We start from the raw sequence: 144,179 nt of genomic DNA, 5'->3' as shown, positions 1-144,179 counted from the left end.
CCTAACAGACAAAGCCTCCACCTGCCCCCGAAGAGTGGCCAATTCTCCTTGCGTCCGCTCACAACAACCACAGTCCCTACACATGACTATGTTTACCCTACTCTATACGATGACAAATTCCCAAGATAATCTTCTGATGAGCTACTCTGATAATCAAGAAACACTCACTGAAATACGAGACGCGAAAACTACGCTAGGTTTTCCCAGAAAAACTATTTAAAAGCTAAGCGCAGCAAATAAGTACAAAAACGCTTTATACAAACAGTACTCGCTGCTGCTGGTACTCTCGCTCTGGCTGTCACAAGACAACTGCTGATTCAAGTGACTAGTGGCTAACGGCCGCGAAACAAACAAAAGACGGTTTTAGGGCGCTTTCTGTTCTAAACGATCAAGAAAACACTAAGAAATCTAACATGAAAACTACGTAAAGTTTTATCAAAAACTGTTAGTTACTATGCAGAGCAGATAAACACAAATAGAATCCCTTCCTTAGTGGAAGGTCGTAAACAAAATGCAAAATAAACGCTTTATACAAACAGTACTCGCTGCTGCTGGTGCTCTCGCTCTGGCTGTCACAAGACAAGACATGTCAGTAAACAGACTTGCAGAATAGGGCAATGGCAAATCAGCACACACATCAACCTGTAACTCTTCATTCTGGAAAAGTGACTTTGTGGTGCGGGCTGGCGCCGTCATATATCGTAGGGCCGTATATTTTCGGGGAGACGAGTCATGTGGGTTCTGTTACCTGTACGATCACTGGTAAACGCTATGGGAGTCTCCTGTGCTCCAACGTCGTTCCAGTCCTTCACAAGTGTGGATGTGCCTGCAGGATCATTTTTATGCAAGGTGGCGTCATCTCCACATTGCACAGCCAGTGAAGCAACTGCTGCAGAAGCATTTCGGGTGTGCTAGAATCATCAGCCATCATTTCCCTACTGCCTGGCCATCTAGGTCAACTGACCTTAATCCATGTGACTTTCGGCTGTAGGGTTGTATGAAAGATGTTTTGTTCAGCGCTCCAATTGTGAACTTGGCTGAAATGAAGACAGATGTTGCGCAACAAATTCTGAACCTGACCCCCGAGCCACTCCGATCTGTCGCGAAACGAGATGTTTCTCGATTGATTGGAAAGCTATGCTATGTTGCTCTTTCTGCGGTTTTTGGCCGCAGAACAATTAAAGACAGATTTGCTTCCGTGCGATCTTGCGTTGGTGGATGGAATTAGCTAACTAACAATGTCACATCTGCTGACTGCCGAACTTGTGGATTCGTGCATATTTTACAGTCGGATGGTATGAAGTGCAATTCAAACCATAGCCGTCGTACTGCGGTTCGTCTGTCATTTACATTATGATGCTTACAGAGCCAAGTATAGGTAAAATTTTCGTAATTTTGTTTTGTTCCATGACGTTTCTCCCTGCGTCAGTAATGTGCTGTTCAAATTTGACGTCATTTTGAACAGTGGTTCTCTTACTACAACGTTTTGAAACTGTTGTCTTAGTTAAGAACACCCTGCAATGTGTCTGATGACGAGGCGAGTATGGTCAAAGATTTAAGGTTTTGCGATGTGTCCGGACTCTGGCCTCAGCCTTTAGGCTGGAGGCTTTGCTGTGTTGCAGAATGGTGGGCTCATCCTGTTTCTTCTTGAGGTCAGTCAGTCACGACCATATGCTAAGTTCTTTTAACTCATTTTACGACATTCTCCTGATTTAGTCTCAGTTTTGCTCTTGACATGATACCTTTTTTCCGTGCTTCGGTATGGGTGCACACATGGTTCAAGAACTGTATCAGAACATTTCGAATGATAAGACAGCAGTTCCAGCAGTCCAACTTCGATCGCGTTCAGCTGCTCGCTGACCATGGTGCAAAAGCACCAAGAGATGAATGGTGGCCACTTTCAACATTTCCTATAGTCAGGTTGCTACTGTATTTCCTTTCCTCTGCTGTGTTTTTTTGTACACTGGAACTCTCCTGCGGTCCACTTTTCTTTGATCCAGCCGGCATTAGTCATTCTGGAAAACTGTATCGTGTAAGCAACGAGCCACCACGTTCAGTTCCAAACCCTTCACGGAACAGAGGACCTCGTCGGAAGCTATGTGAACAGTGACGGCAAACCGGCCAAAACAGAGCTTCCAGAAGTGATTGATTATTAAAAAGAATACATGAACTATGCTGTAATCCATCAATCGTTGTATCATACGCATTTGTGATGATATAATACTTTTAGTTGCGCAACATCAGGGTAAGTGATTGCATTAGTAAATAAATGAATTTCGAGTAACGGAAAGACAGCCAAGAATTACAAGGCGCATTAACTGAAAAATAATTTTCGGGTTAAATGCAAGCTTTATTTGTTCCAGCATTGCATCGTTTTCAGTTTATAAGTAGAGGGTATGAGTGACTGTGTGATGAATTCATTTCAGTTTTTTATATGCAGTGCAGCTTTTCTTTTCATTCAACGAATACTGAAAGTGGCAGGGAGTGGTAATTACACTCCTGGAAATTGAAATAAGAACACCGTGAATTCATTGTCCCAGGAAGGGGAAACTTTATTGACACATTACTGGGGTCAGATACATCACATGATCACACTGACAGAACCACAGGCACATAGACACAGGCAACAGAGCATGCACAATGTCGGCACTAGTACAGTGTATATCCACCTTTCGCAGCAATGCAGGCTGCTATTCTCCCATGGAGACGATCGTAGAGATGCTGGATGTAGTCCTGTGGAACGGTTTGCCATGCCATTTCCACCTGGCGCCTCAGTTGGACCAGCGTTCGTGCTGGACGTGCAGACCGCGTGAGACGACGCTTCATCCAGTCCCAAACATGCTCAATGGGGGACAGATCCGGAGATCTTGCTGGCCAGGGTAGTTGACTTACACCTTCTAGAGCACGTTGGGTGGCACGGGATACATGCGGACGTGCATTGTCCTGTTGGAACAGCAAGTTCCCTTGCCGGTCTAGGAATGGTAGAACGATGGGTTCGATGACGGTTTGGATGTACCGTGCACTATTCAGTGTCCCCTCGACGATCACCAGTGGTGTACGGCCAGTGTAGGAGATCGCTCCCCACACCATGATGCCGGATGTTGGCCCTGTGTGCCTCGGTCGTATGCAGTCCTGATTGTGGCGCTCACCTGCACGGCGCCAAACACGCATACGACCATCATTGGCACCAAGGCAGAAGCGACTCTCATCGCTGAAGACGACACGTCTCCATTCGTCCCTCCATTCACGCCTGTCGCGACACCACTGGAGGCGGGCTGCACGATGTTGGGGCGTGAGCGGAAGACGGCCTAACGGTGTGCGGGACCGTAGCCCAGCTTCATGGAGACGGTTGCGAATGGACCTCGCCGATACCCCAGGAGCAACAGTGCCCCTAATTTGCTGGGAAGTGGCGGTGCGGTCCCCTACGGCACTGCGTAGGATCCTACGGTCTTGGCCTGCATCCGTGCGTCGCTGCGGTCCGGTCCCAGGTCGACGGGCACGTGCACCTTCCGCCGACCACTGGCGACAACATCGATGTACTGTGGAGACCTCACGCCCCACGTGTTGAGCAATTCGGCGGTACGTCCACCCGGCCTCCCGCATGCCCACTATACGCCCTCGCTCAAAGTCCGTCAACTGCACATACGGTTCACGTCCACGCTGTCGCGGCATGCTACCAGTGTTAAAGACTGCGATGGAGCTCCGTATGCCACGGCAAACTGGCTGACACTGACGGCGGCGGTGCACAAATACTGCGCAGCTAGCGCCATTCGACGGCCAACACCGCGGTTCCTGGTGTGTCCGCTGTGCCGTGCGTGTGATCATTGCTTGTACAGCCCTCTCGCAGTGTCCGGAGCAAGTATGGTGGGTCTGACACACCGGTGTCGATGTGTTCTTTTTTCCATTTCCAGGAGTGTATGTCGAGATTGAGGGCTAGACACTTTTCGGCATAATTGCATGCCCGAAGCGGCAAAACTTCACCATTATAATAATTATGAGCATGAATATTTATCGGAGATTTTTGTGTTACGTTCCTTTTTGATGGATAGTTATTCCGAAACAGAACAGTAACACTTGAGTTTGTGGGCTTTAGCAGATGGGAACCGGAGGTTGGAACAGTTATTAGTCAAACCCAGTGATTTAAAGTCCTTACATAAGAGGACCACCACTGATGACGTTTTAAATAAAGGTAAACGTGAAACTTCCTGGCAGATTAAAGGTGCGTGCTGGACCGAGACTCGAACTCGGGACTTGTGCCTTTCGCGGGCAGGTGCTCTACCAACTGAGCTACCCAAGCACGACTCACACCACGTCCCCACAGTTTTAATTCCACCAATACCTCGTCTCCTACCTTCTAAACTTCACAGAAGTAGAGCACTTGCCCGCGAAAGTAAAAGGTCCTGAGTTCGAGTCTCGGTCTGGCACATAGTTTTAATCTGCCAGGAAGATTCAAATCACCGCACACTCCGCTGTAGAGTGAAAATTTCATTCTAAAGGTAAACGTATCTGGTCCAAATGAGAGTCTTTCCAGTTGCTAAAGCCTGAATAAGTCTCATATTAAGACGGCTATTTTTTTATTTCAAGATCAATCTGTTGCGGTATGAAAACCACAACGAAAATCCAAATGTCTTGTTTACAGCGTTTAGCTACACCTTCCAGCTACCTCTTTATACAGTCGCCGCTCCGCAGCGTGGTATCAGTCTTCCATTATCCTCGCCATAACTATGCAGCCACCTGTTTTTTTCCACCAATTTCCTATGTTGGTCTGCAGCTCGTTATCTGTGCCAAAATGCTGTCCTCACAGCCAGCGGTTCATGTGGGCAAAGAGATGGAAATCAGAGGGAGCCAATTCCGGGCTGTGTGGCGGGCGACCGACCACTTCCCATTTTACGCTACCGAGCGAGGTGGCGCAGTGGTTAGCACACTGGACTCGCATTCGGGAGGACGACGGTTCATTTCCGCGTCCGTCCATCCTGATTTAGGTTTTCCTTGATTTCCCTAAATCGCTCCAGGCAAATGCCGGGATGGTTCCTTTAAAAGGGCACGGCCATATTCCTTCGCCGTCGCTCCCTAATCCGATGAGACCGATGACCTCGCTGGTTGCTCTCTTGCCCCCAAACAACCCAACACATTTTACGCTGCAGGAGCGTGTTTGTTGAAACTGCAATGGGAGGCCATACATTGTCGTGAAGAAGCAAAATGAATGATGACAAAATTCGTATTCGCTTGTTCTAATTTTCCCTTCATAGACGATTATCTCTAATTGCCTGATCCACACGCTAAACAAGATCGTCAGTTGACACTCGCTTCCTTCCTTGAGTGCCTGCATCATGAGCATCTGTAGGTCCTGCTTCAAAGTCCCTCCACCACTGTCATACTTTGCTGTCAAGCACTAAAGTTACATTACGTAGGCTGCATGAAATCTCATGGAACCCGTCAGCATAAAGAAATCGAATGACCGGTTGCATGTGACAATTGGCGGGAGACTCAATTCTTCTAGGTATCTTTACATGCTCTCTATTTGCTCAGAACTGAAAAATGCGGCGTGAGGCGGTCGACAGGTATGCTAGAGACATTGTACAACACATTTGCACGCCATCGGATTTCCACTGCGTTTCTCATTTCGCGTCCGATCTGATTTTTGATAATGTATACACACCACAAGCCATTAAAATTGCTACACCACGAAGATGACGTGCTGCAGACGCGAAACTTAACCAACAGGAAGAAGATGCTGTGATATGCAAATGATTAGCTTTTCAGAGCATTCAAACAGCATGCTGAGATGAGGAAAGTTTCCAACCGATTTCGCATACAAAAACAGCAGTTGACCGGCGTTGCCTGGTGAAACGTTTCTGTGATGCCTCGTGTAAAGAGGAGAAATACGTACCATCACGTTTCCGACTTTGATAAAGGTCTGATTGTAGCCTATCACAATTGCGGTTTATCGTATCGCGACATTGCTGCTCGCGTTGGTCGAGATCCAATGACTGTTAGCAGAATATGGAATCGGTGGGTTCAGGAGGGTAATACGGAACGCCGTGCTGGATCCCAACGGCCTCATATCACTAGCAGTCGAGATGACAGGCATTTTATCCGTATGGCTGTAACGGATCGTGCAGCCACTGCGAAAACGCTAAAGGCCGGTTCCCACTAGGACTGCCGCGCGTCAAAACCGCGCGTCAGCGACGTAGTTGCCATGGAAACGGCATCAGCGGCACGGCGCGGCGGGCTCTGCGTCGCGGTTTGACCATGTCGAACCGCTTCCGCTGCCGCGTGCCGCGCTCCAGGTGCGCGCCGCCAATCACAGAACGCGCTGAGCGTGACGTCAGGTACGGCACCCAGGGCCACACGAACTTCCGCCGAAGCGCTAGCGCGGACGCGGCGGCAGCTATGAAAAACATATCATCCGATTCCAAGGAAACTAATCGGTAGAAAAATTTGATTCTTGGGCATGCTACAGCCTGATATCTTCTCTCGATAAAGGACCGAATTTCTTTTCGTTATTCGTCGTGGTTACTTGCTGTATCGCTTTTATGTAAACCTCTACACGAAATTTTAATGAGTGTGCAGAGGTAAAAACGCATTGCGTGGAATTTGCGTACAGTTCATTTTAGGTAATACATTATTGCGTATGAAATTTAGTCAACATATCGAAATTGTTTTTAAAGCTGAGAGCAGAATGATAGCTATCACCATTCTCGAAATATTGAATGATACGTCGGCGGACGGGCTATGCGGTGATCGCACGGGTCGCTCGCGACATGACCGATACTTCGTCCTGCTCGTCGTAAACCATGTGGTTGTATCAACCGCAAATTTCGTAAACAGTTCAAGAAATCGAAACGTGTTTTTTTGCAAATGATAACTTGTAAAAAGTCATGTATTTCGTCGCATGATAAATATCCAAAATCTGTTTATCTACCAAGAATGAAAGTATCCACAGTTCTTCAGAAGGGCTAGATGAATTTTTTTAAACGGCATTTAATAGAATGTGGAATGAGAAGTTAAACCGAAACTAATTTGCTGGTATGTCATAAGATGTAATTTGCTAAGTATATACTGCTATTGATTATTTCCTTTGGTAAGTAACAAACGTTTTTTTCTTTATCCAGTGTACTCTATTGGTTCAAGACGCTTTTCGCCTTTTACTTTAAGGCATCTTCGGTGGAATCTAGAATGATTCAGTTTTATTTTGATATGTGATACATGAAGATTATAAAACAGTTCACTTCTTTTTTTTACGTGAATAACTGATTACTTACAGTGAATCGAGTTTTTGGCAGACATCTGCGTTTCCCCTCACCTGGTCATATGCTGGAGGTTGAACTGAAACTTAAATTATGGAACGTAAGCACATTTTCGTGCCGGCCGGAGTGGCCATGCGGTTCTAGGCGCTACAGTCTGGAACCGAGCGACCACTATGGTCGCAGGTTCGAATCCTGCCTCGGGCATGGATGTGTGTGACGTCCTTAGGTTTAATTAGTTCTAACTTCTAGGCAACTGATGACCTCAGAAGTTAAGTCGCATAGTGCTCAGAGCCATTTGAACCACATTTCTGTGTTCGCTCTTTTTTCTTCTGTCAATAGCTGTAGACATTTTACCGAAAACACTGATTTGAAGTCGTAACTACAGTGTGTTCACCTCATGTCCCATCCTGTTTGGTTTGTTTATGTACATGTTGCCAACCTAACGAATTATATGCTGAAAACTAATGTTTGTTTATTTCTGTTCTCCTTATATCTGTATGTGTGTGTGGCTAGTCAGTGATAGTTATAGAAAGTTGAAAGTGAATGCAGTAGTTGTCAGACAGTGGTTGAAAGATTTGGTGTTCAGCTGATTTCAGTTTTGGTTTAAATGTTTTGTGGAGGAGTGCATGGAAGAGTAAATTCACTGCTTACATTAATAGATAAAATAGTAGAATAGCATTTCAACAGATGATTATTATCAGATTACTATCACGCAACCCCTTTGTCCTCACTCTTTGACGCCTCATAATATGTCCTGTCAACTTACCCCTCTTGTAGTCAAAGCTGTGCCATAATTTCCTCTTCCTCCTCTATTTAATTCCGTACCTCTTCTTTAGTTACACGATCCTCGTATCTAATCTTCAGCATTCTTATTGATCACCACGTTTTGAAAGCGTCCATTGTCTTTTTGAGAGAAGTGTTCATCGCCCACGTTTCACTTACATACAAAGCTGCACTCCACACAAATATTGCACTCGACACAAATACCTTTGTAAAATAGTACCCAGTCATTAGAATTTATATTCGATATGAACAAATTTTCTTTTTCAGAACGCTTTTCTTGCTATTCACAGTCTTCATTTTATATCCTCTCTACTTCTGCCTTCTCAATTACTGCTTCCCTTTCAACTCATTGAAGTCTTAGAAATGCAGTTTGGTTTCTGTACAAGTTGTAGATAATCTTGTGGCCCTGTGTTTTATCGATGACATTTCCAGAGCTTCAAAGAATGTTTTAATTAAGATTGTCAAAACCTTTCTCTCAACATGCAAATGCTGTAAACACAGTTTTGCAGTTTTTCAGTCTGTATACTTAGGTAAGTGGTAGGACCAGTATTGCCTTGCGTGTTCAGACATATCACAGGAATCTAACATTGTGCTTACGTTAGTTTGTACAACCCCTACACCTCTCCTCTCTACATATTCCTTCCACTTTCTAGCCTTCTCTTATTTGCTTAGTTCTGACTTGCCAAATGAGTTCTTGACAGTTGCTTGTCCTCTGAGCAAAGTTTTCTTTGCTCTCATTTTCATTCCCCTATGTTTTCCAAGTACAAAATCGCGTTGCAATTGTGGACTTTCTGTCAATGTCATGTTTAGACATTTCTATTTCCCATGGCCTACTTTATTTGCTGCATTTTTATGTTTTTGCCCCTTGTCAAATTTAATATATCACGTTTTATCTAACGATTTCTACTGTACCTTCTTCCCGTTCACATACTCTGCTGCATTCACCACTTCTTCTCTCAAAGATATCCATTCGTATTCTAGCGGATTCCTTCCTTTGTTTCAGTCAGTTGTTGCATTACGGTAACTTTAAGATTATCGAAAAACTGTGGGTCTTGACTTATTCAAGTTCCATTTCCTTAATTTTCTACCGTTTACTGTCTCTTTAGTTGTAAACTGCAGCTCGTAACCAATAAATTATTGTAGGTTAGCGTCTGCACCGGGAAATGTCTTATAATTTGAAATCTGGTTTCGAAAACTTTGTTCCAAATATGTATTATTCTTTCATGATTCTTAAACAAGGTGCTGGCGATGATTACATTATGCTCTGTGCGAAATTCTATCAGGTGGCTTCCACTTTCAACCCTTCCCCCAAGCCTTTGTGTTCTTACTGTTTTCGTGTACCTGCTACCGTATCACATTTTAAATTTTTGTCTCACTTAACTAACTGAATAATCTCTTTTGTCGTACATTGTTTCAATGTGTTAGGAGATAGTGAACAATCATGAACGGTAGTCATGAAATCTGTTCATGGTGAAATGAGAAAACATGAATAATGAAATATGTGAAAGAGTGCATTGTACAGAAAATGAAAAATTGGTATGTCTTCACCCAACTTCGTCTTTCCTTCATGTGGGTGTAAGATACAGTTAATCAAACGCACCGGGCGTTTCAGTGGTTCCCACCCCGTACCTCAGTGAATGTCCGTCATTGGCTACCGCTAGCGTCTGCCGCTTCCAGATGGGAACGCCAATTCCGCGAGCCGCTGCGTCAAAGCGGAAAACGCTTGCCGCTGCCGTTGCCGCACGACGCGCTGCCGCGCTCTAGTGGGAACCGGCCTTAAGGCCACGCACAGCTTATAAGCGAGCGCGCTCTCGCGCTACGCTCATTCTGTGTCTTGCTGCTGCACAGGCAACTGCATTGAACACCGCCAACATGCCCTACAGGAGAAATCGACGTCGTTGTCGCTCAACAGTTTACAAAAATATAGAACACATCGAACTTACAACAACATCAGGCGACAAGAAGAATCGCACTCCAGTAAGCTGTAACGGATCGTGAAGCCACGTCTCGATCCCTGAGTCAACAGATGGGGACGTTTGCAAGACAACAACCATCTGCACGAACAGTTCGACGACGTTTGTAGCAGCATGGACTACCATCTCAGAGACCATGGCTGCCGTTGCCCTTGACGCTGCATCACAGGAGCGCCTGCGATGGTGCACTTAACGACGAACCCGTGTGCACGATGGCAAAACGTCATTTTTTCGGATGAATCCAGGTTCTGTTTACAGCATCATAATGGCTGCATCCGTGTTTGGCGACAACGCGGTGAACGCACATTGGAAGCGTGTATTCGTCATCGCCATACTGGCGCATCACCTGGCGTGATGGTATGGGGTGCCATTGGTTACACATCTGTCACCTCTTGTCCAAAATGGCTCTGAGCACTATGCGACATAACTTCTGAGGTCATCAGTCGCCTAGAACTTAGAACTAATTAAACCTAACTAACCTAAGGGCATCACACACATCCATGCCAGAGGCAGGATTCGAATCTGCGACCGTAGCGGTCGCTCGGTTCCAGACTGTAGCGCCTACAACCGCACGGCCACACCGGCCGGCAACTCTTGTTCGCATTGACGGCGACGTTACGTTTCACATGTGTTACGACCCGTGGCTCCACCTTTCATTCGATCCCTTCGAAACCCTACATTTCAGCAGGATAATGCTCGACCGCATGTTGCTGGTCCTGCACGGGTCTTTCTGGATACAGGAAACGTTCGACTGCTGCCCTGGCCATCACATTCTCCAGATCTCTTACCAATTGGAAACGTCTGGTCAGTGGTGACAGAGCAGCTGACTCGTCACAATACGCCAGTCACTATTGCTGAACTGTAGTATCGTGTTGAAGCTGCATGTGCAGCTGTACCTGTTCACGCCATCCAAGCTCTGTTTGACTCAACGCACAGGCGTATCAAGGCCGTTATTACGGCCGGAGGTGGTTGTTCTGGGTACTGATTTCTCAGATTCTATGCACCCAAATTGCGTGAAAATGTAATCACATGTCAGTTTTAGTATAATATTGCAATATTGTTACTTTAATTTGGTATGCTGAGGTGTAATGTTGTAACTTTAATTTTATATGCTGATATCGGTGCTAATAGACAATGAAAGTGGGTTAAAAGCCGTGATCTGTCTGGGGACGTTAACCGTGGATTACTGGGCAACTGTTTCATTAGATATTTAGTCTAGGTTTACCAAGCAGACTAACACTAATGATAATCTTTTAATAGTCATACAAAACCGGTAATATATATATATATATATATATATAAAAGGAGAATTTAAATAAAAAGAAAGAAATCAGTTTATATTTGGAAATTTATTTTAAGATTGTTCATTGAAATTTCAGCATATTATACGTGAGTTATAACTGAGCTGGTGCCTTATTTACGATTGAAAAAATGTGAGATTGTAATCTCACGGAACACATAAAATATGGAGCCAAGATTGGGAGACTGGATACAACACTGCATTCATAAAATAACACACGAAGAACATTGAAACATAAGCAAGAAGAAATTAACCACAACCAACAGATTCAGTTTTTACCCAAAGAAATTACGTTCATACCACAATCCTGTCCGTCATGTAATTACCACACACTGGTATACTAAATTCATATTAACTCTTTGTGAAATCTTCGCAAAAAGAATAGCTGAGGGCTACTTTGATGATTACACCACATGCTTCACGTGGTCAACTTGGTTTACACGAAGCGTACAACTCCACAATAATTTTGATAATTAAAATAAATTAGATCGAAAAGCAATTGACAAAAGAAAAACCTTGAACTGGTTACTAACGTCTTACTATTAACCTGATGGGTCAAACAGTTATATAAGCACGTGGTAGTGGTCTCGCAAAGTACACCCCACGTGGGCTGAACATAAAGAAAAGTTGCTATATTGAAAGTATAGTCAAGACGAGACGTTATAATCACACAAGCATTCGCATTTAAGATTGATCTTAGTTAGAGTTACTGATCAACACGTAGTTCCACTTTACTCACAAAGTAGTAACAAAGCAACTACCGGAAAATAATCTGAACTTCACACGAGAATTATACTGCGCTGCAATTTAAGATAACATCGGATATTTTAGACCTAAACCCGAAATAAAGGTGATTAAATTTTCAGTTAGGCTGAACTTAAGAAATCCATTGTCCTACGGACTTAACAGACATGCGCTTAGCCGGAGATCTTACCACTTCAGACGCTCGCCACGGCCACCCTGCAACTGCCCTACTGCTGAGCGTGCTTCCTGAGGGTGGCTCACAAAGACCAACGGAAGTGGCCAGAGGGGCAGCTTCCTATACCAACATGACAACGGACAGACAGGACCATACTAAGGATAGAAACCTCTTTGCTTTTAGGAAGCGTAGCTACCTGTTCCAACGTTGGTCCTACTGTTCTCTAGCAGACAGCCTTGTCTGCTACCCTCAAGCATGCAACTAGAAATACATATGCTCATTCATCCTCTCACACAAAAGGGAAGGGGGATGACAGTATCTTATCATATACAGTATATAAAAGAAAGCGGATGTAGGTTCCGTATGAGACTGTGTGACATGAATTACATATAAGAATTACATATAAACTGTGCTTTAAATTGTAGTAGTGTGACAGATCGTTCTTGTTTATGTGTAAAAGTAACACGTTCCACTGCTCAGTCTCCTCCCAGATAGTCAGAAACGCCACAGTACATTTAGAAGAGGAATTTATTCCATAAATGGCAACAGATTTAAGAAATTAAACATGAAAGGAATCCAACAGAGACCTTTCATAACCCCAACGCTCCGGGAAAAGACTGTGCAGGGAATTTTCTGGCCATGCTAGGACATTCCCAAGCAGGCTTCTCACACCCTACTTAAACCAAAAGTGTAAAAGTAAAGGCAAAAGGACACCAGCTACTTGCTAAAACACAATAATTTCAACACATCTTTAGAATCTACCAATTTCAAACAGAAAAAAAATACAATCTGTGACACCTATTTAAAAGGTAGTGTAGACCTAATTCGGTCAGCAAGTAAAAACAATGGTTCCTGTGTCATTAATATGAAAACAATTTCTGGTTGTTACCCTTATGGAGTTCACCAGTATTTGCTCATTGCAAGAGCCAACTGATCACAGGAAAATTTATGACTGTTTATTTACAAGCAAAATTTATGAAAATAGCAAAGGTGCCACAGCAATTAAAAAAAGAACATCAAATAACATCGGTATTAACAAGCAGAACATAACAATGCACAATCTGCAAAAGAAACAAAATGATAAGAGAAAAAACATGTTTTACAGAGTGGTTATCGCAAAAAAATTCTATATCATATAAAACTAATAATTTGTAGAATTAAAATAACTATGTGGCACTCATTTAATCACTCTACTATATTTCAATTAGCTAGCAAACAATGAGCACTGTGTCATTATACTGAAACTACAATAATTATGTGATTGTTACCCTTAAGGGGTTCCTCACAGTAAATATGCCTCATGCAAAGGCTAATCGATCACAGTTCAATGAGAATAAAAAGCTATCTGACTGATAAACGAAGCAATGCCACAGCAATGAATTTACGAAACAAAATATCACAAATCTAATACATCACACAAAAACAAACATTGATAAATAAAACAGTACAATAGTCAACATCTAAAACAAAACAAAAACACCTATAAATAAAACACCTGCAAAACACAAGATTCAAAGTCTAAAAAAGATAAATAGAACACCTGCAAAATACAAGAGTCAGTCTAATAAACACCAATAAATCGAAATCCTGCAAAACACACGAGTCAGAGTTTCTCTGACAGAAACACACGTATATGCACTGGACTATGAACCGTATAATCACTGTTCACTGACACACTCAGTACTTCCACTGTTCCGAGGCACAATATAGGGGAAAGAGGGGGGGGTTCGTCGCCGCAGCTGTCATTAGGGATTTTTTTGTCCATCTGTTGCGTGCGATCCCGCCGTCTCTGCCCTTTAATGAAGTTTCTCCCGTGTCACGTCATCTCGATTTGGTTCCATGTTTGTGTTGTCAAATTCGTGCGGTATCCTCGTTTGACACGCCAGGTTGATATTCCTGGGCAAGGATGACACTTAATGGCTCTTCTTTTGTGCCACCCTTAGCGACCAGAGAACATCGAACCATGATTTACTGTCACTTGACAGTGGGCATCCGTCAGGAGATGTTGATAGGCGTCATTGAAGTCTGCCAGTTACTCTGGACAGTATGTGTCAAAAGGCTCCACGCCCTTTGTGTTGTTACATTCTTGGGTTATCCTCAATTGGCTCGCCGGTTTGATATTCCTGGGCAAGGATGACACTTAATGGCTCTTCTTTTGTGCCACCCTTAGCGACCAGAGAACATCGAACCATGATTTACTGTCGCTTGACAGTAGGCATCCATCAGGAAATGTCGATAGGCGTCGTTGACGTCTGCAAGTTTCTCTGGGCAGTACCTGTCAAAAGGCTCCACGCCCCTTGTGTTGTTTCACCGCGGCCGTCTCATCATGGTCGCGTGCGTGTGGTGTGTTGCCAGCAGATGGATTTCCGCGCGGTGGACCGCTCGCCCATCTCAGGTCATTGCCTCGAGGAAGGGTCGCCCGTGGCGGCCGCCCATTAGCTCCAGGTACAAGGGAAAGTGTTTGCCGCGTACCTTCTTTTGTTGTCGGCCGCGCTCCCAAAGTGGCCTGGCTGACAGCGTGTCCTGCTGGGAAACCCACCAGTTTACAACTAGTCCGGCTGCTCCCGCTGTCTCTTAAGAGTTTTGCCGGTTCGCTTTCACGTTCTCAACTGCATTCACAGAAATTTTTCATCATCCTTATGTGATTACACAATGTCATACATAATACCACTTAGTAATGTCTTTCACAATTTTTAAGAACAAAGTGAGACTTAATATTTTTTTTTAAATTAGATGAATCGACAATATAAAATAAAATTTAAATGACTTGACAATGTAAAAAAAAATAAAAGTGAAATGACTTGACAGTATAAAAATAAAAATTTAAATGAACTGACAATATAATATTTAAATCCACATCACTAATGTGGTTCACTTACGTTTTAATAAATCAAATGCTATTTATTAATTCACTAAAATGAATAGGATTATGCCTTGTGCAAGTATAGGTCAGGACAGCATAGGGTTCACATGTTATTTACACACACATACATGCACACCTGTTGTCTATTCTACAAACTAACTACTCATAAACATGCATTACTCAATATTCTACTTCTATCCACTACTAGTTAAGCCAATAAGCTACTTCAATGCTATTTCAACACCGTGTATATATCACTACAACATTGTTCTAATTCGTCCTCTTCTTGACGCTCGCGGCATACGTCTTGTCACATGATAAATATGGAGAACTTTCCTTAAACATACACATTAAAAAGAACAATGGTTATTTGCACGCCAAAACATTTATACCAGTTCGCACACCTGAAAAGAGACTCGCAATTATACATTTATCATACTCATATATTCACACATAAAACAGTAAGAAAATTTCACCTAAAATTACGTTATCACAACAATTAATCACGCAGATGACTCTGAGAAGGTTAAAAATATTTGAATTATACAGGTTATATTACATTTTCTTACCCATTTTGCTGCGATTTCGTTCCTTCTTTACGTTACCTTTCGCTTCCAAATCAGTTATTTCGCCTGTGGTGGTTATTCTGGATTCATTTCTCATGAATGGCAAAATTGTGGTCACCTCTATTCTGTAAAACAGTATCATCTTAACATATTGAACTTACAACAGACACAAAAGATCCGAATCCTCCTGTAGTTTAAATGACAAATGTTTTGCTTTATCCTTATTACCTTAAACCAAGCTTTCCTTCGTTCCCATAATCAAAATTATTTAATCATCCTCTACCTTCAAGAGGGAAATTTCCTCAGTACAAATCATATAGGCTGCAGTGCATCCCGCACCAGCGAAAACAGTAAGCTGTAATGCTCACAGCATCAACAAAACACATAAACGTCGCTTTTCTAGGACAAGTATTAACGCAGAATAATTTTTTAGGCTTTGGCTCAACATCAATCAAGACTACAAAAAGGATCCATATTTCCGGTCCATTCTCCATTTGCTGAAAAGCTGCTCGTATTTGACTACCACAATAATATTTCAGAGCCACGTAAATTACACAAACCACAATTCTTCTTTCACCTTGAAGGGAATCAATATACTTACGAAATCCACAGACAGCACTTTACGTATTCAGCTATAAAGAACAAAAAAGACATATATCATCAATATTAACATATCATCGCATATTGGAAGCCAATGGTTCAACAATCGTATTATCGCATCCTGTTTTCAAGATTCCAAACTTACTCATTCCTTTCTCAGAGTTCTCCTATCTTAAAATATTCATACAGCACGCATACTATAGTAAGAGATCCTCATTTATACTGACAGATATAGAATAGTAATAGATAGATAGTAGCACTGAAAGCAGAAAATCGGAAACAAGGCTACTAACAGCTGGGGACCTGGGTTTGCCAGACCCATAATACCCACAGATCGGATATTCCCCTGAGTTTATGCACTAATTCAGCAACGATCTTGCTTTCCTCAGGAGCGACTCTTTTCAATTTACACACAAAAAAAAAAACATAAACAGCATTTTACTCGTTCACAAAGAAACCTTTTATCTTCACGTTTGAATCAAACTAAATCCTAATTGCACAAGGAAAGAATAATAACTAAAAACGTCACTTCAATCAATCACATAGAAACAGCTTTATCATTATTTTTACTAACATATTATTCAAAATGCATACGTCACAAATTTAAACTAATCAATTATTTCTCCTCACCGTCCTCTCTACTTCTCACTGTCCTTTCTGCTCATTTGCCATGTCGCTCATTTGTTCCGATTGGGCGCCTTCTGCGCTGATCGTTTGTCATTGCTGGTTTCGTTCATTTCCATTTGCTGGATTATGTCTAGGGTTAGCCGGCCGAATTTCAACATCATGAGGTGCTCCGCCTACAGTCCTATTCCCACCGTATTCATCATAGTGTCGATTCTGGTTGCCGTACCTGTAGCGTTCACGATCCTGTCTACGTCCTCGATCATTTCTGTTGTTCCACCTGTGTTCGCGACTGTCACCCCAGTTTCTATACGGCCTGTCCCAATTATTGTTCCGTTCGCGTCGCGACGACCAGTCACGCCGTTGATTAGTAATACGGCCACGACTGCGGTCGCGCTGCTGTGCCCCGTGATAACTTTGTGCCTGATTACGCGGGCATTCTCCTGTATTGTATTCCAACTCTTGGAGAAGCGTCTTGAACGTTTCCATGTCCTCTTTGCATCGTCCCGCAAGAATGACGTGCCGCAAGTGCATCGGCAATTTGGTGATGCATATCCTAATTAGTTCCGCAGGCCCGTATGGGTCGTATAGGAATTGATTTGCCTGCAGCATGTGGTCGAATAGGCGTGCAGGGCTGCCTAAACCAGACTGGTTCAAATTTGGCAGCATAATTATGCCATGATTGACCCTATCTTGTGCCGCTTCCGACCAATAGGCGGACAGAAAGGCTTGTCGAAACTCCCGAGTGGAGTTGCAGTGACGCGCTGCCGACCTCATGCGAATCGCGACTGTCACCCCAGTTTCTATACGGCCTGTCCCGATTATTGTTCCGTTCGCGTCGCGACGACCAGTCACGCCGTTGATTAGTAATACGGCCACGACTGCGGTCGCGCTGCTGTGCCCCGTGATAACTTTGTGCCTGATTAGGCGGGCATTCTCCTGTATGGTATTCCAACTCTTGGAGAAGCGTCTTGAACGTTTCCACGTCCTCTTTGCATCGTCCCGCAAGAATGACGTGCCGCAAGTGCATCGGCAATTTGGTGATGCATATCCTAATTAGTTCCGCAGGCCCGTATGGGTCGTATAGGAATTGATTTGCCTGCAGCATGTGGTCGAATAGGCGTGCAGGGCTGCCGAAACCAGACTGGTTCAAATTTGGCAGCATAATTATGCCATGTTTGACCCTATCTTGTGCCGCTTCCGACCAATAGGCGGACAGAAAGGCTTGTCGAAACTCCCGAGTGGAGTTGCAGTGACGCGCTGCCGACCTCATGCGAATCGCCGGTTCGCCTTCCAAATAGCCACACATATATTCTATCTTATGTGAACTTGCCCAGTCGGGAGGAAGACAGAACTCAAATTGCTCGAGCCATGCTCGTGGATGTATTCCTTTTTGCGAATTTCGGAATATCTCAAACTTTATCACCGTAAGGAAATGTTTGAAATCAAATCCCTGCATTTCCTCCTGGCGAGGCCCTTGAATGTTTCTATTATTCTCATGTCTGCCCCTCAAATTACATTCTTCCCTGTCGTCAAAATCTCCCTCGTGGCTGCAGTCCCTCTCTGCACTGTTCGTACGGCTATTTTTAATGCTATTGACGACAGCTCTGTTTTGCCTGTTCACTTCGAACTGTCCCTTCTGAAATCTCAGAAGCGAATGCACTTCTTCGGTCTCTGCGGCCGCTACCGGTGTAGTATTGTTCTCGCTTTCCGTCAGCTTCATCGTGCCTACAATGTCCGCTAATGCCGCAATCTTATCATCAACTTGTCTCTTGTCCTCCGCCCCAGTCTGCTTCAGTTGTTCTACTTGCTGTTCCAACGCGTGGATCGCTAAACTGTTGTCCGCTATTGTGTTGCTAACGGACGTGGGACAATGCGTTTCCGCCTCTTGGGCCCTCGAGAGTACCTGTTGGTGCTCCCTTTGGCATTCTTCCCTCAGCTCTTGGAAATTCCTAAGTAGCTGTTCTTCGCTTTCTTTAGATTCGGCATCGCCCCTCCGCTTGCTCTGTTCTAAGGCTTGCAGACGATCATCGATTTGTTCAAATGTACGGCCTAATTCTTTCATAATATCACTTTCTATCTCACTTGCCAGATTGTTTATTCTTTGTGAGATATCATCGGACACTCTCTGCATCGACTTGTCGACTTTATTTGTCTGCTGGAATAGTTTTTCGTCTATTTGTTCCCCTAGCTCTCGGATCGATTTTTCAGATTTCTGCATCATTTGTTCGCCTAGCTCGCGGATCAATTTCTCAGATTTTTGTGTCATTTGTTCGCCTAGCTCGTGGATCGATTTTTCGGATGATTCTTTTTGTTCTCGGAACGATTTTTCTGATTTCTGCATCATTTGTTCGCCTAGCTCGCGGATCGATTTCTCGGATTTCTCTGCGTTTTCTTTATTTTGTTGCAATAAGGCTTTCATGAGTTCTGCTACATCAATTTGGTTAGTTAGAGGCAAATTAATTTCTGGCTCTGATGTGAGCCCGTTCGTGCTGTTTTGCATTTCGTCTGAAGTATTCCCCATTGCATTTTCGGAACCGCCCGACGCGTTAATATTGGAAATCAAATTATCCCCTTGGTCCATGTTGCTTAAGTTGTTGGACCGCTTACTTTTAGCTTGGTTACGTGTTTGCATCAGTGCAATTTATACTCAGTACGCAACACACTAATCACAATAAATGTGTCCCCCAAAAATTACGACAGTCACACGAAAGATACCCAACCTAGTACACCCTTTTTCACACGCAAAACAAATTTTTTTATCTTTGATCGAAACAGTGGAATTTACAAGCGAGAATAAAAAACACAGACAGACATATAAAACACACAAATATAAAAAACAAAACAAGACAAACAACGCAACGCCGATCAACAACGCCGTGAATCTTTTGAAAGTCTGCTCGGAAACAACGCAGAAGTTGTTTGAGCGCTGTAGGGAAAAAAAATTAAGATTATACCACGCTCACAATCTAACATTTCAGAGATTCCAGAGTCTAGCGGAATCACAGAACAGGGTCGCCATGTGTAATGTTGTAACTTTAATTTGGTATGCTGAGGTGTAATGTTGTAACTTTAATTTTGTATGCTGATATCGGAGCTAATAGACAATGAAAGTGGGTTAAAAGCCGTGATCTGTCTGGGGACGTTAACCGTGGATTACTGGGCAACTGTTTCATTAGATATTTAGTCTAGGTTTACCAAGCAGACTAACATTAATGATAATCTTTTAATAGTCATACAAAACCGGTAATATATATATATATATATATATAAAAAAGGAGAATTTAAATAAAAAGAAAGAAATCAGTTTATATTTGGAAATTTATTTTAAGATTGTTCATTGAAATTTCAGCATATTATACGTGAGTTATAACTGAGCTGGTGCCTTATTTACGATTGAAAAAATGTGAGATTGTAATCTCACGGAACACATAAAATATGGAGCCAAGATTGGGAGACTGGATACAACACTGCATTCATAAAATAACGCACGAAGAACATTGAAACATAAGCAAGAAGAAATTAACCACAACCAACAGATTCAGTTTTTACCCAAAGAAATTACGTTCATACCACAATCCTGTCCGTCATGTAATTACCACACACTGGTATACTAAATTCATATTAACTCTTTGTGAAATCTTCGCAAAAAGAATAGCTGAGGGCTACTTTGATGATTACACCACATGCTTCACGTGGTCAACTTGGTTTACACGAAGCGTACAACTCCACAATAATTTTGATAATTAAAATAAATTAGATCGAAAAGCAATTGACAAAAGAAAAACCTTGAAATGGTTACTAACGTCTTACTATTAACCTGATGGGTCAAACAGTTATATAAGCACGTGGTAGTGGTCTCGCAAAGTACACCCCACGTGGGCTGAACATAAAGAAAAGTTGCTATATTGAAAGTATAGTCAAGACGAGACGTTATAATCACACAAGCATTCGCATTTAAGATTGATCTTAGTTAGAGTTACTGATCAACACGTAGTTCCACTTTACTCACAAAGTAGTAACAAAGCAACTACCGGAAAATAATCTGAATTTCACACGAGAATTATACTGTGCTGCAATTTAAGATAACATCGGATATTTTAGACCTAAACCCGAAATAAAGGTGATTAAATTTTCAGTTAGGCTGAACTTAAGAAATCCATTGTCCTACGGACTTAACAGACACGCGCTTAGCCGGAGATCTTACCACTTCAGACGCTCGCCACGGCCACCCTGCAACTGCCCTACTGCCGAGCGTGCTTCCTGAGGGTGGCTCACAAAGACCAACGGAAGTGGCCAGAGGGGCAGCTTCCTATACCAACATGACAACGGACGGACAGGACCATACTAAGGATAGAAACCTCTTTGCTTTTAGGAAGTGTAGCTACCTGTTCCGACGTTGGTCCTACTGTTCTCTAGCAGACAGCCTTGTCTGCTACCCTCAAGCATGCAACTAGAAATACATATGCTCATTCATCCTCTCACACAAAAGGGAAGGGGGATGTCAGTATCTTATCATATACAGTATATAAAAGAAAGCGGATGTAGGTTCCGTATGAGACTGTGTGACATGAATTACATATAAGAATTACATATAAACTGTGCTTTAAAGTGTAGTAGTGTGACAGATCGTTCTTGTTTATGTGTAAAAGTAACACGTTCCACTGCACAGTCTCCTCCCAGATAGTCAGAAACGCCACAGTACATTTAGAAGAGGAATTTATTCCATAAATAGCAACAGATTTAAGAAATTAAACATGAAAGGACTCCAACAGAGACCTTTCAATATATTTGTTCAATGAATACCCGTTTATCATCTGCATTTCTTCTTGGTGTAGCAATTCTAATGGCCAGTAGTATATACATATAGCCTCGTACTCATAAAACTACAACTGCTGCAGAGAGGCCTCAAAAGCGAAAAGGCGACACGTATTGCCAGACTCTTCTTGGAACGCCACTCTTGTAGCATCTGTTACTGTAGTTCGTAATGCTGTCGTCTCGTGCGATCAATCCCGTTCGAAATGCACCTATGAACAGTACTCAAGAACTGGTCGAACTAGTTCTTCGTTAGTTACAGTTATCGAGGATAGTTTACATTTCCTTAAGATTTTCCTAATGAATCTCCGTAGTCATTCCTCGTTACGCCGCTCTGTACGATTCCTCATATTTATTTTACGGTAGTTGGTGTTTCCAAAGATTCTCACCAAAAGTGTAATCGAACTTTTGCTAAGACATTATTTACGCATTACAGTTAGGTGAGGAAAGTCAGGAGCCACCTCGTAATGTCGTGTCCGACCTTCTTTTGCGCGGAATAGTGCAGCAGCCCAACGTGGCAAGGATTCAACAAGTCGTTGGAAGACACCTGCAGAAATATGGAGTCTTGCTGCATCTATAGCTGTCCATAACTGTGAAACTGTTGCCGGTAAAGGAGTTTGTGCACCATCTGACCTCTCGATTGTGTTCCGTAAACGTCCGAAGGGATTCATGTCGGGCGATCTGGATTGCCCACAATGTTCTTTAAACCAATCGCGAACAATTGTGGCCCGATGATATGGCATCCTTAAAAAGTCCACCGTTATTTGCGAACATTAAGTCCGTGACTGGCTGGAAATGATCTCCAAGAAGCCGTTTCCAGTCAATGATCGACTCAATAGGACCAGAGAACCCAGCCCATACCAATATGGAGCCATGACTAGCTTGCACAGTGCCTTGTTGATAACTGGGGTCCTTGGATTCGTGAGGTCCACGCTACATTCAAATCCTCCGATCAGCTCTTACCAACTGAAATCGGGACTCATCTAACAAAGCAACGATTTTCCAGTGGACCTAACATCTCAGGTCATCAGTCCCCTAGAACTTAGAACTAACCTAACGACATCACACACATCCATGCCCGAGGCAGGATTCGACCGTAGCGGTCGCGCGGTTCCAGACTGAAGGGCCTAGAACCGCTCGGCCACCAACGGCCGGCAGTACTAGTAGTAGCTCGCAGTCGGGCGGTTGGGTCAGGTCGCTATTAGAGAGCAGTTGTCGAGTTGTATAGCTCACAGAGAGCACTTGTGTCTTATATGGAACTGCGAAGGCCGGTCGTGGAGAGCGATGGCGGTGCCTGAGCGATGCAGTGTAAGGTAAAACCAAAAATTACTATTTATAGCCACACACATATGTAATTTGTAACAACTGATTTTGTAATATTGTTATATTAAGCCCCATGTTAATGTTTTTAAAATATCTTTTAATAATAATCTTTCTTATAAAAACAACTTTTGACAATCATTCATCTTAATTTAAAGATTTTACTAATTTCTCCTATACATGGCCATCCCGATTATCGTAAAGAATAATCAGTTGTTTCTTTTTATACATGACAAATCTAGCGCCAGCAATGCACAGGGCTGTGCCAGAAAAATTTCTTATAGGAGCAGATATATACACGTTATCCGGCGATTTCATTGAGGTTGTTGTTGTTGTGGTCTTCAGTCCCGAGACTGGTTTGATGCAGCTCTCCATGCTACTCTATCCTGTGCAAGCTTCTTCATCTCCCAGTAACTACTGCAACCTACATCCTTCTGAATCTGCTTAGTATATTCATCTCTTGGTCTCCCCCAAAATTTATTCAGCATGATTTTTCAGGGCCGTGACGCTGCATTGCTGACGTCCAGATTTACCAGTTTAGGTTCACAGTCAGTTAATTATTGAAAGCCTATATATGAGTCACATTTTCATTGGGAGGTTAGTCACATTTTATTCCGAGGTTATGGAAAGAATTTATCTGTTGGGAGGTTACAAGTTGTCCACTGTCATAGTCTATTAACGTCAAATTTTTCGGCAGTGTCCTAAGGATATGTTCGTCATATAACCCACATTTATTTCTGCGGTTATTTCATGCAGTGTTGCATGTCTGTTAGCACTGACAACTCTACACCGCCGCTGCTCTAGATTACTAACAAGGGAACCTCCCCATGGCACCCCCCTCAGATTTAGTTATAAGTTTGCACAGTGGATAGGCCTTGAAAAACTGAACACATATGTTTCGACAGAGCACAGGGAAAACTGTGCGACTGTGAAACTGTTGCATTCATTTGTTGCAGTTTATGTAACAAACTCTTATGTTTTCATCACTTTTTTGGGAGTGATTATCACATCCAAAAGAAAACCTAAATCGGGCAAGGTAGAAGAATCTTTTTACCCATTCGCCAAGTGTAAAAGTTAGGTGGGTCGACAACATATTCCTGTCATGTGACGCACATGCCGTCACCAGTGTCGTATAGAATATATCAGACGTGTTTTCCCGTGGAGGAATCGGTTGACCTATGACCTCGCGATCAAATGTTTTCGGTTCCCATTGGAGAGGCACGTCCTTTCGTCTACTAATCGCACGGTTTTGCGGTGCGGTCGCAAAACACAGACACTAAACTTATTACAGTGAACAGAGACGTCAGTGAACGAACGGACAGATCATAACTTCGCGAAAATAAAGAAAGTAAACTTTTCACTCGAGGGAAAAGTCGAACCAAGGACCTCACGTTCCGCAGCTGCTCACGCTAATCACGGGACCACGGCGCTCCCGGGCTTACATTCTCCTTAATGTTACCTATCTTGCGCATGGACTACTCAGTTTGTATATTTTGCTTATTTTTTTCATAGTTCCACACAACTTCTTCCTGTTTTCTTGATTGATCTGTGTTCAGTTTTTCAAGGCCTACCCACTGTGCCAACTTACAACTAAATCTGAGGGGGCTGCGATGGGGAGGTTCCCTTGTATGTGAAGGCCGTCGGCCCCTGAGTATTCCGTGGTGAGACATAATGTCTGAAAATACGGTGTTCTCAGCGCACTCCTGACGGTGGATCTTGGAATACTGAATTCCCTAACAATTTCCGAAATATAATGTCTCGGGCACATGGCTCCGAACACCATTCCAAGTTCAAAGTCTGTTAACTCCCGTCGTGCAACCGTAATCACATCGAAATGCTTTTCACATGAATCACTTGAGTTCAAATGATAGCTCGGCCAATGGACTGCCCTTTTGTATCTTGTGTACGCGATAAGCCACCGTTTGCATACGCGCATGTCGCTATCCCATGGGTTTTGTCATCTCAATGTATTTTCGGAGTCCAGTGACTAGCCCGTTGCCCTTGTTAATGCGCAATCCCTCTTGCGTTAAACTTGTGTTCTTCCGACCTCTTGACGGAAGGCGCACACTGGCTGTCCACCCCTTCCTCCCCCTACTCCCAGCCGAATACCGCTACTGCAGTGTGCCACCGATGGCAGACAGCAACGACGCCTGCCGCCGTTTGCTTGCTGCCCAGTGTTAGGTGGTCTGCTCGGCCGCTCCCGCACCCTTTCTTATGGTAAACGACTCCCGCCGAGCAGCGCTCTCGAGAGGTTTCCCGCTCTGGCCAGGCCACCGCCCGTGGCTGCGGCATTATTCCCGCAGAATGGCTGCGCGCCGCGGGCCCCGGGGCCGCGCGCGCCGCCTGAAAGCCGCCAGATAACCGTATCGCCGCGGCATCCGCCCCGCCTTTTCAAACCAAACTAGCCGCGCACGACGCGCCCTTCTGGGATCAGATGCAAAGCGGCTGGCTGCGCCTCACAACCACCACCCCTCTGCGTCCTTCCTCTTCGCGGTGGGGCGCCTCTCCAGCTTCGGTATTTTCGTGGTCTACGCATGCGTGTGAGCAAGCGTGCGCTTCCGCAGCTGTTGTCATCTTCAAAAAAAAAAAAAAAAAAAAAAAAAAAAATGTTTCTGCTCTTGTGATGTAGTAATAATGGTAGTAGTAGTAGCGGAAGTTTTATTCATCCGTATATCACTATTACAAAGATACTGGGCATATCGTGAGACTACAATGTAAGAACTACAAATCTTAAATAATTTCATGCATATGCTGTTAGTATGCTAGAACACCGTCAGAGGAAAGTAACCTTCGTGCACTTATGACTCTGTAGACAGGAACGTGGCCGGCCGTTGCGGCCGAGCGGTTCTAGGCGCTACAGTGTGGAACCGCGCGACCGCAACGGTCGCAGGTTCGACTCCTGCCTCGGGTATGGATGAGTTTCATGTCCTTAGGTTAGTTACGTTAAGTAGTTCTAAGTTCTGGGGCACTGATGACCTCAGAAGTTAAGTCCCACAGTGCTCAGAGCCATTTTGAACAGGAACGTTCTCTGTGATTCAACAACGTGTTGTAGAATGTCGCTCGGACAAGAGGACTGTAGACAGTAACACACCGATTAGTAAGAGACACCTCGGAAGAAACAACTGTTAGAGTCAGCAACCGAATAACAGTGTCGCAATGAAGCAAAGACGTGAGTCCGTCGAAAAGAAGTGTTGTCACCGATTCTTTTCAATTGTTGCTGGGTGAAGTGGTCCAAAAATGGAGACAGGTTATAACAGGCGACACAGTTCTGTAATGTGAATCTTAGACAGCGACGACGATGTGTCTTATGCGGTTGAGCAGTAAATATAGATCGCAAGAGCGAACAGAGCGTATGATGCGGCAAATTTCTGACGAGGGGGGGAGGGGGGAGAGGGGAACTGGGGAACCGCTAGAATGGCGGGATCTGGGCTGGTTTTGAAGCTAAAAAAACTCTCCAAAGAAAGCAAAATATTAAAATCACAAGATCAAGGCAATTTTCAGAAAATCATCATGTTTGAACCATTTCATAGAGTAATACACCAACAACTGTTTATAAAAAAGTCTAACGACTGTAATAATACATATCGATACGTTGCCTGTTTGTGCGTGAGACCGCTCAACAAATGAATGTTTAACATAAAGATAAATCAAACTACCAGTTGATTATAAACAAAACTTTTGAGTCAAGACGGTGTGACCAAAAACAAATTTCTCCACAGACTCACGGAACAGCCTCTAGATGACACTAATATTTATTTCACCGTGTTTGTTTAATCATAAATTTTCATATAAACATTTATAAGAAAAACACTTAGGTTGCCACCGTACATTTTTCGATTCTTCGCTGAAAATTAGATTTTGAAACGCTTTAAGTAAGCTTTCGGGGGGTTGGGTGGCGTCTATTTCCAAGCGCCTGTCACTACCAGTTTTTCAGACTGCTCTACGCTGTATATGTTCAGTACCTCCCTTAGTCCCAATTGCTAGGTTCCAACACACTTGAATGATGTTGTAGCATAGGTCACTGATGAAGGCCACTCGCAACATTGGCCGAAACGTTGATCAGTATAAAATGACGAGTTACTCACATACCAAGAAAAGTTTTCCTGAATACACGTCTGAGTACATAAGATGTTTCCTTGTTCAAAATCTGATATTTTCGTACAAGTTGCCGAAAAAACATGCAACCTGTCACATACAGCAACAATATTTCTTACTGCTTCACTGCGTATCGAACTAGGGCCCTTAAATCCATCATTACACTACTTTTCTGCTTTTTTTCATTACTGCCTGCAATATAAGCGGCAATCTCCTCTTCGTCACTCACATAACGGAACACGTATTCACTGCTGTTCCGTCGGCCTCGCTGGTTCAAGGGATTGCCGGCGCGGTAGCTCAGCGTTTTCAGTCAGAGAGGTGACTGGTCTCTGTAATTAAAAAAAAGAAAAAAAAACTGAGTGAAAGGATCAACAACGAACTCCAATGGATGTCATGTGACGTCCGCTACGTATGACTAAATGAGACAAACAATAATGAAAAAAAAGAGGGGTGGGTCAGGTTGATAGGTTGCTAATCGAACAAGCCCGGGTTCGATTCTCAGTCGTCTCGGAGATTTTGGTCCTTTTGCTCGTGGACTGGGTGTTTCCCTTATTTGGATATCGTCGTTACTAACACGAAAATCGTCAATAAGGCGCCACATGATAAGTTTAAACCTATGTAACTTCGACAAAGGTATAGCTTGACTTTAATGATTATTCGGAATTGTTGAAGTCTCGTTTTTCCACTGTTAAGGTGGCTATATGGACAAGTAGTGAAACCAGTTAAAAAGTAATAAAAATAAATAAATAAATCAGTAGATTATACAAGGTAAATCTGAAAGATTCTCTAAAAGTACCTATCTCTTGCTTGCAGCGTGTGGTAGACTTGCATGCTCATACGGATAAAGGCCAATGTCGAAAAATCGGGCACTCATAAACCTCAAGTATAAGGGTTGTATCGTATTGATGAGATATGTCTCCTGCTTGCGAGCCACAGCTTTTAATCGTTGTCAGACGCTTATTTTTCTTTAATTTTATCTACAGAGTGTATCTGAAAGCTGATCTCTTATTGGTAATTTAATTTTATTTTGCGTGAAGGCGCAATAGTTCAGAAACTGGACTCGCATTAAATAATCGAGAGACTTACCGAAAAACCATTTTTGTTCTCCTTCTTCTGAGTCTTCCTGAAGTAACAAAGCTCTGGAAAGTGTTTATAGCTCTGATTTCATCCTTGTTTATTGTGGGAGACTGGATTTACTATTAGTCCCCGCAACACTCTCACCCAAACCAAAATGTAGTAACTTTCATATAACCACATACGCCTGGTTATGAAGAACTTCACTTGCAACTAGTTTTTATGGTAAGTGTAGAGCGCTGCGCTGTACAATAACAATGCTCGAACGCTTGGTACACAACAGGCAACTGAGGATCTTCTGAACTCGTCCAGTAATCATCGTGGCTACCCGTTTCTGCTCATGGGTGGCGTTATTTTGCGCGAGCCCTAACATCTTGTCTCTGACAGAGTTGTTCTTTGTGATGTTCTCATTGAGCGCTTCATGGTCGTATTGAATGAGTGTTAATATATCTTGATGAGACATTGGTTACACTCTTTTTGATGGTAACTTGATGTCTTGCGTGTGAAACGGGTATGTATTCGCCAGAGTTGTTGCCACTGAAGATGGTGCATTCGGGAGGGACCATTTGCTTCTCCTTCTTAGATCCCTTCTTAGGCTTCCTACGCAGTGTCTTCGTTTTTTTTTTTTTTTTGTTTCTTTTTTGTAAGCTGTCAAGTGGCGGTTCTTCCTTCTTACTTTAGTGGACATAATGATACGTCATTCATTTGAGTATGCTGTTCTCGCATCATGATGAGGGCTTAGTTGTCACCAATGACGTGGTACCTATATGACCCAAGGTGACAATTATTTCATCAGTTGCGAGTCGAATATAACTGTTATCCTTCATAATGACCGATGCCTATGACTTGAGAACGCAGTACACATGAGATTCTGTACATGCAATTTACCACAAAACCGTTCCTGAAGATGGTGGAATCAACAGTGAGAAAAGTTAAGACTTTACTTCGTTACGGATTTCCAGCTGCTCACAGAGATGACGATATCGTAAAATAACTGAATCAGCAGAACTGTTTACACGAAATACTATCTTCCGCACGTCTGTTCGCTTCCTTGTCTCACAGATAACTTTGAAAACGATTTTATTCTGCATTAAGACGCTCAATAGTGGAAGCTAGCACATTCTCTCTCTCTGTCTTTCAAACACACACACACACACACAAACACACACACACACACACACACACACACACACACACACACACACACACGCACACTACTGTGTCTAAACTGAAAACATAATACATACCCATTACACTAGATCTTAGGAGATTTCCCTTGCTTTTCAGACAAATTCCAGAACTGGCAAAGACTACCAAATATAATTGGTCAAAAATACCCTTTTTTACTATCACGAGTCTGTGGTTTTGCTGCGATAAATGAAGATTTGTAAAATGGCTTGGCTTGCAATTTGTGTAGCATTTGGGAAGACGAAGTTCAAGCAATTAAGTACTGTAATTGTTATTACTATTATGTTACTGAAGACATGGTCAGTCTATGTAACTAATGAAGGGTTAATTTACGCAAAATGCGTTTCAGTTTCCTTTATTTTCAAAGCAGCCTCACTGGTGATTAGTTTTGGATCTTGTTATCACATAGTTGTCGCCCTCGAATTGTACCGGAAATTTGGAAATTTGTGGTAAGGTCTTATGGGACCAAACTGCTGATATCTTCGGTCCCTAAGCTCACGCACTACTTAATCCAACTTAAACTAACTTACACTAAGGACAACACACACACACACACTCAAACACAAACACACACACACACACACCCACACACACACACGTCCGAGGGAGGACTCGAACATCCGACGGTTGGAGCCGTCCGGACCGTGAGAAGACGCCTCAGACCGCGCTGCTATTCCGCGCGGCTTGAATTTTACCTTGTTATCCTGTGTGCACCACTATGTCCGATTTTTGGTGGCTGCGAGCACATTGCACCTAAACGTGTCACTCCCACTGTGAGTGTGTGCGTTTTTTTCTTTTTGTCGCTTGTGTATTTACTTTTTAGTGTTGCCAGCTGTTGAAGAGAGTTTTCACACACAGCGACAGTTGCCAATCCTATATAATGAATTAATAAACGAGAAAGAACATAAATGACGAGGTCGACCCTGGTGGCCGAGTGGTTCTAGGCGCTTCAGTCCGGAACCACGCGGCTGGTACGGTCGCAGGTTCGAATCCTGCCTCGGGCATGGATGTGTGTGATGTCCTTAGGTTAGTTAGGTTTAAGTAGTTCTAAGTCTAGGGGACTGATGGCCTCAGATATTAAGTCCCATAATACTTAGATCCATTGGGACCATAAATGACGAAATTGTAATTAGATGGCATTACTGAGGCAAAAAGGCTTACTGAATTCTGTGTGCATTAAATGAAAATCTACGAGACCCTACGTCACAGTGAATTTATAAGGCTATTTCCCGTTTTCCTTGGTGTATAAAGTATACAACGATCTTCACATCATTACCGCTCTTAGCGAAGTCTTTTCCAGTGTATTCGTGATAGTACTTGTGTTAACTTCGTGAATCGAAAGACAAGGCAGAGTGTTACAGTTAGAAATCTGTTACTAAATACTAGCTCAAACGTCACAAATTACCAGTCGTTGTCGCGGTTTGTAAAGCTAATTCATGGCACGTGAAGAACATGAAAAATTTCCCATGGTGTTGTCTGCAATCGCGAATTCAATGGATAGGGCAATGTGTATACATTCACTTACTTTGCTAGATTACAAACGCACTTCCAAGAAATTGTCTGACATACTCAGCCGTGATGAGAAAGACTCAGCGTGGACATAACAGGAAAGCAGCCATCATAACGGTGGACGAGTACAGGAGGTGCGGTGCGTTTGAGGACCACTGTGCGCGTGTTCCTACTTCAGGATCACACCCGCCCATCCAGCAGTTCCAGCTCCGCGCACCAACACGTAACTCCGCACGCGGGGTAATTATTATTCTGCAAGGTAAACATAACTTCTGTCAAGTTGTTAATCTAATATCTGGAGCGTGAGCTGAATTTGCAGCCTTAATTGTTTTTACAGCAGAGCCCACGGGATTCAACGAAACTCGTTCCTCCAGTTGGCTGCTTAATTCCACCTCATTCTGGTGGCCGCGGCAGAGCAGCGCGGGACTCTCAGAGAGGAACCTACTGACACTTATTTTGAAATCTCGTTTCAGAACTTCGGATTAAAATCTGTGGTCCGTTTATTTAAAACGAAGGGTATACACATTTTGCGTATTGCACTATCGAATAAACAATGACTGATGAAGGTAAAGATATGTGCTAACAGGGAGGAAGTGAAGATTAGGCAAATGACTTGTCAAGCGTGTCGTCAGAATACATATTCTTATCTTTGAAGTAGAAAGATAAGAAAAAAGAGTCAAAGCACCATTTGAAATTTATTCGTCCATTAGTGATTCGTTCTTCGTATAATGTACGTCCTTCGGTTGTTAGCTTTCTCCTTCAGTTATGAGTAGCAATTACCTTTTTGAACAGCACAAAGTAGTTAAGCATTTAAACATGCCTCAGTTATGGTCCTAAGCGCACGTAACCGTAAATAACTGCTTCGTAGAGATCTAGCGGGCTAAAAAGTGAAGACCGTCGTTTAATCGCCATCTGGTCTTCCTAATTTAAGGTCGCCGTGGTTTTCCTATGTCATTGAAGTGCGTCACTCTAGCGCAGTTGAGCTTGTGGCCTCTGTCTGACGACGTAGTTTCTCGACTGAATGATAAATTTCATCTTCGTATTTCATTCAACATTTTAAAGCGTCTTGTAGTTAATATCCTAAATAATATCAACAGCAGAATATCTGTAGACGCCATCAAGAATTCATCAGCCAAATTTTTCATTGCCTTTCCCCTCCAGTGCTTAGATGCCCATTCGCTTTTTTCGATAGAGATCCATTTTGATGCACAACTCTTTTAGATATAATTATTTTCCATTTATTCACGTTACCTGATACATGAGTATTTTTCTTAGTTTCCACCTCATCATAGGTGTTGGTTGTGTTTCTTTTACTAAGAAAACTTTGCGTCATGTATAGTTATCGCTGCATAAATTATGACATTACATAATTTCAAGTAATCAAGGTTTCGACTGTCTTATAAGGACAATCAGATTTCGTTTTTTTTTCTTTCTTTCTTTTTTTTTTTTTTTTTTTGGTAAGAGAAGCATGGCGTGCAGCCAACTGCAAGTGGTGGCTCATGATGGTGCGTCGCTTTATATCGAAAGAAATTCTCTCTGGTTTCGGGATCCTAGATGAAATACTAAAGACTGCCAGTCTTGCTTGTGAGATGAAGGCTAAGCTCACTATTTGTGGCATCGTAGACAGAATCGTTCTTTGGCACTGGGTGGAATGGAGGATATGAATCACAGGCTCAGGCGACTGCGACGCTGTAGGTTTCAGATTTCTAGGCTTGCACCATAGGTTGGTGGGTTTCCGCGTTCCGCTAAATAGGTCTAGAGACCACTGAATGGGGGAAGCGGCTACACGGGTAGAGGGGGCTGTGGGTAGCGGACACAGCGCTTTTTTATGTTGAGGGTCTTGGGAACGCCACACCGGCCGGCCTCGTATTGACAGTTAAACATGAAATTCATTTCCCGTATTCCCTTCTTCGATGCGCAGAACACCTGGTGATTGTCTGAAGACTGAAACTGGTTGTAATAAAGAAGTATTTTTAGCAGTTCTGGGCGGTGAACTGTGATTTTTGTAAATACACACGAGAAGTGAGGTATCACCTTTAAAAATATTCTGAGAGGGATTCTTCCTATCAGGAAGTTAGTTCCTTCCTCTTCCACAATAACCAAACAGGTTATTATGATGGAGATGTGTATGTGTGCATTTTCTGTCCTATGCTGAAAATTATGTTTGGTCTTACAGGCAGAACAACAGCTTAAGCAGCAGCATAGCAAGTGCAAATGTAGAGCAATATCAAAACACACATCCACAGATGATACCTCAACAACTTGGCGAAACGCGTTTGGCATAGCCAATATTGTCCTTATTCAGCTGCATGCAGGTCTGGCCTAGCCTAATACGCATTAATATGTTATTAGTGACGACTGAAGACTTTCCTTTAAGAAATGTGAGTGATGTGTGTTAAGTGCGCCTTTCCAGCTTAGGCGACTGTGATGACTACACATACACTCCTGGAAATGGAAAAAAGAACACATTGACACCGGTGTGTCAGACCCACCATACTTGCTCCGGACACTGCGAGAGGGCCGTACAAGCAATGATCACATGCACGGCACAGCGGACACACCAGGAACCGCGGTGTTGGCCGTCGAATGGCGCTAGCTGCGCAGCATTTGTGCACCGCCGCCGTCAGTGTCAGCCAGTTTACCGTGGCATACGGAGCTCCATCGCAGTCTTTAACACTGGTAGCATGCCGCGACAGCGTGGACGTGAACCGTATGTGCAGTTGACGGACTTTGAGCGAGGGCGTATAGTGGGCATGCGGGAGGCCGGGTGGACGTACCGCCGAATTGCTCAACACGTGGGGCGTGAGGTCTCCACAGTACATCGATGTTGTCGCCAGTGGTCGGCGAAAGGTGCACGTGCCCGTCGACCTGGGACCGGACCGCAGCGACGCACGGATGCACGCCAAGACCGTAGGATCCTACGCAGTGCCGTAGGGGACCGCACCGCCACTTCCCAGCAAATTAGGGACACTGTTGCTCCTGGGGTATCGGCGAGGACCATTCGCAACCGTCTCCATGAAGCTGGGCTACGGTCCCGCACACCGTTAGGCCGTCTTCCGCTCACGCCCCAACATCGTGCAGCCCGCCTCCAGTGGTGTCGCGACAGGCGTGAATGGAGGGACGAATGGAGACGTGTCGTCTTCAGCGATGAGAGTCGCTTCTGCCTTGGTGCCAATGATGGTCGTATGCCTGTTTGGCGCCGTGCAGGTGAGCGCCACAAACAGGACTGCATACGACCGAGGCACACAGGGCCAACACCCGGCATCATGGTGTGGGGAGCGATCTCCTACACTGTCCGTACACCACTGGTGATCGTCGAGGGGACACTGAATAGTGCACGGTACATCCAAACCGTCATCGAACCCATCGTTCTACCATTCCTAGACCGGCAAGGGAACTTGCTGTTCCAACAGGACAATGCACGTCCGCATGTATCCCGTGCCACCTAACGTGCTCTAGAAGGTGTAAGTCAACTAACCTGGCCAGCAAGATCTCCGGATCTGTCCCCCATTGAGCATGTTTGGGACTGGATGAAGCGTCGTCTCACGCGGTCTGCACGTCCAGCACGAACGCTGGTCCAACTGAGGCGCCAGGTGGAAATGGCATGGCAAGCCGTTCCACAGGACTACATCCAGCATCTCTACGATCGTCTCCATGGGAGAATAGCAGCCTGCATTGCTGCGAAAGGTGGATATACACTGTACTAGTGCCGACATTGTGCATGCTCTGTTGCCTGTGTCTATGTGCCTGTGGTTCTGTCAGTGTGATCATGTGATGTATCTGACCCAGGAATGTGTCAATAAAGTTTCCCCTTCCTGGGACAATGAATTCACGGTGTTCTTATTTCAATTTCCAGGAGTGTAGAATGTAGTGTCATTCTTTCAGGGACTTCGTGCTGAGCAGCGGTAACGTACCGGCTGCCGCAGGCCTGTACACTGTACATCGCCTCCTCCCCCCTACCCAGCCGCAAAACTTACATCAGCACTATGGCTGTGGCGCTGATGGCAGCATGACTTTGCCTGCTGCCGCCACTGTCTGCCGGAGGAAGCCGCGCTCTATCCGCATGATGGACCGCTGGTGACACCAGCACGCTTCTGCCGCGCGAGGCTAGCCTGCATCACGAAGGGCACTGACCACCAACCGGTATCTTCGTCTCCATGTACTTTGTTACGAAATAAAGAAATTATTTGACAATACTGTTTTCATGATGGATCATCAGACAGTCACCTGACATCCACCGTCACACCATTGTGATCGTGCATAGGATGGTGATCTCAGACATCCTGACCTATCAGAGACAGCGTCACTTCCAACTACCTTACTATAGGGAACACCCCCCCCCCCCCCGGCCGTTACAGCAGTATATCGTCTCATTTTACCACGAAGTGAGCGACATTATGGGCTGTTAGATAGTACTACACCATTGTGCTAGTGTTTCTGCTAGTTTCTCGGTACATAGCTAGCCATTAAATACAAACGTGTGGTCACGGTGTTGTTTCAGTTCACTTAAATCGAGTGAACGCATAATATAATACGTGTTTTTATATAAATCTTTTATATAAATCTTTAACACAACCAGCGTTTTATTGTAGACTAATTTTTTCCATACTGCAGGAAACATTAGGATGTTTACATTTGATCTTAGTTCGTAGGTGATTTATGGTATAGGTCTAATGAGGTCACACTTTTTTTGTTGACGAGCACAAGCTACATCGTGATTTATAATGAAAAATGGGTCTTTCTGATGGAAAATTAGTTGCTGAAAATCATCTATATAAATATGCAAAATGTTCCCGTTCAGTTTTTACATATAAAACAACCACTCATTTTTTTCATCCATTACAAGGTGAATGGCGTAGCCCATTCACAAGAAGTTCTTGGATTGCTGTACAGGATTGCTGTACAGGAGTACGTGGCGTGACATCAACCAAACTGAAAATCTTTAGTGTAGCATGGATTTTACCTTATATATCGAAGTTTTTGTTCTGTATAGCATCAAGTAATTGAAGACCATCAACAGCTCTGTACTGTCGGAATTCAACATTTCGACGGAATTGTCATCCAGCCATAACACAGATTTTCTGTTTGTATATCGCTGCGCTAAAAAAAATCACACTTGAGGAGCTTGACATTCGAATGAGTTGCCCGGTATTTTTTCTATTGCTGGTAATAAGCTACTGTCGAACGGCAGTATCACATTCACCTTGTACAAACCATGACCTATCAGAACTAATAAAACCGAATAAAAGGGAAACCGTGTTAAAATTGTCGTTTCCTGTTACAGGACAGAACTCTTGGGAAATTATCCCGTTCAGGTACCTAACGCAGATGATGTACTAGCGGGACAACTGTTTTGTCTTATTCAGTTGCATATGGAACTGCGTGTGGAACGCTAATTTCCTGTCATGCAATATGAAATTTTTAAAAACCACTTACTTCGTACACAGTATCAAATTTTTGACAGTAATAATAGTGTAATAAGAATAATGATATTTATTCTTCCTTTGAATATTTTATACTATGACGTGGACAATTCAGTCCTGGAGAGGAATACAATGTACAGAAAGTATATTACTTCACAAGGAAACGCTGTATGTCTTAAGTAGATAGAATACGAATGATGGATATACGTTGTAATTCATGCACAAATCTCCGCTCTCTCTCTCTCTCTATCTCTTACACACACACACACACACACACACACACACACACACACACACAGACTTACACACAAACACACACACACACACACATCCCGTATACGAAAACCGTATTTTATGCTTCTGAACTCTATATTCTTCCGAAGTGTTATAGTTTTTGTGTTCGACTTAGCGGCTGATTCCACGTTCGCAAATTGTTTCGACCAAACCCAAAGGTCTGTGCGTGTACGAGGGCTAGCCTCTCCCTTCTCCTCCTCTATCAACCTTTAATCAAAACTCCAGAAATGCTGTAACTACCTGTCCTTAGCAAAGCACTACGAATAACTTCGTGTGGCTTAAGAACCAAGCGCAGATTTTTCAGTTACACACGACTTCGCTGATTTGATTGTCCCGAACCTATCCTAGCTATCCAACATTGGTAAGGTGAGCTACAGTTTAACGTGGAATACGAACCACTTGTCGTTCCTGTCGACTCTCTACATCAGTGAGAAAGAATGCTACATTAAGGCCAGACTGGAAACTATGTTTCTGTAGTTCCATCCTGTATAAACGGAATGGGCCTGCGGCTGGTCAAAGACTTGGAAAAAATGAATTCCGACAGCCGTAATTTTATTAACGGCGGAATATTATTAGCAAAATACGCATACGTGTCAATAAAGGTAACAAGAACTGAAAATATATCAAAGGCCGTCCAAAAAACACTGGCGAGCAGAATCACATATTAGAGATTGGTAAAGATGGAAGTGTAACTTCAACAGAAACAAGTATAACTACAGGTGTGCCCCAGGGAAGCGTAATAGGTCCTCTGCTTTTTACGATTTACATAAACGATTTGGTTGATGTTATTGACAGCGGCCTTAGACTGTTTACGGATGATGCTGTAGTTTACAGGAAAGTAGTATCACACGAAAGTTGTGAGCAAATCAATGAGGATTTGCAGAAAATAATCGCGTAGTGTAATGACTGGCAGTTATCTCTCAATATTAGTAAGTGTAACCTACTGCGTATAACAAGGCGAAAATCCCCATTAATGTATGAGTACGAAATAAATGATCAGTCTTTGGAAGCAGTAACATCAGTCAAGTATCTGGCTGTGACTATTCGAAATGATCTCAAATGGAATGATCAGATTACACAAGTAACGGGTAAGGTGAACTCTAGACTGAGGTTTATTGGTAGAATCCTGGAGCAATGCAGTCCTTCAAAAAAGGAAATAGCTTACATTAAGTTAGTTCGTCCAGTCTTAGAGTATTGTTCATCTGTATGGGACCCTTACCAGTTGGGTCTGATTCAAGAGATTGAGACGGTCCAAAGAAGAGCGGCAAGATTCGTGACTCGTACATTTAGCCATCGCGAGAGCGTTACAAATGTCATAGAAAGTTTGAAGTGGGACACACTTGCAGATAGACGACGCGCTAAACAGAAGGGGCTGCTCACTAAATTCCGAAATCCAATCTTCACCGAGGATGTAGAGCATATATTATTACGACCAACTTTCAGATCGCGTAATGGTTATCATTCAAAGATAAGGGAAATAAGAGCTCGTACTGAGGGGTTAAGACAGTCGTTTTTCCCTCCCTCGCGCGATCCGCGAGTGGAATTGAGGGGGGGAAATATGACTTTGGCGTGAATTGTGCCCTCCGCCACACACCGCTTGGTGGCTAGCGGAATATATATGTAGATGTAGGTGTAGAAGGCACTTGAAATATTTCTCTACAACTAAATACGTCGAACGTACAAAAATACAACCCTCAAAGAGAACAATGTGTAGAAACACTAACCACTCGGAAAAACAGGGCCGTTCCTGTACAACTGTAATTGTATTAAGATAGGGAGAGTAATACCGTCTAGGCGTGGTGACGTGTTATATCACAAGTGATCATCCTTAGTCTCATGCCTGCAATACACTGTCAGTGACGCGGTGTTACCACGTTAGTTGAGAGTACCATAAAACAAGGTGTCACGATGACCAACGTCGTACATTCAGGGATGTGTGACGTCAGTTGTAGGATCGATTAGGAGGTTCTGAAAAGTTTGCGAAATCTTTTATTACAGGCAATGGAAATTATGTTGAAGATAAGTATAGGTACTTTGTATATTCTGATTTTCTAGTTTCAAACTTTTCTTGTAAGTTTCTTAACTGTCTCTAACTAAGAGCGGCTAAATGAACCAAGAATAAATGTCTGAAATCGCGTCGTGCAGTCTTACGAATAGGATGGTCTTTTTGGTGCGGTGACTCTTTGCAATAGTGGAAGAAACACAAAGTGTTCTACCCACTGTATTACGCTGCCGTGCAACTGGAACGTGAGCGAAAAGGAAAAAGAGCAGAACAAACACAAAGATGCCGGCGAGGAGATGCGAGGGCATCGCTGATGCGGCAGGCGGTGACCTGTGCCGTATTAGCCGCCGTCGCGTCGGCGCAAAAACCGTTCCATTAGCGGGGATCAGCGCAGGGCGAACAGCTGAGCTCGTCTGCCCTCCCCTAGCCTGGGTTTTGCGGACTCTGTTGCTTCTACCGGCGGGCAGCTCCAGCCCCAGGAAAACACAGTCAGCTTGTCCTGATCGCCTCTGCTTTCAGAGGTGACTGCCGCTTAAGGCGTCCTCTCGCAGAACGAGAAAACATTCGTAGACGTACAGCTGGTCGAGTTTTGTAACGTGGAATTTCACATTGCACTCCACTGCGAAGCGTGAAAGAATAACCTGCCATGTCGGATTTTAGCCTCGGGGAGGAGAACGTAGGCAAAGAGGTGCAACATCAGTTTTACATCAGAAACATAACTTAGGAAACGCCATAATGGATTAACTCATCTGAACACCGGATTTGGTGGTTTTTTGATGTTCTTTTTCAAATTCTGAAAGTGGCAGGGGTCAAATACAGGGAGCGAAAGGCTATTTACAATTTAAACAGAAACCAGATAGTAGTTACAAGAGTCGAGGGGCATGAAAGGGAAGCAGTGGTTGGGAAGGAAGTGAGACAGGGTTGTAGCTTATCCCCTATGTTATTCAATCTGTATATTGGGCAAGCAGTAAAGAGTCGAGGGGCATGAAAGGGAAGCAGTGGTTGGGAAGGAAGTGAGACAGGGTTGTAGCTTATCCCCTATGTTATTCAATCTGTATATTGGGCAAGCAGTAAAGGGAAGAAAAGAAAATTCGGAACAGGAATCAACATCCATGGAGAAGGAATAAAACTTTGAGGTTTGCCGATGACATTGTAATTCCGTCAGAGACAGCAAAGAACCTGCAAGAGCAGTTGAACGGAATGGACAGTGTCTTGAAAGGAGGATATAAGATGAACATCAACAAAAGCAAGACGAAGATATTGGAGTGCAGTCGAATAAAATCGGGTGATGCTGAGGGAATAAGTTTAGGAAATGATGATGGTCGAAGTAGGGAGGGTATAAAATGCAGACTGGCAATGGTAAGGAAAACGTTTATGAGGATGAGAAATTTGTTAACATCGAATATAAATTTAAGTGTTAGGAAAACGTTTCTGAAAGTATTTGTATGGAGTATAGCCATGTATGGAAGCGAAACATGGACGATAAATAGTTTAGACAAGAAGAGAATAGTAGCTTTCGAAATGTGGTGCTACAGAAGAATACTGAAAATTAGATGGGTAGATCACATGACTAATGAAGAGGTACTGAATAGAATTGGGGAGAAGAGGAATTTGTGGCACAACTTCAGTAGAAGAAGGGATCGGTTGACAGGACATGTTCTGTGGCATAAAGGGATCACCAATTTAGTATTTGAGAGAAGCGTGGAGGGTACGAATCGTAGAGGGAGACCAAGAAATGAATGCACAAAGCAGATTCAGAAGAATATAGATTGCTGTAGGTACTGGGAGATGAAGAAGCGTGCACAGGATACAGTAGCACGGAGAGCTGCGTCGAACCAGTCTCTGGACTAAAGACCAGAACAATAAGTGTATGTGCTCTGAGTATAAGCTGCTTTTATGGACTAGCACATAGAAGTTCTCTCGAAGAAACGTCACATAGTTTTTCGTGCGATTTGTTATTACAAATTAGCGGAAAAATACGTGTAATTATTCGAAGGTTTCACATATTTGATACGTTTCTTATTATAACTTTTCTGTTATAGAATATGTCATTTCATTGCTAGGATACATATATAAATTAACGAAAACTGCTTTGTTTTTCTTGCAGTTTATTACAGTTAAATATCAAATAATGACATCTGTGGTTTCTGTCTTTATATATCTGTGTATATTGTATACTTTAACAGAGCTGGTGTTCTTACAACTGTAGTTTAATTGATATATTCGTGATCTACAAAGGCAAAGATAAGTTGTTCATGTCTACAAGATTCTGAGCTTTCTTATTAATGTAAAAAATGTGTAATATGCAGTGCTCGGTGCTATTTATTGTTAATAAGAGTGATCTCTGTCCAAGTGGGGTCTGTCTGATTTAGTAAATGTGCCATGGAGGATGGACCAATGAATTGCAAAGCTGCTGTCTATACCCGTGGCTGATTCCCTCAAAGTTCAGTACAGTTTGCACCGCAAAGAGAGCAACATGACGAGCCCGTTAGAGCCCTGCAACCTTGTGGCCTATCCACGTGGCCTATCAGTGTGGTCCGCATGCGCCTGCGAGCTGTGAGTGAGAGCGCAAATAAGCTCCGCCAACCTTTAGCGGAAGTTGCCGAAGATTGCAATACTATCGACAGCCGCTGGAGCACATGTACACTTATGCTGACACAGCCGCGTGAGGGCTTTTCGCAGCCAACCGTTTTCCGTGTGCCTGCACTTACTTGCAGATAGGCTGCGAATTTGCAGTGCGCACATGTGCACCCTGATTGCTTAGCACCAGACTTGAGCGAAATTTATGCGAATGATGAATAACGCATACAGATACAAATCACTATTCGTTATTCGTGAATAACAAATATTACTCGAAACGTTATTCACGTACATGAATAAAAACACTTATTCATCATCTCTGAATAAAAATGGTTGAGAATAATACAGCAATTTGAAATCCAGTTGCATTTGTTGCTCCAGTCTTTTGTTAAACTAATGTACTTTTTGTTTATTTTACATTAGTTTCCAGAGCAGCTCTTCTTTTTTTAACGTCTCATCGGATAATTTATTTGGTTTATGGGGATTTACGTTGTGAAGAAAATACGCTCTATACACACACAATGCACTCCTGAAACTGACTTTAACTTCGATCTATGACTTTCACTGCACGATCTTCTTCAGCAAAAACTGAGAAATCACCAGTTCTGCTCTATTTTATTCACCTGTTTCGTCACGATTCTAGTTTAAACCTCTCTTCTGAATTCATCCAAATAAAATCTTCTTTTTACGTCATTCTGAACTCGTGACCTGATTTCTTTGACATTTGTATGGCTATTATATGTCTGTGTTTGTTGTAAGGCCTCCTTCGTCATGGAAAGAAACAGAGGTGTACTACTCGTGCTTAAATAGTGGGTAAGACTTTGCCGCAATAATTTCAGTTGGCATAGAAAAGCGAAAAACGTCTTCCAAAAGTCTCTTGCCACTTTCACGATTCACAAGTTGCAAGTGTGCTGCAATATTACTAACTCAGTCATATACTCGAACCCAGTGCCTCTTCCGAAATTTTTGAATGTGAAAGATCTCCGTAATTGCATGGATGGATGTTTGATCGAAAAACTATCCCATTGTGTAGTGGCAAGCTTACTCAGAGTTAATCGCGAAACACTTTGGACGACTTTGGACACCCAGCAGTATTCCATAAATGTTTTAGGAGACTTCGGATTGAAAGTCCGATGATGTTAATTGTTAGGAATCACTGACTTCTTGCTTGTTTCACCATTTTGTAGCGCTACAACCACGAATTGCTTACTTATATCAAGGGGACGAGCCTGCACGATAGCGTTAGCAATCTAGAAAAGGTGTTGAAGATTGAGAGTTTTTGTCTGCTGCAATTTCATCGTTGGTTGCTTACGTAGAGTTCTTGCGCCATGTTAGCATTGGGAGGGGGACACACGTTAGAATGTGCAGAGATGGTTGCAGGGGGCCAAGTCGGCAGTGTAATAGGCCTGTGAAGTATTAGGCAGGCCGTCTGCAGTAGCCAATAAAAACTGAGACGCTCTGATTTCGTGATCCTGGCTGTCAGTTGTGAGTTGACGTGTCATGAAGAACGCATGTGGTTCCCTTGGTCTCCGTGCACTTGTGAGGCAGATAGACCTTGCTGGCATCCTGAAATAAATTCTTAAGACTTTCGACAGCTTGTAGGACCTGGGAAAATATCCATTTTTGGAGGGACGTACAATATGTCTTCAGATTTATAACGATCTTCCTTCTGGCACACCGGCCGGGTGGTCGAGCGGTTCTAGGCGTTACAGTCTGGAACCGCGCGACCGCTATGGTCGCAGGTTCGAATCCTGCCTCGGGCATGGATGTGTGTGATGTCCTTAGATTAGTTAGGTTTAAATATTTCTAAGTTCTAGGGGACTGATGACCTCAGGAGTTAAGTCCCATAATGCTCAGAGCCTTCTGGCACGTTATTTTGTAAAATACACGATGCATTTATTACAGAAATAGTGAATTCTTCTCGAACTTCCTTTGGGTGATGAAAAAATTCTCCATTCTCCATTCATTTGCCAGAGCATCAAAAGTGCTTTCCATAAATTGCCTAGTCGGAGACAGTGGGGTTTTAAAGGCTCTTTTATTGTTTGCCAAACACCTTCCTCCATAAGGATGTAGTAAATTTTCAGCTATACCAAATACATCGTCTCTGACAATGAAGCGTTGCATCGGCACTTCCTTTTTGATATGGGGCTGTTCTCCGATATTCGTAAATTTCTACTAACGAGATTTTCATGTAAAACTGATTGTTTAAAAATAGACAAGGCACTATAATTTCCGTGTGCTCCAACATCTATGTAGTGTATTGCACTGTATTGTATGTTAACCGGGGGCCTAGAAACGATGGAGAAGCTCCGTCCTCGCCGCAGCCGCAGTGGTCCACATTCCCACTACGACTACCGCAGTCCACTTCACCTCTCCACCGCCCCACACCGAACCACTCTTTCACGATTATTGTGCGGTTCGGTCCCCAGTGGAATCTCCCCCCCCCCCCCCCCCCACAGGGAACGTTACACACTAGACGATTGTAACCCCCATGTTTGCATGGTAGAGTAATAGTGGCGTACGCGTACGTGGAGATCTTGTTTGCGCAGCAATCGCCGACATAGTGTAGCTGAGGCGGAATAAGGGAAAACAGCCCGCATTCGCCGCGGCAGGTAGAAAACCGCCTAAAAACCACCGACAGACTGACCGGCTCACCGGACTTCGACACAAGTCCGCCGGGTGGATTCGTGCTGGGGACCAGGCGCTCCTTCCCAATCCGGAAAGCCGTGCGGTAGATCGCACGGCTAACCGGGCGGGCTAACATCTATGTAAGTGAACTTATAATCCGGAGTGCATTAAGGGAGTAAAACAACGGAAAAGTGATTGTCATAGTTGTTATAAAGTATGTCTGTTATAAAAAGAAAAGAAGGCGCAACGTATTTCACGTGCCCCTCAGCTGATCAGTCACGATTGATGGTCATCTGGCTGGCTCCATTTTCAATCGCAGTAGACACATCGACCAATTCAGATGAATGTCAGCAATAAACTGTACGCTGTTCCTTATAAGATTCTTGCAATAATCAAGCTTACCAACCACAAGGATATTTCATTCTTCCATGGAAATTTACTAAACTTATCAAACCATCCTCAGTTGAGACCCTTCTTCGGTCGCATGAAAATTGTTTATTTAAGTGGCTTGAAAAAAAAAACTTAACTCCTCCCGAACAGGCCATTAAGGCCCAACGGTACCGACCAGCCGCCGTGTCATTCTCAGCCCATAGGCGTCACTGGATGCGGATATGGAGGGGCAAGTGGTCAGCACACAGCTCTCCCGGTCAATCAAGTTACTCCTCAGTTTGCCTCACAAGGGCTGAGAGCACCCCGCATGCCAACAGGGCTCGGTAGACTGGTCACCCATCCAAGTGCTAGCCCAGCCCGACAGCGCTTAACTTCGGTGATCTGACGGGAACCGATGTTACCACTGCGGCAAGGCCGTTGGCATTTAAGTGTTTTTTGCTCACGTAAAATAAAAATTAATGCTGAAGCTAGTGATATAGCTTTATTCCTTACACTTCTGTCTTTAAGAAATCAGTTCTGTGTCCGCATTGGTCGCTCTCTGTGGTCGCAGCACCTGGTGGAAGTACCTCTTGCAGCCATAACATTGCTTATGGGAGGGAACTCCCTGAGTCCTCCTTCTGGAACTGTAACAAAATAATTTCGTATAAGTAATTTTCAATATATTTTCTATTAGCATACTTGAGATAAGTGATAAATATTAAGTTGTAATAGAATGATGACAAGTTGGAACACATGTATTTCTTCGCCCACAAAATCCGGACACGGGCGTGCACTGAAAGTAGACTTCTGAAAATCTCACGAAAGTCTACGTACACTCATACAGTATTCAGTTTAGAATCCTGGCTTTAAATTCCGGTCAAAATCTCACGTACCGTTCTCAGACTATGTTTGCGACAATTTTTAAATATACGACTTCGAGAAAAACGCTTTTCAAGTTTAGGATTAAAACTTTTGTAGTTAAGTTAAACGAATGTCTAGTCGGCGATCCATGGACCATACAGCAATCCTTCCAGATCCAGTTCCTCCATTTTCTTCCCAGAAGTGGAGGTCCTACGGGCATCTTTGGCAGCTTCTGCTCGCTCGATATGCTTTTCGTCCGCATTTGCGTTGAAGCTACAACAGGCTGGTGCGATCTCTAGTTGGAGCACGTTCATAATTTCCATAATGCCTTTTAGGCCGTTGTTGAAATTACACGCTGCAATGCTCGTCGCGATGTCGACTACTCTTTTTCCCTTCTGTAAATGGTTTACGGACACACCTGTTAACAAATCGCCTTGTAACTCGATCACAGAGTTTCTAGCAAACTTGGGATGAACACTACAGTAAATGAAACATCCCAGAGACAGTTTGGAGTAAATATGCGGGATATCTCACCTAACTCAGGTGCGATGTTTGAAAAATTCAGTTGGCAAGGGGTGTATTTCCGTCAGGAGCCTATACAAAATGGACAAAAATGCACAATCTATAAATTAAACAAACATCACTTCCACTACAAAGTTATGACTTTTAAATGGCACATTCATGTGTTTTCATCGGAAATAAAACAATTCTTTTCACTATTCCATATCTCAAAACTTCTGAAATACATGGACTTCAAAGGCTGCCAACGTCGCCCGAGTTTCTGCCACAATACACATAACAAGGTATGCCCAGAGCAGGGGTTTTCAAACTCTTACCTCTGACGCAACGAGATTAGGATCTTGCTACTTTGTTGGAACACCTTGTTTATTTCGAATGTAAAAAAAATAGAAAATCGGGAAAACCTCTTTTATTCAGTAATTACTTCACTTTTAAATCACCAATAATAACACAGAAATTCGTATAATTTTTTCAAGAAATAATAAACATCGTCAAAATATTGAAAAACGACTAGTTCTTAATATTTTGTCGCGGGGCACGTACTCACTTGCGGAGTACCCCATTCTTCTTCTTCTTCTCCTTCATTCGAGAATGCTTCACCCTGCGCCATGATACCGACTACGTCATGTTTTGGTATGCAATGGATTTTTATAGATGATGTATATGTCGTCAACTAAGCTGCATTGCTCAGAGGGTGTATACAGGATGGTCCATTGATCGTGACCGGGCCATATATCTCACGAAATAAGCGTCAAACGAAAAAACTACAAAGAACGAAACTTTTCTAGCTTGAAGGGGGAAGCCAGATGGCGCTATGGTTGGCCCGCTAGATGGCGCTGCCATAGGCAAACGAATACCAACTGCGTTTTTTTTAATAGGAACCCCCATTTTTATTACATATTCGTGTAGTACGTAAAGAAATATGAATGTTTTAGTTGGACACTTTTTTCGCTTTGTGATAGATGGCGCTGTAATAGTCACAAACATATGACTCGAAATTTTAGACGAACCGTTGGTAACAGGTAGATTTTTTAAAATGAAAATACATAACGTAGGTAAGTTTGACCATTTTATTTCGATTGTTCCAGTGTGATACATGTACCTTTGCGAACTTATCATTTCTGAGAACGCATGCTGTTACAGCGTGATTGCCTGTAAATACCATATTAATGCAGTGAATGCTCAAACTGATGTCCGTCAACCTCAATGCATTTGGCAATACGAGTAACGACATTCCTCTCAACAGCGAGTAGTTCGCCTTCCGTATTGTTCGCACATGCATTGACAATGCGCTGACGTATGTTGTCAGGCGTTGTCGGTGGATCACGACAGCATATATCCTTCTACTTTCCCCACAGAAAGGAATCCGGGGACGTCAGATCCGGTGAACGTGCGGGCCGTGGTATGGCGCTTCGACGAACAATCCAACGACCAATACACCTATCATGAAATATGCTACTGAATACTGCTTCAGCCACATGCAAGCTATGTGCCGGACATCCATCACGTTGGAAGTACACCACCATTCTGTCATGCAGTGAAACATCTTGTAGTAACATCAGTAGAACATTACGCAGGAAATTAGCATACGTTGCACCATTTACATTGCCCTCGATAAAATAGGGGTCAATTATCCTTCCTGCCATAATGCTGCACCATACATTAACCCGCCAAGGTCAGTGATGTTCCACTTGTCGCAGCCATCGTGGATTTTCCGTTGACCATTAGTGCATATTATGCCAATATGCCGGGTTACGTTACCGCTGTTGGTGTATGACGCTTCGTCACTAAATAGAAAACGTGCAAAAAATCTATCTTCGTCCCGTAATCTCTCTTGAGCCCAGTGGGAGAACTATGAACGACATTAAAAATCGTCGCCATGCAATTCCTGGTGCATGGAAATATGGTACGGGTGCAATTGATGTTGATGTAGCATTCTCAACACCGACGTTTTTGAGATTCCCGATTGTCGCGCAATTTGTCTGCTACTGATGTGCGGATTAGCTGCAACAGTAGCTAAAACACCTACTTGGGCATCATCATTTGTTGCAGGTCATGGTTGACGTTTCACGTGTGGCTGAACACTTCCTGTTTCCTTAAATAACGTAACTATCCGGCGAACGGCCCGGACACTTGGATGATGTCATCCAGGATACCGAGCAGTATATACATAGCGCGCGCCATACATCAACACGATATCGACCTTTTCCGCAATTGGTAAACGGTCCATTTTAACACGAGTAATGTATCATGAAACAAATACCGTCGGGCCTGGCGGAATGTTACGTGATACCACGTACTTACACGTTTGTGACTATTACAGCGCCATCTATCACAAAGCGAAAAAAATGGTCCAACTAAAGCATTCATATTTCTTTACGTACTACACGAATATGTAATGAATAATGGGGTTTCCTATTTAAAAAAGCGCAGTTGATATCCGTTTGACCTATGGCAGCGCCATCTAGGGGGCCAACCCTAGCGCCATCTGGTTTCCTCCTTCAAGCTAGGCGAGTTTCGTTCTTTGTAGTTCTTTCGTTTGATGCTTATTTCGTGAGACATTTGGCCCTGTCACTATCAATGGACCACCAAGTATACGCATGAAACATGATTCAGTTTAACAATGACTGATGACGCTGTCTTTGGTGATGAGGTGATTTAGAGATTCTGATGCTGCTGGGGTAATCTAGACATTGCAGTGAAAATACTGGTAGCAGTAACATTATTGTGAGAGATATGAACAAAATATAACAAAGGTTGAGACAATGCAAATATTCTTATTTAACAGCCATAAATTGGGTGCTCTACGTCAAAGAAGTCAATTCGTTCTTTCTTTATCTTCACACATGCACAGAATTTAACAAATAAAGCTTTCTTCTATGCACAGATTTCGGCATTCTTTTCCTTCAAACTGATGGGCGTTCCTTTAGCTTCTTATTTTGACATTATATTGACGCAGTGTTTTGAATCGTTTGCATGTTCACTATTCATTTGGAGATAGTTCACAGTGTCTTTATACACAGTTTGAATAGAAGGCACAGCCATCTGTTTAGTCTTCCCAATTTAAGGGATAATACCATCCATAGGTAATGGAATGTTGCAGATAAATGGAGTGCCTCGCCCTTGTACAGTGACGCTGATGGACAATACTCGGAGGTCACCTCTTGATTGATGAAGGGTTCTGCATAACGTGGTTCGTCCCATTTCATCTCTGTAAACCGAAATTTATCACTTCTCGGTGCATATTAAATCTCTAGCACAACACACCAGTCACTGTCAACTGAAGCTTCTATACCAATATTTAAGCGCTCTAAACGTCTAGCTGTTAAATTGTAAGTTGTAGCAGTAGAGCACTGGGAGCAATCGGTACCTTCTCAAGCACTATATCCACCCTCTGTTCTAGCATGGACACCGGAATGTTCTCGGACAGTGTGCGCATGGCGACCAATACTGACCCGCATAGTGTGTTGTAGGACCCCCAACACAAGTCGGGGACTGTCTGGGTATCCTCAACATACAAATCGATGAACAGAATGGATAATAGCAGCTCGTTGTCCTGCTCCAACACGCTGATGAGATGCTGCTGCTGCTGCTCCTGACAAGTCAGGGGTCGCTACAGGTCCTGACGAGCCCACGACGACTGCTACAGGCCTGAACACAGTGTAGGTCAACTCAGCTGTTGAACAAAGAAAGAAAAGAACCATTATGTGCTTTAATAATATTATAATAATAAAACAATAACAATAATAGCAACTACAAAGAATCAGAAGAAATAGCAGACATAAAGAAAGACATGTAATGAGTACTTATTCCTCCGCTACTTCCTATTTTGCTAGGAGGTACTAGACGATCTCGACAGCTGCTGCTGTTGCTACTGTTGACGCATAATGGTCATTCCACTGACGGAGGTCAGTGAGTTGCCGCGCTTGCCTGATAATCCCGACGCCATAATCACGTGACCGGATGCAACGTTGCTAGTGGTTCCCACCAATTTTCCCCCCATGATGTTCACAATTACGAGCACCTTCTGGTGACGGAACTGTGAACTATGCCAGTCGATCAGGGGTTGTGGAAGCCAATCCTTTCGTCGGTGGTAGAGGCACGCTGACTAGTTATTTCAAAGAAGGAGGTCGGCAGTTCGAACGACAGCAACTGTCTGTGTGAGTTACGAAATGCATCTTCACCCCAACCCACTGTATCGTAATTATTTGGCGAAAAGTGTTCTACAATGAAATGACCACCCTTAGCTGCTTACAGGCGTTCACATACGTCAACGGGGACAGATGAAAATGTGTGCCCCGACCGGGACTCGAACCCGGGATCTCCTGCTTACATGGCAGACGCTGTATCCATCTGAGCCACCGAGGACACAGAGGTTAGCGCGGCTGCAGGGATTTATCTCGGACACGCCTCCCGCGAAATCCACATTCTCAACGTATTGTCCCGCACTACATTCGTAGTGCCCCCGCCCATTATACTCATTACTCGCAGCGCGTTGCCAATTCCCGTAAGAGTTCGGGCACTGTTTGTGCATTCGCACAGAAGAAGAAGATGGTCAAGTGGCCGGTGAGCCTTAACTATATACTTACTAAGATGGTATCTGTTCTTTCGGACATATACCTTGTTACGTGTATTGTGGTAGAAACTCGGGCGACGTTGGCAGCCTTTGAAGTCCATATGACATATCCGAAAGAACAGATACCATCTTAGTAAATAAATAGCCTGGCAGGGTCGCCATATGAAACGTCCCCTTAGAACAATTTATACAAGACTGTGCTTAACCTGACACACAATAATTTTAGCGCAACGCAATCTGACTATCAAAAATCCCTGCAAAAGAATGGCCCTGAGTAACATTAAACTATACCTTTCAGAAATCACTTACCTCACAAAAATCTTCGTTACTCGAACTACTGCAATACAGCGAGCGCCACTACTGCCGGCTAAATAAAAGATTCAAACTACTGAAGGCACTAACTACTGATAGGGATAGTTAGCAAATGAAAGATATTAATAGAGAACAAACAATGTATTTACCTTAATATTCATAATTGACATCCAGTATTACAAATTATCAAAACTCCGTCATCTCTCTCCCCACATCCACCACTGCTGGCGGCTCACCTCCAACTGCGCAACGCTACGCACTGTTCACATCCAGCTGCCGCTGCCTAACACTACAATGGCAGACAACAATGCAAAACTAGCCACAGACTGCACAAAGCACAGCCAGTGATTTTCATACAGAGCGCTATGTAACGTTGCCAATAAGAAAACATAAACAGCCTACTTACAATTCTTACGCTCCTCCATTATTTCATCGCCGGCCGTGGTGGCCAAGCGGTTAAAGGCGCTACAGTCTGGAACCGCGCGACCGCTATGGTCGCAGGTTCGAATCCTGCCTCGGGCATGGATGTGTGTGATGTCCTTAGGTTAGTTTGGTTTAAGTAGTTCTAAGTTCTAGGGGACTGATGACCTTAGAAGTCAAGTCCCATACTGCTCAGAGCCATTATTTCATCTTTCCAGTAGGAAGCTATGGTCCAAACCTCAACTGTACGTTTACATGTCAAACAGCTGTTAAAATCCTCTCTGCTCATTACCTACATCTCATCCGTTGTATACACATTGTGCAGACATACAGTACCTTCCTCTCCAGCCGCTCACCACACACTGAGACTTTTACCGCCAGTGGTGGAAGGGAGGGAATGGGAAGTCGGGGAGGCGGGAGGACTGGGGGTGAGTGCTATTCCATGAGATATGACACAAAATACAACGGACCTCTTTGGGAGAGGCTTTGCCAATATGTCACCAAGGGAGGACACCATTTACCGGACATAATTTTTACAATCAGGTAACGTAAAATGGCATAGCATTTGTTGTTCACAAATCGAAGTATTTTCTCCTTATCTTTCTTTGTTTGTTTGTAACTACGATGGTTGGAACTCAAATAGTGGCAACTATTTATTCACAAACAATACAAAAGAGTTACATCTTTGTGTGCTGTCACCGCCAGACACCACATTTGCTAGGTGGTAGCCTTTAAATCGGCCGCGGTCCGGTACTATCAGTGATTGCAGACCGAGCGCCGCCACACGGCAGGTCTAGAAAGACTTCCTAGCACTCGCCCCAGTTGTACAACCGACTTTGCTTGCGATGGTTCACTGACAAAATACGCTCTCATTTGCCGAGACGATAGTTTAGCATAGCCTTCAGCTACGTCATTTGCTACGACCTAGCGAGGCGCCATATTCAGTTACTATTGATATTGTGAATCATGTACCGTCAAGAGCGACGTTCATCATTAATGGATTAAAGTTAAGTATTCCACCAGCTACGTCCGTTTTTCTAAATTCTAATTTCCTTGTCATGTTCCAGACCTCACGCCAGCCTACGTGAGCTAAAACGCGTGCATTTCGGCCTCCTTTAGTAAAACGGTGTTGGCTCTCTTGCCAACCACAACAGTTTGCACCTGTTACTGCCCCTCAGAGTAGTCACCAGCGTTGTGTAGGACCCGTTGCCAGCGATGTTCTGTTGATGGTGCGAATGGAGCGGTCTAAAGTTGTGGTGATTCTCCTGTACGACTGATGGTGTTATCCTAATGCATTACGTTCCTCTACGACAGACAACCTGTGCACAGTAGTACTACTGGTTTTTGGCGCACCACCTGCCACCAGTTTTGCGAAAGGAGCGGCGACACTTTAGGCGCAACCCACACATCATTTTGCATGACAATGCGTGGGAGCATACAGCGCAAGCTGTGGCTGCTCCGTTCGGTCGATGGGACTGGGAAGCACTGTACCATCGACCATACTCCCCGGTCTCAAGTCCTTGTGACTTTGATTTGATTCCGAAGATGAAGGAAGTACTTCGCGGCATTCGCTTCAGAACTGTTCCAGAGATTCGACAGGCAGTAGACCGCTACATTCACACCATCAACAGAACAGGATCTGCTACCGGTATACTAAGCCTTCCACAGCGCCGGCCACTGATTCTACCCAACGCTGGTGAATTCTTTAAAGGGCAGTAATAGGTATAAGCATATGACTCTTTCGTATCGGTTGTGAATAAATAGTTGCCACTATTTAAATTCCAACGCTCATACGTTTTCAGATATGGGAAATGTTTTTGCCAGACCTTGTATTTGACCACGAACGGCACCTGTGCAATAGCCTCAATACGATGCAAGTGTCAGTAGTGGTCGGAACAGTGTTCTGTGAAGTTATGAGTGCATTATATCGCAGCTAAGTGAATCGTCACATTGGCAAAAAGGTAATGATCGTATGGCGGGTGCTTCTGTAACCAAGTCATACAAAGTGTCTTGTGTTTCAAGAGGCAAGAGTTTGAAGTTTTATACCACGAACAGGGAGGGCGGAAATACACTACCCGCTAAGTGACAACGCTGACGAAAGCGTATGTTGAGTGATCGTGACAGACAGTCGTGGAAGGGGATTGTGGCGAAAAATAAGAGGATAACGGCTGCAAAAGTCACTGCAGAACTGAAAGTCGCACTCACAAAAATTGCAAATAAATAAATACACTCCTGGAAATGGAAAAAAGAACACATTGACACCGGTGTGTCAGACCAACCATACTTCCTCCGGACACTGCGAGAGGGCTGTACAAGCAATGATCACACGCACGGCACAGCGGACACACCAGGAACCGCGGTGTTGGCCGTCGAATGGCGCTAGCTGCGCAGCATTTGTGCACCGCCGCCGTCAGTGTCAGCCAGTTTGCCGTGGCATACGGAGCTCCATCGCAGTCTTTAACACTGGTAGCATGCCGCGACAGCGTGGACGTGAACCGTATGTGCAGTTGACGGACTTTGAGCGAGGGCGTATAGTGGGCATGCGGGAGGCCGGCTGGACGTACCGCCGAATTGCTCAACACGTGGGGCGTGAGGTCTCCACAGTACATCGATGTTGTCGCCAGTGGTCGGCGGAAGGTGCACGTGCCCGTCGACCTGGGACCGGACCGCAGTGACGCACGGATGCACGCCAAGACCGTAGGATCCTACGCAGTGCCGTAGGGGACCGCACCGCCACTTCCCAGCAAATTAGGGACACTGTTGCTCCTGGGGTATCGGCGAGGACCATTCGCAACCGTCTCCATGAAGCTGGGCTACGGTCCCGCACACCGTTAGGCCGTCTTCCGCTCACGCCCCAACATCGTGCAGCCCGCCTCCAGTGGTGTCGCGACAGGCGTGAGTGGAGGGACGAATGGAGACGTGTCGTCTTCAGCGATGAGAATCGGTTCTGCCTTGGTGCCAATGATGGTCGTATGCGTGTTTGGCGCCGTGCAGGTGAGCGCCACAATCAGGACTGCATACGACTGAGGCACACAGGGCCAACACCCGGCATCATTGTGTGGGGAGCGATCTCCTACACTGGCCGTACACCACTGGTGATCGTCGAGGGGACACTGAATAGTGCACGGTACATCAAACCGTCATCGAACCCATCGTTCTACCATTCCTAGACCGTCAAGGGAACTTGCTGTTCCAACAGGACAATGCACGTCCGCATGTATCCCGTGCCACCCAACGTGCTCTAGAAGGTGTAAGTCAACTACCCTGACCAGCAAGATCTCCGGATCTGTCCCCCATTGAGCATGTTTGGGACTGGATGAAGCGTCGTCTCAGGCGGTCTGCACGTCCAGCACGAACGCTGGTCCAACTGAGGCGCCAGGTGGAAATGGCATGGCAAGCCGTTCCACAGGACTACATCCAGCATCTCTACGTTCGTATCCATGGGAGAATAGCAGCCTGCATTGCTGCGAAAGGTGGATATACACTGTACTAGTGCCGACATTGTGCATGCTCTGTTGCCTGTATCTATGTGCCTGTGGTTCTGTCAGTGTGATCATGTGATGTATTTGACCCCAGGAATGTGTCAATAAAGTTTCCCCTTCCTGGGACAATGAATTCACGGTGTTCTTATTTCAATTTCCAGGAGTGTATATTACCACGAAGGAAGCTCGATAAGCAGGGAACTGCAGGGTGAGCTGAATTCCAAAACCCCTCATCAGTGATGCAAATGGCCTTAACAGGAAAACGTGGTGCCGAAGCCATAATACCTGGAGTATGGAGAATAGGAAGAAAGTCATTTTGTTGGATGAGTCTTATTTCACACTGTTTCCAACTTCTAGCCAAGTTTACTTCCCAAGATAGAGTGTGCCTGGGGATCAGTGATGATATGGGCAGCTGTTTCGTGGCACTTCATGGGCCCTGTGATTAATCTAATCTGCACGGTCGAATTACCGCCAAGGATCAAGTGACCATGTTGGCGTATCAGGTCCATCCCGTGGTGTTTGTTTCCTCAGAGGTGATACTGCTTTCGAAGAAGACTCATCCCCTCTTCACACAGCTCGCATCGTTCTGGAATGGATTTTTGAGCATAAGGGTGAATTTTGTCCGATCGCCCCTTGCGACCACAGTCACCAGATCTCAATATTATTGAGTCTTAGTGATCTGCTTTGGAGAGAAGATTGTATGATCGCGATCCGCCTCCATCGCCGTTACCAGTACTTGTCACTATTTTGCAGGAAGACTGGTGTAAGATAATCTTCACAGCCGTACAGGACCTATATTTTCCATTCAGAAACAACTGGCAACTGTTTTGAACGTCTATTATTTTCCTGCACCTTTTTAGACTTATAAAAGTACAGTGGTTTTTGTGTTTCTGTATTTCTGTCCGGCCCCTGAATGTTTGTCGTAACTGTGAAGCCATGCAGTGCGTTTGTCTTGGTACTTTCAGATAGAAATAGATCTCTGGCGCCCCACATTCAAATCGGCGGCCACCTCTCACTCACGTGACTGCACGGCTCTACAGGGGCGTCGTGACGTCCGAACACTTGTGGTTGTCCTATGCGGCCGCTTACGTGTGTGGAAACACAGTCGCTGAGATATTAAGAGATCCTCCCTAGGAACTACTGATCCCGTAATCCCGAGTTCTACTTTGATTTCCGATACGATACGGCCCAAGCGACTTGCACGGTGTATCATCACGCTTTCTAAGTCAGTTAACGGCTATGTGCGATATGCTCACTACTTACTGCCTATAACAACTGCTCACATATCGTGTATTATTCACTCAGTGCACCTGACCTCAAGATCCGGACCTCATTCACACAGTACATCTTCAACGATGAGAGACTGTAGGAAATCTGTGGTTGATTATTAGTTTCAGTCATGGTTGATGTTCAATATAAGCCATTACTGCTTTCAAGTAGGGATGGTGGTTATCGCTGAAACAAACGGTTTTCGGTGATATCGGTTTTTTCAATGACAATTAACCTCAGTGTTAGAACCGCTCAAAAAGCCGACCTCTGAAATAGCCGATTTTCTGTTTCATATTTACGTTATAACATGTAATAAACTTAGAAATCGAAAAAGATCGAAAAATTTTGGCTTCCTCAGTTTCAAGATACATAGAATCAAAATATTAAATGACGAGTAAATAGGAATATAAAAGGAAGTCCGCCCGTTATTCAGTTAGTTAGTGAGTTACATGCTCCGTAGATAATTTTAACAATTCTTTTATTGAAATGATTACGCAATTACAGGACGCCCTTCCTATAACACAGGGGGCACAGTGAACAGTGAAAATAAATTTGCAAGCCGTACACAGAACAGTGCACGTTGAGGTTAAGGGACCGCTTGTCCACACAAGGTACAATAAAGAACAACAAATAAGGCATTAACTACAGTGCCACATACATGACTCATATTTCATGCTACTTTGTCATCTTGAACATGGGCCACACTTAACACGACCCAACTTGGCCTATCGGCTCCACGAATAGCGTAAGATTAATAGCAAAGTATCGGTAGAAAATCAGTTCGAAATGGTTCAAATGGCTCTGAGCTCTATGGGACTTAACTTCCAAGGTCATCAGTTCCCTAGAACTTAGAACCAATTAAACCTAACTAACCTAAGGACATCACACACATCCATGCCCTATGCTGGATTCGAACCTGCGACCTTAGCGGTCAGCGGGTCCAGACTGTTGCGCCTAGAACCGCTCGGCCACCCCGGCCGGCTCAGTCACTCACTCCACTGCCACAACCAGTAGTACTGCCAATCCGAAGGAGCAATTGATAGAGCAGGAAAAGAGAAAATACCACGCACAACACAGAGGGGAAATGTTTACTGATAAAATTCCCTTGGGAGAACGATTCCTAGAATTTTATTGGCAGCCTTTCTCGGAACATATCAGTCAAACTCGCTAAAAAGTTTAGAATGCCGACATGTTTGCGCAGTTATGCACTAGCGGCCATCGTGGCGTCCTAAACGACCATCTATAGGAACATCGTCTGATATATCGCAGTGCTGCTGCCAGAATGATTCCAGGAAATCGTTACCGCAAATTCCCGAATATTTCGCGCTGTATTAATTGCGGTGGGACGGATGTTAAAAAAATTCAGTACGGATCCTCACAGCAGCGAAACTTTGCCTGTTGCTACCGTCACTGTAGCAAGATAACAAGGCTAGCAGTTTGCAGAAAATTCTTTCAATTAACGATACAGTGGTCATTTGAAATAACGGTGGGAGAGCAATTCCACATAGAGAGTACAATTACCCAAAGCGGTTCACGCGATTTTTTAAGAGGCTCCAGAAAATTATTTCTGTTCTTACTGCACGATACTACAAAAATGTTTCCAACAGGATTAACGGGCAAATCGGGGAAAATTTCATTTCTAAGCAAGCCTCGCGAACTGCCATCAGTCGAGACGAATCCTTCTGTTTCCAATACACAAAAGATGGCGTCACGTCTTGTATTTATACGGTAAATATTACGTGTCACAAACGATGATAGTCTTCTGAGATATATTATACTGATCAGTCGATATATGCACGTTAATGTAAATAGTTCATATATGCGGCCGCCCTCCTCCCCCCCCCCCCCCCCCATAGTTCCGAGTAGTCTTTTGAAGTCTGTGGCATAGTGCCGCGATCCATTTTCAGTGCCTCTGCCGTAATGCAGAGCTTCAGTTTTAGCTCTCATTGCGCTTTAGTCTTCTTACATTTTTATTGTTTAGATCTGTCTGTTGATTCCTAAACCACCTGGGGAATTTAAAATCACAAAAATTAATCATATGTTCGCTATAAGAGCACTCTGATATAGCTAAGATAAGCAGACACGTTCTGATTTTTACGGAAAGTCTAATGGTACTCGTAGTTCCCAGCCTTGAATCCCTGGCAAACACGTTTAGCGAACACTGAGCGTAGGGTCTTCTTGTTTGATGCCATCCAAGCGTCTAAAAAATCAAGATAACTGCTCTCATATGCTTGCAGATACTCATTTACTCTCAGTGCGTTGAACAGAACATCCTTTCACTTGATACTTGCTTGAATAAGTAATAAAACTGGAACGCAGGTTATCTGCATCAGTAGGCTGTTGCACTAACCTCTGGACAAGGAAAGAACCGCTGCAAAAAACCCCAGCCCAAGAACAGTCAAATGCCTTATTGAATGTACATATGAAAGTAATTACATGACTGGAAAGACTGTACGAACTTCTTACTTACTCCTCAACAATTAGAAGACATTATGGGAAAATAAATGAGGAACTCATATGTGTGTGTGTGTGTGGGGGTGTGTGAGTGTGTGTGTGTGTGTGTGTGTGTGTGTGTGCAGTATCTTCCATTGTGGCTGGCAAATGTGCTGTATATTTCAGGCACCTTAATGCACTCGAGTATTTCTTGTAGAGAATTTTTAATAATATTTTCGAATATTCTCAAATAATACGGAAATTTCTTCGTTGTTATCGAATTTTGTGGAACTGGAAATGTTATGTTTTAAAAAGCGCTCCACTCTCTTTCAACCTTTTATAGTTACGGTCGTTAACTAGATCTTTTGGTCTCTGAGAGCATGAAAGAAAATTTCTGATCGACTGTGTTAAAAAAAGTGAAAATGCAAAGTGACAAATTACTAGAGAATTTCAGTGAGAATTGTAAAAATGTAGCTGATTATTTATTTCAGCCACAGTTGGGACCACAGTTGGGGTTCAAAACGGGCGTTTGGCAGTGTCGGCATTTCTTTATCTTCAGACGCTTTAGGGTTACTTGTAATGTAAAAGGATCAGCCTCTTCACGCCAACATTAATACATTTCCTTTTTATTATTCTAAAGCATCCATATACGGCGACGAACCTGAAGGGTTATGTGTTAACCTAGCGAAAAAAGATTTAAAGATGGCTGATAGAGTACAGAAGTTATGGATTGGATAAACCGACCAGATACCGGTATCTTAGTTATGAATAGATATTTTTCGGTATTTGTGCGGACTCAGCTATAACAGGCGTTTTCTTTTTTTTACTAATAACTGCGTAAAGAAAAATACAGCACCACTGCTAAAATTTATGACTTTTACAAAAAAATTATGTTAATTCGTACAATTTTCGTTACTTTGAAGTACTGCGTTATTATAGAAAATGGGAAAAGTGATCAGTGTTCTATTAATAACAAGGGCGATGGAAAAGAGCAACAAACACATGGCATCAGAAATGTTGCCGCATTGCTTGATCAGTAACATACCTGTTACGATGTAGGTGTGGCCTGTTGGATGGTAAGCCTGCACATCCAGTGTTCGAGGCTTGCCCCATCTGGTCTACACGTTAGTTTCACCCTGTCGCCATCGGACGTCAGTTGAATACAGGATGGCACCATCCCTAGTCTGGAAGTATTTTATGGAGAGCGTTATCAGTGAAACACACTGCTCCATTTGCTTTAAAAATTAAGAACAGGAGGAGCCACAACAAACTTGCGGCATCTTATAAGGAGAAAACTTACAACTTAACAATTCATTCATGTTTACAACAGAAACAGAATGTAGCTGATCCGTTTACTGTGTCTAGCTCTATGTTACCCGTAAGCTGCCTAACTGAACAGAATTAAGAAACTTGTTAGACTGGCCAGATGTTTGATCTAATGCTCCTAAGTGAAATTTCTGTTTTGGGTTTTGCTTCCATTACCGTCTGAATATTCCATGTTACAGACAGAATCCGATATTATTCCAGAGCAGTTATTGTTGCGGGCAAGCAAATGCATGAGTACCTCGGAAGGTATGTAGTACTGTCGTTTATTCATTATGTACAAGGGCCTTCCTGGGCCGCTTCTAATAAACAAATTTGCTCCTGTACTTTGTTGGACTACCCACATTGGTGACGTTGTGTATGATCTTTCTTTCAGGATAGTTCGCTGGTTCTTTTGGAAATACGTAAAGTTTTACTAATGTTGTACTTGTTTTAGAGACAGATCATCTAAAATTCTGTGTTCATTTAGTGAAATTTTATGTCTTCTGAAGACTGTCGATTACTGTTTACGTAGACATTTGGCATAACAGAACAGGTTTTATGTGGATTCCTTTCATTGTTGAGCACATGCATGCACAGTTGTACAGTTGTTTTGTTTGTTTGATCATTGGAGCAATTTTGTTTCTCCAAGAAATAGTGTTTCAACATGTTCAGTACAACAGGAAACAATATGAAAATTCCAAGACAGAAGAGGGTGTTGCAGAGTAACAATTCGGTACAGGATGAAGTAAGCCACTTTGAGCAATAAGCAAATATCAATAGTTTACATGAGATTGCAGGAAACTGCGCGGATCCTCAATTATCAACCAATTTAGCCAACAATAGTGAAACAGAACAAACTATGGGCAAAGAACACGTAAATTCTGAAGTTGAGTCGGTTGGTGATAAGTCGCCGCAGTCTAACAAAAGCCTACCAAAGTCGTCACAGTCGCGCGAAGCTTTACAGACACATCGGAATCAGGTTTAGCGTCAGTGTCTTTTGAACGAACACAAATCACGTCACCTTCAGTGAACAATAATATAGAAGCACACTGCGCGAATCCGACGAATTCTCTAAAATCAAATGCATAAAGGAGCAAGAAAATCGACTTAACACAATATGAAATAGGCAAGAAAATCGACAAAACACAAGATGAAATGAGTAACAAAATCTACGAACTAAAGGAAGAGAACAGAGAAAACAGTAGATGAAAATAGAAAATCACACGAAGGAAAGAAAGAAAATAGAAAATTTACCAGTTTAGAAAGGAATTAAAAACAACCTTCAGCCAATAATTAGCAGTTTTGCTACCTAGAACGCGTGACTTTGAAACAGAACAAGAAAACATGAAGACGAATCACCGTAATGACAAAGACGAATTGTTAGCTAAAATCAGTGTTATAATTACACAGAATGCTATAGTTAAACAGATAAAACAACAGAACGAACAGCTCAGCACAGCGGTAAAAGAAATTAGAGAACAAGAGGAAGTTCTGAAATTAAATTCTGAAGAATAAGAAGAACAGTTAAGCACAGTTAAGTAATAAGTTGACGACCTGACAATGAAACTGGCAAATTTGTCAAATAGTGCAAATAGCGATTCAAATGACAAAGTGCCAGTACAATTTTCAGGCACAGCAGAATACTTGTCATTACTAAATTTTAAAGACAACCAGAAGAAAATTAATCGGGTAAATAAGCGTTGTAGGGACATTATAAATGAAAAAGTCAACCACATTGAAAGAAAGCTTAACCACGACAACGAAAAGGACGAATTTGACTGCTCACATTCGTATTCACAAAACTTTGATGAACATAACGATGTACGGCATTTAGGTCATTTTCCACGATAACAGTACTACACATCCAAATGCGACGATGAATCATCGACGTTGTGCAATAGAGAACAATTTGGTACACACAAAAATAGTAACATCGATTACGAACACTTTCTGTCAGTACGTAAATTCAAAGTTTTCTCGAATCGCATTAATGAGATTCACCACCCAACCCTGGATTGATCAGTTCCTATATTCTTTACCACCAAATTGGTCACTTGAACACCAATTAGAATTGCTCTGCAGTTATTTGGAAAATGAGCCAGCAGCAAGAATGCGCTCAATGGTGATAGATTATCAAAGCGTAAATTATTTTTGCCAAACATTTTTGTCAGCTTACTGGTCGCAAGTCACACAAGATTGGGTAAAATACAGCATTACAATTCTCTAGCCCAGTAAAATACTTTGAAGACTTGGTCCACAGAGATCAGTACCTATCAAACTCATGCAGTCCATCAGAGCTAATTCACAATTGCTTAACAAAGGTACCTACACATTTGAGACATGTAATTTTGGCCGGCAGATGGAAAGACTATTTCAAACATTACTTCAAATGGCTCTAAGCATTATGGGACTTAACGTCTGAGGTCATCAGTCCCCTAGACTTAGAACTACTTAACCCTAACTAACCTAAGGACATCACACACATCCATGCCCGAGGCAGGATTCCAACCTGCGACCATAGCAGCAGCGCGGTTCCGGACTGAAGCGCCTGGAACCGCTTGGCCACAACGGCCGGCAAACACTACTTCCGTAATTGGAATTAGACAGTGCAAAGGCTTAACGAAAAGACGCAGTAACCTCCGAAATAGGGATTGGACTATGAAAAGACATAACGAAAAGACGCAATAATATCCGGAATTGGAATTGGACAGTTTGAAGACTTAACAAAAAGACTCAGTAACAATAAAAACAGAAAGAATCACACGCATGATGATACTGAAACGCGTGAAAGCAAAATTTACGGGAACTCGCATAACAAACAGAACCACAAAAACATTTAGAGACGGGATAACCGACATCGTCCACATGACACACAATTCCCGCAGATGAATAATGATTATTGTGATAGAAGTAATTTCCGGAGATCGGAATAGGATTCCGACCATGCCTAACGATAGACCTGGCACGCCCACCACGGACGCATCCTTTGGCGGGACCAGCCCCCCATTCTACGCCCAATACTTTCCCACCACACCTGCTCAAGTCGGGATAAATTTTTATGCCTGACTGACGTAGCACTGTCACCGTTGGAGGGTGATACGGGACTCCAAGTCCCACCGTCACACCTCCAAAGTGTATTGCAGTGACGCAGTGTCACTGCTCTGTGGATAAATTTACTGCTTCATCAAAACAGTTAGACCCGGGTGATGCTGTATTGTAACATATCACAAACAAAATAATTAAAAAGACAGTGAACATAACAGGCATTACAAGAATTACGGCAACGAGAAAAGGCGTAATCAGAACTATCATAACAGTCAAAATTTCGCTGATGATACTCTAACTTAGATGGTAGATGCAAATTTTCATAGGCACAGTTCCGGTGGATCAAAATACATGGCACAACAACAATTATGCAAATAGCAACAAATGCAGTCACAGTAGCAAAATTCTGGAAGGGAAAGCCCAAAGCGACAGACAGAAACAATTGAAGTCAGATCACCAAATCCAAGAGATAATCAACGACCAGGAAGCAATACGGACGAAATTGAAAGTAATCTGATACACAAGAGAAAGATACTTCATCACATTTAGCATATCAAATATTATACAAAGTAACTGTATTACCTAAAGTTGTACCCATTATTTCGAAGATATTTCTTGCTTTGTAGCGCACAGCAACAGTCAGTGATAAACAATGCCGTCGCACCGCATGCCAGAGTGACTTCAGTCGCAGGGCAGGCATCTTTTGACAAGAATCGGGCAACTATTGTCGCGCAACAAACTTCATTTGTCACGCAATAAATTGAGCGACTGGCTGCCATGACGCGTACTCTAAACAAACTACTTCGAAATTTCATCTAGAATCCGAACAAGAACAGATAATTTCTAAAAAAAAATTGAGACTGAAAGAATGCTTTAAAACTAGTTATGAGATGATACACAGGCTGTCAGCAATGTGTTTTTCACTTGAGGAATATTTTTGGCTATACACAGTGATGATAATACAGACACATATAACATTTTCTGCCGAAAGATGAGATACCCAGAGTGTCTGCATGCTAACTGTGTTGTCTGGGAAGAAGAAATAGATATTTCGAAGCGAGAAGTTTTTCAGGATCTATTGTGAGGTAGTGAAGATTTGTTTACTGAACTGTAATGTTTACAATTATGGCTATGAGGAATTTTCTATGTGGAAATAAGTGGACAAAAACAGAGCAGGGAATTGTTATTTGAAGAGTATATTGAGATGAAGACAGTGCATATGATCAATGTTGTGATAAACTTACGAGATTTATTTTTATGAAGAATATGAGATGATACTAACGAGATTCATGATGTATACTGTAACAGAATGAGGCAATGATTATGATGATTAATGTAGAGAACTATAGAATGATTAATGGTGAGGGCAGAGGGACCATATTTATTGTTACAGTCAATTTTCATGCCATGTGCATGCATTTAGTGTTCATAAGCGTGAAAGGTAAGTTTTTGAGAAGTTGTGGCTTGACCACAATAGTGAATGAAGGTAACATCACTTGAGTCAACACAGTTATTTCTTTGATGTGGAGGGTATAATTACTTGATGCCAATTATTCAACTTTTTACTAAATATACAGTATATGTCATTTGTCATCAGAACAACACAACATATAAAAGTTATACTTTACATTAACTCGAGAAGTGTACGTTTTTGTCTCCATTTGTGCACGAAAAATGTTTTGCAATGATCTGGCTCAACATTGATTGCTGCTCTGTATTGTGACACACTGATTTAGCATATGGTTTCTCACTGAACTTCTTGTGACTTGTTTTTGTAGTATTGTCAGTTTTCTTCTTTGTGTTGATGAATGACTTCTTATGTGATGGGTATATAGTTCCATCCACTCAACATTCAACCTGTAATGAATTCTGTGAAACTTATCTGCCTTTTGTTTCTCTAAAAGAAAAACTTGATATATGTATGAAACGATGTCATAACAACATTGTCGATCAATCTAGGTGCTTACAAAATTTTGAAATGAAGACAATAAACTGCAACAAGAGAAAGGACTTTCTGAAGGTATAAGGAATACTTTCTACTTTTTGCTGTGGCATAGTATAAGATTGTTTTATAAATATTTTTCTACTGACATGTGTGGCCTTGTAGAACTACTGTCTTCATGCATTTACATATTATGTAATATAATAACATGCATTGTTTAACCTTAAGGAATTTTCAGGTTGTGTTTGCGTCTTACTCTTGCCTAATTTAATGAGTTTCCTTATAATCCGTATTCTCTGTATAAAGTGTATCTATAGGATGTGGCAGCATCAGCATGATAATTGTGTAAGTGTAGTACGGTAGTAGCTCTAATAAGTTATGAATGATATGTAAGAAGAAAGCAAAGGGAAAAGTTTAGAAGGAAATAAGCACGACATTTACATGAGCAAGGAAATGGTTAAAAAGATGAATTTGAAATGACAAATGATTAGGTGGGACAAACATGAGAAATGATTAGGTAGGTCAAATAACTAGGACGATTTCTTGTACTGGAACACCTGGTTGCTCGTAACCACAAATTCGTATTTAGTTTGCAAACAGCTCAATTGCGGGCCCGTGTTTACTGAGAAGTTCTTCAGTTCTTTCTTCAGTTATGGCATGTTTATCGTAAACATATGTACAGTGGACGTGAGTATGCGCGAACGAGTTCTGTAGCGTGGTTTCACGGTATTCCGGTAGTAAGAACCGTCGCAGGAAATTTAAAAAATTCACGGTTGTTGAGAAGTATGTGTGTTTTTTTTACGAGTTGTCGTGTATCAACATTAACTGACGTAATCAGAAAACTAACTAATTTTCCCTATGGTATGTATTTAAGTGTCATGGAAATCCTGTGTGTGTATTTGAAGCGTGAAACACCATGGAGAGTAGGTACGGGAGTGGCAGACACTGTTTATTTTACTGGACAAATTTCATTTCATTTATAAATAAAAGGTCAAATCTCAGCGTTACGTTTAACTATAAGAGCGAGTTTATCCTTGCTGATCACAACAGTTTGATTGAAAGTACACTTTATCACATTTGGCCATGAGCTTCCAATCGAAATATACTTAATGGCATTTAACCGTAAGAAAATAAATACTTAGACTTATAACCGGTAGCAAAATATTTGTGGCAGTAATGTCTTAGGCACTTTATGTAGAAAACATAACAGTACTCAGCATACATACTATTAAGGCACGTTGATTCACCAATGCTGATAACAAAACTGAATGCAAATGATCAACATAAAACAGACTATCATGAGAAATATTTACAGTTACTGCAACTTCGCATCCGGTGATACCTTCGGCTTGTGAATCATAAAAGGCATTTCCAAGCAATCACAATAGTCTTTAACGTAAAGGTTCACGCAGAAAAACGTTCGTAACTCATGTACATCAGCTGGATTAACCTTAGCGAAATTGGAGCACTAAACTTTACAAAGTCAAGCAGTGACACATTTACAAGCAGACAAGGAAAGCTTTAAATGAAAATACTTAATAAAAACCTGTAAAAAGAACATAAAGCACATGTGTAAGTAGGCTGTTTATGTTTTCTCTATGTAAGTAGGCTGTTTAGATTTTTATATTGGTAATGCCACGTAGCGCTCTGTATGAAAATCACTGGCTGTGCTGTGTGCAGTCTGTGGCTAGTTTGCATTGTTGTCTGCCATTGTAGTGTTGGGCAGCGGCAGCTTGATGTGAACAGCGCGTAGCGTTGCGCAGTTAGAGGTGAGCCGCCAGCAGTGGTGGATGTGAGGAGAGAGATGGCGGAGTTTTGAAATTACATATATTATGACTTGTGATGATATTAAGGTAAATACATTGTTTGTTCTCTATTAATATCTTTCATTTGCTAACTATCCCTATCAGTAGTTAGTTCCTTCTGTAGTTTGAATCTTTTATTTAGCTGGCGATAGTGGCGCTCGCTGTATTGCAGTTGTTCGAGTAATGAAGATTTTTGTGAGGTAAGTGATTTCTGAAAGTTATAGTTTAATGTTACTCAGGGCCATTCTTTTGCAGTGATCTTTGATAGTCAGATTGCGTTACGCTAAAAATATTGTGTGCCAGTTTAAGCACAGTCGTGTATAAATTGTTCTAAGGGGATGTTTCATATGTCGACCCTTAGCCTAGGATACCTCACTGGAATCTTCAGATTTTTTCTTGTAGTTTGTGTATTTAGTGTAGCTTTTGTTTATTGCTAGCGCGTAATTATAGAGAGAATTTCCTTGGTAGTTGTGGTTTTTCATTGTTGCACTGTAAAACAGTTGTGGCATGCATGTAGATTTGCACCAAGTATTTCGCAGCTGCGCTTGCAATTAACTATATTTATTTTCAGTTCGATATTAATGTGTCCTCTTATTTTTGCTCTTCAAATTGTGTTTTTTTTGTGTTGTCGTGTGAAATATTGTGACAATAATGGCGTGTGAAAAACGTAATACTAGGCTCCAAAGTAAACTGAGAAATGACAGTGAAGACGAAAGCAGTGTGTTAGCGCCACCGAGTAATGAATTAACTAATGTTGAAAGTAGTAATTTGGTAATTGTACATAGGGAAATGGAGCAGGCTACAAACAATGGTGTAGACAGTGAAACAATTAGTCAACAGGGAAGCATTATTGATCGATCGGTCGGCAACAGCTCCCCTCAGGAATCCGAAATGACAGAACACAATATTTCAAATACTGTAGACTTAGGTTTTGGGTCCTCACCGTTTTCTCAAATGAGTCAAGACACATTTTCTGCTTGTCAAAATGTGAATGTTGCTGGTGCAAATGCACTGCCAAAAAGCGTAGAGGAACAGATTCCAGACACTAATGCATTGTTATTACAATTAATGCAACAAATGGGACAAAATCTTCAAAAGTTAGACACAATGGAACAAAATCAGAGACAAACACAGCAAAAGCTTCAAAAGTTAGACTCAATGGAACAAAATCAGAGACAAACACAGCAAAAGCTTCAAAAGTTAGACACAATGGAACAATACCAGAGACAAACACAGCAACAGTTAGACACAGTGGAACAAAATCTTAAAAAGTTAGACACAATGGAACGAAATCTTCGAAAGTTAGACACCACACTTGAACAAACACGTGAAGATTTAACTACTGAGTTACATAACATCGAATCGAAATGTCAACAAATCTGTAATGACGTAAAAACACAAATTTGTGAGCATTTCCAACCTATTTTTTCGCGTCATGAAAATGCATTACAGAATCACGAAGCAGCCATAAAAGAACTGCAAACTATTGTTCATGAAAATCATGAGACCTTGCAAGCTAAAATTGACTCAGTTGCATCTACCGATTCGGTTACGCAACTTGCAAAAACTCAGGAAAACTTAAAGGACACACTAGATACCCTGAAAATTGGTTCAGAAAGACACATGGAGGAAATAAGTACACTATCGGAGAAAGTAGCCGAACTTTCGGATCAGGTCACTAACTTATCTACAAAGGTAGATGATGATCTGAATGATACAAGACCCGTAGCCTTCACTGACACAGAAGAGTATGAACAAATAAGAAAATTCAAACAAAATCAAAATCAAATCAATACACAGTACAAAAGAGAAATCCGGGAAGTACAAGATCAGTTGACGCAGGTAATACAAGAATTACATATTTCAGAGGACACTCGCGCTCCACCATGGGAAGAGGAACTTAGAAATACGGAAAAGCCACAAAATAATAACACAGGGCATTTCGGTAATTATGAAAGAAATTGGCAAGGTACACCGAATTTTGAGATGGAACCGCCGACACGACGTAACAATGTCCGATATGCTACTCGCCGACACGATGATTTTGAATATAAGCTGTTCATTACTACACGTAAATTCAAAACGTTTAAGAATTCTGCCAACGACATTCATCCACAAGCGTGGCTCCATAAATTCTCTCATTGTTTCCCTCCCAACTGGTCATTGGAGCACAGGTTAGAATTTATGTGTGGCTACTTAGAGAATGAACCAGCTGTAAGAATGCGATCGGTCATTCACGGTTGCCACAGTGAAGGAGAATTTTACCATGCCTTCCTCTCAGCATATTGGTCTCAAGCCACACAAGACCGAGTAAAACATGGCATCATAATGATGAAACATTTCGAACAATCTGAATTTTCCAGTCTTGTGAAATATTTTGAAGACATGTTGCATAAGAATCAATATCTTTCAAACCCATACAGCCCTTCAGAACTCATCCGCATTTGCTTAATGAAATTGCCTGAACATTTAAGAAATATTATTTTAGCAGGACGTTGCAAAGACGACATTGAAGCTTTTCAGGGACTCTTACAAGAATTAGAAATTGACACAGACAGTCGCGGGATGCGAAAACGGGAAAACAATCACTACAGGTCACATCCGTCACAATTCCGTGACGACAGAAACAATAAATGGCCACGACAAGCCTATTCTTACAACGTAAATCGTGACCAAAACAGACACCACCCATATGACAACCACTGGCAGAGTAATAGTTACAGGGAAAGATCACCTTTCCGCAGTAATGACTATCACAGAGACAATCAGAGAAACAGACAATATGGGAACCAAAACAATTATTATCAAGGGAGACAGAATAACTTTAGACGCAATGGTCCAGCGCGCAGTTACGACTGAGTGACCGACAAGAAAGAAACTATGGAATCTACCGACATGACGACAGACGATATGATCGTAACAACAGACCTGAACTGCATCAGAAATGGCGGGATTCTCGTCATGGTGAATTTTTAGAAGTTAGGTCTCCAAATCCCAATAACGACGGGCGCCAACAAAGAGACAATAGGCAATGACTCACACCGCTGGCAGCCACAAGACGTACTTATGAAACTGATGACACAGCTGCCGTAGCTAGTAATTACGTAAAAATGGAAGACATTAGGGACATCTTACTCCAGGAACACGACGTAAAACTTAACAATATTGCACATCCTGTGATTCACATTACAGTAAATGACGTAAAATTTACAGCAGTACTTGACTCTGGCAGTCCCATTTCAGTAATTAGTGAAACATCTTTTAGCAAATGCAACAAATCGAACGATTGTCCCACACTTCCGTTACGTAAGATTAAATTACAAGGTGCAATCTTTGGAAAAAGTGTAGATGTATGCCAACAAACTAACTTAGAATTCTTTTGTCAAAGCCACAGCTTCTCTATGAACTTTCTTATTGTTCCCTTATTGTCGACGGAAATTATACTGGGAGATACCAGATGACACAGTGGTTAGTTAATGTGACAGCTACACGATTTTATCATGACGCTACTAATGAGTGACAATTTACATTTTGGCTTTTGCGGAGTATCTGTTTTATATCTGCACAGTTTTTCTGAATTCTTCTGGAAAGCAAAACATGTTTTATTAGTAACTTTTGTGGTATAGCTACAAGGAGACAGCCTTTTCCATAGCACAACAATACGTTACAGCACAGTACTTTCATCATCACAACAATAAGCATAATAACTAAGATATCTCTACGCAAAGCATTTCACTTTTGTTTATCATGAGGTAAGTACATTGGCTTCTGCAGAACTTAGCTTTCGGAGGAAAATAACTATGACGCTTCCACAGAGATTATCTTACAGCAAGACGCACATTTAGCGCTACATGACACGTATTTGAGTGATTAATTTTGTACTTAAAACATTTATTTTTAAAGATTTTTGAATTACAAAGAAAGTTTTCCGTGATAGATTTCATTCCATTGCTGTAATCTGTAGCACCTGAGGTTATAATTACATTAATCCTCAGGGATGTATTTTGTCTGTACTGTGTGAACTGTTCATATTTTTTCGGACCCATTGTGATATTATGAGAGCTTTGAATGATGTATTTGGTATGAGGTCATGATTTTTAAAGTACGTTTGAGGTAGATGACACTATTTAAATGAGCAGAAAATTCTTTTTAGGTTTTGAAGTTATTGGAGGAAGCTACGACGATTTTGAGATTTGACTGAGGTGTTATGATGTTATTATTACGATGACGATGTGTATTATGCTGCTGAGATATGTTTATGATTAATAAGCTGATGCTATATGAGTTATTTGATTAAGCCACGTAGCTGCTATGATGAAATATTGAAGAAGTGTCGACGAATAAGGTAAGGAATAATGAGTAGTGTTTAGGGACTCTGGTTTGTGAAAAAGGTTGTTGGAAACCAAGATTCGTACTTTAAGAGTTATGAAATGTGTGTAAATGCGTGAATATATCACAATACCGGCGAAAATTTTTTGGACACTGTTATATTTATAGGGTTTTGTTTCTACACATTTGCACCGCAAATTCTCGTCCCATGAAATTTTGTATATGAGACTGTCACTGTAGCGGAAACTGCTGTCGTAAATATTTCCGTAAGAAAGTTAAGTGACCACCTGCACATAATGCGTCGTCGGCACACAGCTGTGTCAGACACCTGGAGAACAAGCCATTAGGGTGTGCCTTTCCGGAAGCACAGGTAGAAAAAAAAAAGGGAGGCCATTATCCTCGCTATTGACATTTCCTTGTTGAAAGCATACTGTGGAGCTCGTAATTTATGATGTTTACTGAAATGCCTAATGAAATGACGAGAAATATTTTTACATCTGCACACCTGATTACGACAAGCGTCTTTCTACGAGAGTTGAGAGAATGTCTACTAACTTATGAAATGTCACATGACTATTGAATGATATTTTTATGCTTTGCTTTTTGTAGTTGCTTATTTCATTTAATATCTGGTTTCCAGCTGTGTTGCAGCACTAGTTTTATAAACTTAGATGCATTTGCTAATGTCAACACTTTCTGTCAACAGATCTATTAAATAATTATTTTATGATCCACATTCTTCGAAAAAGGAGCTTTTGGAATGGAAAGAACAATAAGAAGGGACTAATAACAGTAACTGCATATATAATTTTCTTTTCAAGTACTTGGTAATTTTTTGTAGAATTAGTTTTTATGGTGCACCACTTTAATTACATAGATATTAAGAGGTGAATATACTTTTCCCTTATCTGCATTGTTGTTTTTACTGTATTTTTTCTGCTTGAGCTATGTCATGTTTAGGTATAAGTTGCTGCTGTTTGCCAGGCATAGTGTTATAGAATTTGACTTTGTATTATTCTGTTAAGACAGTTTTACTAATTATTTATTTTTATTGTTTGCTGCACATTGCCTTATATTAGTTGTAATATTGCAATTGCTTTGCTAATTTCTTAATGCTGCTTGCTTCGCAAATCTGCGTTTTTTTCATTGCTGTTTATATTAATTGTTTTATGTGATGCTGCATTGCCTCGTCCCTTGGTATATATATCTGAGCTCAGTAGATTTAAGTTAGCTTAAGAGGGGGTAGACTATATAAGAAACTAACTATGATGAATTGGAAGAAATGCATTGAGAAGATATAAGAAAATGGTTTGGCCAAAAAAAAAAAAAAAAAGGTAGTGTACAGTGGAGAAAAACTATTTTGAAAGAGGATGTGAACAGAATACAGAAAGCAGGCTTAGATAGTACTTTTGGGAATAATGATGAACAAAGGGAGATCTCCCTGCAAAATACTGCAGTAAAACAAACCCTGTGCTTTCCTTTTGTGTCATCCCTCTATATGTTTGTGTACCCTTGCGTATTTGTGTTTTTCCTGTCTTTATGTGTTTAGCTAATAAGAGTTATGTTGTAGAATTTTTCTGATAATATGTTATTTTCTTTGTAAAGATGTTTAGACATTATGTATCCTGTTCTGTTTTGTTGCTCATGTGTGAAGTTGATGTTTCGAAAGTTATTCTGATCTTTTATGTATGTACTTACGTCATAATTCCTGTAACACTGATGTATATGTTTATTTCTATTCTGTTGTAAAGCCTGTACTACAAATGTTATCTGTATTGTTATGTTCTTTAATGATGTATTTTGTACCTTTGTAATTGTATTCTCATGTTATAAAATTGTAATTGACACCAGTTCATCAAATTAAGTAACTTGTACGTTCCATTTCACTGCACACGTTTCTGTTGGTCATAGTATATGGACAATATGTGAGAAGTTGGGACTGTTAGTGTTTGCACATGTGTTAATAATTCAGCAAGGGACTGGATAACAGCATTGCTGGTTCTAAGGACAATTCCAAAAACTTTGTGAGTGCACAAGTGGTGGTTATGGACTTGCTATATTATCTGCAAGACTCTTCAATGGTGATTGTGCACCTGCACAGTCACAAAGGATGGCTGCTGGCCATCTCTACAAGGACTACAGTGGGTCTACACCTTTGATTACACACCAATACCATTATTTCTACAAGGACTACAGTGGGTCTACACCTTTGATGACCCACCAATACCATTATCTCTACAAGGACTGCAGTGAGTCTGCTCTGTGATGACCTACCTACCAATATTCTTCAAAACGTCGAATGACTCTGCTGTGGGTTTGCTCTGTTGTGGCCCATTACCTGTCAGCATGTCAAGAGTCAGCACTGTCTTTCCGTTGGAAGGACAACATTACTTCTTCAAGACTGCATGGAAAACTACTTCCGTGTGCATTGTCTTTTACTGCTCAGACTTTGAGAAAAACACTGCAATTTTACTGTAATGAACAATCTGGACTGTCTTTATGGACTGTGAGAATATTTTAGCTTTTGACCAACATTGTATTAATAAGTGTGTGCATTTGATATCTTTGTTATTGTAATTATGAAAAATTTTATCAAATCATTATTGGCCACTGCCCTAAAATATTTTGTAAAATTTTTGTGGGGAGCGTGGGGGCTATGTAAGTAGGCTGTTTATGTTTTCTCTATGTAAGTAGGCTGTTTAGATTTTTATATTGGTAATGCCACGTGGCGCTCTGTATGAAAATCACTGGCTGTGCTGTGTGCAGTCTGTGGCTAGTTTGCATTGTTGTCTGCCATTGTAGTGTTGGGCAGCGGCAGCTTGATGTGAACAGCGCGTAGCGTTGCGCAGTTAGAGGTGAGCCGCCAGCAGTGGTGGATGTGAGGAGAGAGATGGCGGAGTTTTGAAATTACATATATTATGACTTATGATGATATTAAGGTAAATACATTGTTTGTTCTCTATTAATATCTTTCATTTGCTAACTACCCCTATCAGTAGTTAGTGCCTTCTGTAGTTTGAATCTTTTATTTAGCTGGCAATAGTGGCGCTCGCTGTATTGCAGTAGTTCGAGTAATGAAGATTTTTGTGAGGTAAGTGATTTCTGAAAGGTATAGTTTAATGTTACTCAGGGCCATTCTTTTGCAGGGATCTTTGATAGTCAGATTGCGTTGCGCTAAAAATATTGTGTGTCAGTTTAAGCATAGTCATGTACAACTGTTATAAGGGGATGTTTCACATGTACATCAATTATCTTAACGCACATGACGATCTTGATATAGTCTTGGCGCAACTGGCATGCTGAATCTTACAGTATCTTACGGTGGAAAACAAGAGATGAATAACTTCACATGATTCAATTATTCTACTACACAATCTCAGCGCTAACTGAACAAAAAATATTTGACAGTATTAGAATGGAGGTATGCTTCACAGCTTAACGACTCAATAAAACATGACTGTTTTGCAGTACGTAAAGGAGATACCTACAGAGCCGGATAGGCGAACAGCCAAGTTAAGAGTTAACTTCAGTCAACAGGGACGAACAAGAAAATTAGTTTCACATTCGAAAAGATACGACACGCTTGTACAAATGCCTCACACATTGGCATAAACAGTTTAACAAGAACACTACCTCACGCACGGCAGGTAACATTAACACAACTCAATGAACTAGAGAAACATGACTTCAAAGACACCAGAAAAAAACGCAAAGTCATACGAACCACAATGGGCGACAAGACTACGTCACATACACACATAATTGACCTCTTGTAGCTACAGCTGAGCAAGATGCTAATCTCTTGCTGTCACTTTAACATCTACACGAACGGAAACGTGGCAGGCATAACACGTACCCAGACAGCATACGCCTCACACAGCACTGAGAAAGTGGCAAGATGAAAGCATACACCATTGCTTGTGAGTCTGAAGCATTCATCTCGGAGTCGTATTTGATACACAGCAGCAAAATACTGACAGGCATACAACTTCTATTCAATACCAGTTACGCCACAGCATCCATATTGTCGCCATACTCAGTGCATGTCACCAAGTAATGGCAAGCAAACAAATAGCCTGACACGGCGGGCATGACTCATGATTGCCCTTATTGCTCATTGTCGTGGCCACAACTCCAATACACAAGCTGACTGCTACCAAAGACACTCCAGCGGCCGTGTTTACTGAGAGCCTACACCACCCAATGCAGCCGAAGTTCTGCCTCGACCATAGGTACACTTGTGGCAGGGCTCTGTGATATCGATACCCTGACATGTGCTGGCCATGCTCACAGTAAACATGAAACACATTACAAGTGTGTAACAATCACACAAACGTTGCTTTTTTGTATTCACAGTACATAGAGTCAAAGGAAACTGTGGATCAATGTAGGAATTACCTAAGAGTACTCTCGCTGCTGATACTTCATATCAGCTGCGGGCTGAGGACTGAATGAACTGTACGGTGATTATGTATAAATTGTGGTGTGTGATGAACTCATTAAAATCGTGTTATTCAAAGTTTCACAAGTGGTGCGTCGACATTGTTTGCCCCGAGCCGTCACGAAAAGCAACGAGTAACAAACACCGATATTCCACTCCCAATCTGAAAGCAGTATTATTTTTCCACAATACAGCATTCCCGCCAGTTGCTCGTGGAGCTGGACCGCAAGGCTGCTTTGCTCTCAACGTAGCTTCACACCTTTGTAAAAATAAAGTTTTAACAAAATGTCAGTTTGGTTTCCTGAAAGGTTTTTCAGCGAAAAATGCTATATATACTTTCACTAAGGAAATATTAAATGCTCTGTGTAACCGCAAGTCACCCGTTGGGATTTTTTGTGATCTCTCAAACTTTTGATTGTGTAAATCATGGAATACTTCCAGATAAGCTCAAGTACAGTGGTATGAATGGGACAGCGCACAAATGGTTTAAATCATACCTAACTGGAAGAGTGCAGAAAGATGGAATAAGCAGTTCACATAATATGCAAAAAAATGGTGATTTCTCAAACTGGGGAACAATCACGAATGGGGCGCCGCAAGTTTCGGTACTGGATCATCTGCTGTTCTTAATATACATTAATGACTTGCCATTCTATATTCGCGAAGATGCAGAGCTGGTACTTTTTGCCGATGATACAAGTATAGCTATCAAACGCAACAGACAAGAATGAACTGGCGAAATTGTAAACGATGTTTTTCAGAAAATCATTGAGTGGTTCTCTGCAAATGGGCTCTCATTAAACTTTGACAAGACACAGTACATACAGTTCCACACAGTAAATTTAATGACACCGTTAATAAATATAGACTTCGATCAGAAATCGGTAGCTAAGTTAGAATATTCCGAATTTCTAAGTGTATGCATTGATGAGGGGTTGAAGTAGAAAAAACACACTGAAGATCTGCTGAAACGTTTGAGTTCAGCTACTTATGCTATTAGGTTCGTTGCAAATTTTGGCGATATACATCTCAGTAAATTAGCTTACCACGCCTATTTTCATTCTCTGCTTTCACATGGCATCATATTCTGGGGTAACTCATCATTGAATAAAAGAGTGTTCATTGCACAAAAGAGTGTAATAAGAATAATTGCTGGAGCTCATCCAAGATCATCCTGTAGACACTCATTTAAAGAGCTAGAGATCTTCACTGTAGCCTCACAATATATATATTCACTTATGAAATTTGTTATTAACAATCGGAACAAATTCAAAAGTTTGTACATGGCTACAACACTAGAAGAAAGGATGATCTTCACTACTGAAGGTAAAATCTAACTTTGGCTCAGAAGTGGGTACATTATGCTGCCACGAAAGTGTTTGGTCACTTACCTAATACCATCAAAAGTCTGACAGATAGCCATATAGCATTTTAAAAAAAATTAAAAGACTTTCTTAATGACAGCTCTTTCTACACATTAGATGAATTTTAGGATATAGTAAGTGGGTAATTTCCCCAACCCCTAACAATGTAATGTAGTGTAATATCTTGTATAGACACCTTTTACTAACCTGACACGTTCCACATCATTACGAAGTGCCGTATTCATGATCTATGGAACAAGTATCAATCTAATTAGCCAGAAGAGGGCGCTCGCGTCAGCTCAGTGACTGTGCGTGTCTGCATGGTCACTGGACGCACAGCGTGTTGTCTGTTACGACAAAGAACTACTCGCTGCGACTCTATATCCATGATCTAGGACATATCCCCGTCTCTGCGTCAGCTGCTTTATCATACAAAAACAGGAAAACATCTGTACCTGCAGTTTCGACAGTGTTGATGAGCAAAATGCTCTGTCTCAGCCTACTTAGGCCCGCTACATTGTCGAATATTTCTGTGTTGAAATTGTGCAATTTGTTCAGGAGGAACTTGAGAAAAAGAAGGTTTCATTGTAACTGCTTCCGGATCTAACACATAAGATTTCAAATTGAGTATTATGTCACGAAAAACTGTAAGGGCAGGTAGATAAATTAAGATTGGAAAATGCGTGGCTTAGAGACGAGAGTCAGAATATAAGCTCTGTAGCTTATCAAGAGCGGATCTCAGCATTAATATGCGAAAATAACAAGGTTATGGCAGATTTCATCGCAACTGCTCCTTCCTTACGGTTGTTGTCCCTGCAGACAGAAAGAGGGCTTGATCACTGAAATTCAGTAAAGGATGTGTCAATAGTGAAATATTATCTTTGTTACATCTACAGACAGAAAACTCACTAGAAAAAGATACTATTAATTCTAGGACAGACAGACTTTGAATTAAGTCCATAAAGGAAAGCCAGTACTGTTGCCATAATAGAAGCCCAATCCCAGCAAAACTTTGAGAAACTTCAGGAAAAGGCAACAAAATTCCACACATTAAGTACGATCCCCCTCGAAAAAGACGCCCATGCCTAACTTTGTGTGATATACACCACGACATGCCCAATGAGGAGTTGTCCGATTCTTTTTTTTTTTTTTTTTTTTTTTTTGTCATCAGTCTACTGACTGGTTTGATGCGGCCCGCCACGAATTCCTTTCCTGTGCTAACCTCTTCATCTCAGAGTAGAACTTGCAACCTACGTCCTCAATTATTTGCTTGACGTATTCCAATCTCTGTCTTCCTCTACAGTTTTTGCCCTCTACAGCTCCCTCTAGTACCATGGAAGTCATTCCCTCATGTCTTAGCAGAGGTTCTATCATCCTGCCCCTTCTCCTTGTCAGTGTTTTCCACATATTCCTTTCCTCTCCAATTCTGCGTAGAACCTCCTCATTCCTTACCTTATCAGTCCATCTACTTTTCAACATTCGTCTATAGCACCACATCTCAAATGCTTCGATTCTCTTCTGTTCCGGTTTTCCCACAGTCCAAGTTTCACTACCATACAATGCTGTGCTCCAGACGTACATCCTCAGAAATTTCTTCCTCAAATTAAGGCCGGTATTTGATATTAGTAGACTTCTCTTGGCCAGAAATGCCTGTTTTGCCATAGCGAGTCTGCTTTTGATGTCCTCCTTGCTCCGTCCGTCATTGGTATTTTACTGCCTAGGTAACAGAATTCCTTAACTTCATTGACTTCGTGACCATCAATCCTGATGTTAAGTTTCTCGCTCTTCTCATTTCTACTACTTCTCATTACCTTCGTCTTTCTCTGATTTACTCTCAAACTATACTGTGTACTCATTAGACTGTTCATTCCGTTCAGCAAATCATTTAATTCTTCTTCACTTTCACTCAGGATAGCAATCTCATCAGCGAATCGTATCATTGATATCTTTCACCTTGTATTTTAGTTCCACTCCTGAAACTTTCTTTTATTTCCATCATTGCTTCCTCGATGTACAGCCTTGTCTTACACTCTTCTTAATACGAGCACTTCGTTCTTGATCGTCCTCTCTTATTATTCCCTCTTGGTTGTTGTACATGCTGTATATGACCCGTCTCTCCCTATAGCTTACCCCTACTTTTTTCAGAATCTCGAACAGCTTGCACCATTTTATATTGTCGAACGCTTTTTCCAGGTCGACAAAGCCTATGAAAGTGTCTTGATTTTTCTTTAGCCTTGCTTCCAACATTAGCCGTAACATCAGAATTGCCTCTCCCGTCCCTTTACTTTTCCTAAAGCCAAACTGATCGTCACCTAGCGCATTCTCAATTTTCTTCTCCATTCTTCTGTATATTATTCTTGTAAGCAGCTTCGATGCATGAGCTGTTAAGCTGATTGTGCGATAATTCTCGCACTTGTCAGCTCTTGCCGTCTTCGGAATTGTGTGGATGATGCTTTTCAGAAAGTCAGATGGTATATCGCCAGACTCATATATTCTACACACCAACGTGAATAGTCGTTTTGTTGCCGCTTCCCCCAATGATTTTAAAAATTCTGATGGAATGTTATCTATCCCTTCTGCCTTATTTGACCGTAAGTCCTCCAAAACTCTTTTAAATTCCGATTCTAATACTGGATCCCCTATCTCTTCTAAATCGACTCCTGTTTCTTCTTCAATCACATTAGACAAATCTTCACCCTCATAGAGGCTTTCAATGTATTCTTTCCACCTATCTGCTCTCTCCTCTGCATTTAACAGTGGAATTCCCGTTGCCCTCTTAATGTTACCACCGTTGCTTTTAATGTCACCAAAGGTTGTTTTGACTTTCCTGTATGCCGAGTCTGTCCTTCCGACAATCATATCTTTTTCGATGTCTTCACATTTTTCTTGCAGCCATTTCGTCTTAGCTTCCCTGCACTTCCTATTTAATTCATTCCTCAGCGACTTGTATTTCTGTATTCCAGATTTTCCCGGAACATGTTTGTACTTCCTCCTTTCATCAATCAACTGAAGTATTTCTTCTGTTACCCATGGTTTCTTCGCAGCTACCTTCTTTGTACCTATGTTTTCCTTCCCAACTTCTGTGATGACCCTTTTTAGAGATGTCCATTCCTCTTCAACTGTACTGCCTACTGCGCTATTCCTTATTGCTGTATTTATAGCGTTAGAGAACTTCAAACGTATCTCGTCATTCCTTAGTACTTCCGTATCCCACTTCTTTGCGTATTGATTCTTCCTGACTAATGTCTTGAACGTCAGCCTACTCTTCATCACTACTATATTGTGATCTGAGTCTATATCTGCTCCTGTGTACGCCTTACAATCCAGTATCCTGCACCTGTTATACCATTTTCTGCTGCTGTTGATATTACCCGATACTCATCTGACCAGAAATCCTTGTCTTCCTTCCACTGCACATCACTGACCCCTACTGTATCTAGATTGAGCCTTTGCATTTCCCTTTTCAGATTTTCTAGTTTCCCTACCACGTTCAAGCTTCTGACATTCCACGCCCCGACTCGTAGAACGTTATCCTTTCGTTGATTATTCAATCATTTTCTCATGGTAACCTCTACCTTGGCATTCCCCTCCCGGAGATCCGAATGGGGGACTATTCCGGAATCTTTTGCCAATGGAGAGATCATCATGACACCTTTTCAATTACAGGCCACATGTCCTTTGGAGCCGTGCGGTTCTAGGCGCTCCTGTCTGGAGCCGCGCTGCTTCTGCGGTCGCAGGTTCGAATCCTGCCTCGGGCATGGGTGTGTGTGATGTCCTTAGGTTAGTTAGGTTTAAGTAGTTCTAAGTTCTAGGGGACTGATGACCACAGCAGTTGAGTCCCATAGTGCTCAGAGCTATTTGAACCATTTTTTGTCCTGTGGATACACTTTACGTGTCTTTAATGCAGTGGTTTCTATTGCCTTCTGCATCCTCATGTCGTTGATCTTGCTGATCCTTCCGCCTTTAGGGGCAATTTTCCACCTCTATTCTATCAACAGAGTATGTGGTGTGATACCACCGCCAGTGGCCACTTTTGCTAGCTTCCAGCGCCTGCAGCCCAGGATGAGGCGTAAGTCAGACTCCATAGGGCGAACACGCAGAGGGTAGCCTGACAGACGCCCTTGTCTCTCTTAGGAACGTACACCTTATGAAGAGCTTGGTGCACAATGAGAATCCTCCTGATAACTATGCTCTCCCCGAAGGCACTGGGTCTGAGCGTAGACACAAAGCAGCATGAATATACATAGGCAGACATGAGAAACTAAATAACCTACAAGGAAGCCAGCCTGCGTGAGAAAAATGTTTTCTGGACAGTAAGAAGGCTGCTTACAAATCTAGAGCGGCAGCGGATTCTTAGGCGAAGCGTAAACTTAAGAGTGTCCACGCCTCACATAGAGACAGCCATTACAAATAAGTGGTATGCAACTGCTTTCACAGCAACTTAGGAATGCACAAAAACAGCGAACAATTTGCGATCAACGATGGGAATAGCCCTGGCAGTGTAAACGTGAGAACTACTCCAATTCTTGAGTCCCTGCACTGGGAGGCGGGGTCATGAAGCGGCGATCAGTCATTTGGCGGCATCGTTAATTTCATCCGCCAATGACAAAGCCAAGAGAAAAAAAAGTAATCTATGAGACAACGAGGCAGGCTGATGTATGAGAGTTGAAGAGAAAGTAGGCGAGACAGAGGGGAAGAAAGAGGAGATAGATGCTTTACCATCCATCGCCCACATCCGCTTCCCGTCACCGGGATAACGCTGCATCGGCCAGACAACCAACGACAAGCGGTTGACATGCAGACCGGTCAGTGCCCACGCACAGTCACACATCGGCAAGAGCAGCCAATTCGTGCCGCACAGCTCCGAGGCACCTGCCACTGCCGCGGACATCACAAATGATCACGAACAATAGTGAAATTAGTCATCCCCCTCCCTGACCCTCACCTTCACCTTAATACCTGAGTCATATCCACACCCAATGAAATCGGTCCCAGAGATTTTGTAATTTTATGCAGAAAATACAGTACAATAAAAGGTAATATGTCATGTTTTAATCATTTTAATCATCTAAACTGTCTGTTTCATTTGCTTATCAATTCCCCTAATCTCATAACTTAATTATTGATTTCACTGAAATTGGCTCCTAACATTAAACTAAACTCTGCCCGAACAGGCCATGAAGGCCGATTGGTACCGACTGGCCGCCGTGTCATCCTCAGCCCACAGAAGCTACTGGATGCGGATGTGGAGAGGCATTTGGTCACCACATCACTCTCCAGGCCGTATGTCAGTTATACTTCTCAATCAAGAAGTGATCCTCGCAAGGGCTGAGTACACTCTGGTTGCCAACAGCACTCGGCAGACTGGGTGGTCACCCATCCAAGTGCTAGCCCAGCCCAATAGCGCCTAACTTCGATGATGTGACGGGAATTGGTGTTACCACTGCAGCAAGGCCGTGGCTCCCAACATATGAAAATCTTATCAGTAATTTGCATATCACGTCATAACACAGAGTTATGAAGCACTGACGACATCTTCGAGGCCCAGTATGGGGCAGTATTATTAGTAACCTGCATGTCAGTTTACGCAAAATATCTATTTGGGTGGTTCCCAAGGGGTTTCCGTATTAAAACTCGACGAGAACTTTCCAAGAGATTCATTTGTTTCTTAGCTACAGTGCCCCATTCACCTTGGTCCGTGTCACAGGGCCCCACAATGCTCAGGCTACTGCCCCAGCGACCCAGAGCAATGCACTGTGTCGAGCTGTCCCAGTACGCCAGCTGCAGAGTCCTGAATACATCAGGATGGCTGCGCCAGCAGCCGACTCAGTGGCCACCATGCTCATTGCTTCTGCGCTGCTCCAACGGGAGCTGTAGGCCGGCCCCGCTGCTGATTCTTCCTCACTGGCATAGCTGAGAACACTGCGACAACGACCACCCACGATACGGTGTCCGAGTCTGCGGCCTCGCCTCAGGGAGTCTCCAGCATGTGCCGGGAGCCGAGACATCTGCCCATGGTGGCGAGCCAAAGAGTCGCCCGCCCTGGCTGGCTACGGACCCCATGTCGGCCTCAGAGGGTCGAACCAGTGACCCACCATGGACTGGGACGCTGGAGCCCCATCTGTTACTGCGTGTAGCCTGGCGGTGTGACACGCCTCGGCATCCAGGGGAGCTGCCGCACTTGAATGAATCTCATTATAAAATCGAACCTATTTATACTCGGCTGTGCATCTCTGTTTTGCTAACACGCCACTCTGAGTCACGTATGGCTCACACCTGGGTTGCGCCGGTGGGCCCCTTCTTCCTGTAACTTGTGACAGGCGAACCGCTGCGTCTACTCTTTTCAGCAGCTCGATGGCCCTGTGGGCTCCAATCTGTTTCGCAACTGTTGGTCAGCATAACCTACTGTCAACCGGCCCGCACATGGCTGTAAATTGTGTGCTCAGAAGTAACTTTGCTGTCTGAAACTGGGGTGCTGCTACAGATCAAAGAATTTGCAAGTCACTACAGTGCAGCACCTTTAAGACGAAGTTTTCCAAAAGGGTCTCACATTGCGCTCGAAGACTGGTTGTAGAGATAAATACTCTGTGTACCTGCAAAACCCCCACTCAGTTAAAGAGAGATACATGATGTTTACTAGTTGGCTACCTGTATCTCTAACTAAAGAAAAGTGCTAATTAAATTCTGCACAACAGAATTATAGACCCTAATTTTTGACCCAGCATCGGTTCAATGGGATTGCTTGACTACAAATATTCTTTAAAACAATTATTTTCTTTAAACATCATCAGTTCGGTAACAGCTTACTCCAGATGAGACAGACACTAGTAATAAAAGGAAGAAAGCAAAACTGGGGAGTCCTGTTGTTGACAAAGTATAAGATAGAGAACTAAATGATGGTAAATTCAGCTTCTTGACATGTTAAAAACGGACTAACCAAAGTCTGCGGCTCGATAACAGCAATTGCTTGTCATGCTCGAAGTGAAGTCGTTGGGCAGCTGTTACTGTCCCAAAGGGTAAGAATGACCCAAACCATGAAATTACGGGGGGATGCTGACTTCATTGCGACCTATACTGCCAGTGCTGCTTGTAAGTATCACTATTCTTGAAATGTGATTGTGTTGGCTGCAGATGGTGCCGACGGCTTGTGAATCTGAAGTGCTTGTACTGAGAGTAGATCCCATAGTTCTTCCCCGAAAACCGAGCCTGAAGTACGTGTCTCCACTGGAAGCTGAACCCGACAAAAATATGTAGAGCACACAGGGCATCCGTCCTGTGGACGTTTTCCATGCCTCAAGTTTAGAACTGCTAGTCAGAAAAGTTACATTTAGCGTCCCGATTGTGAAAAAAATAACGAATCTGATGCTGCCGTACTCCCATCCAATCAGGAAAAGTGCGGCCACTCCAGTCAAGTGCAGTGAGACCCACTTCCAGAAACTTGTGTCTAGAAGTTCCGCTTCACGATGTTCCAGCCAGTCACATTGTCTTATTTTTTGTAAGTGCCTCTGGCGCAAAGTTTTCTAGTGTGGGAAAGCAAAAAGGAAGTAAAAGTGCTGGGATAGGCCCCAAATGTTTGACAGAACTATGTGATTATTATTTCTAGATACTTAACTTGTCTGTTAGAGAGTTTTCATGTTCCATATCTTCCCTAGAAAGTCCCTCTTAAAGACGACTCAAAAAAATACCCGTGCTGTTTGAGAATCCTCCTACCAACAGACAAGCGTTTTGTGGATGTCAACAGCAAGTAAACTTTTAGCTGAGGGCGCCTCACCCCACAGCGTCTCCCCACGAAGCGGGCTGCTTAATAGGTAACTCATGAAATGAATTTACAATTGCGAAAAAGGACAACCATCCACTGTAGAATGGAATGATGACAATGAAAGTTTTTGGCGGGCCGAGACTCGAACCCGCATTTCCAGTTTTTCGCAAGCGGTCACCCTACCATTTGGCTATCCGTGCCAGACTCAAACTTCTATATGTCGCCAGCCATGCATCTGGCCGCGAGACGTGCACGGATAGCCAAATGGTAAGGCGGTAAATGGGAAATCCGGGTTCGAGTTCAGGTTTGGCAAAAATTTTCATTCTGTCTTTCCGTTCTACGGCCTATGGTTGTCTTTATTCACAGTTGCGAATTCCATTTCATGTATTTCATAAAGGCTGTAGTCGTATGCACATCCAAAGCAACTTTGAATCGTAACCGAAATAACACAGGCACTGCAATATCGTAACTGGTCGCCCAGCAGTAGTTTTCCATACCTGACGCCTGACACCTCAGGCCCGGCAGTTTGCATACCTCCTAAGCCAGAAGGGTTCCTCCGTCGCAACGTCTTGTATGCTCTGGAGTGTCCAAAGCCTGCCGAGGTTGCCTTAAGCCATAGACAGTACACATGCAAGGTCTACGAATAAGTGCGGAAATGGAAAGAAGAAAAAAGGTGAAATCACCTACGTAATTACTGTCGTTACACTGCAAAGAGAAATAAACATGTGTATACACAGTCTCCCGACTTTAGAGTGGATTTAATTGAAAAGTAATTAATTTGCATATCAAACTGTCTCTAATTTGCATATAAAAATGTAGCCAATTTGCATATTGACGTATCACAGAACGAAAAGGGCCGAAGCACACAACTTCGCACAATAGAATGGAAGTAAGTTCTCGAGTATACAATTTGTTGTTACATAAACATAAATTGTGCATTCACTTTACGGCATTGAATGTGAAGGACCATCTGGCTGTAAATGCTTTAAATTCTGTGACCTAGAGCACGTCATCGAATCATGCATAACAGACCAACAGATTTGTTCCCACTGTGTAGATAATGGATACTGTAGGGAAGATTGTAATAAGTGTAGTAAAAAACGGAAGCACGTATCATGCCTCAAAAGGGAAAAACAACGTTCACAGGAAAGGAAAGAGGACTATTCAACTTACTAGTCCTTCCTGCAAAGACAATTAGCTCGGATTGAAACGGAAGTGTTTATTAACCCATATATTTTTGAATGTGGCATAGCTAGTTTTCAAAATCCACATACAAGCAATGGATTTCAAACCACGGGCAGTCGCAAGACACACAATACCCAAAATTCACATTCCAGGAGAACAGGAAAATAGTCCAGAGCAACTGCGTGCCGTGAACAGTTTGGTGTCGCGTATCCTAAGAAAACTCAAAATAATGTTTATCATGTCATGCCACCTGCTATGAACACCGACATAATTGAATACCAATACAGCGAAATGATTGGCTACACAGATGAGTCGCTGGAACAACAAAGTCTACAAAAGACAGTTCAAGAGATGAAAAAGAAAGCTTTCAAGTGATCTAATTTTTAGGCTCAGCTTCTATTTAGGTGAAACCAATCTCACAGCTCCTTATTGTAATTCTAGAGCTATAATGAGTGTCATAATTCTGAATCAGATTTTGATAAACATCACACGCAAAGCTGCCAGCCCAGATGGTTCAAATGGCTCTAAGCACTATGGGTCATCAATCCCCTACACTTAGAACTACTTAAACCTAACTAACCTAAGGACATCACACAAAGCCATGCCCGAGGCAGGATTCGAACCTGCGCCCTTAGCAGCAGTGCCCACCCAAGACCCTGCGATATCGTCATCGATACTGCGATACTGCAAAGTTAACATCATACTTCGTAGTGCTCTCAGTCAGTGTAAGCCTGCAGGAAAATTCTGCTACTGACTTACAGAAGAGTGACAAGGTTCAAAAATGGCACTGAGCACTATGGGACTTAACATCTATGGTCATCAGTCCCCTAGAACTTAGAACTACTTAAACCCAACTAACCTAAGGACAGCACACAACACCCAGTCATCACGAGGCAGAGAAAATCCCTGACCCCGCCGGGAATCGAACCCGGTAACCCGTGCGTGGGAAGCGAGAACGCTACCGCACAACCACGAGATGCGGGCACAGTGACAAGGTATTACCTTTCTCATCTGAAATACCAGAAACGGCATCGATTACATGCAGCACTGTTTATGACGAAAGCATGCGTCAACATGTGGATAAATGTCACGCTTCCTGTCTTTCGGCAGTGGACGCTGCAGCTAGTAATCGTTTCGCTGGACTGGAAGCACCAGGCGCCTCTAGTGCTTGCAGCAGCAGAACGTGCAAACACACCGTGACAAACGACAGCTGAACCTTTGGAGCACGAGAGATGTAGTACACTCTCCTTCTTGCAAACACAAAATGCTAACAAATCTGCGTGTATAATGTCGACGAAGCCGATCAAGATATACGAATATACAGCAAGCAACGTCAGGCTAAGTGAACAGGGGGATTCTGTAATTCTTCAAACAACCATGACAACTGTAACATACGTTGCACACCGGAAAAGAGACACAATTACTTTTTCAGCGTCACTGGCAGTTGATCACATGTTGCTTAAGTACAGATATCTCCCTGCAGATATTAAAGACCTCTGTAATTTACTCAGATACGTCTTTTCACGCCGTAATGAAGTCTACCTTCTTGAACAAGCGCACAAGTATTTTGTGAAGGCCCATGAATGAGTTTATTTCTACCCTCCCTCCCCCTCCCCCTCCTAACCTTCATCTAAGTCTTATGTCCATTCATCATGCGCGTAGCAGTATTAGATTCCTGCAGATCAGTGATATGCGGTGCACATCAGTATCATAGAGGAATTGTGTGCGGTGTCCTGCAGGTACAGGTATTATACGTAAGAAATGAGAAACTTCTTCTATTCTCGACACTGAAACGCGTACGTTTCATAGGCAGCGATGGCGAGCCGCAGAATCTCTGACCAGAGAGCATGTAGTCAGTTCAGTTGCGAGAGAGTAATAAGCGCGCGAGAGTACAGTGCAGTTGCATGTAGGGAGTCGGTAGTTACAGTTGCGAGTTAGCTTGTGTGACGAGTCGGCGGGCGTCGACATGGCATTCTGGTCGAGATTCTGGACAAGGTATATTTTTAAATAAGGTAATGAAGCAGCTTTGCGCTCATCTGATAATGTAATGGATCTTAAGTGTAATTAATTTGTTCAAGAATCGCCCCAATAATAATTTCGTTTTGAAACCAACCATTTTTAATAAAGAATCCCTTTTTGAAATAATATTTTCCTTGCATTTCCTTAAAGAAAAGTTTCCCTTAAATTAAAAAAAAATATATTTGCGATGCATTTCCTCCAAGCTATGGCGAAAAATAAGAGCAGATGCAGTATTACTGAGGTAAGAATTTGAGTTTAATCAGGGCCTAAAGATCGACATTTCGGTCTATTTGTGTTTTCATTGTCACTGAGATTTCAAAATGGTTCAAATGGCTCTGAGCACTATGGGACTCAACTGCTGAGGTCATTAGTCCCCTAGAACTTAGAACTAGTTAAACCTAACTAACCTAAGGACATCACACACATCCATGCCCGAGGCAGGATTCGAACCTGCGACCGTAGCGGTCGCGCGGTTCCAGACTGAAGCGCCTTTAACCGCGTGGCCACACTGGCCGGCGACTGAGATTTCATTTTTTATTGAATTCATATCATTTAAAAATAATTACGGGGAGGTTACACTTGGCTCTATGTCCATTGACATTTAAAATATTTTCAATAGCATTTTTCTTGGGAGGTTACACTTGGCGACATCCGGTCCAGGATCGTATTTCTTTGAGAATCTTCTGAAAAGTAGTCAGAAATCTGCTCTTATTTGCTTTAATATAATTAGTATTTGGCGCAACGCTTTTACTAATTTTGTACTTTCTTTCCTCAGATCATCGGCAATTCGTTGCTCTCTGTAGTATTTTTGTTTGTTGCGTTTTGTATTGTCTTTGTTTCATTTGTGAATAATTGTGACTTGTATAAAAATGCCGCGAAAGACTATTAATAGTGCATCGCGAGGTATAGTGAGTGAAATAACCGAATTAAATAACTTCACCGATAGTACTTGTGACACGCAATATAATGATGACAATTCACTGTTTACTGACAATCATCCTAATGATGAACAAGCGAACTCAATTGTGTCCTCTGTTAATTTGACGACAATTGATGACGCGGGGCGTTCTATAGTAATGAGCGCGGCCCAGCTTGACACACCCGGTTTGCAGGATTTACGTGACGAACAGATAAATTTTTCTAATGAAAATGAACAGAGTAATCAGAGTACGACGGATTTATTCAGTTGCGGTGTAGTGACTAACGGTGTACATTCGATTGATAAACCTTTTTGTAAATCTCAGAATAACCAAATGGTTACAGAAAGCGAGACAATTCTAGATCCACCATTAAACCGCACGGAGGATAGAGCCGGTAATTTTGGCTTGGATCAAGTTATGGCATTTTTACGACAAATGGATGAAAAAAGAATGAAAAACAAGACAAACTTAGTGAACAGGTCAGACAACAGAAAGAAAAACAAGATAAACTTAGTGAAAAATTAGACAACAATTCCAGACAGCTTAGTGAACAGATTAGAGCCGTTGCCGCGCAGTGTCATGACACTAAGGAACAGTTACGCGAGGAAATTGAGGCTTGTTCAAGGAAAAGTAGCGAAGAAATTAGATCTGTTGCTCAAGAATTAAGGGATATGCAAACTGCTGCAACAGGAACACTTAGAGACGAAATTAGCGGAGTCGCTAAACAATGCTCTGAAAAAGCAACACAGTTACGCGACGAGTTTAAGGCTATGACAGCAGAACTTTCGCGCACAATGGATGAAAAGATTGACGTGAAATTCGACCAACAGAACACTCAGATTGACGAACGTTTTAATCGCCACATAGAAAACAGTAATACGCGTTTCCGTAAATTTATACAGGATCAAAATAAAGTAAAACGTCAAGTCATGGAAACAATCACTGCACAGAGACAAGAAGATAAACGTAAAATGTTTGCGAAGGCAAAAACATATGTAGACAACAATATTGCTACAGTGTCCGACAAAATTAATACCATCGAACAGTTGAACGCGGAATTACGTGATGAAATTTCTGATCTTAAATCAAAAACAGATACACACACAGTAGATATTCAAACAGTGACAGACAGATTCGAACAATTAGAAATAACACAGGATTCCGATGTCGTCAAAGCTGACGTTAAAAAACTGAACGAAACTACACGTAAATTGCAAACACAGATTTATGCCACTGACAGTAAAACCGATGATCAGGTAAAAATACTGACTGAAAAATGTGATGAATTGGCCAGTCGTATTGACGCTATTGAAAGTAATAATGACAACAAATCAGACGATACTTCACCAGTTTCATTTAACCAAACACCTGAATTCCAAAATTTACAGCAGACAATTAATGAGATCGATTCGTCTAATAACACGTTGCGTAGAAAATTGTCAAGTTTACAGCAAGAAGTAACAGAGATGAAAAGTATTTCAGTTACTAACACATCACAGCAGACGCCACTTCGCGAACATTTGTCAGACTCACGCAGCGCGTATAATTTGGGTAATCTACAAAGAGTACGCGACTTAGATTCCGAACCACCACAGTTCAACAGACAGTTCAACAGATTCTCTTACAATCATGAACCTGTTCCATCACACAGAGACGATAATTTTGATTACAAACATTTTCTGTCAGTGAGAAAATTTAAAGTGTTTAAAAATGACAGAACACAGATTCACCCACTGGATTGGATACAACAATTTAGCTTTGCTTTTCCACCGACTTGGCCTGTAACACACAAACTTGAATTCATTTGTAGTTTTTTGGAAGGCGAACCGGCAACTCTTATGAGACCGATCGCGAGACAATGTTATTCGGTAGAAGAATTTCAGAATGCTTTTCCGTCAGCGTATTGGTCGAAGACGACACAGCGCGGAATTAAAGATCAATTAATTAGTTTACCAGATTATGAGAACTCAAATTTTTCTACTGTCACGCAATTTTTTGAGCACATGGTCCAACAAAACCAGTACTTAAGTGAACCTTACAGTGAATCTGCACTTATACAATTATGCATTTCTAAATTACCACGATCATTAAGAGTGTCACTTCTAACGGTCAACAAAAAGAAAACATTTCGGCATTCAGAGATCTGTTACAGCTCTTGGAAGTACAACAATCAGATTATTCCTTCGTAAACAAAAATTTTTCATATAACAACCAAGGCCAACAAACATACAGTAATTACGGTCAACCAAGTAATTTCAATGGCAAACGTAACAGACGCTTTAGGAACGACAACCACCAGAACTTTAATAGCAGACAAAATTTTGATTATCAATATCGTCAAAATTTTCAGCAACAGGAACCACACTTTAGTAACAATAGAGGTTTTTCACAACAACTGCAACAAAACCAGCCGGTTAGAATACCTAACCAACAATGTAATGCACAAGGTCAACCTAACTTTAATGTTTCACCGCGTGGACGTACAACAAATAGTAACGCACCGCAGCAAAGAAACAACTACGTACAGAAAACACAGTATTTCAATTCCTATCGCAATGCACCGTATAGGAATGACTATTACGACAGACGTAAAAATAATGAGGACAATTATCAGCGTACGTATAATAACAGTCGGTCTTACGAACAGCTAAATCATCCGCAAGAACATATTCTCATGAATGAACCCGACAGTAGATTTCATCCAGAGCGTAATACGTCTGGAAGAAGTAATAGAACAGTTCAAATAGTAGAAATGCCACAGAATCGTCCTGACAATAATAACACGTCAGATAGAATCTGACTAGATACTGTACAGGCCACATCTTCCAGTAACACAACTCTACTTTAGACACGGAGAATGTTGTTCACGAAAATGTAATTACTTTTGACGACATCAGAGACACTCTTTTACAGGAAAGACCAGTTGTTCAAAAAACCATTTCACACCCTGTCATCGAAATTAAAATTGGTTCATCGAAATTTTCAGCAGTAATCGATTCCGGATCACCTATGTCTGTAATAAATGAAGAAACTTTTAACGAATGTAACAAAGAGAATACCTATCCTACATTACCATTAGGCAAAACGAAAGTGAAAGGAGCAGTGTCGAGTAAAGGAGTAGACGTTAAATTACAGACGCTTTTATCATTTTGTATTGCAGGTCACACATTTCACTCAAAATTTGGATTGTTCCTTTATTGACAACAGACGTTATTTTAGGTACTAATTTTCTCGTACAACACAACGCAGTGGTTGATTTTCAGAATTCCTATTTAATGCTAAAGGATGAAGATGTACAATTGGCTTTAGATTTTCAGCACTCAATATCTGCGGAAGAACAAACAATTAATCGCACAGAGGTCATTTCCGTATCACGTGGCATAGACTGTAATTCCACGGATACGTACGTACATAACTATAACACCCCAGACGAAGCTGACTATGATGTAATGCAGATGATTTCTGATAAGGTTAAACAGAGTTACGCAAATACAGACGACGAACGTACGCAACTACACAAAATTCTTTTACAGCAAGCTCCGGTTTTTGACAACATTCCTGGTACTATGTCCGGTTTTATGTATGAATTTCAAGTCAAACAACATGATACATTTAAAGCTAAGCATTATCCCATTCCATATATCCACAGAGAACAAGTTAAAAAAGAATTGCAGGATATGCTTGACCAAGGAATTATTGAACCGGCAGTTAGTCCATACATAAACCCGCTACATATTGTTAAGAAAAAAGATGGCTCACTTCGCCTTGTACTTGATTCGCGTCACATTAATGACATAATTATTAATGAAACAGATCGACCACAGACACTAGAGGAACTTTTACAGAAATTTCATGGTACTGCTATTTATTCTACATTAGATCTGAAATCGGGATTTTGGCAAATTCAGCTTCATCCGAATTGCAGAAAGTATACAGCTTTTCTCTGTTTTGGCGACTGTTATCAATTTTGCAAATTACCATTCGGCTTAACTATTTCTTCCGCAGCTTTTATTCGCGGTTTGAACACAATACTTCCGACAGAACTTAAAGACAGAATCATGACGTACGTAGACGACATTCTTATTGCAGAAGCTAACTGGTCTATACACAATCTGATTTTAGAACGACTGTTACAAACTTTTCATGCACAAGGACTTACAGCTAATCTTAGTAAATTGCATTTTGGCAAAACTTCTATAAAATTTCTTGGACACGTAATTTCAGCAGAAGGCATTGCGCCTGATCCGGAAAAACTTCAAGCTTTACGTGACATTACTGTTCGTACGACAAAGAAACAATTACGCAGCTTTTTGGGCTTAATTAACTTTTTTCGTAAATTTATTCATCACTCTGCTTTAGACACACCTAGATTATGCCAATTAACAGGTAAAAACACTATTTGGTCTTGGGATAAGCAAGCACATTCTGAATTTGTGAACCTGAGAGAAGCCTTGTTGAATGCTCCACTTTTATCGCACCCAGATCTTACCAGAAATTTTTCCATTGCCACCGACAGTTCCAACACAGCTTTAGGCGTACATATTTTTCAGGAAATTGAAGAAGATGGTTCTACAGTAATTAAAAACATCGCATTTGCAAGCCGCATTCTATCACCTGCTGAACGTAATTATTCCGTTACTGAACTTGAAACATTATGTGTTGTTTGGGCTTTCACGAGATTTCGGCACTTTCTTTACGGAAGACATACCACCGTCTATACAGACCACAGAGCGATACAATTTTTACTTTCAGCTAAATTCACTCACGACAGATTAAGCAGATGGAAGCTTTATTTACAGGAATTTAATTTTACAATTGTTCACATTCCCGGCACACAAAATGTTGTAGCAGACGCACTATCTCGTTCTCTCAGTATCAATCAGCAAGACATCGCAACCAACTTCTGCAAAGCAAATTTCAGCGTCATGTACATTCAACAAGTGGCATTTGAAAATTTTATTTCATCGTCATTACAGGACATAGCAAAAGAGCAAAGTAAAGACAATGTGTGGAAAGAAATTAAAACACCTTTGGCAAGACAAGAATAATGTTACGATTAGACACCATTACACTGTACACAATAACATTCTGTTTCGCCGCTCTCATCCTGACAGCAACAATTGGTTATTATGTATTCCTGACGAACTGGTTAACAAATTAATTTGGTATACTCATTTAAGTTACGCACATTACGGAGCAAGAAAATGTTTTCTTATACTGAGACAGAACTGTTATTTTAACAACATGGAGAAACGTATTCGACGAGTTTTAGCGACATGTAAAATTTGCCAGAAAGCTAAGTCAGACACCACTTCACATATTCCTCCATTATATCCCATTGTACCTGTTAAATTAAGACACATGGCCGCAGTAGACATTTTTGGTCCGATTCCTAGAACTAAAAGAGGTTTTTGCTACATCTTTGTCGCTGTTGATCTCACTTCAAAATTTGTTACCTTCACTCCGTTACGCAAAGCTACTGCTAAAACTGTTTCGAAAGCATTTGTAAAGCATTTCTTATTTCATGTAGGGCATGTGATGAGAGTAATTTCTGACAATGGATCACAATTTCGTTCTGCTATATGGACACGCATGTTACGAGCTAGAAACATTTCTCCGATTTATATATCCAAGTACCATGCTTCTTCGAACCCTTGTGAACGATTAATGAAATAAATTGGTAAACTGTGTAGCATTTACTGCCACAAAAGACATATTGATTTGGACGCACACATACACTCATTCCAGGATGTAATTAATTCCATACCAAATGAATCCACTATGCTATCTCAGTCTGTTATACTGAAAAACGTTGAACCACCAAACAAAATTAAAGAATTAGTAACATTTCCTACATCTCATCGACTACGACACCGTGAAATAATTGACATTACACTGAACAACATCAAACGTGCCGCAGAGCGCCGGAGAATACAGTAAAAACAGGTTTGTACACGTCGAGACTTTCACGTTGGACAGAAGATATTAGTGCGTACACACTATTTATCCAGCAGAATAAAAGGTAAGTGCTGTAAATTTGAACTTCTATACGCAGGTCCATATCGGATTCGCAGCATTCCTCACCCCAATGTTGTACACGTCGAAACTTTGAGAACGAAAAAAAGTAAAGGCAATCACCACGTCTCCAACATTAAACCTTTTATTGAGTGAACATACTTTATGATTTATCACACTGTAATGCCATTTCCTAATTATTTTTTATGACCGCTTATGCAATTATATTCACATGAACACCTACTGATGATTATCGTATTTTTTCTTGGCAAGTGCCCGGCAAGGTAAGGTTAGCAGGTCGCTCCTCTTGTCGATTACACATTAGACCGTGCATATTTTTCCAGATGAACTTACACATTTTATGACTACTTATGCAATTATATTTATGTGATTACCTACTGATGACTGTCGTATTTTTTCTTGGCAAGTGCCTGGCAAGGTAAGGTTAGCAGGTCGCTCTTCTTGTCGTTACACATCAGACCGTGCACATTTTTCATTTTTTTTGTATGTATGATTATTTTCCTGTTTTGTTTGTATGCACTGTGAAATAGTTAAGGTATAACACACCAGTTGACTTTGACATTTTTTGCCCTATGATATCTCAACATCGTGACTATTTTACATTTTTCTTTTTTTTTTTTTTTGCTGCTGCATTGTGATATTCTCTGTACATTTTGCCTTTGAACACTGTCTATGCTTTTGACATATTACGTTTTCTGTCATGTTATGCTGTATGCTTAATTATGTCACCATAAACCAGTCATTATCTAATGGGTATATGATTTAAATGCAAGACATTAATCTTTGTTCATCATTTTCAGAAAGAAATAACGTGTAAAGGAAATAAATTAAACAGAAATGGGAATTTCACCTACGGAATAAACGAAAGAAGATACAAAAACCTTAGGAGAAAGAGTAAATGGATCAGAATTAACAAACATTAACAAGAATATACAATACACATCGAAGAATGGCAGTCTTAACTAATTTTTTCTTTCAGAATACGAGGCGATTGATGCAGGCTGTCAGATAGAACTACACATCTTAGTTTTAGTGATGAAATACACTCCTGGAAATGGAAAAAAGAACACATTGACACCGGTGTGTCAGACCTACCATACTTGCTCCGGACACTGCGAGAGGGCTGTACAAGCAATGATCACACGCACGGCACAGCGGACACACCAGGGACCGCGGTGTTGGCCGTCGAATGGCGCTAGCTGCGCAGCATTTGTGCACCACCGTCGTCAGTGTCAGCCAGTTTGCCGTGGCATACGGAGCTCCATCGCAGTCTTTAATACTGGTAGCATGCCGCGACAGCGTGGACGTGAACCCTATGTGCAGTTGACGAACTTTAAGCGAGGGCGTATAGTGGGCATGCGGGAGGCCGGGTGGACGTACCGCCGAATTGCTCAACACGTGGGGCCTGAGGTCTCCACAGTACATCGATGTTGTCGCCAGTGGTCGGCGGAAGGTGCACGTGCCCGTCGACCTGGGACCGGACCGCAGCGACGCACGGATGCACGCCAAGACCGTAGGATCCTACGCAGTGCCGTAGGGGACCGCACCGCCACTTCCCAGCAAATTAGGGACACTGTTGCTCCTGGGGTATCGGCGAGGACCATTCGCAACCGTCTCCATGAAGCTGGGCTACGGTCCCGCACACCGTTAGGCAGTCTTCCGCTCACGCCCCAACATCGTGCAGCCCGCCTCCAGTGGTGTCGCGACAGGCGTGAATGGAGGGACGAATGGAGACGTGTCGTCTTCAGCGATGAGAGTCGCTTCTGCCTTGGTGCCAATGATGGTCGTATGCGTGTTTGGCGCCGTGCAGGTGAGCGCCACAATCAGGACTGCATACGACCGAGGCACACAGGGCCAACACCCGGCATCATGTTGTGGGGAGCGATCTCCTACACTGGCCGTACACCACTGGTGATCGTCGAGGGCACACTGAATAGTGCACGGTACATCCAAACCGTCATCGAACCCATCGTTCTACCATTCCTAGACCGGCAAGGGAACTTGCTGTTCCAACAGGACAATGCACGTCCGCATGTATCCCGTGCCACCCAACGTGCTCTAGAAGGTGTAAGTCAACTACCCTGGCCAGCAAGATCTCCGGATCTGTCCCCCATTGAGCATGTTTGGGACTGGATGAAGCGTCGTCTCACGCGGTCTGCACGTCCAGCACGAACGCTGGTCCAACTGAGGCGCCAGGTGGAAATGGCATGGCAAGCCGTTCCACAGGACTACATCCAGCATCTCTACGATCGTCTCCATGGGAGAATAGCAGCCTGCATTGCTGCGAAAGGTGGATATACACTGTACTAGTGCCGACATTGTGCATGCTCTGTTGCCTGTGTCTGTGTGCCTGTGGTTCTGTCAGTGTGATCATGTGATGTATCTGACCCCAGGAATGTGTCAATAAAGTTTCCCCTTCCTGGGACAATGAATTCACGGTGTTCTTATTTCAATTTCCAGGAGTGTATGATAGAAATAAGGAATAATTGTATAATGAGTAATGAAGTGATTTTTTGCAGATGATAATGCTGATGAATAATGATGCAGAATATGCTACTATGGATAATGAAGTTTTTCTTTACAGGTGATGATAATGATGGAGTTATGGATGATGAAGTGATGGATAATGAAGTTTTTTTTCTTTACAGATGAGGATGATGTTGAAGTTAATGTATTTATGCTATGTAGTTATTTAAGTATTTGTTGCAGTTTGCTTTGACAGCAGGTGTTATATTGCATAGTAGGATGACGGAAGGTTTTGGAAAGGACAGCTATGGAACATATTTTTTTATACACATTTCACTACCTGTTAATTCGAAGTTCACTACTTTTCAGCATTTTGGAAAGGACAGCTATGGAACATATTTTTTTATACACATTTCACTACCTGTTAATTCGAAGTTCAGTACTTTTCAGCATAGTATGCGTTTCTTCTTTCAGCTCAATAAACCATTTTGTATTTTTTTTTTCAGGAGAAGCTTTTCATGATACTTACTAAACCTGTTACTTATTATACCTGTTCTACCACTTACATTTTTTTTTACCCATTTGGGTCTATCATTCATGAATGTGATCACATATAGTCTATTTGTTTCATAACCTTGCTACAGCTGACTCATGACGAATGACGTTACCTATCCTCATTTGCAGCAATAGGTCAAAAGCAAATATTGTTATGCCTCAGCAATTAATTATCGATCCCAACGCAATGCATTGCTAGCACAAAAACAAAACAAAAAAATGTATTACCAGTCCCGAATAATGCTACTAGTTTAAGAGAGTTCTGAATAATACTGATCAGCTCTGAATAGTATGTCACTTCAGTAATGACTTCTTAAAGATATAAAAAAAATTAATGCTTTGTAACTGGCTAATAACTCCACTGTTTATTGTAATGAGACTACTTACAATGCCCTTGATTATTAATGCTATGACTGTAGTTAACTGATTTTTAATAATGACTTTTTAGTGTGTAACACCAGTTTCAAATAATGCTACTCATTTAAGAGAGTTCTGAATAATACTGAATGATGAAAAATGTTTTGTACTATTTAATACTTGCTGGACACTGAGTGCCAATAATTAATGTAACTAAATGAATTGTTAGTAATTATGCCATTAATTAGCTCCTATTTTCAATGATTTTTGATGTTTTATAACTGGCCACTGAGTGCCAATAATTAGTGTAATGTTTTGTACTATTCAATACTTGCTAGGCCACTGAGTGCCAATAATTAGTATAACTCAATGAATTATGTTAATGCTATGCCAATAACTGACTCTCCTTTTCAATGATGACTTCTGATGAACATTATTCGGTCATGCTAAGTATGCTTTGTAACTGGCCAAGGACTGCCACTGTTTATTGTAATAAGATTACCCATGATGCCAATAATTTAATTTTATGAATATTTTTCTGTAATACTACATTCATGGTACAGAAATGTTCAATAATTGGGCTATGAATGCCGCAAACTACTAATGTAATTCTCAATAAAGACTAGTATGTGACTTAATGTCCTTCACCTACTGACATAACTACCCTGAATTACTGTAATATCCATTTGTCCTGTCTATCCTCATGATCATGGAGCACTATATTTGGTTTTTGCACTAATTCTACGTTGGTGTGCTTTGTAAGAGCGTGGTGTTGACACGACATGCTGTCCACCACCGTGAGCGATGAAGACGTTATTATGGTCCCACTGTTTGGTGTACCTGATGTACTGCTAAAATGATAACAGGGAATATTACTACGACATTTCAGTGTCTTGGATACACTGATAAATACTTCTGGGAAAAGAACTGCAGATTGTCTCACTTGGTGCTGTACTTCTGTGGAAATATATGGACTTTCAGTGCAGCTGCGTGCAACCTAAAGTGCTACAACCATGATGCAATCCTTCCCTTTCCTATCCTAATTATTGTAACATTCTGAAAATCATTTTTTTTAACATCATTTGTATTCATGGCCATTTTTCGATTTGCTGATAAATTCTGAAATTCAGTGCCTGTGGACTTTTGTCGTTTTGTAACATGATTTCTCCTTATCGTATAGTCATTTTATCGTTTGCTGATATGTTCTGAACTACCGTACATGTGCACCTATGTCATTTGTCAATGAGATTTGTTGTGAAACCTTTGAAGAATTTTTCAGTGCATGTGCACTTGTGTCATGAGTTAATATGCTTTCTACTGAACCTCAGTGCCTGTGCACTTTTCTCATTTTTGATCTGTACTCATTCTGTATACATTTTGTGATTTCCTGATATGTTCAATACTTCACTGCGTATGCACTTATGTCAATTGTTACTCATTGTATATACATTTCCTCATTTGCTGATATATTCTCAACTGCAGTGCATGTGCACTCTTGTCACTTATCAACATGATTTTTTGCCATTCTGTTTATTTGTTCTGAAAATGCTAAGAAGTTTTTCAGTGCGAGTGCACTTATCTAATATGTTTTGTACTCATTGTATATATTTTTTGTCATTGTCTGATATATTTTGTACTCGGTGCATGTGCACCATATTTATCTCATGTTCTATATCTGTATATTCTTTGTAATTGTAAAGTTAATTAGTTAAGAAAAAAAAATTTGCCGCGCTTGGCAAGTCCAAATGACTCACCATCGCTGCCAAATTTTTGCCCCCCCCCCCCCCCCCCCCAGTGGAGGGTTATGAAACGCGTACGTTTCATAGGCAGCGATGGCGAGCCGCAGAATCTCTGACCAGAGAGCATGTACTCAGTTCAGTTGCGAGAGAGTAATAGCGCGCGAGAGTACAGTGCAGTTGCATGTAGGGAGTCGGTAGTTACAGCTGCGAGTTAGCTTGTGTGATGAGTCAGCGGGCGTCGACATGGCATTCTGGTCGAGATTCAGGACAAGGTATATTTTTAAATAAGGTACTGAAGCAGCTTTGCGCTCATCTGATAATGTAATGGATCTTAAGTGTAATTAATTTGTTCAAGAATCGCCCCAATAATAATTTCGTTTTGAAACCAACCATTTTTAACAAAGAATCCCTTTTTGAAATAATATTTTCCTTGCATTTCCTCAAAGAAAAGTTTCCCTTAAATTATATATATATATATATATATATATATATATATATATATATATATATATATTTGCGATGCATTTCCTCCAAGCTATGGCGAAAAATATGAGCAGATGCAGTATTACTGAGGTAAGAATTTGAGTTTAATCAGGGCCTAAAGATCGACATTTCGGTCTATTTGTGTTTTCATTGCCACTGAGATTTCATTTTTTATTGAATTCATATCATTTAAAAATAATTACGGGGAGGTTACACTTGGCTCTATGTCCATTGACATTTAAAATATTTTAATAGCATTTTTCTTGGGAGGTTACAACACAATAACCTCAATAGTTGTCCACCAAAATGACATGGCAGCAATATCATTCTCAATCGTAGTACATTCTGTTTGCCCGTCCGCGGGGCGGAAAGGAGCGTGGAATAAGTTTTAATAATAGACGAAGCAATCCATGCTCCAAACTGTACCGTAAGTTGCACTTAGATCAACGAAGTAAACTGCTATTTTGTGCTTAATTTGGTATTCTGGGTCAGTACATTTTGTTAAAGATAGGACTAGATCAATGCAGCTCCGTCCAGATTGGAATCCAATTTGTTCAACAGTAAGGTTCACACAGATCATTGAACTAATGTGATTGTAAAAGATTCATTCAAAGACCTTACAAGTAAATGGTGCAACTGGGCCATATTTCTTTGGTTGGTCTGATTCCTTCCTGGGTTAGAGTGTCTCTATAATTTCTTACTATTTCATTTGTTATAGGGCTGATCTAGATATCATAATGTCAGAGAAGAAATCCACCAGCTATCTTTTTGCGTAGTTCCCACAAAGCAAAAGAAAGTCTGGATGGATTCCGTCTCTCCCCAATGTATTTCCATGCTTTAGTGTTTTAAGAGCAGAAACTTCTTGAGAACTCAGATTGTTCATTAGTGTTCTCTGTCAGGACTGCAGGTTTTCGTCTGATGTCTCTTGTACGAAATTTATCCCTTTTTACTCTGGATCTGGACAGGAAATGTGATGCAATCCTCTTAGCTGAAATATGTATGTTGTTTCTTACTTTAATTTTGTTTCCACCGAACTTCTTAAGTAATGACCATGCTTCTCTACTTGGTGTTTGAAAAACAGAGTGATTCGACAGTTTAACCACCTAATACGTCCGGCTAGATCGAGGTTATGAAGCAGGTTGTCCGCTTTTTCCAGCCCACCACTTTTTAGAAATTCATCATACTGTGTCGCGTTAGTTTCATTCCAACCTGGAATACATTGTTCGCTGTAGCACTTACGGATTTCCTTCATTGCTGCACTTTTCATAGCTCCAACAAGCTTCTCATAGTTTTCGGGGAATCCAAGCCAGACATCTGTCCAGATTTTTAGGAAATGCATCCCACTTTGCTTTTATAAAATTCCGTCTAGGTCGTGGAAAGAATGATACGGGTTGGATACTTGTCTAGTTTCGACCAAGTTTTGGCGGTGTTGGATGTGAGGGAAGTCTTGTAATACACACGGGGATCACTAGCGAGATACGGTGGATATGCGGTAAGTCTTGTAATACAAACTGGAATGATTATCAAATTAATTTATTCTCATTAGTTTTTACAAACCATGGATCGGTATTTTACTCGTGTCTCAAAGCTGCTAATACAAATCAGCATCTAATGCCAAGTATAAGCTATTGTCTTCTTGCCAGGTTACAACGTTATCACAAAGAAAAGACTCTACATGAGTCTGCATACATACGTTATGGATATTTGACACTTAGTAAGGTCTCTGGAACAATGCAGTTTCATTTGACAGACCTGTGTTTTTAGTTAGCACAGTGTCAAAAGTTCAGAGGCTGCTGCTCGGCAAACGTCACAAGAGCACAGAGAGCTCCAGGGTTTCATCACAAGTCAGTTTGGGTCCTGCAGAGATAAATCGAAATATGACGTAATTAACCTGACTTAAAATTATAGACAAGCCAAAAACAAATTCTGTGCAGCAATTGTGATCGTCATCGCAGCCGCTTTCTATAATTTACGAGGGACTGCGTTATTTGAATTTCATGTACAACTACAAGGATTTTACATTCGAATGGCTTTCCGGGCTGCATAAGGTAATGAAAAAGGTTACAAAGGGCTGTTGACAAGGCTCGGTATGTGGACGTTAACAATCATTCCGCTGCTGGAGCTGCTGGTTGGGACTGATGAAGCGAATGGAGCTGCAGCCTAAGCTGATCATGTCTTGGTGGTGGTAATTGGAGACAGAAGACGTAAGCCTGAAAAAAATGTGCAAACCACTTGCTCTCAGAGATGCAGGCGTGGCGCCGGAGAAACAAATCAACAGTAGCAGCAAATAAAACTACATACGTGCTGCTTAAGTGCAAATTGTCTCCAAACAGGTATCCAGCCTTAAGGTTAGATTACAGCCCAGTTACAAGAAGCACTGCATGCTAGTATTTAGGAGTTTGTCCCGATGATGGAAGACACATCCCAGCTCATGCAGACACGGTCTGCCTAAAGGCTGCCAAAATTATGCATTGCCAGTTTCAGCTTATCCAGGAGGCTGTGAAACCGTACCACTGATATCACAGTCCAATATCTTGCCGCAACATATTGGTTGCAACTCGATAACACAGTTATAGTACAAGAAGTTACGGATTCAAGAGTAACTAAAACCTTACATCTTAGAGACTGCATTCTTGATTAATGACATAGAGTATTGGGACAGCGGAACTGTTACACAACATCTTTCCCAACACCAAAGAGAGACTACAAATGAAATATATAGATCCCAGGAAAGGTATAATTCACTTTATGACAGGATACGGCCTTTACCCCCAATACGTACGTAGAATAAGAAACAGACTGTCAGCATTCTGTGGCGGTGATGATGTAGGATCTCCAGAGAATATTGTGTTCACATGGTCATTCAAAGGGGAATCTAGAATACATGAACCCTCTCAGTGCGGTAAGGCGTATCTAACTAGGGATGCAGACGCACACCAGTTACTGAACCAGCCACGATCAATGTATCTACGTGTGAACTAAACAAATTCAGAGCCGCTATCAGAAATAGATATGGTCGTTGTGAGGGTCCAATTGTACGTGGAGCCCGATTTTGTAATATATTTCATGAAAAATGACGTTAAATGGGTATCACATGTAGAAGAGATTATATCTTTGACACTACTGAACCAAAGATGTTGTCTGAGTGGCAGAATCGATTGTAAGTAGGGACGCGCGGAGAGCAGTAGCAGTTGCCATTGCTCTCTCTTAAAGGTAAGATGTAAGACTTTAAGCTAGTGGCTAGCTGTGAGAATTTAGCTGTTGGCCTATGGACGCAGCATAAAACAATTTTTTAAATTAATGAAATTTTATATATTTAGTTTGAAGTATGCAGCAACGCATTGTGGATTTTGCTAATTCTAACAGTACCGACCCTTGAATGTAGGAACCAAGTATCTTCCATCAGATTTAATGTATAGGTTTATTAGATATATCCGATTTGTAATATTTTGTGTATTTTGTAAACCTGATACAAGGAAGTTAAATTTTCGAATATATTTTGTCAAACAATGTCAGACCTTTTGTCATGCAACAATCCAAGTGTTGTTAACTACTTCAGTAAGTGAAAATGGTAGAACAGTTGAGAAGTTCACTGATTATGTAGTTAACGTAAAACGTATCATATCAGATTTTGTGAAGGAGAAACTTTATTTTGAATACAAGTTTCAAACTGAACCAGTTGGTCTTATCATATCCCCTTATCAGTACCTCATCCTCTTTCACATTGTGTTTATTTGAATCTAATGAATATTTTTTTAAAAAGAAATATGTGCCAGAATCAGAAAAGTATTAAAGTTTGTAACAGCTTTAATGCGGGTAGCATTGCACAGCGCTGAGCCAATATCCAAAATTATCAGTGAACATTTGCAGGGCTATTCATTTACCAACTAATCTACTGACATTATTTGTATGAAGCAATATTACGGCCGGCATTGCACTTCGCTGTGCCAAGATTGAATATATTGTATGTCTACTGTACAGAGAACAGAATACCAAGATTACATCCTTTGCGACTCAAGACCTAAGGGAAGTGTATTTCATTGTGTATTTGCATAGAGAATTTTATCAGGTTATTGCACAGGGCCATAGAACTCTGTGCTCACGAGACTGAGTAAATTTCAGAGGGATTGATTTCACTATAGGCATTACATACTGGTTTCCTAAATTAAGTTGTTTAATTTTTCTTTAGATTACAGTAAAACTGATTAAGCACATCATTTGCTAAACAACACATTACACAATAAACTTCCGTAAGACAAACATTACTCATTGCAAACGGCTACAGAAAAGAGGGAATATGTGAGTTAAGAGGACGTAAGAAAGGACGACGGTAGTGCCGATCGTAAGGAAGAGGCAAACACTGCGTGGTCAGTGAAGTTTTGTTGTACGGTATCGGTTAATATGAGCATATTCAACTATAGTTTAGTTTCATTATAAAGGTGTTAGTAATAATAATTATGGTGACTCGATGTTCTTTCGAGTAGCTAAACAACTAAATAATTTCAAATAACTTACTGGAATGCAGCCAGCTGACGCCGTCGACAACCGCATGGAACAGGAACCTGTACACCGGGTTACTGATGATAATAGCGAGGTGGCACAAAAGTCTACGGCCTGTTGGTCTCACGCATGGAGCATTTCGAACAGAATTGGTCGTATATTGCGAAAATATGATGTCAAGTGTGGTTTTTGACTACCATCTAAGATCAGATACCATTTAGGTTCCGTAAAGGATGATCTTGGTTTGCGTAAGGCAGATGTCTGCCGTATTCCTTGGACTTGTGACACGTCATAAATTGATCAGACTGTCAGGACTGTGAAAAACCGGTGTATTGAGCATAAACAGCACACATGCTCAGAGCAGCCGAGTAAATCCGTCACTGCAGAACACTTGCATGGCACTGGTCATCCTATAGAATATAACAACATGGAGATTCTGGCAAGCACTTCCAGCTATTGGGACAGTGTTATTAAGGAAGCTGTTGAAATTAAATTAGCAAGTAATCTCATAAATAGAGATGGTGGTTTTCATTTAAATTTTGCATGGAATCCTGCTCTCTCGCTTGTCAGCCAAACAGAGGAACAGAGTTCATGCTACCTCCCGTTGATTATTAATTTCGCTATCAATAATTTCTGACGACGATCATCTTTGGTTTGAGGAGGTGCTAGTATTTACAGTGTGTGTTATCTTTACGGACTTTCTTTGAAAATCGAGGTTTTAAAATCCCTTCACAGCGTTTGCTTGCGGCACTTTTGCCTTGAAAATGGTGGGGATTAATCCTGTCGAAATATCGGTGAATGTCGACTACTTCACCCGGCTGCATCACCGTAAGTTATTTGAACAGTGCATACGCCGGGAGAAACTTAGGTCTCAAACTGACAATCAATTAAGCAGGGCTGAAGTGTAGGCTATTTACCCGCAGACGTACCGAGGTAACCGTCAACCGTAGTTGAGAACTTTACATAATGTCTAACGTAATATATTCATCTCCTTTGTTTTTGTTTCATTACTAACTTTCGTCTTATTTTCTTTCTAACTACGTACGTTTTCTTTCTACACATATTTATTACAAAATTTTATTGCAAAAGTTGGTATCTTAATGTATTATCATTAGGGTTCAAGAAAAAAATGCATACTGTTACATAGAGCATTTTCAGTGTAATGAGGTATTGTGCGACCTGCTTTAGACAAACAGGAGGGGAGAGTTTATGGTTGCAATAAAAAAATTATAAAAAATAATACTTTTACTCGTATCAGCTTTCGCTATTAATTACGATAGACCTCGTATAAGCATAGAAAGCACGCATGTGTATAGCAGTAACAGATTTTATTTTGACCGTCTCAAGTAACTTTTTTATAGAAGCAAACGATATGAACAGAGTAGTACGTACTTTCAAATAGCAGCCTGTATTTTTATGCGGTAATTCGCATCTTCTTCTCCAGATAAGTTCAATTAATTTCATGTCATGTTTGCGTGAATGGTACACTCTGATTAGCAACGACTGTGACAATCCTGCACTAGCGTACAGTGCAGGTCCCAGAAACAACTTAACTCGTCCACTTGCTGGAGTCTACAGTAAACAAATGGTAACCAAAGGATAGTGGTTACCGATCATGCAGTCATCAGTCTTCAGTTACAGGTATCTGTGACTACAATGTGCACGACCAAAGAATGGGAATGCTACTCACCATGGAGAATTTTTGATATTATTCCATTGTAATCTGACTTGAGATTGTCTGAAATATCGGTTTTGTATTTATCTAAATTTTAAGTAAAAGTGACAAAGTTTTCAGCTTTTCAATGATTGGTTTGTTGTGGCGACATGTAGAGCGTAGTGTATATGCACAGAGAGGTACCTTATAATTCGGGAACAGAAGGAATAGAAGAGATTTTATACAAAGTAAAATTAACTACAAGAAACTGAACTACCTTAGTATGAAACAGATTCTAGCAGGCTCGAGTGTTCAAAAGTATCCCTTAGCTTGGTACAGAGTGTCATGGACTGTTTACCTAAGAACTGGCACCTCAGATGCATTACAAACAGTAATTTCAATAATGTTTTCTTGTGCTTTACTAATTTTCAACTGTACGTAGTATGTTGTGTACACTAAAGGCAGACCTTGGTGTACATTGAACTCACACCAACCTTCAACTGAAGATGGTTGACTGAATGACCTGTGTGCATTTTCTTGTGTTTACATTTATTTGTTGTCAGCTTCAGCAAGTGGAGGATTTACTTTATCCCAATACTTGCACTGTGTATTAGAACAGGTTGAAAGTTGTGTGTGTGTGTGTGTGTGTGTGTGTGTGTGTGTGTGTGTGTGTGTGTGTGTGTGTGTATGTATGTATGTGTGTGTGTGTGTGTGTGTGTGTGTGTGTGTGTGTGTTTGTGTGTATGAAGAAGCCTCGAGTACTCTCATAGGCAGCGATAGATAATCTCTGACAGTTTAAAGACATGCAGGATATAAATTTCTGACGCCCAAGAGAACGAGCATAGTAGAACGATTTGACTCGAAAATAAACAGAAAGTAGTCACACAGCACATACTTTCATTAATTTAAGAGCGACAAAAAGAAATGAGGACCTGCATAATTTATCTAAGTAGGACTCAGGTTTGTAAATGCAATAGACTACTTTGAACATGTTTTAGGTTTCTCCTTACAGCATTCAACTGTGTCAGATTAAAAAATGTCTTTTAATAAAGATGCATGGGTGAACTATTATTTCTAATTAAATAATCTTAAAGAGACATGATAATAACGCCTTCAGGTGATCTTTCTGCTTGTGGTCTTCTACGTACCAGCTACTAATACTATCCCATTTGAAACGTCTGCGAGTTTACGTCAACTCTGTTGAATGCACAGTAAAAGACTATTCCCTCAGGTTGTACCTATGTGCGTGGGGAATTCAATGAGTAAAGCAACACTTTTTTTCTCAGGTGATTCCGGTTGAAAAAAATGCTATCTTCTTGTGGGACATTTTGGAATATTCCCTCTTCAGCCCCTATAGTTTCATGAAATTCCTATAGATGGCAACGCTACACTTACCACTCAGAATAGCGTCTACAGCGGAGGTGCATTCCAAGCAGAGAGCTATCACTGAATTTCTTTTGGCGGATAATCAGAGCACCGTAAATATTCATAAGCGCTAGCAGCATGTCTACGGAGACCTGGTAGTGAACAAAATCAAGATGAGTCGTTGGACGAGGCGTCTGTCGTGAATCTTCAGGTTTTGGCGGCGCGAAGACTGTTCCATTAAGTTTCGGGCCTGCACCCGCAAGAATTCTCTTTCTTCTTCTAATATTTCGGCTGTATTACGTTCAGCCATCTTCAGAGTGAGCCTCAAGACTGCCGCCTTTCTTACATTGGACAAACAACTCGTACTGTCCAAGAAAGATGTACAGAACACCGTAGGTACACTTGAGTTTTACAACCTAACAAGTCGGCAGTGGCAGAGCATTGTATTGACACTGGTAACAGTATGTTGTATGACAACGTCAAAATTCTGGAAACTACATCATCTTCTTGGGACTCGATAGTGAAGGAGGCAATTGAGGTTCGCTTGACGTCGAATTTAGTTAATAGAGATAGTGGTTTCAAGCTTGATAAATCATGGAATCCGGCACTTGGTGTAATAAACTCGCAAAGACGTTGTCACAGTGGAGCTCACAAAGATATATCGACATGCCAACACAGATCGAATGCGGAGTCACAGATATAACTCGCGCATTGTGCACGTCTTTGCTGCCGACAAACGTCTCTGGCGCATTTCCATCTGTGGCCGCATGCGCAGCTGCGCGGTACATGAGTATAAAGGGACGAAGCGAGCACTAGAGCGGCAGTCTTGCGGCTCATTCTGAAGATGGATGAACGTTATACAGCCGGAATATTAGACGAAGAAGGAGAATTCTTGCGGCTGCACACTCGAAACTTAATGGAGGCGTCTGTCGTCATCGCAACAACGTCACCCAAACCTGTCTGATCTCTGCGTGCTGGTCTGCCTCACTCAGCTGTCAGTCCTGCAGTGTTGGAACGTGCTGACACTCTCATACGAAGTGGCGACGAATCACAGCCCAACACCTCGGTGCCCAACTGAACGTCTCTGTTGGTAGTGCTCACACAATCATCCACCAGTTGGGATACGCAAAGGTGTGTGCCCGCTGTATTCCTCGCTGGCTAACAGAAGTCCATAAAGAGCAACGAAAGACAAACTGTGCTGAACTGCTTGAGCGTTAGGAGGCTGGTCGTGACAATTTTTTTTTTTTTTTGTACATTGTTACAGGTGATGAAACATAGTTTCATCACTTCGAACCGGAAACAAAATGGCGACCCATGGAGTGGCGCTGCACCATCTCTCCTCCAAAGAAAAAGTTCAAAGGCGCATCCTGAACCGGTAAAGCCATAGCGACGGTCTTCTGGGACTCTTTTGTGTCCTTTCTCACGGTGCAACAATCATCTCTGAAGTGAAATGTGCTGCCCTCAGGAAACTGAAGAAACGACTTTAGCGTGTTCGTCACCACTAAAATTTAAACGAACTTCTCCCTCTTCAGGGCTACACAAGATCTCACCCGAGACACAAAACTTCACTTGGCTGTTCTTCTTCACCCACCCTAAAGCTCGGGTGTCGCACCTTCCGACTTCCATTAGTTTGGCCCAATGAAGGATGTGCTCCACGGGAAGCACTACGTGGATGATCGTGAGGTTAGTGATGCAGTAAGATGTTGACTCCCCGGACATCGACCAGTTGAGTGCTACCGTGCGGCCGTACGGGCCCTACTAGTGAAATCTTGAATAAAATCCACCTTCTTTGGGCTTTACTTATTGAACGATCTCGTCTTAGAAAAATCAATATAAATAACACACAGATGTTATACCAATCTTTGTTGTCTGATAATTGTTGTCTGAGATACACGTGCCACTAGATTGTCTTTTCCATCTTCTTCTGACATTAAGTTGATATGGACTAAGTAAAACTAAATCCATCTTTTTACCAATAATAATAGAAATTCTGCGTTTTAAACCGTATTATTCTGTACAACTACAAACATTTCAGTTCTCCTGTTTTAATTAGATCAGATAATTAATTTCCGGCAGCTTAAATTTAGCTGGAAGCGGCTTGTTTCGTGACGCAACGATCGACCGCCTTACGCGCTTTATCGGTACTTTACTATTGAAACACTGATCCCGCATCTTCATTCGAAAACCTATTAACCTTTTACACAGTTAGTTAGGGCAAATGACATAGTGCCTTACAGTGTGGACACCACTCAGTGGAAGTCAGAAGCATTAACGACTACAGGGAAAATGTTTTTAAGAGTAGTTTGCCAGAAACAACTTGGATGAAATTTATAAGGAATCAAATGCTAATATAAAATTTAATCTTCCATGATAAATTCATATTAGTATTTGAAAATAGCTTTCCGCATAAGCTAATCAGAAGAGATGTTAAACAGCCACGTAAAAAACCGTGAATCAGTAAAGGGATTAATGTATCTTGTGAAAGGAGAAGAGAAATGTGTCTTTTGGAAGAACAAGTAGACATCCTGCAGTAGATGCACACTAAAAAAACTACTTAAAATTACTAAGAAAGGTTACTAAAAAATCTAGAAACATCCACATAATGTCAGGAATCACTACGTCTGACAAGAGAGTTTAGGCAATATGGAATATAGTGAAGCAAGAGACAGGACAACCAACCAGAGAAGAGGATAAAATTACTATTGAATTGAATGGAAGGGTTACAAATGGCAAGTCACTGGTACCAAATGTATTTAATAATCATTTCTTAGACAAAGTCGAAATCATAGGGAACAACAGTTCGAGAGAAAGATCACAGCAATATGTTGAAGAAGTAAGTCTCTAATGTTACATCATATGTGAGCTGTGGTACCATTAAGTTAATAGACTGTTCTGTCTGGCGCCACCAACAGAGACGTTCAGTTGGGCGGCGAGGTGTTGGGCTGTGATTCGTCGCCACTTCGTATGAGAGTATCAGCACGTTCCAACACTGCAGGACTGACAACTGAGTGAGGCAAACCAGCACGCAGAGATCAGACAGGTTTGGGTGACGTTGTTGCGATGACGACAGACGCCTCCATTAAGTTTCGGGCGTGCTGCCGCAAGAATTGTCCTTCTTCGACTATCCCTCTTGCTGCCCCATTGCCAATATCTATGAAAAAGAGTTCGTATCTGTGGGTTATATATATATATATATATATATATATATATATATATATATATATATACAGATTCGCTGGCCCGAGACGGAGAGGCACGAAGTTTGGGGATTGGCGGATTGGCGGTAGCGTCGCGACAAGAGGTGGTGACAAGGTCCAAGAGGCCGAAGCGACGAGCTACGCAAGGAAGGCCTGCGCAGAGCGCAGATAACGGAGTACTCCACCAGGGTCAGCGTCGACTACAAGCAGCAGGCCGACATCCCGTCGGTTGGTTGGTAACATTCGTGTCGGACGGCCGCTCGTGTCCTGGCTGCCCTGTTTTACCTGTCTTTCATCGGCACCACCCAGTAACCACCACCACGCATCGTGAATCCATGGAACTGATTGCTGATAAAGGGGAGTACATTCCGTAATCCTCGTGGAGATTTGTGTCATTGTCTACCTGTCATCATAATTATTTTCTGGTTTGTAACTGTCCCTCAGAGCTGTACACGGTCGGCTCTTTGGTTGTAAATATAGGCCGTGGTATTGTACTAAGACACTAGTTGTCATCTGAAAATTTTTCCGCTATTATATTTCCTTTCCTTTCTGTTTTATACTCGATCATTAATGTTCTAATGAATCAGCTCCTGGTCGTAAATACAGCTGGATCAATTGTACTAAGACACAAGTTGCCGTTAAACAAAACAGGAGTTTTGTGGTTAGATTTAGATGTTAATTGCTTTAGCTATAATCTGAACAGCCAGTTGTACTAAAGCTGTGCGTTGCTGTCTTTGAAAGACCGGGTCATTATTGGTGTATTTTCTACTGGATTTTGTGGCTCCACCGAGTAGGTTCTCTTATAATAAGTGTACACAAGTAATGTTTTAAAACGTTCCTTCACAGCGATCTTAATAACTGACAATCAGTTTAACTTGGAAAATATTTAAAGGCAACTGTCATCAGTGCTTTAGTCAAAATAAGATTGTCAAAAGGGATGGGTTGGGATACAGTCACACCTTGGTTTCCGATTGAAATTATGAAGTTGCTTGCTTTGAAGTAAGCCTTATCATTGTCATCTTGTTTCCTAATCTGTGTAACCTATAAGCACAGATCTGATCTTAAACCCAGAGCTCTCGATATACAGCTTCCAAATTAAAACTTGCGTCACTCAATTAAAACCTGAGCAACTGAATCACTCTTGTCATCAGTGTTGCTTATATAGTCTTCATGTGTTGCAGAAGGGCATTTCATTAGAGAGACTGTGTCCAGCGCGGTAGTAAACACCGCTGTTTCACTCGATAACGGGCGGGCCGCAGGTCCGGTCGTCTTGTAATCATTGTAATATTGTTTACTCTTTTGATTTCTCTTGCAAAAGCTTATTCATCTTACAGATTTGTTCATTTTGTAAAAAAAAATTATGGTTATAATTTGTTAAATAAACAGGTTGTGTGAAAAGAAAGTTAATATTGGTGGGTCCTCCATTCCACGTGTTCGTTAATTCCAGTAAGTGCCACGTCTCAGTATGAATGTACCGCCAACTTCTGAAATTAAGAGGATCATACTTTATCTCAAGAATAAAAGCTCTGCTGGTTTTGATGGTCTTTCAATAGATTACTAAAGATTTGTTCCAATGTAATAAGTCTTGTATTGTCGGAAATACGTAATGAGTCACTAACTCAAGGCTTTTTTCCAGAGAGACTAAAATATGCTGTTGTTAAACCCTTCTTTAAGGAAGGTGATAAGAGAGACGTCCGTAACTATCGACTTATTTCACTGCTGACATCATTTTTCAAAATTTTTCTGACGGTGATGCATTCTAGAATAGTATCACACCTTGGCAACAATAAAATCCCCCGCAAATTTACATGTTCACATACCAGATATTACAAGCATTAAATAACAGAATAGCACCGGTAGGTATTTTCTGTGACCTATCCAAGGTATTTGATTGTGCGAATCGTTGTATACTCCTATATAAACCGAAGTTTAACGAGATTTATGGTACAGCCAACCAATGGATCATGTCATATCTAACCAAAAGAATGCAGAAAGCTGTACTTAGTAGTAATTCAACTAACAGAATGGTGGCTGGGGAGAAATCACGTATGGGATTCCCCAAAGCTCAATCTTAGGTCCATTACTTTTTCTCATATATGTAAATTATCTACCGTTTAATGTACATCAAGCAGAATTAGTTCCTTTTACAGATTATACCAGTATTGTAATCACTCCCAGTACACATACAGAAGTGGAAGAAATGGTGAACAAAGTTCTGAAAAGTGTAATTTACTGGTTTTCTGCGAATGGTCTCACACAGAATTTCACAAAGACACACGTCTAGGGGTACTGCAGCAGTGATAAGTAAAAGTTAAACCATCAATACGAACTTCGATCCCTTAAGAGACATTTCTGCTCCGCATTTCATACCTTTCTTTGGCTGCGCAGTCAAACCGCGACACATAAACCACTGCAAGATCTTACCGTGCAAAACCATGTCTTTTAATTCAGACCGTTTCATAGAATGGCGCACCATAATCACGCCAAAATTCGAAACGAAAATTTCAAATACGCACACGAAAAAAATATCAGGCTAGATAATGCTTGAGTTTCAGGGTTGTAAATTCATCGCTTGTTTTCTCACCTCTGAGTGGTTACGTGAAAGTAACAGAACATCGGCTGTACGAAATTTGATGTGTTGCGAACCTATGAGCAACAGAGAAATGCCGCTCTAGACCTTAGCCGAAATGTTTACGATGCGATTGATTCCTGAAGTAACTGTTCGTTTCGCGTCTCAGGTGCCCCTTTCAACACCAGAAGAATCCGTGTTTATTTCCTTCGGGGCCAGGGGCTCGGCGTTGACGTGGAGAAACTGACTGGCGCAGGGCACGGGCCGGCCGTGTAGCTGAGACGGAGGCGGCCTCAAAGCTCAAAGTGTACCGTATTGGTCGATTAATTGAAGAGCTGCGTTGCGGCCGCGCTAATCTGCGGCTGGCCAGCTTAATTACTCAGGGGCAAGGCCGAGTGGCAGCCGCAGGAGCGTCTGGGGGCGGCGGCGGCGGCGGGGGCGGCTGACGCAACGCTGCTCGCTCCACCCGCCCCCTCGACGCACTGACAGGTGATCGACCCTCTCCCACGCACCACAGGGCGTTACGGTTACCTCAGACAAACTTTATTCTGCATAGAGGTTAGCCGAACAAGACTGCCATATTATACACCCAAAGTTAGCAGACAGCCCACGCTTTCTCATGACAGGCGACTCCTTGGACCTTTACCGTAGCTCAGTGAAATAAAGTTGGAAGCTTCCAATAAAGCTTCTCAGCTCGACCCCAACAAGAAGGTTTAGACCACGGTATTGTAACGGGTGGTTATGGTGCGGCTAGTCACGGTGACTCAGCGTGAGCTATAATTACCGTATGGTTCAAATGGCTCTGAGCACTATAGGACTTAACTTCTGAGGTCATCAGTCCCGTAAAACTTAGAACTGCTTAAACCTAACTGACCTAAGGAGATCACACACATCCATGCCCGAGGCAGGATTCGAACCTGCGACCGTAGCGGTCGCGCGGTTCCAGACTGTAGCGCCTAGAACCGCTCGGCCACCGCGGCCAGCTAATTACCGTATGGCAGCGAAACTTGGCAGACATGCTAATGCATTAATGCGGAACAAATTTACGACGGGAAAAAGTTAATTCTAATTTCCGTGATCAGTTGCAAATCTGGTGGTGCACACTGTTTGTGTGACTATATAAGGCCCACGAGTCATAACACGAGTGAACAGTATGAGTATCGAGATTAGAGACCATGTGCTGTTAGTGAAATTGTTTTATGTGAACGGCAGCATTTGCCGTGTTGTGTTAAGGGAACATCGCCGTCTGGAAGCTCTTAGGAATGGTCCGATGTCACGGTTTCAAGAAGATGATAATGAAACTCGAAAATACGGGTTAGCGTGTTGTGGCTCCTGGAAGACGAAGGTGTTCTATCCCGGCGGAAATAATTGACGAGGTTGTTGTAATTGTAACTGACCATGCAGCACGTGACCAGCTGGGGCTAGTGTTCGTATTGTATCACAATTGTCTATCCCATGGTCAACAGTACGGAAACTTTTGTGGTCTATTTTACACTGGTTTCTGTTCATGATCCAGACGGTGCAGCATCTGAAACCTCGTTAATGGCTGGAGCGTTCTCAATTCGCTCTTCGGTTTCTGGCACTCATCGAAGGTGGTGACACGTGGCCGGACAATTTTCTGTGGAGTGGCGAAGCACATTTTACACTGCAGGGTGCAGTGGATACACAGAACTGCCGAACGTGGGGCAGTGCTAAAGCGCGTATTCTGCACGAAGAGCCATTGCTTTCGCCGTATGTGACTGTGTGGTGTGGATTCATAGTCCCTCTATACACGGCCCGTTCTTCTTTGAAAGGTATACACCCAGAGTGCCTATCATGTGTACCGGTATGTATGCACGATATTGAGACTTTGTAAGTAGGCTGCTTATGTGTTTGTACACTCCTGGAAATTGAAATAAGAACACCGTGAATTCATTGTCCCAGGAAGGGGAAACTTTATTGATACATTCCTGGGGTCAGATACATCACATGATCACACTGACAGAACCACAGGCACATAGACACAGGCAACAGAGCATGCACAATGTCGGCACTAGTACAGTGTATATCCACCTTTCGCAGCAATGCAGGCTGCTATTCTCCCATGGAGACGATCGTAGAGATGCTGGATGTAGTCCTGTGGAACGGCTTGCCATGCCATTTCCACCTGGCGCCTCAGTTGGACCAGCGTTCGTGCTGGACGTGCAGACCGCGTGAGACGACGCTTCATCCAGTCCCAAACATGCTCAATGGGGGACAGATCCGGAGATCTTGCTGGCCAGGGTAGTTGACTTACACCTTCTAGAGCACGTTGGGTAGCACGGGATACATGCGGACGTGCATTGTCCTGTTGGAACAGCAAGTTCCCTTGCCGGTCTAGGAATGGTAGAACGATGCGTTCGATGACGGTTTGGATGTACCGTGCACTATTCAGTGTCCCCTCGACGATCACCAGTGGTGTACAGCCAGTGTAGGAGATCGCTCCCCACACCATGATGCCGGGTGTTGGCCCTGTGTGCCTCGGTCGTATGCAGTCCTGATTGTGGCGCTCACCTGCACGGCGCCAAACACGCATACGACCATCATTGGCACCAAGGCAGAAGCGACTCTCATCGCTGAAGACGACATGTCTCCATTCGTCCCTTCATTCACGCCTGTCGCGACACCACTGGAGGCGGGCTGCACGATGTTGGGGCGTGAGCGGAAGACGGCCTAACGGTGTGCGGGACCGTAGCCTAGCTTCATGGAGACGGTTGCGAATGGTCCTCGCCGATACCCAGGAGCAACAGTGTCCCTAATTTGCTGGGAAGTGGCGGTGCGGCCCCCTACGGCACTGCGTAGGATCCTACGGTCTTGGCGTGCATCCGTGCGTCACTGCGGTCCGGTCCCAGGTCGACGGGCACGTGCACCTTCCGCCGACCACTGGCGACAACATCGATGTACTGTGGAGACCTCACGCCCCACGTGTTGAGCAATTCGGCGGTACGTCCACCCGGCCTCCCGCATGCCCACTATACGCCCTCGCTCAAAGTCCGTCAACTGCACATACGGTTCACGTCCACGCTGTCGCGGCATGCTACCAGTGTTAAAGACTGCGATGGAGCTCCGTATGCCACGGCAAACTGGCTGACACTGACGGCGGCGGTGCACAAATGCTGCGCAGCTAGCGCCATTCGACGGCCAACACCGCGGTTCCTGGTGTGTCCGCTGTGCCGTGCGTGTGATCATTGCTTGTACAGCCCTCTCGCAGTGTCCGGAGCAAGTATGGTGGGTCTGACACACCGGTGTCAATGTGTTCTTTTTTCCATTTCCAGGAGTGTATGTTGGTAGCGCTATGTAGCGCTCTGTATTAAATCTCTCACTGCGCTGTGCGCACTCTTCAAGAGACTCTCTGTGGGTGATCGGACTTGCTGTTGGAGGTGAACAGCCAGCAGTGATGGAATTTGGGAATGAGTAGTCAGCGGTGATGAAGGTTAGAGTTTTGAAGTATTAGCGAAAGCGGACGATGTGCAGGTGTCCGACTTGGAGAATGAAGATTATTCATGATTATATAATTTTAGTAACTGGATGTCACGAACGATTATATATTTTATTGCACTGGACGTCACATTATTGAGGTGAATAAATTGTTCGCTCTGCAATAAAATCCTTCCTTTACTAACCACATGCCTAGCAGTAGTAAGAGCCTTCAGTAGCTAGAATCTTTTATTCAGCTGGCAGTATTGGTGCTTGCGGAATTGCTGTAGTTTCGGTAATGAAGATTTTTGTGACGTAAATGACTTATGAAATGTATAGGTTTTTGTTAGGTTTCTTACTAATTCAGGGCCACTCTTTTGAGTTAATGTTAAAGCAGTCAGATAACGTTATCCTTGAATATTGTGATTAATTAATGAATAGGAAACGTTTGAGCTGTATTTGTCAGGAATAATTCTCTGGATCAGTGTTGAAATAATAAATAATAGTAAAGCGACATCAGCATTCAATCTCACTCAGCGGTTTAACAACAACGAGTAAGCATACAGCAGTTTCAGAATTAAATAACGTAGAAGTTTCATCATTTCAGTGATTTCTATTTAAGTAACAATTTTTTAAGAAATTTAAACCTCCTTGTACGTCTTGTGGCTCCTGCTTTGTAAGAGCGCAGGTACGTAGGACCCACTGTTTTTACTCAGAATGGGGCAATGGGGCAACACCTGATGTCGCTCACCCGGTGGAAGATCTGCTTAAGGCAACCTTCCACGAACGTGTTATGTCCAGAGGTATTCCTGATGCATGGCCTACAAGATCATCTGATCTGAAGCCATATGATATTTGTCTCTGGAGTATTTAAAGAGACGCATTTACGAGGGACATGTTCGATCTGTACCTGATGTGAAGGCCAGTGTACAGGAACACGATGGTCAGATTCCAAGGCAACTACTGCGAGCAACTACTGATCACGTCGTTTTACAAATGCAACATCTCGTCGACATCTACGATGCTGATACTGAGCAAATTGTGAAGCGGCAGTTTATAATAATATCAAAATTACGCCATTCTCGCTTGTTTGACCTTATCTGCCCACGTCCCGTTCCTCATCCTTTACTTATAGAAACATTTCTGTATGTCCTTCTTGTATTCACAGCACTAGATTTGCACCCTGTACCAAAACTGGAACTAACATTTTTCGTACAAAGCAGTTCCGCATTAACGCAGTATAATGGCCACCACAGTATACTGCCATACGATAACCACAGCCCACACTGGATCTCCGTGACTAGCTGCACTTTAATTATATTTTTCACAAAATTCATAACGCGAAGTTGTATTAGGTTCTTTTATAGCTCTGCCTGTTTCGTTTACAAACCATCATTTGGTACAAAACTCGGAAAAACTTCGTACCAGATGATAGATTGTAGTCAAAACTGGTAGTACGATAAACAAACTAAATACAGTTGTATGCTACGAAAAATATTTGCGCTGTTGACAACGTATCATTGAGAACCATCGCCACCCCTACTTCAGTTTTTCCTCGGCATGATGTCGTCTACCAGTAGGACAACACAACGTGTCACACAGCTCATAGTACACGTTCATGGTTCGAAGAGCACCAGGATGAGATTACCAAACTCGCCGGATTTATACTCAATCGAGAATCTCTGGGATACCTTGATCGGGCTCTTCGCACTATAAATCCTCAATCGAGACTCCTACCGCAGTTGTCCCGGCACAGGAGTCGGCGTGGCTTAACATACCTGTCGGTACCGTGCAGAACTTCATTGACCTTCTTCGTGCACGTCCCGCAGAAGAAGGTGGTTATTGAGGAGTTTGACAGGTCGTCACATTAATGTGATTAGACATGTATATTCGTGGGTAATTCACTGTTGGAAAATAAATTCTGAGAAATTCCGTGAAGAACGGCTGCTGTTGTTCTTTCATTTATCATCACCGAAAAGCGTGGGGCAAGAACTACAGGCAGTGCCCAAACTCAGTGTGTTTAAATCGAAAGTATTGAACTGCAGAAACACAGCATCTTATTCTGTAACAATACTTGTAAGTCCAGAGGCTATAAAAATGTTTGTAATTACTGCGCTAGGAAGAAAATCTCATACACTTCGCAAAAATAAGCGTTATCTCGCTAAGGTGTGAATATCACACTCGATGATTTGTGGCCTCGACAGTTACGATGCCACAACGTAGGTGCACGCTCTCGTAATTTGGCACTACGAGAGAAGACTAACTACGCCGACCACAGCGCCCTCTGGCCGACGCAGTGGAGCTCAGGGAGTGCCGTCTTGATTTCTGATCAACAGCAGAAGGCCTGGCTATATCGCTTGTACTACCGAGTGGGCTAGCTTGCTTTTGAGACTTTGTATTAGTTACGTTCAGTTAAAGTTTGGACAGCAACGTGTGTTTTCTAGTTTTTAGATTATACAGAACAGTCATCCTAACTTCACAGGATTATACATGGACTACGGCTTCACATCTACGTGCTCATCCTAGCCAAAGTTATGTATGCATTTGATATTTATTTCTGTTTTTGACTCTATTAAAAGTGTTAAAGTTACATGCAGTACGGAAGTGCGTCACCTCTCCTGCTCCTGCTCGCTTCCTTTTCATTCTCGGCCTACGTTACAGAAGCAGTTCACAGGAGCAGACCCACGCACCGCCTGTCAAGGCAGGATACAAAATGATTCATAACGTCTGACATACTGGAAAGCTGAGTTCCAAAGTAGCTTTAAAAAGTTTCTGCTGAGCTGCTTCTCCATTTCACGGAATTTCTTTTTTGTCAAATTATGAATAATACTGCGCACTTCTCCCTTTAATTAAATTACATATTCACTATTTTGTAACATTTTCTGTATATGGCTGACACATAACCATATTTCATTTAGAAATTGTTATTTAACTTCCTGGAAGATTAAAGCTGTGTTCCCTATCGGAACTCGTACACAGAAACTCTGACTTTTGCAGCGAAATGTTCTTCCGGCTGAGCTATCCAGCCACGACTCACAACCCCTCCCTCTTACCTATAATTCCGCCTGTACATCTTTCCTGCTTTCAAATCTTCAGTAAGTAAAGCTATGCCTGGCACACAGTTTTAACCCGACAAACAGTTTCAAATCAGTGTACACTAAGCTACAGAGTGAAAATTCTTTCTGCAAATTATTATTAACTCTGCGCTGTTAGAATACTGGTTGATTTAGCTGCCCCTATCGTTGTCGTCTTATGCAACCCGTAGTGTTATATCTGGTCTTCAAAAACCACATGCTAGATTTTTGTTTTCTCTCGCTCGTTACGTAAAAACTATTATTTGTACAGAAAAATTAACGGCAAATTTTTGTGGGAAATCCAATGTAGTCAAATTTGCACTGGGATACGTTTTCTCTAGAGGCCGTAGTTTACAAGTTATTCCAGAAACACATACTAAAGTGACCTTCAACGCACTCCTACTCTCGCATGTTGCCCCCGACGGTCAGGATTTCTTGGAGGCCTAATTTGTTGCTGGCACTCCCTCCTACCACTGCACAAACATTTGCGACTGCACCAAATATTTTCCACATTCGAGTGTTTTTGGTCTTTATTGATTGGCCATATTGCGCCACCAGAAATTTCAAAAAATTGACGTTTCTGTAAATTTTACCTTACAGTTTTGTGAATTTTAACAGCATAAAATAAACATTTACATCGCTGCATTCGTTAGGCTTTCTGATTACGAAGCTATCTGCTTGTAGGTGTTAAATTTGGATCGAATTGATTAGTTTCAGTGTAAGGTTAAAAAAGTCTTTTTCATTTCACTGTCTCACGGATATGTTTAAATTAATAATATTAACGAAATAGCTGACTGTGCTGGGGTAATAGCCCAAATCGATAGAGACCAAAAAAGGTCGAATTTCGGGAGTAGCTCGTGTAGTCAGAAGTTTTTGTACACTCGCAGGAAGGAGTGTCACGAACAACAAACTAGATATTCAGACTGCTGATGGATGAGTGTGATGGTGGAAGTGTGTTTGAAGGTCACTTTTGTATGTTTTTCTTCAATAATTCTAAATCTGTGGCCTCCAGCGAAACATAACCAAATGCAAAATTTAACTACACTACATGTCCTACGAAAAGATCCTTTGCATTCTTTCTGTAAGGTTAGCAGTTTGTGCGTAGCGAGCGAGAAAATATAAAACTCTTTCCGGTGGTTTTTGAGGGCGGTATGTGAATATAACATTACGGAATTGGCAGGGGCAGCTGAACCACTTTTTATATCGCTATAGCGGCCCATAAAAGACACAAAACCTAACTAAAAGTACGATTGTTCTGCACTGTAGTCAGTTTAATGAGCAGTATGAAACGTCCCCTTTAGAACAATTTATACAAGACTGTGCTTAACCTGACACACAATATTATTTAGCGCAACGCAATCTGACTTTCAAAAATCCCTACAAAAGAATGGCCCTGACTAACATTAAACTATACCTTTCACAAATAACTTACCTCACAAAAATCTTCATTACTGGAACTACTGCAATACAGCGAGCGCCACTACTGCCAGCTAAATAAAAGATTCAAACTACTGAAGGCACTAACTACTAATAGGGATAGTTAGCAAATGAAAGATTTTAATAGAGAACAAACACTGTATTTACCTTAATATCACCAAAAGTCATAATATATGTAATTTCAAAACTCCGCCATCTCTCTCCCCACATCCACCACTGCTGGCGGCTCACCTCTAACTGCGCAACGCTACGCGCTGTTCACATCCAGCTGCCGCTGCGTAACACTACAATGGCAGACAACAATGCAAACTAGCCACAGACTGCACACAGCACAGCCAGTGATTTTCGTACAGAGAGCGCTACGTCGCGGCGGCGTTACCAATATAAGAACCTAAACAGCCTACTTACATAAAGAAAACATAAACAGCCTACTTACATAGCCCCCATGCTCCCCACAAAAAATTTTACAAATTTTTTTGGCCAGTGGCCAATACAGATTTGAAAAATTTTTTCATAATTACAGTAAGAAAGATATCAAATGCACACACTGATTAATTTAATGTTGGCCAAAAGCTAAAATTTTCTCACAGTCCATAAAGACAGTCCAGATTGTTCATCACAATAGTAATTACAGTTTTTTTCACAAAGTCTCATTAGTAAAAAAAATTGCACACAGAAGTAGTGGATTTCCATGCAGTCTTGAAGAAGTAGTGATGGCCCTCCAACGGAAAGACAGTGCTGGCTCTTGACATGCAGACAGGTAATGGGCCACAACAGAGCAAACCCACAGCAGAGTCAGTCGAAGTTTTGAAGAATATTGGTAGGTAGGTCATCACAGAGTAGACCCACTGTAGTCCTGGTAGAGATTACGGTATTAGTGGGCCACCAGAGGCGCAGACCCACTACAGTCCTTGTAGAAATAATGGTACTGGTGGGTCATCAAAGATGCAGACCCACTGTAGTCCATGTAGAGACAGCCAGCAGCCATCTGTTGCGACTGTGCAGGTGCACATCCACCATCAAAGAGTCTTGCAGACAATATAGCAAGTCCATAAACCACCACTTGTTCACTCACAAAGTTTTTTGGAATTCTCCTTAGAACCAGCAATGCTGTTAACCAGTCCCTTGCTGAATTATTAACACACTTGCAAACACTATCAGTCCCTACTTCTAACATACAGTGAATTACTATGACCAACAGAAATGTGTGCAGTGAAATGAATGCTTACAAGTTACTTAATTTGATGAACTGGTGTCAATTACAATATTATAACATGAGAATACAATTACAAAGGTACAAAATACATCATTAAAAACATAACAATACAGATAACATTTGTAGTAATACAGGCTTTACAAAAGAATAGAAATAACATATACATCAGTGTTACAGGAATTATGACATGAGTACATACATAAAAGATCAGAATAACTTTCGAAACATCAACTTCACGCAAGAGCATTAAAACAAAACAGAATAAATAATGTCTAAGCATATTTACAAGGTAAATAACATATTATTAATGCCAATTATATTTGAGGAGAACAGTATTCTTCATCATAGTGAATGTAGCTTAATATTAGAAGAAGAAAAAAGTCTATGAAACTACACAGAGACAGGAAGAAAACACATACACAAGGGTACACAAACACATAGTGGGATAACACAAAAGGAAAGGACAGGGTCCGTTTTCAGTGTAACATTTGGTACTGCAGTCCAACCCAAAACTTCATTCCATAGATCTTTCGTCTTATTTCAACCTTTGCTTCCACCAAAAGAAATCCTATCCAAGCATGCTTTCTGTATTTTTCTCGTATAACCTCTCAGTGCATTTCTTCAAATTCATCGCAACTCATTCTCTTATAGGCTACCCCCTCTTAAGCTAACTTAAATCTACTGAGCTCAGATGCTAAACTAAGGGACGAGACAATGCAGCCGCACAAAACAATTAACACAAACATCACTGACAAAAAATTCAAATTGGCAAAGCAATTGCAATATTGCAACTAATATAAGGCACTGCGCAGCAAATAATAAAAATAAATTAGTAGTAAAACTGGATTAACAGAATAATACAAAGTCAAATTCAATAACACTATGCCTGGCAAACAACAGCAACTTATACCTAAACATGACATAGCGCAAGCAGAAAAAAATAATACAGTAAAAACAACAATGCAGATAAGGGAAATGTATATTCACATCTTAATGTCTATGTAATTAAAGTGGTGCACCACAAAAACTTATTGTAAAAAAAATATTACCATATACTTGAAAAGAAAATTATGTGTCCTGTTACTGTTACTAGTCCCTTCTTATTGTTCTTTCCTTTCCAAGTGCTCCTTTTTTAAAGAATGTGGATTACAAAATTATCATTTAATAGATCTGTTGACAGAAAGTGTTCACATTAGCAAATGCATCTAAGTTTATTTTATAAAACTAATGCTGCAACACAGCTGGAAACCAGATATTAAATGAAATAAGCAATTACGCAAAACCAAAGCATAAAAATATCATTCAATAGTCATGTGACATTTCATAAGTTAGTAGAAATTCTCTCAACTCTCGTAGAAAGACGCTTGTCATAATCAGGTGTGCAGATGTACGAATATTTCCCATCAATTCATAAGCATTTCAGTAATTAGCACAAAGTACGAGTAATCGTATGTTTTCAAGTAACGAGCGTGTCGCATTAGCGATGCCCTCTACAAAGGAATGTCAACAGCGAGGTTAATGGCCTCCCTTTTTTTTCTTTTCTACCTGTGCCTCTGGAAAGGCACACCCTAATGGCTTGTTCTCCAGGTGTCTGACACAGCTGTGCCCACGACGCACGTGCAGGTGGTCACTTAACTTTCTTACGGAAATATTTACGACAGCAGTTTCCGCTACAGTGACAGTCTCATATAAAAATTTCACAGGTCGAGAATTTACGTTGCAAATGTGTAGAAACAAAATCCTATGAATATAACAGTGTCCAAAAAAATTTTCGCCAGCATTGTGATACATTCACGCATTTACACACATTTCATAACTCTTAAAGTACGATTCTTGGTTTCCAACATCCTTTTTCACAAGTCAAGAGTCCCTACGCATTGTTCATTACTCCTTACCTTATTACACATATACGTATTCATCGACACTCTTCCATATTTCATCAGTATAAATATGAAGCATAATCAAATAACTCATATAGCCTCAGCCTATTAATCATAAACGTACCTCAGCAGCATAATACACATCGTCGTCGTAAAAATATCATAACATCTCAGTCAATTCTCAAAATCGTCGTAGCTTCCTCCAATAATTTCAAAACCTAAAAAAATTCTCTGCTCATGTCAAAAGTGTCATCTGCCTCAAACGTACTTTAAAAATCATGATCTCATACCAAATACATCATTCAAAGCTCTCATAGTATCACAATGGTTCTGAAAAAATATGAACAGTTCACAAAGTACAGACAAAATACAATTTCTTAAGTGTGAAGTTATCCAACGGTGTAATTACGTAAACATCTGTCATTGACGTAGTAAAAAGATGTTTGTTTCTCTGTTAAATGATCAGATAGCTGTGTAATTTATGTATTAGAGAAATATGGTACCGATGTGTTAAATTGTATAAGCAAATACCATGTTAGCTAGGGCTCCTTGTGCTTGCCAAACACATGGTACACAAAGTAGGCGTGTACCCCCCTGAGGCTTAATGTAATTGTACCCTCAGGTATTACAGATTACAGCAATGGAATGAAATGTATCACAGAAAACTTTCTTTGTAATTCAGAAATCTTTAAAAATAAATGTTTTAAGTACAAAATTAATCACTCAAATACGTGTCCTGTAGCGCTAAATGTGCGTCTTGCTGTAAGATAATCTCTGTGGAAGTGTCGTAGTTATCGTCCTCCGAAAGCTAAGTTCTGCAGAAGACAATGTACTTAACCTCATGATAAACAAAACTAAAATGCTTTGCGTATAGATATCTTAGCTATTACGCTTATTGTCGTGGTGAAGAACGTACTGTGCTGTAACGTATTGTTGTGCTACGAAAGAGGCTGTCTCATTGTAGCTATACCACAAAAGTTACTACTAAAACATGTTTTACTTCCCAGAATAATACAGAAAAACTGTGCAGATATGAAACAGAAACACCGCAAACAGATTCTAAGTCTGACAAAGCATACTAGTAATGTAAAGTGAAAAGTTATATGGCAAAGACAAAGTTAAAAGGCAGATTATCTTTCAATAAACGGTTTTACATGTGAAATGTGGTATAAACCTTTACTCTTCCTAGTACGCAGAGTTTCAACATCAACGCAATTATCATGTGGTATACGTCGGATTCTGTATGGTCCATTGTAAACTAGAAAGAATTTGTGACTCAAGTGTTTCTTCTTATGTGACAATGAATGAGCTTTAATGAGAACTTTCTGACCAATATATAATTTCTTTGCATTTGCTTTACCGTGTAGTTTTCTCCTTTTGTCTGCTGCAGATTTTATATTTTTAAGAGCCAAATCAATTATGTCTTTGTGTCGAAGTTTACGTGTATTCGGGAAAGGTACAAGCTCTCTGATTCTGTTCGGTGGTTCTCCATTCTTCAGTACAAGAGTAGGTGGTAAAGCAGTGGAATCATGAGGCATTTCATTCAGCACATTTTGAAATACGTGTAAATATCTGTTCCAATGCTGATGCTTTCTGTGACAATAAAGTCTGAAAAGCTTATTGATTTCTTTCATAATCCGTTCGGAGGGGTTATAATGTGGTGAATACAATGAAATAAAAACTGGTTTGATTTTATGATTCCGAAGCATGCGGGACCAAACAGCAGATCTAAATTGCGGTCCGTTATCTGAAATGACTTTACTAACGTGTCCAACTTCACGTAAGAAATTTTTAACAAAGATGTTGGATACAGACCGTCCAGTGGCTTTACGTAACGGAGTGAAAGAAACAAATTTTGAAGTAAGTTCAACAGCGACTAGAACGTACGAAAATCCATTCGATGTTCTGACAAGGGGTCCCAAGAGATCAACAGCAGCAAATTCTTTTAATTTAGAAGGAATAATAGGAAACAACGGAGCACGATGTGAGATAGTAGATGGTTTCGCCTTTTGACAAAGTTTACAAATAGACAAGACTCTTCGAATTCGCTTTTCCATATTGTTTAAATAACAAGTCGTTCGAAGAATATGATAACATTTTCGTGGACCAAAATGTGCGTAGCTGAGATGAATGTACCAAATGAGCTTATTAACGAAATCGTCTGGAATGCAAAGTACCCATAGCTTGTCATCAACAGTGCAGCGTTTGAAGAGTATGTTGTTTCTAACCAGGTAATAATGCCGAATCTGAGTGTGTGTCTTTTCATGCCATTTACTTTTGATGTCTTTCCAAATCGGATCTTTATCTTGTTCATGAGCAATGTCCTTTAAAGATGTGGTGATGAAGTTTTCAAAGGCGACTTTCTGAATGTAAAGAATACTGAAATTTTTCTCGAGGTTGCCTTCTGTGTTACTTTTCTCAAGCCCAGGCGGTGCGCGTGACAGCGCGTCCGCAACAATGTTCTCCTTGCCGGGAATATAGACTATTGTGAAGCGGAATTCTTGCAGAAACAATGCCCAACGTTTTAACCTATCATGATTTAATTTTGAAGACATAAAAAATTGTAATGCACGATGATCACTGTATACTTTTACGTGCTTACCAGAAAGAAAGAAACGGAATTTGTTAAATGCCCAAACGATCGCTAAAGCTTCTAATTCTGTAACGGAATAATTTTTTTCAGATTTTGTTAGCACTCGGCTAGCAAAAGCAATGGTTTTCTGAACAGTAGTGTCATTTTCTATGGCTTCTTGAAATAAATGGGCACCAAGACCAACTTTGGAAGAATCAGTGCTAAGGCAGAAATCTTGTGACAGATCTGGATGAGCTAGTATTGGCGCGTGAAGTAACGCTTCTTTCAAAGAACTGAATTCCAACTGTGCTTGTTCGTCCCAGTTCCAAATAGTATTTTTTTCCAGTGAGAGAACAAAGTTTTGGTGTAACTAGAATTTGCATATTCAGAAAACGACGGTAAAAATTTACGAGACCTAGAAAACTGCGGACTTGTCTTTTTGTGGATGGAACTGGAATGGCTCTGATTGCTTCTAACTTTTCAGGATCCGGCTGAATGCCTTCAGAAGAAATAATATGTCCCAAAAACTTCACCTTTGTCCTACCGAATTCAGACTTTTCCAAGTTAACTGTAATTCCAGATTCTGCAAAAATACGTAACAAACTGTTGAGGATGCGATTGTGTTGTTCCCATGAAGCTTCTGCTATCAGAATATCGTCCACATATAAGGTGATGTGACGTTTTAAGAACTCAGGTAATATGGAATTTAACCCACGAATGAATGCTGCCGAAGAAATGTTCAAACCAAAAGGAAGTTTCCGAAACTGATAACAAACGCCGAAACAAAGGAAAGCTGTGTATTTTCTACATTCTGGATGAAGTTCGATCTGATAAAAGCTGGATCTGAGATCAATGGAAGACAACACTTTTACACCATTAAAATTTTGAAGAAGTTCTTCCATCGTCTGCGGCCTGTCTGTTTCAGGAATGATGATAGTATTGATTTGTCTCGAATCTAAAACAAGCCTGATCGATCCATTTTTCTTCTCAACAACATGTAATGGGTTGTTGTATGAGCTTACTGCAGGCTCAATAATGCCCTCGTCAAGCATAGATTGTATTTCTGTTCTAACACGGTCCCTATAATGTGCTGGAATTACGTATGGTCTAACACAAAATTTAGTATGCTCACGAACACGAAATTGGTATTGAAATCCCTTGATTGTTCCTGTTTTGTGAGTAAAAACTGTGGAATGTGCTTGTAAAATCTCAAAAAGGCCCTGCCTATCAGTGTCATTACAATTCTCAATTGTTTAAATTTTATTCTGAATTAACTCATTAATTTCAAATATGCCGTACAGAAACCAGATGGCAGTTATAAGAGTCGAGGGGCATGAAAGGGAAGCAGTGGTTGGGAAAGGAGTAAGACAGGGTTGTAGCCTCTCCCCGATGTTATTCAACCTGTATATTGAGCAAGCAGTAAAGGAAACAAAAGAAAAATTCGGAGTAGGTATTAAAATTCATGGAGAAGAAGTAAAAACTTTGAGGTTCGCCGATGACATTGTAATTCTGTCAGAGACAGCAAAGGACCTGGAAGAGCAGTTGAACGGAATGGACAGTGTCTTGAAAGGAGCATATAAGATGAACATCAACAAAAGCAAAACGAGGATAATGGAATGTAGTCAAATTAAGTCGGGTGATGCTGAGGGAATTAGATTAGGAAATGAGACACTTAAAGTAGTAAAGGAGTTTTGCTATTTAGGGAGTAAAATAACCGATGATGGTCGAAGTAGAGAGGATATAAAATGTAGACTGGCAATGGCAAGGAAAGCGTTTCTCAAGAAGAGGAATTTGTTAACATCGAGTATAGATTTAAGTGTCAGGAAGTCGTTTCTGAAAGTATTTGTATGGAGTGTAGCCATGTATGGAAGTGAAACATGGACGATAACTTGTTTGGACAAGAAGAGAATAGAAGCTTTCGAAATGTGGTGCTACAGAAGAATGCTGAAGATAAGGTGGGTAGATCACGTAACTAATGAGGAGGTATTGAATAGGATTGGGGAGAAGAGAAGTTTGTGGCACAACTTGACTAGAAGAAGGGATCGGTTGGTAGGACATGTTTTGAGGCATCAAGGGATCACAAATTTAGCATTGGAGGGCAGTGTGGAGGGTAAAAATCGTAGAGGGAGACCAAGAGATGAATACACTAAGCAGATTCAGAAGGATGTAGGTTGCAGTAGATACTGGGAGATGAAGAAGCTTGCACAGGATAGAGTAGCATGGAGAGCTGCATCAAACCAGTCTCAGGACTGAAGACCACAACAACAATGCCGTCGATATCATCCCTGTCAGTACTTGCAGAGTGATTGTTAGTGTCTAGTTCCGTAGAAAATTCCGAACTGTTGTCTAACAGAAGGTAAAGCCGATTAATTTCCTCATCATGGTTTGAGAGCCAGTCTTCAAATTTCAAAGCTATTGACTTACCTTCTTTCTCTAAAGTTATTTCAGCATCGTGAAAGCTTAAGATTGCTTTATATTCATTCAAAAAGTCTACTCCCAGTATAATTTCCGTCGGCAATAATGAAACAATAAGAAAGTTCATAGAGAAGCTGTGGCTTTGGCAAAAGAATTCTAAATGTGTTTGTTGGCGCACATCTACACTTTTTCCAAAGATTGCACCTTGTAATTTAATCTTACGTAACGGAAGTGTGGGGCAATCGTTCGATTTGTTGCATTTGCTAAAAGCTGTTTCACTAATTACTGAAATGGGAGTGCCAGAGTCAAGTACTGCTGTAAATTTTACGTCATTTACAGTAATGTGAATCACAGGATATGCAATGTTGTTACGTGTTACGTCTTGTTCCTGGAGTAAGATGTCCCTAATGTCTTCCATTTTTACGTAATTACTAGCTACGGCAGCTGCGTCGTCAGTTTCATAAGTACGTCTTGTCGCTGCCAGCGGTGTGAGTCATTGCCTATTGTCTCTTTGTTGGCGCGCGTCGTTATTGGGATTTGGAGACCTAACTTCTACAAATTCACGTTGTCCAGAGGGCCCAGCTCTGTTAGAAACCCACCAGTTCTGATGAAATTCACGTCTGTCGTTTTGTCGGTAGTTTACATAGTTTCTTTCTTGTCTGTCACGTGGTGGAGAATTTCTCCCTTAGTCGTAACTGCATGCTGGACCGTTGCGTCTAAAGTTATTCTGTCTCCCTTGATAATAATTATTTTGGTTCCCGTATTGTCTGTTTCTCTGATTGTCTCTGTGATAGTCATTACCGCGGAAAGGTGATCTTTCCCTTAACTATTACTCTGCCAGTGGTTGTCATATGGGTGGTGTCTGTTTGTCATGGCCATTTATTGTTTCTGTCGTCACGGAATTGTGACGGATGTGACCTGTAGTGATTGTTTTCCTGTTTTCGCATCCCGCGACTGTCTGTGTCAATTTCTAATTCTTGTAAGAGTCCCTGAAAAGCTTCAATGTCGTCTTTGCAACGTCCTGCCAAAATAATATGCCGTAAATGTTCAGGTAATTTGATTAAACAAATGCAGATGAGTTCTGAGGGGCTGTATGGGTTTGACAGGTACTGATTCTTGTGCAACATGTCTTCAAAATATTTGACAAGACTGGAAAATTCAGATTGTTCAAAGTGTTTCATCATCATGATGCTATGTTTTACTCGGTCTTGTGTGGCTTGAGACCAATATGCTGAGAGGAAGGCATGGTAAAATTCTCCTTCACTGTGGCAATCGTGAATGACCGATCGCATTCTTACAGCTGGTTCATTCTCCAAGTAGCCACACATAAATTCTAACCTGTGCTCCAATGACCAGTTGGGAGGAAAACGTTTTGAATTTACGTGTAGTAATGAACAGCTTACAGTCAAAATCATCGTGTCGGCGAGTAGCATATCGGTCATTGTTACGTCGTGTCGGCGGTTCCATCTCAAAATTCGGTGTACCTTGCCAATTTCTTTCATAATTTCCGAAGTGCCCTGAGTTATTATTTTGTGGCTGTTCCGTATTTCTATGTCCCTCTTCCCGTATTGGAGCGCGAGTGGCCTCTGAAATACGTAATTGTTGTATTACCTGTGTCAGCTGATCTTGTACTTCCCGGATTTCTCTTTGGTGTTGCGTATTAATTTGATTCTGATTTTGTTTGAATTTTCTTATTTGTTCATACTCTTCTGTGTCAGTGAAGGCTACGGGTCTTGTGTCATTCAGATCATCATCTACCTTTGTAGATAAGTTAGTGACCTGATCCGAAAGTTTGGCTACTTTTTCCGATAGTGAACACATTTCCTCAGTGTGTTTTTCTGAACCAAGTTTCCGAGTGTCCATTTGTGTTGAAATCGAATCTACTGTGTTCTTTATTTTTTCCTGAGTTTTTGCCAGTTGCGTAACCGAATCAGTAGATGCAACTGAGTCAATTTTAGCCCACAAGGTCTCATGATTTTCATGAACAATGGTTTGCAGCTCTTTCATGGCTGCTTCGTGATTCTGTAATGCATTTTCATGCCGCGAAAAAATAGGCTGAAAATGCTCACAAATCTGTGTTTTTACGTCATTACAGACTTTTTGACATTTCGATTCAATGTTATGTAACTCAGTAGTTAAATCTTCACGTGTTTGTTCAAGTGTGGTGTCTAACTTCCGAAGATTTTGTTCCATTGTGTCTAACTTTTTAAGATTTTGTTCCACTATGTCTAACTTTTTAAGATTTTGTTCCATTTGTCTCTGATTTTGTTCCATTTGTTGCATTAATTGCAATAATAATGTATTAGTGTCTGGAATCGGTTTCTCTATGCTTTTTGGCAGTGCATTTTCACCGGCAACCTTCACATTTTGACAATCAGAAAATGTGTCTTGACTCATTTGAGAAAACGGTGAGGACGCAAAACTGAATCTACAGTATTTGTAAAATTGCGTCCTATCATTTCGGATTCCTGAGGCGAGCTGTTGCCGACCGATCGATCGACAATGCTTCCCTGTTCACTACCTGTTTGACTGTCTACACCATTATTTGACGCCCGCTCCATTTCCCTATGCACAGTTACCAAATTACTACTTGGAATGTCTGTTAATTCACTACACAGTAGTGCTGATAAGCTACACTCGTCGTCACTATTATTTCTCAGTTTACTTTGGAGCCTAGTGTTACGTTTTTCACACGCCATTATTGTGACAATATTTCACACGATAACACAGAAAAACACAATTTGAAGAGCAAAAATAAGAGAACACATTAACATAGCACTGAAAATAATATCTAGTTAATTGCAGCTGCGAAATACTTGGAGCAAATCTACATGCATGCCACAACTGTTTTACTGTGCTATAATGAAAAACTGCAACTACAAAGGAGATTCTCTCTACAATTACGCAATAGCAGTAAACAAAATCTACACTAATTACACAACTACAAGAAAAAATCAGAAGATTCCAGTGAGGTATCCTGGCAGGGTCGCCATATGAAACGTCCCCTTTAGAACAATTTATACAAGACTGTGCTTAACCTGACACACAATATTATTTAGCGCAACGCAATCTGACTTTCAAAAATCCCTACAAAAGAATGGCCCTGACTAACATTAAACTATACCTTTCACAAATAACTTACCTCACAAAAATCTTCATTACTGGAACTACTGCAATACAGCGAGCGCCACTACTGCCAGCTAAATAAAAGATTCAAACTACTGAAGGCACTAACTACTAATAGGGATAGTTAGCAAATGAAAGATTTTAATAGAGAACAAACACTGTATTTACCTTAATATCACCAAAAGTCATAATATATGTAATTTCAAAACTCCGCCATCTCTCTCCCCACATCCACCACTGCTGGCGGCTCACCTCTAACTGCGCAACGCTACGCGCTGTTCACATCCAGCTGCCGCTGCGTAACACTACAATGGCAGACAACAATGCAAACTAGCCACAGACTGCACACAGCACAGCCAGTGATTTTCGTACAGAGAGCGCTACGTCGCGGCGGCGTTACCAATATAAGAACCTAAACAGCCTACTTACATAAAGAAAACATAAACAGCCTACTTACAAGTATCATGATTCTGTTTCCACGATTTCTGCTTGCTGTTAGTTCCATATACAGTTTCTGAATGTTTATTGATTCTTTTTCTCTTGTATTCCCTACTTTTCCTCTTGAAGATACAAGGTAAAAAAACAACGAATGTAAATTCCTTGTTTACATGTAACAAGCATTTTAACTTTTTGCTGTGGTCTACCGCGTGAATAGATGAAAGGAATGAAAGATGTATGAAGGAGGAACCACTGACGTAGCGTTTGACAAAAATTTAGCGATAAAGGCAGTAGGTAAAAATGCCAGTGTCAGTCACCGCGTCAGCTCGCACAGTACCCTTTCACTAGAAGGACCCAAGTTCCTCACCTGACGAGAGAGTAACGCGTTTCCAAACAACGTCGGAGGTTTCGGAGGTGCCCGTGAACTTCATGTCGGCTGGCTGCTCTAGAGTCAATACAGATGATGAAGCGACAACTTCATTTGTGCAGCTTCGTTTGCTCTCGGATACCGTGCTGTGCGCCCTTGTTTGCGTTCTGTTGCGTGGAAGATCTTAATCCGCACTTTCTGCAAGTCAAGCTGTAAAGTTTGGCTTACCCGGACTCAGAACAAACCGTAAACTTAGACGTCGTTTACTGACAATTTCCCCTAGTTGCCGTTCAGTACCATATAACCAAGTTGTCTTATCATCTGCCCTTGGTATCATTATTCGCAATAGGTTACGTTAACGTTGGATCAGTTGGATATTTCATATTAGAGTTAAAGTCAGTCTGCCTATTTATCCTCCATATTTACGTCCGAAGTCAAATCGTCAAATAGCTTCCACCGCGGTGTGTAGATCATACGTGATGAGCTTCATCATCTGTAGAATGTTTCTGAACATTGTTGTTGTCGAATGTATTTTTGTATATCAACAGTTAAACACATGGGTTACCATCCGTAGGCAAACTCTTTCTGCGTCGCTTGTTGGCTAGGAGAATTCGGACCGTTTATCAACGAATATCGCTACAAAAAACGTTAGTATACTGAAAATATATGCTTGCATAAATCTGTAAACTAATACTAGCAAAAAGTATGACACATTAAGGGGGGCCGACTTGGAGCAGGAGAGTCACCACAGGACATTCTAGTTTCTATTGTCTATGCTTTTACAAATAAATTCATAAAACATTGTCACCATGACCAGGAACGATTGAGGACTCACACTCATCGCAGTGGAAGTTCAAAAACGTAGCAAAATACCTTTTTCTACATCTGAAATTTCATCATTTTTTCACTTTTTACTGGCTGCATTTGTTGCTATAGGTACACTTTTCTTCCTAAGTAAGAGAGATTCTTCGATGTATTTTTCATAGCATACAAACGGTAGTTACAGGTGTATGAAACTATAGAAGTTTCCAAATCTATTAAAAATGTGGAAAAAATTGCGATAATTAACTATAAAACTTGACTTTTCTCTAAACATGAAGTTTAAAATGTAACAGTTCATTCATTTTTTCATAAATTAAATAACTTCTAGAGTTTCATACACCTGTAAGTATGGTTTGTATGCTGTGCAAAAGTCATCGAAGAATCTTTCTTACTTAGGAAGAATAGTGTACCTATAGCAACAAATGCAGCCAGTATTAAGTGAAAAAATGATGAAATTTCACATGTAAATAAAAATGTGTTTTGTTATGTTTTTGAACTTCCACTGCTATGAGTATGAATCCTGAATCCTTCCTGGTCATGCTGTTAAAGTTTTATTAATTTGTAAAACTATAGACAGTGGTCATTAAAGTGTCCTGTGGTGCCTCTCCTGCTCCAAGTCGGCCCGTTTGACGTCCTACTCCCCTTAATCTAATGTCAAGCCGGCCGGAGTGGCCGAGCGGTTCTAGGCGCTACCGTGTGGAACCGCGCGACCGCTACTTTCGCAGGTTCGAATCCTGCCTCGGGCATGGACGTGTGTCATGTCCTTAGGTTAGTTAGGTTTAAGTAGTTCTAAGTTCTAGGCGACTGATGACCTCAGCAGTTAAGTTCCATAGTGCTCAGAGCCATTTGAGCCATTTTTGAACCATTTCAACGAAGAGGAACCGCATGTAAACCCGACACAACTTTGGGATGTTGGCTCGCAACAAGACACGGCTACAACACAGGTATACTAATAAGAGTTGTGACTATGGGAATCCACATTATTAGTGGGGGCTCGAATTAATGTCTTTAAAAGAAACTCTTGATAGATCTTAGATCGACAGCTGAAACAGTTTGAGTATTCCAGTTAACATACACGGCTAGTTGGACATGATCATTACAACAGCTTTCCCTTATACAGGATGTCCCATTTATCTTGACCACCCTAAATAACTGTTTGTCCAGATGTAAATTACAAAATGTTTCAAGCAAATGGTCTTTAGCCGTCATCCGTTGTAGCTTTGTTTTTTTTTTACGAAGATATGAACAGCGGTATGACTTTTTTAAATGGCACCCTGTAATTTTATTTGGTAATTCTTTTCCCCTACTAACGACCTATTCAAAAATGTGTCACACTGTACCATTCACTGAAATACAACATTATTTATTACGTAACACAACACTGACTTTGAGCCCGGCATCTCAGACTCGTTCACTAGCTGGATCTGTCAGAAAACAAACGAAAACCAAGTAAAAACATAACACATTGTCATGTACTTTTGGTAATAAAACTCGTTAATACGATTTGCTTGAATTATTGTCTAGCGATCCGAGAAGCAAGTTTCCTAGAACCCCTACTTGACAACTGGGCAGAATTCAGCACTGACGGGCCTAAGGAACTGATATACCTTCCTAATAACGTGTAGGGCCCCCGCGAGCAAGCAGAAGTGCCGCAACATGACGCGGCATCGACTCGACTAATGTTTGAGGTATTGCTGGAGGGAATTGACACCATGAATCCTGCAGGGCTGTCCATAGATCCGTAAGAGTACGAAGGAGTGAAGATCTCTTCTAAGGAGCACGTTGCAAGGTATCCCAGATATGGTCAATAATGTTCATGTCTGGGAAGTTTGGTGGCCAGCGGAAGTGTTTAAACTCAGAAGAGTGTTCCTGGAGCCACCCTATAGGAATTCTGAACTTGTGGGGTGCCGCGTTTTCCTGCTGGAATTGATCAAGGCTGTCGGAACGCAGAATGGACGTGAATGGATGCAGGTGATCAGACAGGATGCTTATGTACGTGTCATATGTATCGTATCTAGATGTATGAGGGGTGCCATATCACTACAACGCCCCACACCATTACAAAGCATCCAACAGCTTGAACAGTACCCTGCTGACATGCAGGGTGCATGGCTTCATGAGGTTGTCTCCACTCGATACAGTTTGAAACGAGACTTGTCCGACCGGCAGTAAGTTCCCAGTCATCATCAAACAGTCCAGTGTCGGTGTTGACGGGCCCAGGCCAGGCGTAAAGCTTTGTGTTGTGCAGTCTTCAAGGATACACGACTGGGCCTTCGGCACCGAAAGACCTTGTCGGTGATGTTTCGTTCAATGATTCGCACACTGACACTTGTTGATGACCCAGCAATGAAACCTGCAGCAATTTGAGGAAGGGTTGCACTTCTGTCACGTTGAACCTCTCTCTTCAGTCGTCGTAGGTCCCGTTCTTGTAGGATCTTTTTCCGGCCGCAGCGATGTCGGAGATTCGATGTTTTACTGCACTCCTGATATTTACGGTACACTCGTAAAATGGTCGTACGGAAAAATCCCCACTTCATCGCTGCCTCGGAGATGCTGCGTCCCATCGCTCGTGCGCTGACTATAACACAACGTTCAAACTCGCTTAAATCTTGATAACCTGCCGTTGTTGCCGGCCGGAGTGGCCGTGCGGTTCTAGGCGCTATAGTCTGCAGCCGAGCGAACGCTACGGTCGCAGGTTCGAATCGGGCCTCGGGCATGGATGTGTGTGATGTCCTTAGGTTAGTTAGGTTTAATTAGTTCTAAGCTCTAGGCGACTGATGACCTCAGAAGTTAAGTCGCATAGTGCTCAGAGCCATCTGAACCATTTGAACCTGCCGTTGTAGCAGCAGTAACCGATCTAACAACTGCGCCAGACACTTGTTGTCTTAAAGAGGCGCTGCCGACCTCAGCGTCGTATTCTGCCTGTTTCCATATCTTTGCATTTGAATACGCTTGCCTATACCAGTTTCTTTGGCTATGCAGTATATAACCCATGTTATTGTTAGTTTTGTTGACGAAATGGGTTTACACTCTATGACACGTGTGCGGTGATACTATTTTGTAGTATGGTATCACACGCATGCTACGATGTGTGAGAAAAAATACGGTGAATGAATTTTTTTAGCATTAACTGCTGACGCTGCAACTATTTACCGTAACTTTTCCAATAGCAGTGTCAAGTTGGAACATTTTGTGACATGTCAGTCAGCGTCCAGGGGTTCTGGAGTGAGGTTGTGTTTACCGTTCTGTCACGCATCATGGATTACGAGCAATTTGTAAATATTAAGTTCTCTATCAAGTTGCAAAACAGTGCCAAAGAAACTCATAAAATGTTTAAATCGGTGTGTGATTATAATGCTTTAACTGTGAAGACTGTTTGCAGGTAGATGAGCCATTTAAAAGCGGACATGAATCGGTAGAAGACAAGAAATATTCGGGACACCCATTAACCTCAAAAGCAGAACAAAGCGTACAAAAACTGGCAAAAATTGTTCTTTAAAACAGGAAAATAACTGAAAGAACTTTCCCGCGAAAGGCAAAGGTCCCGAGTTCGAGTCTCAGTCGGGCACACAGTTTTAATCTGCCAGGAAGTTCATATCAGCGCACACTCCGCTGCAGAGTGAAAATCTCATTCTGGAAACATCCCCCAGGCTGTGGCTAAGCCATGTCTCCGCAGTATCCTTTCTTTCAGGAGTGCTAAGTTCTGCAAGTTTCGTAGGAGAGCTTCTGTAATGTTTGGAAGGTAGGAGACGAGATACTGGGAGAAGTAAAGCTGTGAGGACCGGGCGTGAGTCGTGCTTCGGTAGCCCAGACGGTAGAGCATTTGCCCGTGAAAGGCAAAGGTCCCGAGTTCGAGTCTCGGTCGGGCACTCAGTTTTAATCTGCCTGGAAGTTTCATATCAGTGCACACACCGCTGCAGAGTGAAAATCTCATTCTGGAGGAAAATAACTGTTTGAAAGTGCACCGAAGAATTTACCATCTCGTAGGTGACAGTGGAGGGACTTAATCAATAATTTGCAAAGACGAAGAGTGCATGCAAAATCTTTAGCAGACTTTTGAGTGATGAACAGAATGAAAATCGGGTGTCAGTCTGCATGGAGTTCAACGATAGCCTTCACACAGATCCGGACTTCATGCCCAAAACTGTAACTGGATATGAAACCTGACTCTATGTGTATGACTCTGAGACGGAAATTTAGAGTAAAGCAGTGAATCTTCTCGCCCTACAAAGGCACGACACTCAATATCGAATATCAAATCATCCTCATCATTTTTTTTCGATACTGAGGGCATAGTGCGATCAGTTTTCGTTCCAAGGGGAAGAACTGTAACCGCTGAATATTACGAGGGCTTATTATAACGTTTGCGAAAAGACGTACAAAGAAAGAGACAAGAAATTCGGGGCAATGGCATTCTTCCTCACCGCGACAACACGCCTTGCCATACCTCGCTTTTGGCGTCTGTCCACTTCCATTTTACTTACCAGATTTAGTACCATGCGACTTCTGGCTCGTTTCCAAAATTAAAAATTTGCTTAAGCAGAAACGTTTTGACTGCGTTTCTGACAGTGAAAGAGCCACGATAGAACAGCTGTACGCCCTTCCAAAAGTAACTTCCGAGAAATGCTTGCAGTCATGGATTCAACGTTCGGATGATTGCACTGCCAGCCAAGGACGTAATCTGGAGGAGATTAAATCAAATTCCACGTGCGCTTATTACTTTGTTTCTGATAAAATTATTCAACGGATTCTTGGATGACACATGGTACTTTGCTCTTTCTAGCTTTTTTCGTACTTTTATAAGATCGATTAGTTATATATATACACAGTTACACGGGGAATCAGAAAGCACAGCAGGTAAGAACTGTGATGCCGTTTTGCTTACAGACAGCTTAAATATCCTATACCTGAAACTATATTTTCAAGCAGCTACGAAATTTATATATTTTGTAATGTCTGTAACAGGATCATATTATTCATTCGCTCAATACTTGGAAATTTGCTGCATTACTTGTTTATACATGTTTAGCTGCCAAAATACGGCTTAGGAAAGAAAACCAGTACTCGTATTTCCATAGAAACTCTTTTTTTTTTACAAAATAATTATATTACGCTGATATTACTGTGTTCATAGACGCAAGCAAAAATATTTTCCGTGATTAACTATCTAAAATATCACCCACTTGTGCAGTGACCTCCCTTGAGTAGCATTTTCATGTTGCCTTTGGAAAGATTTGCTATGTATTTTTCTTCTAGGCCAGATATGGAGGTACCCCTAGTCGTGTCTGTTGCAAGAGAATGCACTTCTCTGCCCCGGAGCGCTGGAAGTAATTTCACGGACCGCAGCTTGACAGTGGAATAAGGCAGACGTAAAGCATATCTCCGGCTTCTGTTACTGCAAATGCGTCCGTCCTCATACCGTACATCACGCTTAACTAACGCAATGCTGTGTCTAGAAACACACCATAACTCTTACTCAAACTGGCTCGGAGATAAAAATATTGTTGGAGATCCTTAGTCTACTTTATCGCAGTTTTTAGACACAGGCATAGTTTTTACGAACGGGTGGTCTTTAGCTACTAACGATGGACAAATTTCTGCCTCACGCTATCCTAATCCTAAGTGAATTGTCTAAGGCCTATGAAGATTAATGGCCACCTCACACCTTCAGCAAAATATGGACACAATTACAAAGACTAAATGAAATTCAAAACTTCTGTTATTGTTTTTGCGATCTGCACTGCAGCTTCCAAGGAATAGCAAACATCTTCCACACTTTGGGCTTCCACAAATAGTCACGCAACGGAAAATTGAAAGCAAAACTATTTTAGTTTATTAGTGAAATCTCGTAATACATCCGAAAGGAGCGACATGTTCTCGAAGTATTATGAGACTCTTACGAATGTTATCATAGCATAATTCCAAAGTTGTAGGGACTAATGTTAGGAGTAAAAATTATTCGATTTAGATTTTATTGGGGGTAGTAATTTAACGTTCATAATAATATGTGCTGGACACGACCACTTTTGTCTGGAGCGGAAATCCGATGGGCTGACCTTCCTTAATCCTTTTAAAGTGGGTTGTCGTGGATATTCACAGTGCACGAAGAAACGTTCAGGGATAATCTGCTAGAATCTTTGTCGTAGCTAGGTATTTTCCAAGCAACATTTGGTAACAAATAACAATACAAGAGATGCTAACCAGAAAGCTTATATAGTGGCAGGAAACAGACAAAGGATGACAAATGAGAATGGTCATATAGAGGAATAAGCCAATCGTTGTGCACCTCCAGTTAGAAATTCTTCAGTGGTAACACACTTTCTGGATTTGCCGACAGCTATCGAATTTTCTCTCAAATGTAGAACTGAAAATTCACTACTAGTTACCGAACAAGACATGAAAGTAACAGATCTGAAACCTCTGTGGGGCAGCTTCTGCATTTATTACTTCACCAGAAACGATGGCACTGAAACTATTCTGACCAATCTTTACAGTTCTGCCGATATTTATAATAAGCAGGTATTATTAGTAATAAGCAGGTATTATTAATAATAAGCAGGTATTCAGTCAGAGATGTCAGTACTGTGGAGCAAACCAAGACACAATGCCGTTTGTAGTATCCATAAATATCTAGAAGTAAATTTATCTAATTTTAGCTTGATTAATATGGCCTTGTTATAAAAATCAAATCCTTGAGAAAAGTGATATTAAATACACCAAGAGATTGTTTTATATCATTCGATTTTATCTCTCTTTCTGTGACCGTCTCCTTGTCTGGATGTGCTAACAAGCAGTAGGCAAGTTTTGACCACCCCCGAAATCGCACACGTTTATATTGACATGAACTTCTCACTGAAGGGTCTAATCTTACACATGTTGAATGGTTATGAATTGCATGAAATAAATCTTAGTTAATTCACAATTCGTCCTTACTTATTTTCAGTGCACTACAGATTATCGACTATCGTTAATAATCAATAAATCTGTTCAGGTCTCTGTAATATCAACCAGCTATTATGTGGCGTCCCCTCTTACTGATGCCCTATGCTGCTCCGAGCGAGGTGTTACAGAGCTATTTTATGTCGGTAACTTCGCAGGTCAGCAGGATTATATTAAAGATTGAACCGGCAGCACAGTCCTATTTAATTAATTTCTACTCAATGTAATACTACTTTTATTTAATATTCCTTTTACTTATATTTTTATTAACGGAAACTAGGATGGTGACCGTCTACCGGTCTCGAAATAATGGTATTATAAATATTGTAACAACTTATTTGTAAAATTTAATGTACACCAAGTAAATGTATTTTTCTCTTTTTCATGCTTAATTGATATGTCAAATTTGTAACAAAACGAGTAAAGAGAGGAAGTAAGATAGATAAAGGACTGTATGAGATGATCACAGTTTCTGTCACTGGAAAAAGTTACAGCTCATGCCTATCTTTTTATCATATGTTTTTGTTTTTACACAGAGTACGAATTTTTCAAAATTTTATGTGCAAATAGTAGTAATAATTTTTTAGGTTAAGATTCAGTTATTAAGTAATAACCTCAGCACTGCACCTAATTGTGAAGAAAAAGTGCGCGGAGCTTCTAAAAGGCAAATCACTCCAAGATTTATACAATGACATTCTTTATGCGTGATATTTAACGGGGGCTATTTCATTATGATAGTTCTGCTACATTAATCCTGCAGTACAGTACCGGTAATCACTTATTTCTCTGTTGTGTGAATTTTGAATGCAATTTTTTTTAAATATAAATAGACGGACGAGATTTGACAGCCGTAAATCCTGCAAACAACGTTACTAAAATAATAGTGAAACTGGAGCCTTTAACTGTTGATACGAAACCCATTTCGATCCATGAGGGCGACATGCTTACTAACGTTGAACAGTTATCTACTTCCCATACAGATACAAAAACAGCAGTGCTAACTAAGATTGAACAAATTTCTAGTACACAGGTTGAGTTATCTAACGCTCACGCTAAAACACAAGATGACCGATTCAGTCGAGTGGAAAATGTTGCTAATGAGTATCATCCGAAAAATTCGAATATCACCAAAGAACAGTGAAAGATGAAATTGCTGAAAGAAATACATGGCGGGTAATAGATTTAATTGAAGAAAAGTTTTCCCATTGGGAACAACTCCGAATGAAGGAAGAAAAAACGCGCTTAAGAAGTATAAGGAACAAATACCAGGCAAATGTTTGCGAGACAACAGGAAAGTGGCTCAGTGAGATAAATAAGTACGTGATGGCCAAGTTTACAACTTAAATAAACAAATTTCCGAACTGGATGGTTCAGTTGCCTCTGATTTTAAGGAGTGGTGTGAATCTGTCAAACAGGCTCCAAATAAAATAAATGAGGCAGCTGCAGCTGATAGCTCATGTGAAAGCAGTACAGGAAATCGCCACGGTCAAACACGATCCAAATAAAATAATTGAGGCAAACGCAGCTGATAGCTCATGTGAAAACAGTGATGTTAACCATCCATCCAGTCTGATCTGCATGTTTGTAGCGCAGGCTGGAAGTAGTACACAAACAAGCCACAGTGGCAAGACGAACGAGGAAGTCCTACTATAAATAAAATCACTAAATAAATTATCATTAACATAGAGAGTTTGTAATTTTTACACCACACAAAAAGAGTGTCATTTAGGATAATTCTACACTCTGCATGGAAAGAGATACAGAAAATTCAACTGCTAAGTGGATAATTGCAAGACAACATAATGTTCTGGACAACAGAGGCTGCAAACAGTTGCCAGGCATATGACCTCGAAGAATCATTCCTCGCAAGCTACTGTAGTCGAGGAGGACAAGAATGCCTCCGTAAAGTAGTTTTTCATCCAGAATCATACAATGAACACCAGGCTTGCTTCCGACACTATTTCGAAACATACATTAATGAAACAAAACAACGGGACAAGGCAATAACAAACTATGATATCCTTCGTAAAGAAGTCAAGTTGCCTGTCCAAGTAAGGGTATAGTTAAGGGTATAGTTAAGACCAGGCGAAGATCTGAATGCTGTTATGTCTGTACTAGGCAATACTGACTTGGTAAACGAAGAAGCAAGGCCAGCACAAAATACGCAAATCCATAGCAAAACATGACATTGGTTATACAATAGAGACTATTAAGTCTCCGAATGTGCGGAAAACCGTGCCCGCTTTGGGAAGTGGCACAGATAAATCGGATCTCATCCATATAGCCACGGCCCACAGAATGAGAGCCATAATGGTAATAATAATAATAATAATAATAATAATAATAACTGTGACAACAACAACAGGTGCGACAGCAACCACTCCATACACACTGCAAACGGACAGTCGCAACATAGGTGTGGAAACAGGTGTGAAGATACAGTAGGTCTGTAGCGCAGCCCGACTCACATCAGAATAAGTCGGAAAATTAGAAGAGGTCAGAATGTGCCCCACTTACTTGTAGGGGCGTGTAACATGTAGTAAATGTGATTAGATACAACACCGGAGTGAGTATGCAAGGCGAGTTGTGTCAGGAGCATACAGATTGTTCTAAAGATGAAGAACATGAAGCGCATTGCGCTATAAATGCAATAGTTGGTACTTTCCCAGTTCTGATAATTTTAGACACAAGTGCTCAGTTAACTGCCGTCTCTGCTGGACTGTTCAATTGAATTAGTGAAGAACAAGAACCTATACTTGCTGTGAGTGGGTCTAAAATTACGATAGCAGCCAGCGCCAAATCTACCTCATAAAAATCCAGGCCCACTTGCAAATGAAATTTGAAAAATTTATTTTTTTTCCCAAGTTCCTCATTGTAGAATGTCTGAGAAACGAATGCTTAGAAGGCTTTTTTAAAGCAAGAGGGACGCAATCACCAATCGACTGTCTCCTTGCTAAGCACAGAATGAAGTTGCAGCAAGTATTAAAATGTTGTAATACAGTATTTGAGGTATGTCCTGGTATTATCAGTGGATATGAGCGTAATTTAGGTGTGCGTCCTCATGAGACATGATGCTACGTCTCCTACAACGTTCCTTTAGCAAAATGGTCAGCGGCATCAAGATCAGAAAAACATGCTAGACTGTGCACAACTGAGCATTCAAATTATCCATATTGTAGTTCATTACCTGCTATACCTAAGCCCGATGGTAGCTAAAGTCTAGTGCTTGATACAGAACTCGACCTGAAAAATTGGAAGAAAGGACGCACGTCTTTCATGGGGTAAAGTTCTTGTCAAATATTGACCTAAGAGGCTCGTACCAGCAGATTCCTCTTTCGCAAAAGTCGCACAAATACACCTCTTTCATTGCTACTGG

The 144,179-nt window shown here is 41.7% G+C and overlaps 1 pseudogene; it reads right to left on the bottom strand.

Moving 5' to 3' along the window:
• Nucleotides 1–44,504: 44,504 nt before the first annotated feature.
• On the bottom strand, nucleotides 44,505–44,618 carry LOC126100232 (5S ribosomal RNA; annotated as a pseudogene).
• Nucleotides 44,619–144,179: the final 99,561 nt, after the last annotated feature.

Source organism: Schistocerca cancellata, chromosome 1 (genome assembly GCF_023864275.1).
Source record: "Schistocerca cancellata isolate TAMUIC-IGC-003103 chromosome 1, iqSchCanc2.1, whole genome shotgun sequence".
NCBI lineage: Eukaryota > Metazoa > Arthropoda > Insecta > Orthoptera > Acrididae > Schistocerca > Schistocerca cancellata.
This window is presented reverse-complemented; position numbering and strand designations above follow the sequence as displayed.